The sequence below is a fragment of the Labrus bergylta genome, chromosome 9 (genome assembly GCF_963930695.1).
Source record: "Labrus bergylta chromosome 9, fLabBer1.1, whole genome shotgun sequence".
Lineage (NCBI taxonomy): Eukaryota > Metazoa > Chordata > Actinopteri > Labriformes > Labridae > Labrus > Labrus bergylta.
In genome coordinates, this window is record NC_089203.1 from 19661631 (window position 1) to 19805809 (window position 144179).

General features: G+C 40.7%; 1 protein-coding gene across 8 annotated transcripts; it reads left to right on the forward strand.

The window, feature by feature from the left end:
• The first annotated feature begins 58058 nt into the window (after window positions 1–58058).
• pcdh19 (protocadherin 19) lies at window positions 58059–113762 on the forward strand. 8 transcript variants are annotated; one of them, XM_065958558.1, is made up of 5 exons: window positions 58059–61323; window positions 63966–64080; window positions 88045–88103; window positions 89853–90025; window positions 111103–113762. In XM_065958558.1, exons 1-5 carry the CDS (start codon window positions 59177–59179, stop codon window positions 111660–111662), a joined length of 3054 nt encoding a protein of 1017 aa, XP_065814630.1. In that variant the 5' UTR covers window positions 58059–59176; the 3' UTR covers window positions 111663–113762. The 8 variants fall into 8 exon arrangements, with proteins under 8 accessions (XP_065814630.1, XP_065814628.1, XP_065814627.1 ...); XM_065958556.1 differs by having other exon boundaries at window positions 58060–61323; window positions 63948–64080; XM_065958555.1 differs by having other exon boundaries at window positions 58060–61323; window positions 63948–64080; window positions 88045–88102; window positions 89840–90025.
• The last annotated feature ends 30417 nt before the right edge of the window (window positions 113763–144179 follow it).

Sequence of the window (144179 nt, forward strand, 5' to 3'; positions counted from 1 at the left end):
GCTTGAAGTGGTGTCTGCAGAGCAGTAGGTGGTACTTTATGGATTTACAGCTGCTCTCCTATTGAAAGCAATGAATGTCAGGCTTTCTGTGTACCACATGCAGAAGCAACATGAATGCTACACAGCCCATTTCCATGACATTTTAGGGTATATGTAGAATAATTACATTTTATGTTTGGGGACTTTATTAATGACCACACCAGTAAAATCACAAAGTTTCCGAACCATCCAGATAATCTGACTGTAGAGCACATGTTGGTTTTAATATGATTGTATTAAATTGGCTATGTTATGCAACATCCTAATCCAGTGGCATCTAACCTTGTGCTTGGGACCCTTAAAAGTGGTAACACTAGAAATCTGAACAGTTGCTAGATGACGAATAGAGGAGGAAAAACTGGTACACAAAGCTTTAATCATTAGTTTCCAATGTCCCTTCTTTTTTCTTCATTTGGTGAAACAGCGAAAAGTTTTTCCTTTTCAAGGATCTCACGATCATTAAATGAATAAAATCTCTGAGAGGCAAACACTGCGAGTCTCTGATATATTGTGTAATAACATCACTAATGTACCACCTTTTAACTGCTGTAATACTTCCTCAGAATTGCGAGATTATGTCACCCATTAGTTAACTTCAAACTACAGTACCTGTTTTACCTTATCTACACTGTGAAAACTCTGCCACCATGTTGTACAATTCAATGACTTGCATTTTTAGCAGACTGCTACAAGTTTGTAGAAAGATAATTCGGAAGAAGACTTCTGATATGATTCCATTCAAATAGAAAAGTAGTATCTACTAGTGCAGGTGTCCATTGTTGGAAGGGTTATGACTAATCATTGCCAATTGAAGAACAGCCTTCAAATTGGTTTGCGAATTAGACCCGTCAAGAGTTACATGCCAAAAAGGTTGAGAAACACTGGCTTGATTTATAATATCTTGAATTAAAATGTTTTAGAGAAACTCAGAAGCTATGTGATGGGGAAAATGTATTAGAATGTAAACATCATAGACAGCTGTTCATCCTAAGTTTGGATATATTTAAGTGAAAGACAAGATGGAGACTATAAAACCTGGTTGCAACGTCTAAACCTCAATTTCTTTCTTTGAAATGGCATACACTTTATACAAATTATGACATCATTCTTGAAGTCTTCAATGATTTCTTTAAACAATCTTTTATGTTTGCTTGTATGCTTGAAATTTGAATCTCTTAAATACATCTATTGATTGTTAACAAGGAAGGAAGAAATTGATGCAAAGTTTGGAAAAATAAGGGAAAAAAACATCTCAATTTTAAATCCCAGCTCCAAGAATGCCCTGTGAATGGCTCAATACTGTTATGATGGAATAACTCTGCAGACAGAAGCACTGTCTGAAACTGACCTACAGTAAGTGGCAGCATTTATTGTGAAAAAAAAAAAACTCTCCAGGTGATCAATATGGGCCATCAATTCAAACTCTAATGGAGCCTGCTCATCAGCATGTCGTTACATAACTCCATACACACATCCTTGCACAGGACTGGTTTCAAACAAGAAACAATGAAGTGAAACCTGTGATGTGGGTGGATTCCCTCTGTTTCTCTCTTTAGCAAGGCTCCACTAAAGACAAATGTGTTAACAGCTCTATTGTAAAAATCTGTGGATAACATTAACGTGACAAAAATAATGAGCTTCAAATTGTGTGAATGACCCTCACTCTGAATCACAGCGCTGGCATTGAAAATCCACCAGAAAGTGCAGAGAGTGAGCGCCTGGCCAACATGCAGCATCGTCAGAGGCAGAGAGGAAGTGTTTAGAAGGAGAGTGCCGCTGTGTTGTGACTGCGGCTCAGAGTCTAAGGTCAACACTGAACTCCCCCACTCACCCCTCCCATTTTCTATGAGAGCTCCACACGCGAGTCGGCGGGCCAACGATGTCCCAACTGACCGCTGTGATCTTCGGCCAAGCGTCATCTCCCTCTGCCCGATCAGACCCAGCACCTCTTGTTCGACGGCCAACTGGCCTCCTTCCCCATGAGCTGGGGCCAGGGCTCCTCCTGGTTCCGTATGTTCGGAGCTTTTTTTAGGGCCTGTGATGGATGCCAGCCGTCCCTGGGCGCCCTCCGAAGCCGCACCAGAGCTGGAGATTAAACAGATTTCTCTTTTTTTTTTTCAGAAAAGGGGATGGATGAGTGTAATCACCTATAATCTCAAATTCTAGGCCTCTTGATAATGAACTAAGGTCTGTGTCGGCCATTTGGATCAGCTCCCTTCAGTCACCTACTTAAACCATGAAAAGGACCCGTCACAACAGACCGGAACTTGTAGAGAAGGGAAAAAAAAAGGAGTTGAGGTAGACGGGCACAGCTCGTCTAAGCTCATGTGGGCGACACTGTCTCTCTGAAGACTGAACACGGTGGACCAAAGTCGCTCTGGCCAAGGAGAACTTGGCTATTGATCCTGGCTAAAATGGAAACCCTTGGGATGTTAAGCTCTCATCCTACATGTAATGGGGAGGATAAAACGGCAGACGAGGACATGCAGTCTCTCTAATCTTATGAAAACTAAGAAGTGGAGCAGCATTTTAATTTACTGGGCTAAGAAAGGAATGAGGAGGCGTACATCCCATGCTCCTTTAAACACAGGAAACAGCTTCAAAATTATGCCCTTAAACCTTGACAACGCAATAACAATAATAAACTGTAATTGTATGGCGCCTTTCATACAGAAATTGCAGCTCAAAGTGTGCCATAAATGCACACAAATGGCAAGTTAAATAGTACCCTTTCAATAAGATAGAAAGTGTAAAGAAGCATAGATAATATTCGAAAAAAATAAAGATGAAGATTTAAAGCAAAACATTGGATGACCCATTTCTTACAAAAATATTAAAATAACTATCAAAATAAAATGCATGCAAAAACAATTTCCATCCATCCATCCATGTGCTTTTCTTTATGTCTCCTAGTTGTTTTTTTTTGCAGTTTAATCATATATTTTGTCATTTCATTTAATGTGCAAATATGAAAAATCTCACTAAATGAAAGGTGAAGACAGACATTGTTTTTATAGGACATCTGATTAAAATGTGCTAATTCAGAATAAGAATTTTAGAAATAAATTGGGTGTTGAATGGGTAAAATGCTGTTATGGTAAAATGTACCAAACTCCTATTGGTTTATTAACCTATAGGAGTGAAAAGGCTCCCTCAGTTCTAGCCCTGTGGTGTTCTGGTGATGACGACTTACCTTTGTCATAAAACATTGCCAGTGGAAGAAAGACAAAGATAGCAGGAGTGTTCATTTGAGCTAAACACTCCCATACTGTCAGAGATATCGATACAGCCAGACAGCCAATGCACTGGGGTTGTGCTCGAAAATACATTTCCTGTAAGAAAGACTAGCAGATAGAAGAGGTGTGAAAATTAAATGTCATTTCTTGACAGGGATGTCTGTGAATTAAGCTGGCAGTGAAGTGTGACAAAGTTGTTTGGTGACAAGGCAGGAGAAGACAATTGTCAACACTTCTTCCCTTCCAACAAGTGCTGGCACCCAAGAAGTGGGTGAAAAGCTAAGAGATGTAGCAGAGCGGGAGAAAGAAGAAGGAGGGAGGGAGGGAGGGAGAAAGGAATCAATGTCCTTGTGTGCGTAGGCATGATTACAGATGTGAGGGCTGGTGTTTGTCAGTATATTGTATGAAGGATGTATGACATTTTCCAAGTGTTGAGTGTGAATTCTTCAGTGTTTGCATTTGTTTCCTATAAATTAAAGACATCGGATTCAGGTAGAAATGAGAAATGAAGAACTACACTGTACTTTATGTATTCTCTTTATGTATAAAAAAAGGTTTTACGATTAACATTCCACTACGTATGAGTTGAACACATGCATGCTTTAAGTGAATCTATAAAAAATAAATCTTTGGCCTCTGAGGTCAGTAAGTATCAGAGGTTAAAATTAATTTTTTCTCACTATTCATTCACAATGATGTGATGTTGATAGCACTGTTTCATAAAAATCAACAAGTACTCGTGCCGAGAAAATACTTGGGCAGACAGACACTTGACACTTGAGATGGGGATGACAGCCTTCTATAACACAAATCATGTTTTGTTGGGTTAGTCATTTCTCTTAACCAAGCTGATTATCTTCACCTAGCTTTGAGTAAAGAGCTTAGTTTTGTACATGTATTGCCCTTGTTAGTAATTTCAAGTGTGATTTTAAAACTCAGCTCTTGTAGCTTTTTGTATAGTGTCATTTGCAGAGTCTGAAAAAAGTGCACACTTTACATATACTGTAAATAAGCTGAAGAATCAGTCTGATGCATTTAACTCTTACCATCTCATGCAAACCAACCACTGCTGACTGGTGAAAAGCACATCAATTCCAAAGCGATTTTTTTCAGAGACTTTCGCCACCAACACCCGGTTTGTTAAACCGCAAATGTTGCTTTCCTCACTGGGCCATTTCTCCACAACCATCGTGTTACCTAATTCCTTGAAAAAAAAAAAAAAAGACTGATGTATTTGAATTAAAAAGTATTTTTTTGACTTTAACAATAGCAGAAGTAGTTCAAAGAGTTCTGATTTTAAGCTCTAATGTATCTTTCAAAAGATGGCAGTGACAAAGAGAATCACCAACACATTATGAAAATAAGCCTGTCTCTTATTTTTTCTTTCTAAAAAAACTTCCTCCTTTTTTGCTTTTGGAAAGCTTTTGGCAAGTTGAAGAGTCTGCTTTTGGAAAGTCCTCACCAGTTTTATGACCTTGGCTCCTGAGAGTAAATGTGTACCAGCGTTCTCCCTCTCTTTCAAAGACATGCTAATGTGGTCCTCGGTCCAAAAGCTTGATGTCAGTCTGTGCCATCTCTGCACATCTGATGCATCTCATGATCACATCCAGAGTCGCTCTTTGATCAACGGCCCCCAGTAAGCTGCTAGTTTCTCCATAATGGCCTCATTCGATTACAACGTGTAAAGTACTCCATTAGTTCCTCTGTTCATGAATCATTAAGTGCTGCTTATGATCAGCCGGCTTCATGATGAACTGCAGGTTGAGGAAATGGAAACTGCAGGAGCTGCCCGAGGTCATAGGTGGAAACAATCTTCTTAAAGGCTAAATGAACAATGGCGTATTAAGGTACCCTTTGAGGGCAGGTGGTGTGAGCATATTATGCAGAGTTAAGAACTCTGTGACTGTACAAGACATTTCCTTTAAAAACAAAGCAAGGAAAATAGTTTCATATTAGAGGCAGGACATTCCTTAAAAAAAGTATGGAAAAACAAACTGACTTTGTAAAACCTCTCTCCTCTATTGTCACACCTTCACTAATTGTCCTAATGTAACACACAGTGGGTTGAGCCTCATTCAGACAACATACATTACTTCAGCAAAACATGAAAGACAGCAAATGAAATTTGTCACAATGAATGAATGAACTGTTCACAAAGATGCTTCAGGAGAAAGGCCTGACATGATTTGTGAGCTGCTCTAAGAGGAGGTAAACCTTGGTGCCACGTTGGCTGGAGATGTATCCATTTGCCTGTACCACGAGGGAGGGGTAAAAAGAATCAAGAGATGGAGAGGGTCAAAGAAACGAAGTGGGTCAGGTGATAAAGTCTGACTTAAAAAAGAAGTGGGAGTCTAGAGAGTAAAAAGGAGACAGTGGAGGGGTAAGGATGTTACAAAGAGACTAAAAGACGGTTACAAGTAGAGTAAGTGACCGGAGAACAGACAGCAGCTACTTTCCATAGGCCGTGCACACACAGAACCGAGGAGAGTGAAGTTGACGACTTCATCTCCGTCTCATTATTGTCATGATGGATCAGATTGCTGACTTCCCTCAAAGGCGGCTTAATGACTCGTCGACACAAATCTGAGCGACCGGCTTCACCGGTGGTGTCCATTAGCGTGCCACACAAAGCTCTCAGCTGTGCTTAAACAAAACTGATAATTACCAAGAGCTTTAATCATTGTAATAAATAGCGCCAATAAAGGGACAACACATACGACATTTAATGCATTCAATGCTGCCACTGAGGATGTCCTGTCTGCAGTCCTGCCAGACTGTCCCAGAGGTCCAGAGGTTATTTTTAGCCCCCTATTCATCATTCTTTCTTTTTGATGCTGCAATAAATGAGAATTGTAATTTTTCTGTATTTCTTTTATTTTGTAACTTTTTTATTTGTCAGGTACAGAGCACATTGATGCACACAATAACTAAAATAGACGATGTGTGCATGCCAAAGCTGGCCAGAATGTCAATGCAAGCAGTCCCTTGGCAGGTATTATAACAATAACATACTTCTCCCATCAGTCTTAATCCCAAATGACAAATACTGCAGATCTGAAGAAACAAAAAATATTCCAATGTCTTGTAAAGCCTTCACGAAAAAGACCTATCACTGGCATTATGTCTTTGATTATGCTGCACTCAAACATGCTTTACATGCAATACATGCAATAATAACAAGGTGGCAATATTACCATAATTAAAGCTCCTTTGTACTGCTCGTCCCTCCTCTTCATCAACCCCCCCCTCCCCGTGTTGTTTCTTGCCGTTGTTAATGCTCAGCCTCTAATGGCCATGGCGTCTTCTCTGTCAGGGCTTAAAAACGTTTGTCTGCCTCCTCCATCCCCGTACTTATTTAATAATGAGACCACACAAGGCAGTGTCTCTATTCATAATGGGGCAGCAGCGGAGCCATCATGGTTGGCATACAAATCACGACGGGGCCGAGGCAATACAGCGAGAGATCTAATTGAGAGATAAATTAGACCTTATACTGACTGACTGACTCAGGAATCAGTTAAACTTAGTTGCTGTCAATTTAAGTCCCTGCCTACTCACATCGCATGTATATAAAAAAAAAAAAAATGGAGATTATGTGTGTGTCTGTGTTTGTGCAAGAGCCTGGTGGTTGTCTGTGGTTGTGACAGGCACGCTTCGATGTTTATTTCTCTGTATTCAGGAGTTCAGGATCCCAAGCCACCCTGTCTCATAGTAAAGAAAACAACAAATCACTTCTACCGGTTTGAAAGAACAGAGCGGCAGGAGGGTTGGTTAGAGTTGGAAATATTTACATAAAGCATCATTTCAGCATTGATGACTGACATAAAATCATTCCTACAAGTCCATGGAATTTTAAGCAAACACAGTAAACCAATGAACATACTATGATCACATCATTATGTCATAGTGTAATTGCTTATTCTGACTTTTTTCATATCAGAAAATATCCCATGAGAGTCCTGTTGTAGTGTAAATCCACAAAGCTGTGATTCATAGATTAATATTAGCCATGCTGATATTCACTATAACAGCACAATCCCAGATGGGACAACGTTAGTATTCAACAGTTGCACAGGCAGAATTTAGTAGTAAAGTTAAATAGCAAATATTGATGTTTTTTATGTTTATTTAATGTATTTTGGTTTACATCAACAAATTAGTTCTTGTAATTGATTGGCGATAGCTAAGCATTCAAAACATTTTCCTGCACACTTTGTGTATGTTACAACAGACCAAATAACATTTGTCTGTATTCTCGTCCAATCAGATGACTCGGTCAGTAACTGTTGTATAATCGACAATTACCTAAATGACTGTTCTGGGACAGGAATAAAACCATTTTTTCCTTTGGCTTTGTCTACAGAAACAAGATTATGCTCTACATCACATGCAGTGAAACAGAGGCCTTTCATATTTCCCCAGTACAATCCCTGGAGGATCATGATGCGTGTTGGCGATTCAAGCCGAGGCAATGATAAACTAGAAAAACAGGGACAACATTTAGTACGCAGGTGCTTGTATGAGCTTAACAAAAAGCCAAGGAAGGCCAGCAGCTGTCTGTGGGGATTTAACCATGTTACAGCTTTGATGCATTTTAAATTGACCTCGAGCATACTTTGGAGACAAGGAGAGAGGGCAGAAACACACAAAGCAGACGATCAATTACTATTCTATAATTGGACAGGGCTTTAATGAGGCTGGCGGATGCAGCCTTGTGCACCTTTGTCAGATGGAGTCACTGACGTGGGTGGCCCAATCAAACCATGTCCTCATTAGCATATCTCGGCACATGCAACACTAGCCCTCCCAGTGACCAGCACTTCAAACACAAGATTTTCTTCCAGGGTCTAATATCCCTGTGATGCCTGACCCCGACTCATTTTTTGCATTGCATAACAACCCAAAGCTGACCCAGTACAATATTTTATTCCCAGTGCCACTTAACCAAGGGACATTCTGATTAAAGCAGAAAGTGAGACAAAAGCAAACAACAAAAACGGACTATATTAGATAAAACAAAATCACTGAATCAAAGCTTTCACAGGGAATATCAAACAGATATTTAATGACATGCTGCAACGAAACTCTATTTATTCGATGCAGTGGGAGGTTGAAAGTAGCAGCAAGTGTTTTGGTTTCCTACATCTGCTCCGATGACCCACTCATCATCTACGTCAGGTATTAGAGCTGAGTCAGAGGTGCAGAATACTGCAACACAACATCAAAAACAACAACATTTAAGCAATCCTTTGTTCCCGTTAACATGTTCAACAGCTGGCACTAAATCTGCTCCATGTGTGATGTTTGTATTCAGTATTACTGTCACACATTAATTTATTCATATGATTATGGGTTTAGTTTACACTACTGCTTAATGTGTGTGTGTGTGTGTGTGTGTGTGTGTGTGTGTTTGTTTTTCGTGTAGGTGGGAGGTATACATGCACAGCTGTTTTTCTTTCCTGTGTAAACGTTTTCATTATTACAAATTCTTTCAACCTCAGAATTTTTGAGTATGCTCAAATTTGGGGATCAAACCTTATGTTTAGTGTTGTGGAAAGACTGTCACTTAACATACAGTACAAAATATTTCCTTTTAAAGCAACAATATGTGACTTTTCACCTTTAAATTTATAGTTTCAAAGGTCCATTTTAAAGCACAATCACTTTTAATAGGAGAATGGTGTCTTGTCTCTTCCATGTCTATTGCACAGCCCGATCACAGGTTTACTGCAGTATGCCTGTTTGGAAGTGGGCCTATAGGTCATCTTGTGAGAAGTGCGTATAGCTTCATGGCGCTAGCTCACACACAAGAATTTAGCTGAGAAGAAGCCAGTTAGCTCATTTATTTGCGGTTTGATACAATGGCTGAGTCCATTACTAACCAGGTTAGTTGACATAGTTTGCCAACGCTTCACCCTCTGCTTGTAAACCAATGCGCTTTGTCTAAGAGGGGTAGGTGTGACAGCACTGTGTCTTATAACAGTGCAGTTGCACTCAGAGACCTTCATTGGGTGCCAAAGCGCACAAAACCAAACCCGTACATAGTGCTGCTTTAAACTGATGCAAACTTTTGACAGTCTAATAAATGATGTTGTCATCCTAATTCATACTTAAGTTTAAATTAAGAAATAACTGCTCTACTAAACCATTTTTTTTACCACATGGAAAAAGTCTGTTGAAATGACAACATATCTTCACATCCTCTCTTTTTATTTATAGTAAAACGTTCAGACATTGCACTCCATGCAAATGTTTTGTTTTCCTACTCCTTCCACCAACAGATTGTCTTTTTTTTTTGCTCTTTTGTTTCTTAATTAGTAGTCCCTAATTACATTGTTTGTTTTTTAATGTGAAAAGAAAAGAAAAATCAACAAGCTGGTTTGACAGCCTGGCCTCATTAACAAAATGTGTCCTGAAAAATGCTCCACTTTAACGAAACCTTAACATGTACTTGTATACTATCTGCAATTAACAGACAAATGTCTCACAAGAAGACACTTGACGAGTTGGAAATACCACAACTGTGGGTATTTGTACAGACCCAGAGACTCTGCATTTACTGTGTGATTCATCAGCCAGCGCCTGCCGAGCGCTCAGCATCAATATAAAGCAGCTCCCAATGACTGCTCCCTGTTTTTACAATCAAAGTCAACATCCTGTGTTTTGTCTGTACAGCTGACGCCTCATTATGGTTAGATCACTTAAACCATAATGTTGTCTCCAGGAAGCAGCCGAGTATTCATGTTTATGTAGCCTGAAACATAAAAATTGACATTTCAAACTTTCCTGTCTCAAAAGTTACAAGACAGGATATGGCAGCAGCATATGGCGGTATATGAGACAGAATGTGTTTGATAAGATATAGGAGGAGTGTTTGAGCCTCTTCACTGCAGCTCTTTTAAAGCCAGATCAACTGCAGTGTATTTCTTAAAGAAATCTGTTTGCTTTCTTATATTGATTAACATACAAACTTATTGTTTGTAGTCAGTGAAAACAAAAGACAGAACTCTTCCGCAGTAGAGAGAGAGAACTATAAGATCTGGCGCCATTTACTTAGACTTACAGTCTGAGTCGCACTTCCCATTCCTTTTTGTTTGGTCGTTAAAAGTGACTGTTGTCTTTTATGTCGTTTGTTTGCATACTACTTATTGAATCCTATAATACCTCATATTAAGAGAAAGGTCACGCATTTGAAGAATGTTTAACTAATATGATGAGGAAAAATTGTGTGCCTGCAAGCTTCAAAAAGTTAACCTAAGGCGGATTAAATCAAGTCAGTGTGTTTATGGGCAAGGGTCCAAGAGGCTTTTTTGTAGGTCTTGTCATGCTGGATATGCATAGTAAAATTCAGAATTGTAGGTTAAACGTCCTGCGGGGGCTGAATGTTTTGAATATTGTAGGAGGCACCACTGACTCATTAAGCCACGCCCACTCACTAAAACGATATCAGATGTTTTACTTTAATTCCGAGATTATGTGTTTGAAGTTGCGTGACTGTACAACTATCATAAGCCCATCAAAAAGGTACTTCTTGTTTTATGGAGAACAACGCAAGAGTGTGGCGACGGCGTTTGATGCAGGTGTTTGAACTTGAAATGGTCGTATGGCCAAGGTCTTGGGATGGTCCACACCAATTTTGAGGGGGAAATAAACAACCGTGTAGCAATGGCTATTGCTAATTCAGAAGCGGTAACTTCCTGTTGTCGACAGGTGGCACTGTGACTAATCAAAAAAAATTAAATCACGGATGTGTTCAGACAACAAGGGCTTAGGTGTTTTCAGTAGATTAAAATGTGTGGCTACTTGATTGATAATTATCAACTAACAGGAATGATTAAAACAAATACAGACGTAACAAGTAGAAAGATTTTAACTCGTAAAAATATATGCCATCCTTAAAACAGCATCACACAAAACAGCGATAAACGCTTATTTGGCAATTCATTGGCTTTAACTGATTTGTCTGTCAGAAATCTTCAAACATTTTAAGGGGTACAGTTAAAAAAAACACATGGAGCAGCATAAAGGGAAAGATGATGGAAAATATGGCGGTACCTTTTCATTGATGCTTTTATTTGTTGAACACTACAGTCCAGTTCTGCTCAACATTCACAGTGGAGAATAATAAAGTCTCACTGCTGTAATTTAGCCACATTTTCAGAAAGAAACCACAGCTAGGGCAGTTGGTCAACACAACAAAAAGACAACTTATAAATGTATTATTTCAGGTTCAGCATGTTTGCTATCAGAAAAACTTTGACTTTTTTTTTATTGGAGCTTTACTTGCTTATTACATGTGCTTTCAACCAGTCGTTTCATGCAAAGCGACTCAGTAAGTCTGTTTATTTTGTTCAGATTTGATCTTGGCGGTTTGTTGTGGGACTGAGGCAGGAAGTGAGTGACAGCTGTTGAACAAGAACTTCTACAAGAATTGAAGTGCAATTCTCATTGAGCCCGGTGGACGTGTTCATTGTAATGTGTGTCTTCATCTCCCCTAGACCATCCTTATAAGTTTGAATAACATTTTAATTAAAGCACAAAAAAACGCATACATTTCCAACCAGAAAAAAAAAAAAAAAAAAAATCAGCAAATCGTAAACAAGCAGAAATCTTATTTCTTTTCTTATTTCAACACAAATTGATAAAAAAATATATATATATATTTCTTGGAATGATTTGTATTGTATTTTACAATATAATTTAACCAGTTTGAACTCTAAGGCAGATACGGAACCAGAACTTGACAGATTGAAGAACAGCAGGAAATACAGCGTAAAATGATATCTAGAAAGCCCAAGGATTTTGTATCCGCCAGTGTCAATTACAACGGACTAAATGGGCTGTGCGCACATAAAATTCTCCACCCTTGTTTCTGTCAGCCATAAATGGCCTTGGCCAAGGATAAGCTTGACAGGAGAGTTGAAGTATACAGGAAACAATGTGAACACATGCAAATCTCCCCGTTGGTTAGTCCAACTAGTCTAAGCAAAGCCCTTACAAATCTTAACTCAATCTTCCGTTGAACAAAAGTGGTAATCCTTTATTTATTAATAAAATAAAATTGAGCAAATGAGACTTCGGCTTGGTGTCTTGTCTATTACGCTGAAACTGGAAACCGTGGAATTCCACGTCTCCGTGCTTGTTGGGCATTTTATGGTAGGTTTAGTATGGAAATCTCAAAGGCTCATTAGATGTCTTCTGCCTCTGCTCGGCAGCTAAAGGGTATCTGCAATTCTTATGTGAAGTGGCAGGCTCCACTCAAATAAGATGAGCTATTATGAAAGTAGGCCTCGAAAACTTTAGGACACATGCTATCCAGGGAAGAGGAATGTTTAATGTGCTTGCCATATTGGGGAGGGTGGGGGGGGGATGCACCCTGCAGCGATGTAGCCTCTTCTCCAGTTAAAGTGATAGGCCACATCATTACCAGGCTTCCACACCACTGTGAAGAGAAGGGCAGGCAGGTACCAAGAGGAAGAAACAGGAGAGACATCCCTGGGATCAGCTCAGTGTGGAATGCCGGGGCTCAGCTGCCCACATATGCAATTCAAATAGGGATTCTGGTGTGCTGCGACAGGGGCTGTGCCGGACCAGGTACATCTGTATCTCCTCCAGCTCAGTGTGGAGGAGGTGATGAGTGACAGCAGGTGGGGATGCAGTCCAATTAGAGCAAGGCTGTTGGAGCATGATGAATGGGGCTGGCTTACAGAGCCTAGAAGAAACATAGGCCGAGGCAGGCTGGAGATGCCCGCAGCTGTCTCACTGAATGAACATAAACACGCTGAGGGGCTCTTCCGTACAGAATAATGCAGCTCGAGACCCTAGGCTTATGTGTGCTCTCCTGTCTCTTTCACAGGCTCTGACAGATATGAGCTTGACTGGCATGGCCTTGATCTAAATTTAGAGAATCATGCAGCCTGACACTGAAGCCCCCCTGTAGATTCATATAGCAGAGAAAATTTACAGGATGCAGCTTTGTGTATGTGAGTGTAATGGTTATGATTGTGTGGGGAGAAGGCCATTGTATGAATAAGAGCAGAGTCACCTGTTGCTCAGGGATGTAATCATGCTGCAACTGTTCTGTTCAGCTACCATGATGTTCTTAAAGAAATGTTAGCTTGGATTCACTAAGAAAGCTTTAAACGTACAAGGTTAACTATAATTTCAAATCATGTAAAAAACACTCTGACTATAATTTAATGAACACCTGAATGGTAAGATAGTATTTAATCTTTTAAGCCTCTAAATAATAGAAAATGTCACATGAACTAAAGGTGGTACACAAGATGTTATCATGGTCAAAATGTTTTTGTTTACTGCAAGGTAGCAACTGCTATTCAGTGGGTCCACACATGACACACACAGGACATTTACAAAATTATCTTAAAAGATATATAAAGGTAAAAGGGAAACAAAAGCAGCAACAATAACTACATACATGTCAATAAGAACAATAACATCACAATTAAAACAACTTCATTTCCAACAATAAGAACAATAAAAAACATCGTCAACAATACTTAAAACATTATGACAAATAAAACATTATAAAAGGCCAATAAATTGATTTTAATGAACATTAACTCAAGGGATGACATAGTTGTAACTCCAATTACCCACAGTACTTTTGCTTCCCACAATCATGAAAACAAGATAATCAAGATTAAATGATTACTGTGCTTCATGCTATGTTGCGCTCGTTTTATCCAAAGGTTTAGCCGTGTGGTTAATGTTTCAAAGTATTGGTTATATTTTGGCCACAAGAGATCATCAGCACTACATCAATAACATAGTTCATTTATTTGTATTAATGTATTATTATCATATTGTTATTTTTCTCTTCTTTATTTTCATATATTGCTTCTTTTCAAAGTGTTCGGAATGTTAAAATGTTAAAAGTGTTAAGTTCGATTAATGCAGGTGATCCAGATTGTAAAGTCAGTAAGTAATCGTGTTTAATAATCGTGATCTCAATATCAATCAGTATAATCGTGATAATGATTCTTGACATAATGGAGCAGTCCTAAGACGGAGGCATTAGTGTTCATTTCAGCAGGAGCTTAAACAGCATTTAAAGTGACTGGACAACGAAATAAATAAGAAGGATGAAGGTTACTAGTGAGAGAAGAACAAGTCACATATTGTGCAGCAGAAATGATTCCTATTTAAGAGGTGAGCGTAGCTGTGCAAACAGGTCATTCTTTAAACTCTTTTTAAAGGAAGAATGTGCAACTTTTTTAAACCAGTAGATGTCGCCGATGAGCACCAGCACAAAAACAAAACCAACTGCTGTTTGGCGAAATCTCCACTAATCTGAAGCCTCCGCTCTCCTCCAGCGGCACACCTCCAACCCCTCTTCAACTCGCTTTCGCAAGAAGAAGTTATGAATTAGAACGCACCATATTTAAGAACCATTAAGCGCAAGCGGCGGACAAAATTCTCCTCGTCTTGAGCTGCAACGGCCTGTGTTCCTGCATTGTTGTGTTAGCAAGCTAATGTTAGCACACTTTGGTAAACTCATAGCTTCATATTGCACATAAATTGACACTGAATGATCGTGATCTAAAGACACTTACGTGACATCTAAATAATCAGTGAGTAGGCTATGGTATTCTTCTTTTGTGTTATACGCGAGGCGGTCCCCTCCTTGTAAACATGATGTAAACACGGCTCCAACAATGTGACATTAAGGAACATTAAGGACATTAAGGAAATAAAACAAAGGTTGTATTTCTGATGTGTAGTTATGATCATTAAATTTTTATAGGTAATTGTTAGGTACAATCACATCTCATGGCGGGACTCGGGCTTCTAGACAGGGACTCGGGCTTCTAGACAGCTGGCGGGACTCGGGCTTCTGGCGGGACTCGGGCTTCTAGACAGTCATGACTCAGAGAGACGTTTACAGAGGATATACTTGATTTCTGCCGTATTTATGTGTAAATTATCCCACAAGACAGTTTTACTTATTACATTAGTAACGTGTTACTGTAAAAAGTCCTCTTTCCTCTTTGCACAACAATACATTGCCATAGGCAGGGAGTAAGAAATAATCCCTTGATACATGCAAAAATCACAATTCCCCCCTGTATTCACTACAGGCAGCTCTGCTCAAGCTCCAGGAGTACGTCTCAGACAGGGAATGTAAATCAGACTTTTAACTCCTGCTGATTGGTGGGCTCCGGCACACCTGCAGTCGAGGAAATATCTTCCAGACCTTTGTGAAAGAGATTAGCAGAGATTTATAATTAAATTTCATTACTGCATGAAATAAGAGAGGACGTCTTGTAGTCCACCTGTCTCCTCCTGTCTTTCTGTGTCATTACCTTAATCCCCTGGAGTTGGGAGGGGGGGTGGGGATTATCTCCTCCTCTATAATGTACAGTTGGTTAAACAATTTATTACCCCCACCTCTACCTCCTCCCCACCGGATCGTTGGTTGACGGCCTGCCAGACCAGATTTTTACCTGCTTTTTGTGAAGTGTCTTGAGATAACACTTGTTATGAGTTGACGCTATACAAAATAAATTGAATTGAATTGAATTGAATTGAATTAGAAAGTAAATTAAATAAACATCTTGTTTGCGCTCTGCGAGGAAGGTATTGTTCAGGTTTGTGATGGGAGTAGCTATAATGCTTCCCAGCACCGCTCCAGATAAAGAGCATACATTTCACCCGGTAATTCCCTCATGAGTTACCTCGCCTTGCATCAGTTAGCGGGTTAAGGTTGAACAAGTGGCGCGATCGAAGAACAGATACAGTAGATTAAGAAAAATAAACCGCATTAGATGAGAGGAGGGGGAGAGGGAATGAAATGAAGAAAAGAAGTGCACATAAACATAAGAAAAGCGAGAGAGTTGTTACGATAATGTGCTGTATTGGTAAATAATTTGTCTTATTGCACCATCTGCCACACGCACTGACGCTCATCACAATCGATGGTAATCCATATCTTGTATGAAACAAAGGGAGTCATTAACAGACTGTTTGTGGATAGACTCTGCTGTAAAACAATCTCTGTAGAGTAGAGCTTAGTAAAAAAAGGGAGGGTATGAAATATACACTGCCAACATTCGCCTAATGGTAACAATGACACCATGCAGAGGAGTGTAAACCCAATAATAGTTCCATATCAACAAGTTTTGTAGAAGCATGCCGAACTGAACAATTTCACATGGAATGTACTGAGAGTGAGTAAGGATCCACATCACCTCTTTAGAAAATGAACCCAAGAAGCACAGGAGTAGAAGGGATAGAGCGATAACAGTCCTATAAGTCAGTAAATACGTAATAACACTACATTCAGTTAGTGATCATATCTTTCGGCATTCTCACATCAGCTCACTCGGACTTGCTTAGGAAAAAATACAAGGGGGCTGGCAGGAGAAACTCCGGGTGAAGAACGAGTGAAAAACTCAGCTGTTTGTGTTCACACATGCAGCTCCAGCTCAAAATATCAAGAATTTTTCTGGAGTATTTTGAAAGTGTGAAAGCCCTTTTCGATATGACTTTTTCCAATATCAATTCATTTGTTCATTATTTTTGGTTAATTGATTAGTATTCTCAAACCATAAGAAACTGTAAAACAACACACACACGATAAAAGTGTCTAGACCCCAAGGTGGCATCTTCCGAGGTTGTTTTTCTTGTACGGGGAGTACTTTTTCAAATCCATAGTTTTTACTATACAAAGACAAAACAAATACGAGTTCTCCCTGAAACGAGGTGAAAGTGACTGTCAATATTTCTTATTTGAGTATCTAAATTGTAGCGGATTACTTTGCCGTCAAAAGCCTGATCAGTGATGTGAAAAACCTTTCAACTAAAAATAATATTTGACAGAATGTAAACTGGCATATTGTGTTTTGCTTCAGTTGAATGGATGAGTTCTCACTGTTGAAATTGTACTTGTTTGAAAAGATGTTAATGTTACTTAACGTTTAACTTCTGAGCTTGCCTTGAATTGTGATCAGGTGATTACATAAACATACATTTGTAAAAGCTCCACTTTTCATTTATTGATCTAAAAACTGGAACAGAGTTTCAACCCCACCTGTCTGCTATCATCAGGATGTTAACCTTGGGGGTGGGGGTGAAGGTTGGGGTCTCTGGGCTGACAGGGATAATCCCCCTCTCCAAAACGTTTGTGTTCAAACACTAATCGCCGCCCCCAGCATAATTGACTGATGCAAGTTTGGCTCGTGCTAATTTATGTGTGCAACATCAGGAAAGCTTAAAGACAATCCTGGGGTGTCATCTATGTGATAGATCGCTCCCCTCGTGCCCTTGTCGCTGTGTGAAGTCTCATATGTTTACATATCTAGATCTGACAGGCGGGGTGTTACAACGCAGCCTTCTAGGCATTTCCATCAAATGGTCCTGCCCACTTCTAAAAGCGATGAACGTGCATGTCTTTGGGTCAGATTCCGTCATTAATGGCCTACGTCTGTGATTCTTTAATTACTGTAGTAAAATTTTAATCAAAAACGTGCATCAGACTAAAAAAATCTGCAAAGCCCCTGCATGTTTTTTAAGGCATGTTTACATTTGGGGGTGTTTGTAAATGAGGGCTGTAGCAGTAAATAAATTAGTGCAATATTCCGGTTCTGCTGTAACCCTGATGTTTGGCTTTTAAGTCACTGCTAAACTAATCCTGCAACATGAGAATATACAGTACATGGGAACATACATTTAAGATGAAAGAATGCACGTTTTAAATCTATATCAGGGCGGTTTGTGCTGCAGATGCTTCATTCATTCAGATGAAGAATGTTAGTTTAATTATAGAGATAAACAAAGGTCAGAGATGATGAATTCAATTTTAGGTGCTGATAATGAGAGGTAGTGTAATATTCTCTAATAGGAATTCAATCATTGTTCCCTCTTTAAACCTTGTTAAAAGGGATTATGAATAGACTTCATTCCTAACTATGGGCCATAATGCAGTATAATGATAATTACATGTCTATTATAATGTACCTTTTCCATTTAACATTTTTCCTACTGGGCCTGACACCTTATTTCCAAACACAGCGAGCTTAGAAAGGAACAGCTTGTAGAGAGTCAATGCAGTACAGTCCGAGTTTTTTCGCTAAGATTTGATCTTTCTGTTGGTGCCTGACAGAACACAACTGCGTTGAGAGGGTTAGGCTCTTTTTTTATTCAATAAATCCCATGAATAGACATAAAGCAAGCATGCATCAGTTCATCTCGCAATACTTTACTACTTCTTTATGCCAGCTGCTTTCAGGACTAAGCCAGTTTGAATCTACCAAATAAATAAATCTTTTATTCCATATAAAGCATTAATCATTTCATGAAATAGGTGTCTTTGGCAAATACTGCTCAAACAGGAGGACCAGGAGTACAAAGTGTTTTTGTTGGAAACAATCGTTGCAGCTAAGACTTTAGCTACATATAAGAAATGTTTGGTGGGATGTTATGTTGATAGGTCTTTTAAATGTTTATGACCATTAAGGAAAGTCTACAGTATGAACTGAGTACCAAATATGACAAACTAGTTTCTGAATGCACAGGTGAAGCTACAGGTATGTTAAAAGAATCAAAGCCTGAAGGTGAGCTGGGGTTTGGGTAAAGCTTTAGAGACATTTTCTAAATTTGAAAGGTTAGTAAACTTGGGTAGGTGCAGGGAAGTGTAAAACCAGCAGACTGAGAATGAATATATGCCCACACATGTGCTCAAATCAGATGGTTTTGACCAGAGGTCTTCTTGAGGTGATATTTCTTTTCATTTAGGGGGCTGTCATAAGGACTGGCATGGCTCTGTAACTCACTGCTGGACAATAACCACTTTTGTTCCTCTTTTATGTTTGGAGGACACTTGAGGAAAAAAAAAAACATTTACTCCATTCACGGCCATATCTCTGTGAAATGACGTTCATATACAACTCATTTATGTCAACAAATACATTGTGAGTGAAATGCAGTCCTTGATGTTTCTACCAACATAATAAGCAACATTTTTCTTTATTAAAGGGGCTATATGTAACTTTTTACATGTATAAATCTTCTGGTTTTTTTTAAACATTAAAATCAAACTCCCCCACACATTATGACCCTTTCTAGTTTCTTGCTGAGATATGTCACATAAGAGGATATTGACACTCTTAAATTACCATTTAATCTAACCTTTAAGGTTAGAATGAAGGTTATAGTCTTGCAAAAGTAAATAAAAACTTGGACTAATTGTCTTCGTATTACTCACATTTAGCTGTAGCAACAACGTAACCACAGGTGGGATTTATGATGCAAACCCTCATCTAAAATGGCAAAATCCCAAAATGTTGCACAATGGCCCCAAACTATGTTTATCTCAAAAGATACTTTGCTAAACAGATGAATAGTACTTGAAAGAAATGTTAGAATGCATCCATGACAATGCTGCAGGCTGTTCAGGAAGGTCAAACCTACTAATGATTTCTTTTTTTCTTTTTTTACAGAAATAACCATGGTTTTAGTAAATGCCCACACCACTTTTGGGAAATGCAAATATGTAAACAGACAAATACCTATTACATATTCATATTAATAAAAAAAAAGATCTTAAGCGGGCATTTGTACTTGTTATTATGTTTCTGATCTACCTGTGCCAAGATCCTAACTGGGTCACTACCTGCTGGTGTGCAGGCAGCTGTTGTTTATGGATGTAAAAGTTGCCTGTTGACTGTTTGTGTAGAAATAAAAAAAAAACTGCAAGATGGCTCCAAAGGGCTCCTTAGATACAGGGAGCAGTGTGTCAATTAGGCTGCTTGAACTACCAGTTCTAACTCGTACCCACGGGCTCAGATCTTTAGTGGAGGAGTACAAAACACAATTACATCAGCTACCACTTTGAAAAATTCAAACCCCGCGCACAGCACTGACCTGCCACAAAATTGTTGTGTGGAGAATTAAATGAATTATGAAAGTGCAGAAAAACAATTTAGTCTTGCATATCCAGCTGCCATTCTAATAAATCACTGCCACCCAAAAAGAACTAATTTGTGTTGTTGTACTGTGAGCATGATTGATGAGCATGCTCGGGGTTGCGGTAAAGGAGACTCACAGCTCACCAATGCTGCTCATCTTCTGAAAAAAAAAGTAGTGTTTTTAATCTCTTCAACTAGCATCCATTATTGATATTGATGTACCCTTACTTTCACCTATAAAAAACAAAAACTCCTCCCAGGTAGAAGCCAAAAGAATTATCGTCCTTATTGTTTTTCTTCTTTTTGTTCAGTGCTGCAGAAACAACAATTTGTCAAACGCCTCACCTTGAAATTATGTGCAACAGCTGTCACTTGTGACTGTACAGTCTGGATTTATTCCAGCCACACTGTCACCACCCTGCTGATTCTTCATTGTGCTAGACTACAATGAAAGCTAAACTTCTTTATTCTCCATTCACGTTTCTCCACGAGTGAGGGGCAGCTGCCTTTTTTTTAAAAGAACAACTGACAAAAAGTTCCCCTTCATCTGAGATCATGCACTAATGATGCAGTTTATAATGCACATTAGATGTTCCTGTTATTGTTTTCTATGCTGTGATACTGTATTTGGGTGCTTTGAAGTCATTTGGAAGATGTCCTCCAGTTCGTTGTTCTTTATTTTCTAACAGAAATAAAAATGTAAGCACATAGAACAATGCACAAGTGGGTTGAAATAAAAGACTAAGATCTGGAAAAGGAAGTCACCAAACATGGGAATTAAAAACATCTGAATGTCTTTAACCTCCTCTTCTTTCCAAGAAATCTGAAAGTGTATAGGAAAATTGCATTCTACCACCATACAATTAAAGAAAGTGTACATAAAGCCTGCACACTCACAAAGGCTGTCTTTAAAAGAGGGTGAGAAAGAAACAATGGAGGCTCGGAGTCGCACAGGCATATTGTTGAGAAGGGCCAGATCTGACACCACAGACATCAAATTGATATTAATATCAATGAGAAGCCTTTACCTTTTGAGTTATCGCTCCAGCGGTCAAATGCCTTCCAGGGGCGAGGCATAGCCGAGAACATGAATGTTTAACAAGACTGCTGCATAGTTCACCTCATTGAGAGCCTCCAGCTCACGGCTGAATTATTAACCACTGCAAGCCTGGTCCAAAATTCCTACAGAGATTACATTCAGAGGTCCCTGCTCAGCAATATGTTGAGAAACAACACCAGCTGAAATTCGAGAAATCCCTGATGTAATTACACCTTCCACAAGAGACACTGGTGACAGTTTCATTTGTGACAAAAACACCAATGGAGGAAAAAACCTAGAAAGAAGAATGAGTGATCCACCAACACCTTCTGTACATGGTGTCAGTGATTAATTATGTTTGATTACTGCAATACAAAACAGACAAATACTTCATATTTCATTCTTACTTTGTGTCAGCACCCAAACAATAAGAGACAGGGATGCCTGTTAAATTTAAACAAGTTCTGGAAGGCGAAGATCAACAGAAAATGCAGTTAAAGACATAGCAGGAACTTGAAGACGTTAACTTGATATACATGCAAATGAGCAGAGATGCAATCCGATAATGAAAAACTGAAGGGCATATTTTTTTTTAACCAGTTGTTCTAACACTCTAAACTTCTATTGACTTTGGTTCCTTTGAAGCCAAACCTATCAATATCAGAATACAAGATCGCTCATTGCAGTCCTGCTCTCCCTGAAGAATACAGCGCGGCCCTGCTTATTTACAGGGACACCACTAAAATGAATAAATCATTATGGAGGTATCAGGAGTCATAAAGATCCCTGGTGGACTCTCTTAGAAGACTTTCTGCCGAATATATTAGCAAAAGATGTTGAATTATGTCCCCTTAAGTTAAATAAATACCTGAATTAATTTGTATTTATAATTATCAAAAGTTCTTTATGGTCCTGTACTGAAAATCTCCACTGTAGAGACAGAAATTCTATCAACTTTCTCCAATATAAATGCTCATTACAGTGATAATGATAGAACAAAATCAATGAATATCTTAATGACTCTTTAACGTTTGAATCTTCATTTCAGACAAAAAGTTTGTACTTCCGCACTTGATAGCTACATACTGTGCATCACATCACACTAAACTGTTACCAGTCTCATGTAAGACATGGTAATAAAGAAGCATCGCCTGTTTTTTCATTCTTAAGTCTTACCACGGTGATCAGGATTAATGTAACATGAGATCGCGTTCTTACATAACTCTGCTGGTGTGATCACTTGATTAGTTCGTATTGACTTTCAAGTAGAGCAGGACAAGAAAATATGACCACATATCCAAGTCGCATTTCCAAATAGCATCCCTGATCAGCTGCAGGATAGAGCTGAAATACTGCACTGTAGAAGGGCTAGTTTAGATTTGATAAGTTAGTGATGAACTCTCTGACCTTTGTTGTAACTCTATATTGCCCACTGCAGTAAGTTTAAGACATAATTACATGCTAATGATGATGCAAGTCCCGATAGAGCAGATAAACACAATTTGGGTTTGAGAAAGGGTTAAAGGTCAGGTTTAAACTCTTTAATTGCTTCCTGTTGCGCTCACTGCCCTATGCTACCACCCAGTGCAGTCCAATAAAGTGCTGTAGCTTTTGGCTGTGCTTATGCAATGTGCAGCGCTCTACATGACATGCTTTTCTAGGATCTTTTGCATTAAAATTAAAAAATAAATATCGATTGATACATATTGTTAATTTGAATCCAATGTGCACCACTTGGGATTTTTTTTAAAGTGATACTAGGATTGGCCAGAGCAATGATTACATGTAGTTCAACATTTATTTGACACATGTCAAGTGAATTTCTCTGCTTCACAGAATGCCAAAAAATTATTTTATACAGATACTGATTGTTTAACAAAAATGGGATTTCTTTCTATATTTCGTGTCCCCAGAACCATACACGCACACACACACACACCTGCCAACACATGCACAGTCAAGAACATGGTCTCAACCTTTTTGCATTCAGTATGTACCTGCAGCTCCTCTAGAATCACATAATCAGTCGGATGGAGGGAACCCCTGCCCAGCATAATGAGCCGAACTTGCACCATATGTAGGCGGTTATGAAGTCCAGATTAGAATGGGCGAACCGTGAGTCGGCCTGATTGGCAGCAGCATTGATAAACAGCTCTCTAATAGGCTGTGGATAGGAACATCTCATCCATGACTGACTCTTGACAGCTATCCTGCTCTGCTTCAAAGCTACACATCCACTCTCCTCTCTGCAGCACCAGGACTCATTTTCATCCATCTTCTTGGAAAAAAACCACATGGATGGCAGCCATCTCAACCCTAAACCAACCAGGACACCCACCCACTTTCTCTGGCACAATACATATAGATTTGTGCTTTAATACTACAATTTACCTTCACATGGTAATTGCCCGATCTGTCTGAGAAGCGCTTGTAATGAATGCAGCTTGTAACCTCTTCTTGCTTGGAAAAGCTTGGGCAGAGTGGCTTCTTTTGTGGATGTGAGAGAGGGCAGTGAGGTGATGTGTAGTGAGAGGCCGACGCGGAACAGTATATAATCAAATACACACTAGGCATGTTGTTCATAAAACCACACATGCTCTGCTTAGTGCACTGCTGGAAGCGCCTTGTAGTGAAGCCTGAAATACAGTCAGCTTTCCCCAGGCGCTGGTACAAGTGAGATATGTTAGTGGCTGGCCTTCTCCATCAAACTGCAGCATATAAAGCACAGCACAGTACACCAATGTGCTATATTTTGCCAAAAGGGAGAGCACTGCTACAGAAATATTAACTGTAAAGGAAGATACATGCATTGCCAAATGTATTGTTGTCTTTATGGTTGTGGTGATGTATAAGGTCTGGGTCTCAGCACTCCAGGAAAGAATGATAAAAGTATATAGCTTGTGTCATCTCTATAATTAACTCTATATTTATTATACAAAAGGAAGCTATAAATTATTTTCACATGATCACGTGGTAAACCTTGGACTGCCTCTGAGGACCTACTGCAAGAATGTGTTCCACAAGAGCTTAATGATGGCCATGTTTTATTAAAAGGAAGAATTTTCTACCTTGTTCTTTTTCTCTAATGATTATAGAAGATTTGCTTAAATCATCACCATGAGTTTGGGCCATAATGCAGCGGGAGAATTGCTAAATGACCATGTTACATTGTCACAAATATATTGATGTGAAAAAATAATAATTTGAAGGGTTTGAACATTTGCAATATTGTGAAAGTGCTATCTGTGTGTGAATTGTATGCAAATGAAAGGAGTTAAAATTCACAGTCTATCACTCACATTGTGCTTGTGAAAACGACAAAAAGCTGGGAAAATGTCGACAGTGGGTTTGTCTGAACAAAAAAAAAAATACTGACAGGGATAATCTTTTGGTTCTCTACGACCCAGACTAACACAAAGTAAATGTCAGACGTCCTCACCTGAACCAGTGTTCACATCAGGGTTGAATATTCTTTCCTGCAGATATTGGTGTTGTTTCCTCACCTCAGGCCTCAGTTTGCTTGGTTAGGCCATTGCTCACTGGCTGGCACATGGATCATATGACTGGTATCAGTGTTAAGGAGAGAAAATAATCTGGCTTTTTTTAAATCTTTTTTTGCAGATTCTGCATTTAGATTTTCCAGTATACAAGTAACATCCACTTTGGCTGTATGCAGGAAAACAGTCCGTGAGGAAGAAGGATTATCTGTAATGAAATCTGAAATGCTTTTAACTATTATTAAAGTATTTAAACAGATATATGCATGCTAAAAAAGAGGTGGAAACAGCATGGATGCTACATTGTTTCCCCACACATAGTCCATACTCGAGCAGGCCACCTAGAAATACTTATGGCTGCCCAGGATTATATAAATCCTCATATAATGGTTTTAATGTGAACTTTCTGAATTTATAACTAACAAATGATTATTCTGACACCTACTCACAACAGTTTACCAACAGACCAGAAATTATAATGTGAAAGGGTCGGCTGCGGTTCAGTGGAAGAGTTAGTCATCTCTCAACTGGAAGGTTGTGGGTTAGATCCCCAGGTCCTGCGGCGGCATGTTGATGTGTCCTTTGAAAAAGAAACTTAAAACTGAAAGACACACCCGCATCTGAATCTGCGTCATATGAATGGATTAATAAATACTGATGGACACATTACCATGGACACTTTCAGCCTCTGCCATCAGTGTGTGAATGAATTTGAATGGGTGACCTGCGGTGTAAAAAGCGCTTGTTCAGCCTGTTCACCATTTACCATGGCGTGCAAACCATCTATCTTGGTAACTGAAAGGAAAGCAATGTTAGTGATGCCAGATAAAATTGAAACCACTTGCTCTGTGCAAAAATGATTCCATGGAAAAACAAAAGCATTCTTTTTTAATGCTATTTTAAGGTCCAAAAAGTCACTTTAAATGATAGTCCTGTCATTGTCCTCTTATTGTCCCTTCATAAGAATGCAGAAGAGTCATATAAGCCCTGTCTAAGGTTAAGTATGTATTTTTCTTTTTGCTTTGTATCCATCTCTATCACATTGGAATCCTGTTAGAAAGAAATCTCTGAACCGCTCATATTGACATCAGAAACAATGAATGCATTAAAGAAACATGTAGACTGCGTTCAGGGCATGAACTGTTTTAAGTAGACCTGAAAATTGAGGTTTTATTCTACAAAATCTTATTTGATATTTGTTGCAACAAGTGCATATCTTAATCCAAAAAATATTTATTGGATCAAGAAAAGAGGTCAAGTGCTTGGAGTTTTAACTCATATTCATACATTTTTATTACATTTGGCTATTGAATCACGCAGTTTCTTCTCAGATTTTCTTCTCACATGCAGTTTTTTGTTTTATTTGTTGGCTATTTTTTCAATAAATAGAGAGGGCAAGTCGGGAGGGTAGAGTAAAATGAGTACACACTTTGCCGAACAGGTCTCTGCCCGACCGGGAGCCCTTAAATCAGAGCAACCTTTGAAAAACTGTTGTTTGCTGAACCAAGAAAGCTGTGGTCACTGTATAAAATAGAACGCAAGGACTTTTTTTTTGTAAACTCTCTCAGATAACACAACCAAGAACCTGCTGCTAATGTTTCCTGTCAGGCTGGCAAGGTCATTTGACAAAGGCTTACAGAGAAATCATACCTCTCTGCTTTTGCAGTTTTGAGTTGATTTCAGCTGCTGCTTTGTTTGTCAGTTTGCTGCAGAGGAAGCATTCCTCCTCTGACTTTAGTGCCTCGTGGCCTCTGTTAAATCAAAATGTAGACTAAATAATGGTTAAAGGGAAGAGGCAATTTCCATAAACCTCACTAGTTAAAGACAAACCTTTGACTATTATAAGAGTTCTCATGCTGTGATTTTAATTGGGTTTCAATTAAATTTAAAGCCACAAGCATTTTGCAAATAAAGTGAGGAGAAGCCTAAATCAGTCCTTGGCTTAGAAAGGAGCAAGGACACAAACACAAGCACATTTCCATGTTTTCATGAACTCTTTATTTCTATGGTTTGAAATGTTTTTGCACTATGGATCAAAATACCAAACAGGACTAACGTATAATAATCCACTCAGTTCAAAGACTATAACACAACTTTTAAGAAGGATTCCAATGGGATTATATTCTTTCCTTCAAACCAGTTCCCAAAAATCATTTTAAAAAAGTGCGCTAACGTTTGTCATTTTTTATGGAGACCTTTTTATTGACAACAATCTGTTTAGGGTTATTGCAATGCGGTTATTTAATGCTGCATTTTAGTTCATTATATTTTAGCACTAGGTTCAGATGTGGAATTATAAACTTTTACATCCTACTCATCCTTTGATTGGCCAAAAACAATTACAAATGAATGCAAGTTTTGCTTTAATAGTCCCGGTTTTGAATTCCAAGACAATTTAATAACACTTTTTCAAAAATATATGCATAGTTTATACACTGACGACTGTAGCAAAAATACAATCTATTCAAATACTTAAAACACAAAAAAAAAAGTTGTTGTTTTAGGATTGCACCCTGCTGACCAATCTGCAGCAATGATTGGGTTTTTCTATTTCATTTATTTTGTTACACAGAATATTTCGTCACACCAAAAGATTGTCCGCCCTGTTCTAATGTGGCACACAAAGGGGAATGCATCAAATGTTGCCAAACACAGCTCATTTGCATTTAAAGCTACAGACACAGAAACAGCATGTTCTGAGCAGGGCTGAAATAGAGGGCTTCATAGGCTTGATCAAATACAGGATCAGAGTGGATTTTTGGCAAGAAACCTCAGACATGTATTGGGCTCTTAGACTTATTTCAACATCTTGAAAATAGAGGATAATATGTGACCTTTAAATCTTGGCCCTCATTGGCAACATTTGATTTTGAACAGAACATTTTTCTTCCTGGTTATTTTAACGTTTTAGTTTTACACCTTGTACTGTTTGCGTCGTAATAAGAGAATAAAGGTAATGATTAAATTCTCGAGTTCATTTTCCTCCCCTTCCATCATTACCCAGTTATTAAAAAAACCTTGAATTAATTTTACAGACCTGACACTTTCTGCGATCATTGTTAATGCTACTATAATGAATATTTTCACATTTTCTGTTTGGAAACTGTTAATAAAACAGTAACAAATTGGTAAAAATGTGTTTTGATTTGCACACTGTGTGGTCACAGATTGAATCACTTTTTCTTATGCACATTGTCTTAACGAATCAACAGTGGTAAAACACGACGGCTCTTGAGAAGATTGTAAAAGACACCATGTTCTTGAAAAATATAAAAGGAGTCGTATAAATCCATTTATGAAATACTTTATATTCAAAATGCTAGTGTTCTCAGTCTCTGACTACAGAGGCATTCATAATGCAGCACTGTTTTACAAGCATCGCTGGATTCAGGAGGAAAATGGCAGTGTCATATGTTCCAACTGGGTCCCAGTGAAGCTAATTGCAGGGAGATGGATAGAAATGGCTGATGAACATGTCTGTCTGCAGTTCAGACTGAGGTAAAAGAGTGGGAAAAGTGACCTACTTTGTAAACAAGATAACCCTGGATTACCTTTGTGTCATAACCTATTTTACACCTGTGAAGTCTAGTTTCCACATTCATTTAGTTTTTAACCCAAACTTTCCTTCTACAAAGAAGCATGATTAAGTGCCTGCGTATGCCCTGTAGCAAACGTCATCTTGCATGTGGAGAGGATCATTTTTTTCTGTCACGTTGTCAAAGAATAAGCAGTGGATCAAAGGGATTGTCATTTGTCAGCGTATTCCTCTTTGAAAACTCTCATCACAGGTGTGCTCACAGATTGAATCTTATTTAGCTCATCTACGCTTAGATTTAGTTCATCAGCTATTCCCCAACGTCTAACATTCATATCTGTATCCATTTGACAGGTTTGAAAGAGAAGGGGGAAAAAAACTTTTTTTTGATGATAACCAGAGGAGAGTATAAGAAAGCAAATTTCGGACTTTGGACATCCTTAAATTATTCCACTTGTGCATATTCAAGGCTAAATAGCTAAAGTAGGGCTGACATGAAAAGCAGAGATAGAGGAAAGCACGAGTTGCGATGCTGATACCTTCGTGCTGCAGGCCCTGAGGCCGCTGCTCCCTCTGCCTTCCAGTGGGAGGCAGATAAAGTCATCATTAGAAAAGGCTTGAGAGAGAGAGAGAGAGAGAGAGAGACGAAATCAGAGGGGGGGATAGAGAGAGAGAGAGAGAGAGAAATAACAGATTTCTACTCAACTCCCTACTCTCACTGATTCTCTTTGAACTCACAGCCAATTTTGCATGCTCACTCAGACCTACGCCTCTAAGCCAGAAGAGCCCTGCACTTCCGACATCTAACCCCCGCGCTCAACCTATGGTGCCGCCTCCCGCTAGACGCCTCGGCTGCCTAGGCTGCCTAGGCTGCCTAGGCTTCAGAACAAAGGCCAAAGTTGAAGGAGAGCAGATGACACACCCCTTAGCTCCAGAAATCACCTGTGGCTTATGCTTCTTCTTCTTCTTCTTCGTCTTCTTCTTCTCTGCAGCCTGTGTGAAACAGTTTTAGCCTGAAGATAAGTGGTTGTACAACAGTAAGCTCAGCAAAGCAAATTTTGGCGAAATGGGTTGAATGGCAAGTGGGAATGTACAATGTTTTTTTTTTTTTTTAAGAGTTACCAAGCCAACCATCAGTTCACATTTTGTTTCCGGCATGGATATTATAAGCTCAGTAATTCAGGTCATTGTTTTGCCAAGAGACTCTTTTTTTTTTGTATGTAGAAACTAGGGTTCAGAAGAATGTATGAAAAATCTGAGAACATTCTTTATGAAAAACACACCTCTACGATTTAATCCCCTCTTTAATCATCTATATTAGCAATGCTCGCCTGTATTTCCACCACCTGTCTCAGTCGATTTTGATAAGAATACAAAGACATTAGTGTTATTTTGAAGTGCTGTTTTCCACTTCACTGTCAATGCTGTGACTGTAGGCAGTAGTGTAAACTGAGAGTGTACAGTATGGTACAGTATAGCTCCAGTCTTTGTCTGTATTTATTTTTTAATTGTTATTGTTTTGTCCATTTTAGATTATGGATAATAAACCTGTCTCTAAGTCTCTCTTTTTGTTACTAGGGTTAGGTTTTGGTTTCTAACCCTTACGCTAACCCTTATATTGATATTTGGGGTTAAGGTTAGAATCCTAACTCTAACCCCCAATATTATTATGAATGGCGTGTGTGAGGAAAATCTAATTGATTTCGTTGTTTATTGTTAAACAACCAGAATTTAATTAAAGCCTTTTTTTTTTTTTTTTTAAAGTTCAATGCCAACATATTTATAAAGAAATTTCTCTTTGCTGATATGTACAAGGCAAATGTGTCAAGGTTAGGAGAAAATGGTGGTTTTGTAAAATAAAAGATGAATATTTATACATGGAAGGTCTGTGATAATCTCCTGCATGAAACTCATCATTGCTTTAAGCTGAACTACCAAACTAAACTCCATATTTGTCCAACTGTCCGATTAAGCTATACAACATATTACCTCGACCCCTTGACACCCTAATGCCTCTTCAACCCACGTTATTGCTGACATGCATCCCTAGTTTCCTGGAGAATTTTTATTGCTCCAATATAAATTCTCTATTCACAATTGTCTCACATATTAAACTGCAGATTGATTCCCCAACCACAAAACAAAGCTCCTGACTCTTTCCATCTCTGTATTCTTGCTTTCATAGATGGAATCCCCAAGAGAGGAATGAGAAGACGCTACTTGAGGTGACTGTGAAGGGAGGTGAGGGTGAACCAGAGAGTTGAAGGCATCCTTTGGTCAGTCCTTATTAAGCCTAAGGTTTCTCCAAAGCTGAACAAAACGCCAACTGTTTAAGGGGAAGTGTTTTTCCAATGGTTAGGACGACTCTTTAGATTCTTAACATTTGAGGTCTTTGCTCACACTTAATTTATTTTGATTCAGTTCTCTTTCATACTCTGATCTCGTTTTATTTGATGTTGTTGGACTGATCACAAAAAATTCTTCCCATGATTAATTTAACCACATTGAATTGAAGGTCACAAATGAGAATAACATCGAAGACAGAACAATGGGTTATATCATGGAAATGTGAACGCATTTATTAAATCAAAGAAACATTAAAGAAACTGAAGTATGGTGCCATGCTGCTTCACTTTTGCACTTGTTTGACTTATTTATTAGTCATTCAATTGTTGTTGTATTTGGTTGAGTTTTCCGTGCCTTAAACATTTTTATGTCTTCCAGGCATTCAAGGCTACAACTTTCAATATATTTGATGTGCAGTTGCTATGGTTACAGATGTTCCTGCCAGTCTATAAAACAGAGGTGTCCAGTGAAAACACTGTTTAAATTACCTTGAATATGAAAATATTCCTTCTGTAAACGTCTAGAGGAAGATTTTAATGGCTGACGACTGATATGACACTCTGCATTTATTCTAGTTCTCAAACTTCCTGACGGAGAAGAGGCAGCAGTTTGACGTTCAGCACTGGACACCCCAAAGATGTGCTTCCTCCCCTCCGCCATTTTCTGATCACAACAATGACTGAGAGACTCTACTGATTAACTCCTAAAAATGTGCAGACCATACAACTTTCACAATAGTCTAGATGTGTTATAGAATAGTACAGATGTGATGTTGAACAGGTAGCCCTCTGGTGCTCGAGTTTATTAAGCACAACTTAAAAATGATAGTGGGCCTTAGGAGCAGCCCACCAGCATGTCAACCATGACTTTACACAAAAGCACTATGTGGATCCAAGAAACTTGAAGGTTTGCCCTGCAACCTATCTACCAGTACGTCTTCTTTTTTTTTTTTTTATTGAGATTTTCAGCAAGCATAATAGTATAAATAATTGCACTTGTGAATTTTTATGCAGAGGAACATCTACCAGTACATCTTTGTGCCATCTCAGAGACCTCCTTCCCCAAGATCTACTGACCCGGTTCTACTCTAAAATGATCCAGTCAGTTGTCTGCACATCAATCAATTTGTGCTTGGGGTTGACCATCAAACAGCCAACTTGCCCTCACTTTCAGACCGTCAGGAAGAGTCAGGAAACAGGCATAAAACATCAGTGCACATCAGTGTTCTTACTTTTCTCCTTGGGTATTTACTAGAAAATACTGTATCTTTTAACAGCCAGAGATAAGAAAAGTTTCTTTCCATCGCTCTGAAGCAGAATTAAATCAGTTCTTCAGTGTTATAAATCTTTAACGCCAGAACAACAAACCTCTTTCATTGTTTCGCAGTTTTAAAATATTGTGAGGGCTAGAATTTTTGCCAGTTTTGGACTATGGGGCAATCAAGACACCCTCTATACACAGCTGCCTCTGCTTTGAAGGCACTGGATGCTGTCTATCACAGCGCTCTTCGCTTTGACATCTGTGACAGATTGCAAACTCACTATTGTGACCTGTATTGCTATGTAGGCTGGCCCTCGTTGGGTCAACCAAGAGCCATAGACACTACTCTGTTTATTTACAGAGCACTCTCGGTAAACTCCCTCCTTACCTGACTACTCTCTTAATTACTAACATCTCAAGTCGTACAAGCAAATCTCAAAACTGGATCACCCTAAATCTACCAAGGTTTAGGACTGAATCAGGAAAGACTGCTTTTAGAATTGATGAACCGACTATATGGAATGATTTTCAAATGATGGCGCCGCTCATGTTAAGCCATCGGAGCAAGTAACGGAGGCGTAATGCTGGGAAGACTGACTATATGAAAAGAAAACAAGCAACCAGCGGAGGTTGGAAGCGCAACTCTAGACATAACACAGCTTCACAGAATATGCTAATTGTGGACTTGGCTGAACGCAATCAAAATCATCACACAGAAAGACACTATAACATTTCTTTTCCCTCCCCCAAAATCAGACTGTGTCTTAGAAACCAGTGTAATTTATATTCCAGATTTGACTTACTCCTCACTTGATTTAATACCTCAATAAACATTTTTCTATTGAGATTATGGTCTCAAATGCTGTGTCAGATCTTCTTTAATTCAGCATGTTTATTGCTTTGTAATTTATAATCCAGTTTAGAGTTAATAAAGTAACTTACCAATGTTGTGTTGTTTTGCATTGGTATGTGCCTTTCTGTTTATGTATGGATGTGTTTTTCTAATGTTTTTATTTATTGAGCTTTTGCTAACAACAAAACAAAACGAGCATTTCAGTAACCATGAATTATGAATGCACCTTTCTCACCAAACTACCGCTGGCATTAGCCAACAGCTTAGCATTTCTAAAAACCTCATTCCTCTCCAGCTTCACACTGTTTTTAAAATAACTAAAAATGTCAGGCTCCAAGAAACTGGGATGGCAAACGCAAAAATTAAGACTTAAAAAGTACTCCACAAAACAAGTGGGAGATTCCATGTTTGCTTCTTATATTACCTTAAACGACACTTACATCAAGGTTATCATTGGATAATTATTGGTGTTACATCATAAACAGAATGAAAATGCCCAAATCAAAATGAACAATACCAAACTTAATATTTTGAAAAGTCTCACAGAGCTTGTTTAAACATTTTCATGAACCTACACGTTTAAATTTGTTGCGCTGGATTGACTGCCGGCTATGTTGTGCGCCCGAAGTACAGAAGGCTTAGTCGTCAATGCAGCAGCCATTGGTTTAAATCTTACCATGGCCTTTTACTACATGTCACCCCTTACCTTTCTTCCTAGTGCTCAATGTTTGTCTTCAGCTGTCCTATCAAATAAAGACAAACAAGACCCAAAAATATGACTTGGAAAAAAGAAGATAAAAGTCAAAGTTAACTATTACCTGATCAGAAAAAACGGCTGCTTTCTTCAAACCCTCCATCCTGATGTATTGTTTATGCGTGGGGCTGAAGGTTGTTGGAAACATATGTTGCTGTGATCTTTTGCTCGACTCAAAGCAACACAACAACAGCAACCTACGGCAGCAGCCAAGAGAGACAGCCATCTAAAGGAAGCTGGTCAAATATGAGCCAAAGTGATGTTGCTGAATGGGTTGGTGCTGAATAGAAAGGTAGTCCATGAGGAGGAGAGTGCATGACATATGTATTACTTTTCTGCACGTCCAATAGCCTTTTCAGTTCATCACCTCCTAGTTGCATGTAGCTGCAGGTTATGATTTATTTTCTTGTCACTTTTGACATAGTTGAAACATATAATTCATTTGACTTGTATAGGGATTCCTTTTATTCATGTGATAGGTCATTGATGCTCATGTTGTACATATTTATATCAAGTATTTTATCATTTTATACTTATTTTTTCTTGGTCATGCTTGGTCAGCTTCGCCATCCTTACTCTTGAAGCAGAGAAAAAAAACAGCCATATTCCTTGTATATTTGAATATTAAGATTCAAATAACTTTACTGTCTATCACATACAGTAGTGACATAAAAAATCACCTTTTGTTGAGGCTCAGTACCATGAAAACATTCCCACTAAGACTCACATTAAGTCATAAAATAGCAAAAAGTACCCTAAATAGGTAAAAACACATATGCACAGCATTTAAAAAAATATTGCTTATCTAGCCTTGTTTAAAATGCGGATTGCAGTGGGAATAAAAGAGCAGCAATACTCGGGAGCTGGTTTCCTTGGATGTTTAAAAGGACTTCTTAATGATCTGGAGGCAAGCATATCTGGCTGTAGATGCGTTAACTGACTCATAATGCCCTTTTTGATCCCTTGTTGATCATTTATGACAAATTTTGACAAATGTTTCTTCTATTTTGTGATTCCTGTATTTATTTTTTCAATTATTGTTCAGTGTTTTATGTCTGAAACACAGTTAATTGTGCTGCTGCATGTCAGGACATGTAATAACCAGGATATTTGCAAAGATTTGGTTAACTCTTGTAACTAGTACAGTATTAATGTCACTTAATGTCAAAATGCTACTTCTCCCTTCGATGCCCCCATCAGCTTTTAAAAATGTATGTGTATGGTGTAAACCAATTTAACCGGTTGTAACAGAGGATCTAGAATCAGTAGAGCCAGATTGAATGTGATTGAGTTTCACTTTGCTTTTCTTCACGGATGTTATTATAAGATGAGAAGAAGAAAAAATAGCCCTGAACAGGCACGCCTGCAGGTTTTGAATCACATGGCGAGAAAGAGGTTTCACTCTTTTCATCCTTACCTGCAACTCAGGAAAGTGGTCTGTGCTTATAATTACACTATAATTGCTGGAACCTGCTGTTTTTTCTGTAAAATGTGCACCTACTTTGTAATACTAAAAGTGCAATGAAAAATGAAAAATGGATGTAAATATCTAAAAGATGTCAATTGAACATGTCAAATCCCTGAGTGCCAGATGACTCACTAAACCTTCAGTGAGATCAAAGGAAGACTGGAGATAAAAATGTGACTTATTTCAGCTCAAATGTACACGGAGCATAATTCTTTGGAACATTTTGGCGCTGGCTCTATTTATGCTATAGGTGCACCATTTTTCACTTCAGATGCTCTTTAAGAGAACAGCCTTGGCAAATATTTTAGTAGCGGTGGCTGAGTTACTGCTGACTGTTGGCAAATCTTCCCTCATGAATCAGGTTAAGCTTGAAACCATGTACTTTCAAATTAAGTTACATGCCTCCACTTTGAAGAAGTCTTTGCTTAAATAACTGTATATGTCTGTGGTGCAGCTGCAAGCAAACGGCCTCTGTTTTGGTGTAAGTAAGAAACAGTTTATTTCAATGGAAGTAACAGATTGGACATCACTACATATAATACTAGCACAGAACTAGAGTTTAACTCATGATCATTAGTTTATCTGCTGCTTCTGTAAATATCTAGATCTCAATTCATTTTTCTAATTTATTTGAATATAAATGTTTTTCCCCACCATATGAATACCTTTTTTGAGTTTATTGCATGATCTATTTTGACATAATACATCAATTTTTCATAGATTTTATATTTGTTATTGAAATTAGATGCAAAGAAATGTGCAATTGTAATGGTATGTAGAATCCTTAGTGGTAAAGATTAAATACTATGGAATGATCTCAGAAAAAACAAAAACAAATAACATTAGTATCTCGTTTTGTAACCTTAAATGTGTATCTCCATGTTTGTACTTACAAAGAGAGACTTGAATAAGTAGAGTGACGATTGGCACTGACTGATGTCCTTGTAGCCTGCAGGTGCAGTTAAATACATGAAAGAGCAGAGTGTGGGCCAGACGAGTAAGGCTGATTACATTCTTAAGAGACAAAAAAAAATGCTACTGTGTGCCATGCATTTTACTTTTTTTTTTTTCCTATCAAAGAAGGCAAACATCTGGGGGGGGGGGGGCGCAGAACATCCACTCTGTGCTCTCTCTGCTAACCCACCCACCCACATGGAGAGCGCCTCCTTACTTTGCCAATGATGTGTGCGGTGAAAAGAAGCCTCTATTACAAATGGTTCTATTAAGTGCCCTCAATGGAGGATTTTTAAGTAGCCTTGTGGTAATGACGGCTCCCACCTTCTCTCTCTCTCTCTCTGCTTTCCGCACTTTTCTTTCCTCTCTGTCTTTTTCATCGCTCCAACCGACCCCGAGAGCACTAAAACACACTCGTCTCCTCATCTCTTTTCAGACTTCTCTCTCTTATTTCAACCTTTATGCATATCTTAGGCATGAGGCATATTTTCAAAAAGGTGGCCTTCACGACTTAGCGTTTTGCATTCAGCCAGGCCAGCCTATAGCGGCGATGAATGCAGATCAGTGCTTATACTTTAGATGTGTTAGATACATCCGAAAATCCCCTCGTAGTAATGATTATGGATTCTGGGGAGGAATCTTGGGCTCTGTTTGAATAGGCCGAGCTGTAGGCCGATTCCACCGCTAAGAAAGAACAGAGGAGATCAGCCTTCATTGTCAGGCCTGACAAGATTAAGCCAACTCAAAAAGCTGATCAAACTGAGCAAGATTCAGCGTGGCGAGACGAGAAGTGGTGGCAGAGGTGGCTGCTCTGAGGTGTAAACACAGTTCTGACATTGACAGGGACACTTCATATCACCCTGCAGGGGCCCAAACGGAGGCCACACCACCCCTCCTTTTCCTTACACCACCCAACCACCTTGTGAGGAGGAGACGTGATGACCATGAAATCCTTATCTCCCTCACTTCAGCACCGGCAGATATTGCTGCACAGTTGGCGGGGCTGCGACAGCAGAGTAAGTGACAGCCTGGTTTTATCTGTCTGCATAGGGATGAATCAACTGGTTCTGTTTTCTTTTTCTGCAAAACTGATCGTTATCTTTCCCCTCATTATGCCACTGTGTGTGTTTCCTGTGAAATTCCCCTCACCTCACCTCGCAGAGTTTTTTATTTATTTTTGCTATGTTAATAACTGTCGCCTGGTAATGAATGTGGTTATTAAAGGAACAGCTGTACAGAATGGTAGGAGCATAAATCGGAATTTCTGCAGGAGCAGACAAACCCATTTAATAGCATAACAGATACATACATTTCATTTGAAATGTCACTTAATGCACCCCTCACCCTTCTTCGCTCATTCTCTCTTTTTTTATGTGTGGTCTCTTATGAGCAGCCATGCTGGTTGATTATAACATTAGAAGAGTTGCCTGCTCAGCAGTCAGAAGTATTACAGCCTCCACCACTGTAACAGCCATGTGTCTTCCTCTCGACATTTTCATCTCCTATGCAAATACAGACCCAATGGAGCCAGTAATCATTCATCAGGAAACTGTCTCCAAATGGTAACTGCTTCTGTCCTGCTCATTCATTATTCATCAGCACGGACGGGTCAGGCGGCGAGAGGCGCCACAAACAACGCATACACACAGCGTCGGCCCCAGTCCTCTGTTTATCTCCCTTCCTCGCGAGTATTAAAATAAGGGAAAAGTCCAATGTTCACTCACTTAGTTATCTTCCGAGTGTCAAAAGTGAGGCTGTGTGTAGCTTTGGTTCACTTCTCCACCCCCTGGTATTGATAAAACACCTCCACCCGCCGCTGATACTCCTGTTCATTACTGTGTTTAATGAGAAACTTCTGCATACACTGCACAGATCGCACAGCGAGCGCACATTTCACAAATGAGTGGGAAAATGTGTTTAGGAGGAGCTGCAGGCAGAGTTTCATCACAAATATGTGACAGGCAACATGACATGCGAGAAACACTCTAATAAACAGGCCAGTATACAAACGCTGCAGTCATATCTGTCCTCTGGTTTTTTCTTGATAGTGTTTAATTAAAATTACACGGAAGCAGAGGAAACATCAAACCAACATGTTAACCCAGCAAAGGAAGAAAAATGAGCTTCCTTAGATGCAGCAGAAGAATGCCACTGTGTCTTTCTGGTGTCTCGTCTTGATCCCTGCAGGAATTTTCCGTCTGTGTATTAATAACCACTTCAAAGCGTACCGCTCCCCTGAATGTGTTGTGCATGCATTTAGAGGTCTATCTTCCTCTGTTATGATCCCCCGCAGCAGCAGCAGCAGCAGCAGCAGCAGCAGCCTACATGTAAACATACCAGAGGCGAACGCACAGCGACCTGCTGGATCTATCTGTCACCCTGCTAGTCAACTGTCCGCGTTTTAGTTTGATTTGTTTCCAAGCATGAGGCCGTACGTGATGGATGATTTCAACGCCCAATGTTCATCAAGGCTGTCGAGCAGGTCGCTTGTCACCCTACAAATGAATGGGAAACACTATTTGTTTAATGCTATGAAACTATACCCTGGTGAAATTTGAATTTACTTTGCTAATTGCACACATCCAGAGTTATTGTATGCTTTCTGTCTTCAAGTTGGCTTATAAGCTAGATTTATGGCAGTTGACTTTTGCCCTAAAGCGACAGCTCCAACAGGGGGAATGCCAGGAGTTTTACTTTTCAGCTGTGAGGGTTTTTGTGAAGTTTATAGAACAGGCCAGGGTACATCCCCTCTAGTCTGTCATCATACTTAAGTGAAGCATTGTCTAGGCCCTGCAGCTCCCCCCAGATAAAACTGCCAGTGGTGCAATTTCCTCAAGACCCCTCAGGGCCCATAATTCTCTTTGTAGGTTGTCTGACAATTTGCTAAGCAGTTGAGTCGGGGACACGGGGAAAAAAAACTGAGACGTGCCGTGTCTTCACAGAACAAGAGGCAGCTGTGGACCATTCTGCAAGGTTGTGTGAACCGTTTAACCTGCACAGTTTAAATGTAGAAGTGTGAAACAGAATTGTGGAACTCTGAGAGCAACCACAAACGCAAACACTCAGGAATGAGTCCAAGGAGTAAATATTCTTTCAAGGAGTAAATATTTGTTTAGTGGCGATAATCAAAAGAAAAGAGAAATCCAACCAAGTACAGTACAAGCCTGAGGAGCCAGAAGGCAGAAGATGGAAGGGATTTTGAGTCCCGCTCTTATCTAGTGCTGGTGCTTTCTGGGCTACCCAGATTAAGTGAATCACATGCGTCAATCGCCCTGCCAAGAGTAAAAATTGCACCAAAGGAGGGCGTTGGCTCTGAGCTAGAATGACATACATTCAGCATGCATGAGGAGCTCCTAGTGATGTGCTACTGTACACAAAGGGAGCGGTGTCCTGTATAAATGCTTTATGCTCCCATCTACTTGTCATGTTGCAGACGTGGTTATGAGGGAAGTTTTTTTCTTCTTTTTTTTTTTTCTCTGGGTGTTTTTATCGAGCCATCTGTAACGCTGCAAAACTATCACTATGCTGTTCACAAGGACACTAGTTACACCGAAACGCCAAATTTATGCAAAAATCTGTCGTGCTGCCTGTAAAGGACTTTATGTTTGTGGTGATTTGTGTTTGTGTGTGTCTTTGTACACCGCTGAGGGGAAGAGAAGGACAGTCATAGAAACCCTTTTTACTTTCATATTGGAACAATTACCCATGGAAGTAAAATCATACTTCCAATCTTTTTTCACATTTCTCCCATAACAGTAAACCCTTCACTATCAACAAGTAATTGATTCTAAGAATGAAATTGCCCGTTACGATGCGGGACAGATTTGTCGGAGGGATAGCATGAGGGAACTAAATAACAAATGTGAGGACAGGGTGACAGACACTGCTTTAATTCACCACAACTGATTTGATAATAAAACTTGAGACCATTTCACAGTATAGCCAATTATGCCCTCAGTGAGTTCTGCCATCATGCCTGTCAGACTTTTATTCCTCGCAATTAAATGTGTGGCAAATCTGAAACCACTGCATTGCACGTCAGTGGTGAATCTATCTTGAAAATACAGTGACATATACCATTATGCAGATATTTCACATTTTTAAACAAACTATAATTATTCAATACCATACATATAACTTGTCAAAACATTTTAAAACCATTTTCACTTTGAAAACTTTTTTTAATTTATTTTTTTATACTGGAGCTCTCTTGGCTAATTTTGAAACACGAGAGAGCTCCAAGGTGACATGAAGTATGAGTCAATTCTTCATGTGAAGGAAGTCATTAATTAGGATGTCAAATGTGCAGAGCATCCTAGCCTTCATTTTTCTTCTTAATTGGCGAATAATTTCGAATTTGGAGAGAGGCTGCAGATCACAGGTAATGAAGATTGACACCTGTTATTTCTCCCTGTCTACTAAGCTCCTCAGACTGCGATTTATTAATGGCCATGCCCTTTTTTGTAAGGTTATACACACTGTTCTTCTTGAGCTCTCTGCACAGCCACAAGGGTCGTGTCTCAATAGACCGCAACGATTGGTGGGCTGCTGGGCCCCACCCTTCAGGGTCGACCTGTAAGACAGAAAAAAAGACTGCTTCCTGTGCTTGACTGCTCATATCCCATGTAACAGCTGTCTCTCTCTGAGTGATGGCTTCATTTTGACTCTCTAATAGAGGGAAGGAAGGCTCCTCCATGGTATTGCCCCCCTGAAACTAATATCAACGTTAACATATGTCAAAAGGCCAAATGTGCATGTTTTCACCTTTCACAAAACCCACATCAACTGTGATCAGCCTGACCTGAAATTAAAACCACTGCCTGGATGTGGAGGGGAGATTAATTGCCCTCTACAGTCTGCGTGTATTTAATCTCACGTCCTCAAAGTGTTGCTATGTGAGATTAGGTTGCACTAAGCCACTAAGCGCCTGGTGTACACACAGACAGGGACAGCTCTTAAGTGCGTGCACACATATGTAAAACATTAAAACACACACCGCTACGAGGGTGGCTGCACAGTTTGAAGCTGAACAAATGTAAAGGAATGCGACACAGGCACACACACAGCTGCTAAACCAACCAAATGTCAATCTTCAATCCAGAGTAATTCAGCGGAGACACAGAGCTCGTGCTGTGTTGTCACAGGACAGAGAATCTTAATCAAACCTGAGCTCTGTCACTCCGCTGCTCACCTTTGTTCCCCTCTCACACAAAATCAAATTAAACGAGGGTAGGGGTGTGTGTGTGTGTGTGTGTGTGTGTGTGTGTGTGTGTGTGTGTGTGTTTGAGTGTGAGAAGAGAGTTGCTGGTCTGAAACAAGAGCAGCGTCTGCAATGAAAGCACGTCTAAATAATCATTGTTTGTGTGTAGCAGATTGGGCAGCTTGAAAGGGTTAAGCATGAGTGGATTAAAAACGCCGGCACACATCCGTTTCCATACTCTAATCCTCTTAGAGCCCACTCCTAATACGTTTTTATATCTTTTCTATCTCTCACCGAGGTGAAATATCAGATTAGTTGCCAGGCTTTGACTATATCTTATTACAACCTTATCTAACACTGAGGGGTTGTGAGCTTCCATGAAGGTGGGGGTGAGGGGGGGGGGCTTTTGTTTAGAATTAAGGTTTTTAGTGTTGCTGTGGTCATTGAGATTAGTCTCTAAAACAGATGATTGCTGCATTATCCCTGGATTTGCCAACGTGTTACAATTTCAGGTTCTGTTGCTCCGTCAGGATAAGGATTTGATGTTGCATGTTCAGGATGTGGAAGTGAAGTCCAATGTGAGAAAAACAAAGTCCTCAGAGGACCCATCATGTGCAGACATGTTACAATTTGATTCTGACACGCACTATAAATACATTAGTGAACATGAACACCTAATAATCCACACTAGCTCCGACCTGAGACAAACATTCAATTTATACCCTGCCCGCAGCTGAACTAGATCTCATACTGCTAAAATCGATCATATCCTTGCAAAAGTTAATGAAACACATGAGAACACAGGAGTGAAATCAATGAGGTGTTAAAACAGATGTCCATATATCTCAACTATCTCTTGTAGACAGGAAGAGGGAAGCTTTAGCAGCACAATTAAATAATGTGATCGGCTGAGAACTTGCACTGAAAGTTGCCAATTAGTTTAAAGCCCAGAGAGACAGCTTGTGAAGTGAAGTCATGCAACTTGTTATTCATATCAGAGGTTATGAGTCGCACTCAGCAAGGTCCAGATGGAACAGTGCCTAATCAGGTCACCTTTACAAAGGACTTAATTCAAAGCTGCAAATGAAGGAAAATGCTGAGTCACTTCGCTGTTTGTTCTGTGGTGCTTTGTGTTTTTGCTTCCAACTGCTTCATCCAGACCTGAAATGTCCCCGACACTACGGAAATCCAAGAAGGCTGGCCAAGCGACAGAGTTCAACCCTATAATGGCAGTGGTTTGCCTATATGTCTGTGCAACCTGCAATTTGGACAAATTCAGAGAGTAAACGAACATGTGATGCAGAAAAGAGTATAAAGCATCTTCAGTACATACAAGACAACCGCACCAGTCGTGCTATGGCGGTGTGATATGTCATCACCAGTCCCTCGTGGTGATTTTTTTTCCTGCTGTGTTTACACACTGGCTAATCCAGCTTCTTTTATGTTGATGTGTGCAAACACCAATGGCAGCAGAGTCAATCAATCAATCATTATATGTACAGCGCCAATTCTTAACAAGTTCCATCTCGCATATGAGCCCACATGCTCTTTACAAAAGAGCAGTCTTTACTGAAGAGCATAATGGGATAATATGCAGGAAGGATTTCTCCTTTGTGTTCCTTGCATTTCTGTTGTCCACACTTTCTTGCCGCTGAGGTGGAGGTCGGAACAGGCCATTCACAAATGAGGACGCCGGTGGTTGTGGGGACGACACAGTCCGATGGTAGTGGCTGGGCGTCAGGGTGAAGATCACTTCAGTGAAGGTTGGGGGAGCTCAGTCTACTCGAGAGCCTGGCTTCGCCTGACGCAAGGCCTCACAGGCTAAATCTCTTTGTTACTACTTTGAAGTCAAGTAAATAGGAAGCACAAATTATCATTCTGCTGTCACAAAGCAGTGTTTACAGAGTTATAGCCACAAGATCACACCATATCAATTGAATGTTAAGCAATTGTAATCAAATCACATATTCCTAGTAGTTAATTAATTACTACTAGTTGACTTAAAAGAATTGCAAACATCTTTGCTTTGCAGAGGTTTTACCCTACTGGTTTGTTGAAGCATCAGCAGGACTTTCTAGCAAGTGAGAGATATCACAGCTGTCCAAAATTTCCCACATAGCAACATCTGGAAGGCCGCTTGGAACCTATAACCCTCCCATATCCTTTTCTTTTTCTCACTTTTGTGCCATTTAACAACAAGCTATTGAATGCACACCTCTGCCACTAAACCAGTGAACAACAAAAACACTGAGTTACTTATTCACTCTGATACAACAGCCAAACAAAGCACCTTTGCCTTCCACTCTCTGCCTGCAGTCCTCATATAGTCTGCCTGCAATGCAGTGCACTTTCATATCAGCATAGAGAAGGCACCAGTTAATCCACAGGGTTATGATAGTGAAAGTCCTTTTTTATCCACCTTAAGATGATCCTGCTTCTGCAGTCCTGTTCGGAGCAGATATCAGTCAGAGCCGAGGAGAGAAAGAGTACACAAGTTTGTGAAGAATGTACATCCTGAGGTCTGAAAAAGGGCCATGATGACTCGCCCACAATCGGCGGGGGGTTGTTCCACCTTTGTGATCACTGGGGGATGAAGTAGAGGAGGAGCCAGGGTGGAGCACTGACAGCAGAATAAACACATATTGATGGGAGAGTTTACCAGTGTAGCTGCAGCAGAGGCTGCAGGAACCTGTTTCTGGTCACTCTGCTGTGTGAGTCACCTAAATAAGGTGAGCAGTTGTATGAAAAATGCTTCATGTGTTGAGTATGTTAGAGAGTTGTAGAGTATGTTATTTGAAGGTATCATGTTGAGAGTGGCATAGATCAATAGTGGCACCATTTTATCCCCCATTATATCATACACATCACACATCCAGCAGATGAGGGACACTCACTATGCTATTTTGCTGATTTTTTTCCTAGGTTAATATGCAGAGCAACGTAGCATTGCATGAAAGGCAAGGTAATAGTAAGGTGCAGCACACAAGAAGGTCGACAATGCAAAATGTGAAATATTTATGAAAAACATGTTTTATAAGGACATATAAGGTCTGTTGTTTGTTTACATGTTCGTAAGGAATCAAGGATTCATACAATTAGACTGTAGTATAGTTCAAAGCCTCTTGTCTGGAATGTCTATAATTTTTTTTGTTCAATTGTAATCATTTTAATTGTTCGTTTAAGGCACGTCTTCATTAATAAGAACTAAAATCATAAGAGACTATTTGGATGAGTCTTCATAAGCCAAACAGTCTGTTTGATTCATGCAAGCTTTAATTGTTTGTCCGAGCAGATTTGTTAAAGGTTTCTTGTCTTAACTCTCATAACATCAGACTACATTTCTCAACAGACACAAAACATCGCTGAATGTAAAAGTCTTCATTAAAAGCAGTGCAACAGGTCAGACAGCCGTGGCAGCTTCTGAGCAAGAGATATTCTAAGGAGACAGAGAATTTTCTTTTAGCTAATCAGCTAGGCTATAGTGTGTGAGACTATGCATATGCATGCAGATCTGTGAAAAAGACTTTCCATCAAATCAATTGGATGTATTTGTCCGATTGACACATTACTGCTATTTAGTTTTTAAGTTGTACCCAAAGGTTTTTAAAGCTCAAGTGTCTCTTTGTTTCGTTTTGTCTTGCTGTCATTTTGGAAAGTAGATGATCATATAAGATTTTTTTTATTGTTGTCTTGTGTGATAAAACAAACAAAAATTAAAAACCAGAGTCATAGAGTCAAAATAAACAGAAAGTATTTGTGAGGAAGAAGCAACGCTGCTCTGTACCACATCAGACATAACATTTCTGAAATTCCACTTTACACAGTGCTCAGGTCTGCAGGAGTTTTACCTGCAGTGCTGCCATTCAGAGTTCACTTCCACGGCGCATTGATCCTGAACCACATATTGGAAAATAGCCAGTGCCCAGGGACTAAGAAGAAAACTGTTGAGAGGCGATTCCTGAGTAGTGCCCCTCCGCCCCCCCCTCATCCCCCTTTCCCCTAAAGAACTGCTGACATAATCTGCATCCCTTGACTTATATGGATCTCATAAATTCAGATACACGGTTGGTTAAAACACACGAATGAGAAAGAAGAACTCAGCTGGAATACAAACAGCGAGGCGAGTCATGAAGCGGTTTCCAGGGAAGCAGAGCACTTGAGTGTGGACATCTCTCTTGCTATCTCTCCCTCCCCTCTCTGCCTCTATCTCTGGCTGCAGTGTGAGGCTAGCTATGGGGAAATTACCCATGAATGAAACAACTGTTGACACAAAGAGAATTATTTTTTTGCCCTTGCTCCACTGTACGGGCAGTGGATTATGAAATTCTGTGATCCCTCCCCGGTCCTCAGGCCTGGGTAAACATTAGCTGACACATGGGGGAAAGGAATCCCCATAGCCTCAGGGCCAGATTGCCTCCTGCCAAAATAAGCAGCACCCAGACCCTCTACATAGTAAGAGAGATAATGTAGCCAGGAGGCTCCTGAGTGAGAGAGAAATTATCATAAACATTCAGGTATTAAGAACCTTAGCATGCCTTGAGGTTGTATATATAAGAGGAACACAGGAAACATCAAGACCTATGGAACATAACTTTTATATGAAAACAGTTTTTGGACCTTAATTGTGAAGAGGTTATGTTTTACAACAGGGTTTCTTTATAAGCTGACTGCAATGGTATTCACCTAAAAAGACCCTTTTGTTGCCACTGGAATTATGACTGCCGTACCCAAAGGGTAACCAATCTGATGGAGTGCATAAATACCTCTTCTGTAGGATGTTACCATGGATGGTTGGGTATACAAAAAGCGTTGACTTTGTTATGGTGTGGATTTCAAAACCCAGTTAATCAGATTGTAAGCCAGCAGATTTTGGAGAAAAACTAAAACCACCACATGCTGGGAACTTGGCATCGACCTACATCCAAAATGGTCCCATTACCAAATAAATGGACAGATCACAAACATACAGTATGAAAGAGAGTCACGAGCCGACGGACAAAGAAGTGTGTTATAACTTTAAATACATCCTGATGAAAACCTCATTGTTACTGGCAAGGGTACTGTTACACAAACTATTCAAGCTATCAAAATATTAGGAACGTCAATCTTCCTATAGTCTTAACAATGTACAGTTACTCTACAAATTATTCACAAGGCTAGAGTCAACCCAAGTTTAAAAACAAAACACAAAGATAAATCATTGCATCCTCCCCTATCTCAAAGTCCAACTTTTGATATTCCAGTTTTGCAACACATGGTGGAGTATGGGGTAATCAACAGAGCACTTTAATGAGAGGAACATTCCCTCCCAGGGATTTGACCTCTGTGAGAACATTTAGAAATCTCAGAAACAGTAAACAGAAAAATAATGACATTAACACATAACTGAATCACCTTATAAGTCTTATGAAGTATTTTTTAAAATAAGCCAATAAACACACATCAATCAACCTCAAACAAATATTCAGCAAATTGATTTGAAAAAAGGAGTTTTTCCCTTACTGAATCCCGGCTCATGTCCAGTGACTGTATAGAAAGCAAGAAAAGGCTATCATCATGGCCTGTGTCACACAAAAAAAAAATGCAAAAGCTACCATCATGCACTTTTTTGGGGAATATGTGAAGTTGGTGGACGGTGTTTCCCAGAAATATTTTTGCAACATTGCCTTTTTTTCAATCGTGCATGCAGGAGAGTATGACTTGAAGCAACACACTGCATGCAAGACTTAAAAAACGCCATGGCTTTTGAAGATGCATTCCTCCTGAAACCAAAAGAGAATATCCAAACAGATAAGGTAACCTTAACCCTAAGGTAACAGCAGCTGAAATAATGAACGTTTACCACACTGTGCAGCACTTGCAATCATACAGGTCAGCTAAGCAGACTGTGTAAGCTTGCTCCATTTTTAAATCAGATATTGCAAAAGAATTATGGATGCTTGCACCTGCTATGGAGATATGCACAACCTTCTTATTGTGCTACTGAACCAACCTGTGGTAGAGCATTGTTGACATGTATAATAATATACTGAGCTGTAGCGGCGGTGGAAAACCTGGAAAATAGTTGACCAGTATTCCAGGCATGGAAAACACATGGAAAAGCCAAATGTCCTGGAAAATCTTATTTAAACATTCTCCTAGTTTCATATAAGAGTTTCCCAAAAGGGCTACATTATGTTATGGATCATATCAGATAGTGATGGTAGTTTAAAGACTGTAGTAATAAGAATAGGAAGGAAGACCTATTTAAATTTTACATTTGTTTTATTCAATCGTGACTGCTCTGCTTTATATATTTATAAGAGACCATTTGTCATTATTACTATTATAGTTTTTGACTAAGGCAGGTGTGAGATACTTAGGTTAGCTCTTTGTACATATAGCCCAGTTTTTACCTTTTATTTTTTAGAGAAAAGAGGAACAATTTGGGCAATCCATAATTGTAACATACTTATATTAATATAATGAAGTGCTATACATCTGTAGGTGTATTTGTATTATTCTATGATTGATTTTTCATCATTTATAAGCATGTGAAAGTTCATGGTTATTGCCATAGACTGCACATCTTTTGAATCAGACTTCCATAGAAAGGAACATATTAGTATATGGGCATGATGCTTTTCTGTCATATCAGCTAAACTCACTGAAAATGGCTTGGAAAAGTCCTGGAATATGATCACCAGAAAAGTGAGTGGGAACCCTGATCAATGTGTATATCATTGTATAACAATACAATCAGTGTATGTAAAGCATTAGATAGAAAAGTATAGAAGACATATTCACTATAGCGTTGATACAGCAGCAGATCCACCAAGATATTATTAATCCTCAGGTCTCCCACTGTTAACTCATTACCACACTATATGTCATTGTTGCGATAACACTCAAAATGAGCCTTGACCTCAACACATTACTGTAAACAGTAAGCGTGTGCACAGCTCAACAACACTCGGCACTGAATAAGAACCAATAGTTATGATTCAATTGGATTGAAATTGTTTAGTTCATGGGAAGTTATGAGTATTTGAAGAAATACTTTGGGATTCAAATGTTTAGTCTTCTTCTGACCTGCAGGGGGTGCATGTTGGTGTAACTTCAGAAAAAAGTCAAGTGGTCCGTTACCATATCTGAATATGAGAAAATTTGCAGTTCTTCATTATTAAATGTTGGTTAAATATTTTATTAATGTGATCACTGTTACTATATTTACTTATGCCTTTCTTTTGTACTTTAAAACACTGACCTATGTGACATAAAGTGACTTAAGTAAACCTATATATTGTTGGCTTGTTTGCAAAGAATATATAGCTGTACTGAAATTATAATATGTGTAAGATTTAAAAAGACCGACAGTACTTTTAAGCACTCCATATTTACAGCAGAGGAGGTTAGCCATGTGTCAGTTTGTCACTATTTCTAAAGCCCAGCGGAAATATAAAAAGCATCAGAAGGCAAACCAGACTTGTCTCTCAGGCCTGGGCTCGGTTCCATCGGGCTCGGGTGAAGATTACAAACTCTGATGTGTTTATTTTAAAATGTTAAGGACCTGCAACTCTCCATGGATCAAAAATCAGCATGTGATGTTAAATACAATCTGCTTAGCCCAGACCACTTCATACCACATGCACAATTAGTTTATGTGAAACAGCATGATATGCCTTTCATGTGCCATTTCCTTAATCCCACATTGCAAAGAGGGATATGAGTCTCCTGAGGAAATCAATCCTGCTGTATCCCTGCGTTTTCTCGTACGCCGATATCTGCAAAGGAAACTGCCACCTTCCTGCAGCACCTTACACCACCTTTAACGCCAAAGGCTTTAAAGACAGCTAATTTCCATACTAATTTCTTTCTTTTCTCCCTCCCCTTGACGTAATTCCAGACCAGGCACGAGGCGGGGAGACATGTGTCGCTTGATCTAATGGCAGAGGACTAATTGCATTCTGGGACACATGCCTGGAATTCAGAATGTCTAACAAAAAAGCATGTTGTGCAAGCAGACCACATACAACATGGGGACAATTAATATCCCTCCTTCAGGGGGAGAATATTTGGACTGTCCAGCCTCCCAGAAGACTGCACTGCTGCCTTTATTGATATCTGTGGCCAGATAGAGACAGACCTTGCCATCCCCAGGCAGCGTGATTCCACTGGGGCTCCGCTGTGACTGGACTGTTATGAGGCCAACTTAGCCAGCCCGCTCCAATCATAGGAGCACAAACAAGCCCCTAACCACACTGAATGCTAAGCCAGATCAGTCTCGGGGGTGGTTTGTCAGGTTTTCGCAGGGATAACATAGCATGAGATTATTTTTTCTCTCTCTGGCTGTGTCTCTCCCTCCATTCCTCTCCATGTGTGTCTGTTATTTTGAATCTCTCTGAGGAGGAGAATGCCTTTTCGACACATGCTGACACGCACATGCCCGCGTCCATACATAGTGGCAGATACACAAATACGCCTGTGTGCTTTACGCCCACTCTCTTCCTCACCTCCCATCTACCCTCCGCACAAGCAGCCAAAGCATTCGAAGTCTCCATTTATGCGGTTCAGATGTGGTTCAGCTGCAAAATGAAGATGAGGTGTTGACAAGCTAATGTTGGAATAACAAGAGCTACTAATTTGTGGCCAGCCTTATGGAGCCTGTGCCATCAAATGTTGCCGCAGCCCAGTATTAAGGTGATGAAGTGTAACATTTTAAACTGGCACAATCATAGGGCAAAGTCGTCATTACCGTGAAGGCACTGGTGGCACATTATGAAAAGCAATAAACGTGACCCCCTCCCTCATGCTGCATTGATCACGCAGACAACATATGGGTGCCCGCAGGAGTGGCTGTGCCTCCCTGCCTGGGGTTTGCTAACAACACTGTCGTGGTCAGTGTGAAAGGAAATGTCATTCTCTTAACTTAACCTGATTTTTTACCAGCGGGAGTTTGATAGAGTGAGACTGTAACCTTCTCAGCAGTAGCACCAAGGTTTCTGTTGTGTAACTGAAAATGTGTGCAACTGCTAAACTAGGTGAATTTGAGCTGCAGAAAAAGCCAATTCATTATATCACCATAGCAGACATATTTTTCTGTCGTCATGCTCAGGGTGAGATGCTCACTCAGCTCAGTAATGTTGTCTTACTATATTATAGCTTGCATTTTGTAAAAATAAAAAAAAATTAAAAAAAAAGTTGGATCTCTGAGAGTAATCATTTCACCACTTCTTTAAAGGAAATTGATGGATGAAATCTGGATGCTACAAAAAGATACCAGCTAATTTTAGCTTTCAGCCACTTTTTAGCTACTATTATATCAGCTAAGACCAACATTTTTAGAAAACATTAAGATAGTGATAGGAATTTACAAATATGTAAAGCTTTTCTATTTTTATAAGTAGGCAACCAGAAATATTAGCTTTTAGCCAAGTCCTTGCTAACTGTTATATAAGCTGGCAAGTGGCTTAATGCTATCGCTAGCTGCTGTCTGACAGCATGTAATTGTTTAACAAATGTGTTGTTTAAACTTCAATTATATTGCCATATTTAACTCCAGATTTTCATTGTCTTTTTCAATTTCAGATAAAGGATGGAACTGTGAAATGATCTTGGATTTATCAGATATCATGTATTCTCATTAGAGCCTGGTAAACAGCCACATGTGACATTGTAACACCATTTCCACCCTGAGCTTGACATCATGTTAAATGGCCTCTGTATGGTCTATGGCAGGCAGAGAAGATGGGTGATATGTGAGTTTGGAGGTTATCCTCTCTTAATAACTTCCAAGTTCCCTCGTTTTACAGCACCCAGCCTGGTAAGGCTAGTAAGGATTGTTAAGGTTCTGGGTTCTGAATACTAAGATGACCAAACAAATTTACTGAAAACTGACATATGTCACCAACTTTAAATACCCAATAAGCATGGCTCGATATTCACAAGTCTCCAGTGTGGGGTAGTGACCATGATGTTTCCGTTCACTGATTCACTCTGAGAGGGTGAAGGAGGTGCAGTGCAGCACTAATTTGTCTTGACGAGAAAACAGCTGTAATCACCCCTGGGGGGGGGGGGTGGGCAAGAGATAAGCACCGTGTTGAGGAGATGGTATCACATGGCAACAATGTCCCACCCAGGCACCATGCTACATTTTCAGGTGTTCTAGACACAACATGGTGTTCTATCCACCATGTTGTGCCTATTAATCAGAGCTGACATTGAATAAACACAGTAACACAAAGCTAATTGACCATACGCCAGGTGAACAAAAACTTCTGTGTTCACAGATCCTGACTATTGAATGCCATGTCTGTTGAATGCCTTTGATTTGTGTGGGTTTTTTATTTCGAAACAAAGACCAATGATTTTTGCACATCAAGGTAAGTAGTTCAAAATGAAATCTCCCATATGGTATTGTGCTCATGATTACACGTATTGTCCTTCATGCTATGGCAATGGGGAAGGGCAGTTCATTATAGTGGTTGAAACATTAAAGCTTTCAAAAGCATACAGCTCCAAAATCTGATATAGACATAGGCCTAGCAGACGGTCAAAACCAGCCTCAAGGAATATTTCTTACAAGTTAAGTTGCCCTAAGCGTTCATTGGAGTAAAATGTTAAATTTTCCTTTTCAGGAGTATTCAAAGGATGCTATTTTAGAGGTCATTCCTTTTCGGAAGAAAATAAATACTACTGTTAGTGTTAACAAAATCTTATATGCTGGCTGAAATGGGAACTTATGGAGGTAGCCAAAATGTTATTGTACTGTCCTGTACTTCATTTTCTGAATGAAATGTTTGCTGATTATGGATATTGGAATATTACATTATGTTATCCTGCTCAGCTGGTTGCACGTCTAGAAAAAAGATGACTAGCTGCCTTTATTTCTCTGTCATTATGAATTTTAAACCTCTTTCATGTATAGTAATTATAAAATAAGAAAACATGAATAGCATTTTAAACAGCGTACAATAAAGTGAATTGCTAATGTTCTAAAATTGTAATTCTTGTTTGAAGGCAGTACTTTAACAAAATATCCATTTAGAGTTTAAATGCCGTTTATCATAGAAACATTCGAAGAAAAAGACTGAGAACACATTTGGCTGAAAACATGAGAGGACTGTACACAAAGTCTGTTAATTGCCACCCAACAGCATAAATAGCCCACCAATTATGCACAAATAAAACAAGCTTCTCTTTAACATGTTTCATTTCAGAAACAAATGGGTCATTGGGTTACTAATTATTAATTGTTTAAACATCAACAAACTGCATATTAAATCAATGCAAGCTCTTGATGATCAGGAGCCGCCACCAAACATGCAACTTCAAACAGCGTCGTTCAACAATTCTCTCATTCATTTGCATTTGTATGCATCAAGGGCCACATCCATTCTAATACGGGACCATCTGCATCCATTTCCTGCTCGTGTCAGGCAAAGCATGGCGAGAGCCGTTCTTCCATTAAACCTGAGGGAGACTATTCAGGAAAGCAACAAGATTTCACGAGAACACATCAAATGAAATATGTAAAAATCAACAGCAGTTTGTGCTGGTGAAAGACGACACATTTGATCCAGACAAATCTGTCAACCTCAGCCATGAGTAAAGTTCTCTTCTTCTGCGGTACCACACCAGTAGATTATAGAGGAAAAGACGGCACCCAGAATAGACACAAACACAAATACTTCCACTTTATTTCCACTCACTGACTCACAGAGAAGGGATGGGGAGGAGAAGAAATGGTATTAAGTGGTATTAACACTGATTGAATGACACACAGCCAAGCTGGAGCCACTGTACTCTTCCTCCTGCAACTCAACCATGATGGGGGTCCCAGGCCAGTGCTTTGGGGAAATTAGGATTTAAAACAGGATTAAATTAAAAGTAGCACAACAACAACCAGCAGCCAAACAAGAAAAAAAGAAGTTGAGGAGTTGAGAAAAGGCCCACTTTACTTACGGCCATTTTGGAGAGCTCAGGGGACTCTGTGAACCCCCAAACGGACGGCAAGAATTGATACTAATTGATGTATCATGGACAGGCACAGTGTGGAATGGAGTGGAGGGCGTATCGTCATTGACGAGACGGCCATAGATTAAGCCTGTCAGTTCCCCTTCCTTTTTATGCCTCTGGCAAGGGACGCTCAGGAGGAATCAATTCTTTGAGAATCTGTGTGGATGAGCACTATAATAATAATAACGTCATCCTCAGCTCCAGCCAAAATAAGCGTGGCCATCTTGCTTATTCGGAATCAATGCCGCTGTCTGCCTGTCTGTCTTTGCAGTCTTGTTGTAGCTCCTGTAAGTCTGTTTTCCCTGCTCGGGCGGACTTCCAGTGGCGGGCAGGACATAGGGGTGATAATGCCAGCATCTGTCAGAGCAGCTTAGATATTCCTTTCCAAGCTAGCAGCAGGGACAGACTACAGACGTGTGCCATTCCTTGGCAGTAGAGAAAAAAAAAAGATATGAAATAAAATCAGTCATTCTCTGTGTACTTTCAACTGCACTGGTTCAAGCTTTACACCACAAACGCCTTGAATATGCTCAAAACCGGTGCAAGGTTGTGAAATTCCCATGGACTTAAGTATCCTAGCTTTGCCTTTTGACTAGAAGTTTAAAGATAACCTTCTGCACAGCCCTAAACCTACATATTTCGAAATCTCTTTTTCTGTTTGGAAACAATGGTAGTGCTCTTAAGACGTGCATTTTTTTTTTTTTTTTTTGCCATGATTCTTTTCAGCCCCAGTATGCTTTGTGTGTGGTGGCTGTATTTGTTCTGTAGGTTTTTGTGCTGTTTTATGACCCTTTCTTTGCCTTTGATGGAACCTATTTTTCTCTTTTTGCTGCCCTTCATGACCAGAACTCCTTTGCAGACAAATATTGAACATCAATGGGACTTTCTTATTCAAATAAATGGATAAAAAAAGAAGCACAAGCAGTTGTGCTTCGTATATGTCTCTGAATACATTTTAATCCATATATCCAAACCATCCAAGAGTTAAAATATTACATTAGGTTGATAAACAATGTGGATGAACATCATGTAAGGATGTTCTGCCTTATATTCACTGACACACTCAATCATGTATATACTGAAATATTATCCTCTCACCAACCTATGCACACATGTAAAAACACTGTAAAAACTCGACCTCATATATATGAACCATCTGTTACATAACTATATATTTATTACCATGTTCATCTCAGCATTTTTTGCACTACTCACCACTGCACTATTGTCTTGCCTTGTTAGTGTTTTTTTTGTTTTGTTTGTTTTTTTTGCTTATATTATGTTTAATGTTGAACTTTGTTCATTGAGAGCACAGGTACTGAAGACAAATTCCGTGTGTGTGTGTGTGTGTGTGTGTGTGTGTGTGTGTGTGTGTGTGTGTGTGTGTAAGCATACATGGCCAATAAAGCTGATTCTATTCTATTCTATCCCAAGCATCCTCTAATCATCTATTGTGAGTATTTAAAACAGTACAACCAACCCTGTTATTAACTGCAATTTTTCCTTTCAAATTCTTGATTCATAAAGTGTCTTATTTTAGAAGCAAACACTTCATACAGTCTTTTGCCATTATCATCTCTGATGGTAGCCATAGCAGTCTGTACCATGGTGAAAAACAGAAGTCAAGCCAGAACATAAAGCACGGTCGGTCAGACACTCCCTGACCTTGACTGACTGACAGTTCAATGAATCAGCAGACAAGTAAACACATTCACACACTCCCAATCAGCTCCCCCCTTTACTCCACCTACCAAAATAACCGCAGCCGAAAAAGCAAACACTGATGCTGCACAGTCAATGCACCACCACCACCACTCTCAATGGAAATATTTAAGATTTAACATAGGAGTGAAATCAATAAAGGACACAAAGAAACATCAAACAGCAGGAAATATATTGAGGTAGATAGTTGCTCATAAATGAAATATGTCACCACTCACAGAGAGAAAGAAATACATCGTGGCTAAATTACTGCGCTGTAGTTTATGTTCGAGCTCGAGGCACTGCTGTTTCCTTTTTTCTAATGCTGTACTTAACTGCAGGAATAAGAACACCTGCAATGTTTTCATCCTTTATCAGGCAATGTAAAAGTCCAAATTGGACCAAAACTTGCCGGCTCACGGATGTTGGACCCTAAAATTTGTATGGTTGAGTCTCAATTTAAACCGTCTGACATGAGCAAAGTTTATGTCAACACATTAAAAAATGATATTAGACAATAATAGTCTCATAACATGATGCATGAAAGTAACAAGTTACCACAGCAAAAGCCCCTATTTGCAGTATATTATGCTCATAGAAAAGTCCCTTCCTGAACATTCACAGACATCAAGAAGCAAAAAAAGAGCAAATTATACTGCTCCGTACTTTAATTGACACTATTACCATGGAGAACTTGCACCTGTTCAGCAGGCAATGCAAGCGTCTGTAACATCATCTGACACTGATAGAAATACAACATGTACTATCCACCGTGTTGTACATACAGCCATCAGAAAGCCCTGAGGAAGAAGGCAGTCCCCTGCCACCGCCTACGGTTGTTTAACTCTCTGACATTAAGAATTTATGAGCTTAAAGATTCTTCCGGCGCTTTCCCTTATGCGACGGCAACATGTCTTGAAAAGTGTTCTGGAGGAGCAAACAAGTTGCTTTGTTGATACTTTGTTGTTTGTCAAGATGCCAGTGCATTATAAAAGAGAAGAGGAAATGATTTTTTACTGGGAAAATGTCCCATCTGAGGGATTGAATAGGGATTCCTTTAGAAGATAGTTTGGCCTTCATTTATTTATTTCTCAACAGTAACAGTTGTTCAAGTATGGTGACTCTACACTTTTAAGGACAATTGTCTTTTCTTTTCTTTTTTCTAACTTGTAATACAATAGTGATCCTGAGCATATATTCTGCATGATTTAGATACACAGTTTATATTCATCATGTAGCTTAAATTAATCTAACTGAAGTTGCTAATATTGATTCTCAAAGCTTTTAATAGACTGACACACATTAGCACGTTTATTTATGGTTTAATTTGTTACAAAAACTTAATTTACATGGCCATATGTCACAACAATGACCTTATTCTCCCCTCCACACGCAGTTCAATCACTCCTTATTGATTAGCAATGATTGGATATTACTCACCTCTTGGAGCAACACTTTAATTGTGGTCAAACTGTGGACTTCTAGTCCAATAAGTTTATAAAAGGGAAATAAATATGCCAGTGAGTTTCATTGTTTATCTTGCGGCAATGTTCTTTTTTCATCGGGGTGAAGCAGTCCGGAGGTAAAAAAAAAAAAAGAGAGAAACTGAAACCAGAGAAAAGAGCGGACGCTAGGTGTCACCCTTGTGACTTTAAAATCGGCCTGCCCTCCAAAGGAAGTGATGGCAGCTGAGCGCGTGCTGTAGAGACAGACTTGCTGCATGGGTGTGTGTGTGTGTGTGTGTGTGTGTGTGTGTGTGTGTGTGTGTGTGTGTGTGTGTGTGTGTGTGTGTGTGTGTGTGTGTGTGTGTGTGAGAGAGAGAGAGAGACCGGCTGTGACCGATTGACACTTCCCACTGAATGAGAAGAGCGACTTTTCAGGGAGGAGGGTGATGAGTCAATATGTGGAAAATTAATATTCACCCCTTTGCCCCCACTGTTTTCGTACTTCATTTTGACTGACACGTGACCTGCGTGAATCGGTATGATGTCAGCATGAGTTACACCGGGATAAAGAAGAGACTGACTGAATTGAAGCTTTTAACAGACGTGTTGTTCCTTTTTCTTATGATGATAAGCGACAGACTGCAGGCCAAAGTGCAGCCTCTTCAGCATTAACCTGCAGAAATAAGGACTCCAAATATTCTAATAAAGTGAGGAGTTAGTTATTTTTCTCAGAATGACACTACTTGCTTTAAAAAAAAATGTAATTATTAAAGTCATTCCCCTTCAGACTGACGACCACTGATGACGTATCCTTAAGTATTTAATGTAAATTAGTTTTTCTTAGCCACTAACAATGACCAGGCATTAAAACGATATTGTTGTGACCTTAATCATAGCCTGCCGAAAACACTCATTGGCCAGTGTATGTACAGGGGTGTAACACCAGCAGATATTTCTGACAGAAAACCTGAGTGTTTTTTTTTTTATTTTCCCCGACATCCTTGGAGAGAGAATTAAAGTTGGGTTATTTATGTATTGGTATGGCCTATGGCGTGATTTCCTCCTAGCACGCTGCTACATGAAAACCTATGATCTATAACGTGTGTTGGCTATTGGGGAATTGCCTCACCATGGCGCCTGCATACATGGATGCTGCTACTACTGCTGCTGCTGAGATGCAGTTCAGATGTAGTGCACACACACACACACACACATGTTGGGGTATAAATGATGTAACATAACACGCACAGTTGTAACTTATAGATCACCAGGCCCTCCTGCATTTGACGCTGGAAAACGCATCTGAGGATACTTGAAAATGCTGTTAGGCAGTTCAGGGAGCTTCTTTTTATTTTGCGCAAAGGTTAGTAAACTTTAAAGGATTTAGGAGATCCACATGAACTCCATGATCGCCTTTTGAGAAGACCTGGGTGAAAGCTGCAGAAAAGAAAACAACAAGGGGGGAATGTGGTGATAGATGTCCTTAGAATCTCCTCTGCCTCTGCAGAAGGAAATTAGTTATTTGCTCAGTATTTTGTCTGCAGTACCCATTGAACCCTCTCAAAGACCCCCATGAGTCCCCGGACAACCACCCTTTGTAAACAATCATCTTATACACATCCCCGGTTACGATATGTACTCTGTCACTGCCCGTTGAGTAGTCCATCTGTAGCAGAACAGGTAGTTGGCCGTGTATTCTCGCCTGTACTTTGCCCCTCCCACCAGCAGCTCCAGCCCTCCTGTGTAACCCCTGATTGGCTGAGGGGATTGCGGGTCCTGAGACTGAGCGCTCGGCTCGGAGCTGCGCGTTTGCCAGTGTGCACCCGTGAAGCGAGAGGAGCGCTTGTTGGAGTCAACTATAGACAGCCTACTGGCAACGAGTGGTGATTCCTTTTTTTTTTTCTGCCTCCACCAGGCTGGATATAGGCGGCTGTGCTCCTACTTTGCTGCAGCCCAAAAGGCGTTTTAAAGGCGACAAACACCAGGCTCTCCCATCTTTTTCTGCCACTGGCTTTTGGCTACAATTTCATCGGATTGTGTGTGTTACATGGACTAATTATCGGGATACGTGCTGCCTTATCCAAGTGAGATACGAGGAAATTAATTAGTAAGTAAGAGCTTGAAGACTTTCGGAAGGAATGAAAGACAAAATCGGCTGGAAATAATGAAAAAGGTAATCGGGACTTCAGTGATGTGATGAGACATTCCTGCAATTGCACCCTTGTTCTTTAAGCAAAGATATCAGGACTTAAGCTGTTGAATCATTTTATGACTGCAGATTCTTGTACCCCTATTTTTTTTTTTATCAGATGTGCAATTTGAAAGCACCATATCTGCCGGACGAAGAGGATTCTTTTTGAAATCACTGTTTTTACTTAATCACAGTGTGATGTTAATGAAGAATGCGACTTAAATTGTTGCAGCTGGGGGAAGAATCATACTCCGACTTTTGAGCCTGATCACTTCATCTGCACGGAAGATTTTTTTTTTTTTTGTGGACTTTTCTGGCTCACAGGAATTCTCATTTTTTGTCTATGCAGTCCGAACGTTTGTCCTCCGTTTTGCGCACTTTAATATGAACAGTTCATCATGTTTTTCCGCTTGATAAGAGCTGCGCTGATTTACACGGCTAAATCACTGTTGTGAGAAGATTCAGCATGTTTTCACAGATCTGTTTCGTCCGCTGCAGCAGACCGGAGGATGTGCAGCGCCTGAGAAGAGTCAAATAGGCTAGGCACTTGTAACAATTATAGCTTCCACACCATGATTTAATTTGCATAAACGAGAGAAATTCTTCACCCAAAACACTTATTCTTCGGACACTTTAATGACATGATTCATTTGGAACCTTTTTCTTGTTTTCTCTGACGTGCATTCTTGTGCGTAAAAATAAGGTCCTAATTACAAAAAACTCAACAGGTACAATGCAAAACAAGGAGATGGAATTAATACAACTAATTGCTGTGTTCATCTTGTTTTGGGTCGGGGCTGAGGCTGTCATCAACCTGAAATACGGAATAAACGAGGAGATGAAGCCCGGCTCCGTGATTGGAAATGTGACAAAGGACGCGCTAAAGCAAGGATTTCAGATTGCACCGCAGCCCCCGTACTTGAGGGTTATTTCCAATTCAGAGCCGCGATGGGTGGAACTGAGTCCAGCCGGAATCCTTACAACCCAAATGAAAATAGATCGGGATGTAGTTTGCAGACAGAACCCCAAGTGCATTATTTCCCTAGAAGTGATGTCAAACTCTATGGAGATCTGTGTCATCAAAGTTGAAATTGAGGATTTGAACGATAACGCACCCAGATTTCCAACGAGCCACATTGATATTGAGATTTCTGAGAACGCCTCCCCTGGTACCCGGTTTCCCCTAGAGGGGGCAAGCGATCCGGACTCGGGGATCTTTGGAGTGCAGTCATATTCCATCACCCCAAATGAGCTTTTCGGACTGGAGATAAAGACCAGAGGGGATGGGTCCAAAATAGCTGAGCTTGTTGTGCAAAAATCGTTAGACAGAGAGACCCAGTCCCACTATTCATATGAAATCAGCGCAGAAGATGGAGGAGACCCTCCTAAGATAGGCGCGGTCCAGTTAAATATCAAGGTGATAGATTCTAATGACAACAACCCTGTTTTTGACGAGACGGTTTATACAGTAAACGTTATGGAGAATTCCCCCATCAATACATTAGTCATAGATCTGAATGCAACGGATCCTGACGAAGGGACTAATGGAGAGGTGGTGTACTCTTTCCACAGTTACGTCACTGAGAAAACGAGGGACGCGTTTAAAATTGACCCCAGAACAGGGATCATCACCGTAAACGGAGTTTTGGATTATGAAACTGCACAAATATACGAGATTGACGTACAGGCCAAAGATTTAGGTCCTAACTCGATCCCAGCCCACTGCAAAGTCACAGTGAACGTGATGGACACGAATGATAACCCACCTGTCATCAGTTTGCTCTCCCTGAACACGGAGATGGTGGAAGTTAGCGAGAACGCGCAGCGCGGGTATGTCATCGCGCTGGTGAGGGTGTCAGATAAGGATTCTGGGGCAAACGGCAAAGTGCAGTGTAGGCTGCAGGGCAATGTGCCGTTCAGACTGCAAGAATATGAGAGCTTCTCCACTATACTTGTTGATGGTAGGCTGGACAGGGAGCAAAAGGACACGTACAACCTGACCATCCAAGCGGAGGACAGTGGCATCCCTCCTTTACGCGCCACCAAATCTCTGGTAGTAAAAGTCACAGATGAAAATGACAACCCTCCCCACTTCCTCAAACCGCACTATCAAGAGATGGTGATGGAGAACAACCTCCCTGGCTCGTGTCTGCTGGCTGTGTCAGCAGAAGACCCAGATTTGGGCATGAATGGCACAGTTTCCTACTCCATAGTCCCCGGAGAGATTAAGCACATGGACGTAAACACATATGTCAGCATAAACCCATCAGGCCGAATTTACTCAATGAGATCATTCGACCATGAATACACCAGGACTTTTGATTTTAAAGTTTTGGCCAGAGACAATGGTAATCCGTCTTTATCCAGCAACGCTACTGTGCGCATTGTTGTCCTGGATGTGAATGACAACACACCTGTGATGACAAACCCGCCCCTGGTTAATGGCACAGCGGAGGTCTCCATCCCCAGAAATGCAGGGGTGGGTTACATGGTGACCCAGGTAAAAGCAGACGACTATGACGAGGGGGAGAACGGCAGGCTAACATACACAATCTCAGAGGGGGACAGGGCTTTCTTCGAGATCGACCAGGTGAATGGAGAGGTGCGCTCCACCCGGATGTTTGGAGAAAACGTCAAATCCACCTATGAGATCACGGTGGTGGCGCGGGATCACGGCAAGCCCTCGCTTTCCGCCTCGGCCTACATCGTGGTATACCTCTCCCCGGACCTGAACGCGCAGGAGCCTATCGGACCTGTCAACCTGTCCCTCATCTTCATCATCGCGCTGGGCTCTATCGCTGCCATCCTGTTCGTCACCATGATCTTTGTGGCGGTCAAATGCAAGAGGGATAACAAGGAGATCCGGACGTACAACTGCAGGTACTGACTAAATCTGTGTGTGTGTGTGTGTGTGTGTGTGCGTGTGTGTGTGTGTGCATGTGCGTGCGCGTGTGTGCGTGCGCGCGTGTGCGTGCGCGCGTGTGTGGGTGTGGGTGTCTGTGCGTGTGTGGGTGTGTGCGCGCGTGTGTGTGTGTGTGTGTGTGTGTGTGTGTGTGCCCGCCAACGTGCCTGATCTGCAAATTGTCAGTGCATCGCTTTTGTGCAGCATGTAGAGGCCCGAATTTGAGGAACGCAGATTTTTTTTTTCTCATTTCAAGCACACGCACATACACATACACACACGCAGCTACACACACACACACACACACACACACACACACACACACAAACCACCACCCACGCACGCACACCGCTGAAAGTGAAGCAGTCTGTTTTAAATCAGACACATTCTGCTGAGGAGGCCCCCGCTGTTCCGCGTTAAGGACAACGTGATTGATTGATTTAATCCACCCATTGTAACCAATTGACTCATAAATATGACCGTTCAACTGTCATGTTCAATTTGCGGCTGTGTTGCTGGACAATTAACGTCCTACTGGTTCAATAGCAGTCCCAGACATTTATTATTTAACGTTCACCGTGGCTGATTGGCTGTTATCAGCCCTAATCTGTTGTGATTATGGACAGTACTCTCTGTCAGTCACATATACTTTTGCTTTAATATGCACCAAGAAGTATACAAAACAATTGAATACAGATTAAACAAAACCCTAACAACGTTTTTAAGATGATACAAAAGTAAACCATTCCAAAACAAAGTCATCACATACTTTATTTATTCCTGGAAAGAAGTAGGTGATTATTTTCTGGACCTTGCTTATTGAACACTTGGTTTTGTTCATCAATCAGATCATCAGCTCAGGCTTTGATTTCCCTGTGCCACATTACCACTATGAATTTACATATAGATTGGATTTGAGAATTTAACCTGCAGCTATAATCATATTTTCCTCCAAACATAATTTTGTTAATTTGAGGGAAACTCAGTCCGTCTTTCAAGCATGTAGCCCTGGATAAATATTCTAAACATCCCCAAATATTGCTCTGATTGTTTGATTTTTTTTTTTACCTCAATAACGTTAATTGCCGTATTTTTTCTTGTTAGATAATTCCCTCTATTATTGTGGAAAATGTCCTTCATCAGTGCTTTTTGGCATTCTTTCACCGTTAACAGGAAGAACCTACACCATATGAACACTGATCAACTAGTCCAAAAGATTATCAGCATGTAGACATTTTGATCACATCAAGTTCCTCATGCCAAATCCTATTTTGACTATGTCTTACACGATTGTTCAGAGTAGAAACGAAGATCGATAACAGCAAAATCCCAAATTCAAAACTGCTCTCTCTGCTTGTGTGAGCCTCTCTCTCTGTTGGGTGCTTTAATCAGCTCTGATGTGCTCTGCTCCTCAGTCGCCACCTCGAATTTGAGGAGCAGTTATCTCCAATTTATTGCTTGTCCTCTGTCAGTCGGTCTGACTCTGAAGATTTCCCCTCCAAGCTTTCAATTTGGGCACTGAGTGGAGACACTACATGTTAAAATGATAAATGAAAAAGAGATGAAGTATTTTCTTGCAGCTTCCCATTTTCTTTCCTCTAAATCAGGAGGTGTGGGGAGGAAGCTGTTTCCAAGATGCAATCTTAAAGAAAAATGAAAAAGACAAAGTACACTGGGGCTTCTTAACAGTCTGATTTGAAAAGCGACTGAGGATTAGAGCTGCCTTTTAGCGAGGAACAGAGGCCAGTGGGGGCTGGTGCAGCAGAGACGTTCAAGACAATACAAGAAGCAGAAACAGACACATTCCAGATATTGCAATTTCAGGGATAATGATGGCTCTGTTTCAGGCTTTAGTGGGAAATAAATGATTTACTCCATGCCTGAAGGTTAAAACCGAGCCTCTTCCAGAATTTGAAGCAATGCAGATGGTAAAAAAAACCATCCAAAATTATATGGAATATGTCTAGTGGAGTTTGTAGTCATCACTATAGAGTACAGAGCATCTGTTCTACGGTGGAAATCTGCAAGGCTGTGCGAAGAATGAATATTTCCCCCAGTTGGAGTTTCCTTTGATAAAACATGGCTGTGCTGCTCATTTGCTCTTATTAAAGTCAAAATACTCAGCTCAAGTTTGCAGCAGCCACTGAGAGCAGCTAAATGAATCTGAATCTGCAGTTCTGCTGCACTCCCGTCGCACTACTGGGGAGCATGATAATGAAAGAAAAACTGGAATTAGTGTGGGCTGTGTGCTTTGAATATGATTGCATATACCGGTAGTGCTGTTCAGTACCTGTGTGTCCTTTTTGCTTTTTTTTTTTTTTTGCTTCTGTGGTTTTGGCATGTTTGCATTTTGTCTGCCTGTTTGTGACAAGTCGATTGTTGAGCATGCAAATGCAAAACAAACAAGGGATGAGGGCTCCATTGCTGACCAGGAGTGGTGGAGTCACTTAAGTGTGCTGTTCCATCCCCGGACACGTGCAATGAGCCTTCGCCTGGCACCCATGGTTGAACAGTGGGCCTAGCTGGCATGGCGGGTGAGCGTTTTTGACTGTGTGGACAGGGGAGGGGGATGGCAGAACACTGCTTTATTGAGTCTGTTCAGTTTCTTCTACTTGCGCAGGGTGGCGGAGTACTCATACGGCAACCAGAAGAAGTCCAGCAAGAAGAAGAAGCTGAGCAAGAATGACATCCGCCTGGTGCCACGAGACGTCGAGGAGACGGACAAGATGAATGTGGTGAGTTGCTCGTCTCTCACCTCCTCGCTCAACTACTTCGACTACCACCAGCAGAGCCTGCCGCTGGGCTGCAGGCGCTCCGAGAGCACCTTCCTCAACGTGGAGAACCAGAACTCGCGCAATGCCGCTCCCAACCATGGCTATCAGCACCCGTTCACTGGGCAGGGCCACCAGCAGCCAGACCTCATCATCAACGGCATGCCACTGCCAGAGGTGAGATACAATTCGCTGTGCTCTGTCCTTAATCCTTGACTGGGCTGCTCTTGTTGTTGACTCAGCTAGGGGGAAACTTGGTTTGGAAATCTATTCCCCTCACTAAATGTGAGGATACAATGCAAAAAGGAACCTTTGTTAAAGCCCCTTTTTCACTCATTTTAAAGGAGTGTCGTAAGTGCCTTATTTATCAGCTAATACACAAGTCAATGCAACCATAATTTAGTAGCCCCCCTTAAATCAATTCCTCTGACTTAATTATGATGTAAAAAAAAACAAAAACTGTGCTGTGCAATTATGCATTGCTAGCATAATGTCAGCAATCATTGTTTTCCCAACAACAGTATGTACTTCTTAATTTTCCCTTGTCTATGAGGGATAACCGGTATCACTGATACAGAGTCTTGGTATCAGAATGGGTATCAACAAAGAAAAAAACGCTGAATTGTTAAGCCTTATTGCATGAGATTCAAATATTCAATGCCCCACTTTTCAACACATCTCAAGGTCTAGAGACATCTTTCATTCCATTGTGCCGCTGAGTAGAGTCACACTGAATCTGTCTGTTATTGATAGAAAGCTAGGGTATGTGAAATGGCACATTTGACGCTGTGCCGGCCCATCTGAGTTGTATCTTTCGAGGCATTTCAAAGGGCCGAGACACTGATGCTGACCTGTGCCTCAGACGGAGCGCTTAGCCAAGCAGAATTTGGAGGCCTGACAAAGTGGATTATTTGGCCTCTCTCACACCAGTTGTTTTCTTTTCCCCCTTTTATTTGTGTGTGCGCTGACCTATTCCAAAAAAAAAACAAACAAAAAAAAAGGAGTCTGAGCACCTGCCAGATGTGTATTGACCCGGCTAATCAGCTCCATCACACAGCAGTCATTTCAGGTGCTAGCAGAGAGAATAATCATTGCTCAAATGCTTTATCCGTTGTGTTGTCCATTTGGCTGCAGTGTTAGCGCATGGCCTCTCCGCATAGCCAGCCATCGAATTTTTTTCCTGACATACCGTGCATGGCTCCAGCAGAGCAGTGAACATCTGACTTGAAAGCAGTCTGACAGAGTGTATGCAGACCGGCTGATCTTTAGGTTATAGATTTCTGTATGTATGAACTGCTTTATCGGATTGTTTGGCCAACCTCTCTCCCTCCATCCACTTCTCCTTTATCCCATGGGAGACGAGGGGCGTTTCGGTTTGTGTGTGTGCAAGAAAATGTGCATCTGTGTTTGTTTGTGTTTGTGCAAGAATGTGCCTGCTCCTATAGACAGTAGCAAATAAGCTCCAGCTCCTTGCACACACACACACACACACACACACACACACACACACACACACACACACACACACACGCAGGCTTGTAATTGATGACTCCAATCTCTGTTTGACATTCAGTGAGAAGAAGGGTGGGGTTGGGAGTGGGGGTCTTAAAACAAGAAACACAAGATGGATATTGATGTATTGACTGCGTGATCCAGAGAGATCCAGGCACCGATGGATCCTGAGGGGTCAATGAGACCTACTTACAGGCATGCTGATTTACTAGGCCTGTCTGAGCCGGTTCTGACTTGAGTGTGTGTGTGTCTGTGTGTGTGTGTGTGTGTGTGTGTGTGTGAATAACACAGGTGGAGAGAATGAGAAAACACTGTACAAGGGAGGGAGGGTGGGTTGTCCTGTGATGTTATCCAGTCAGTGGAGAGGCAGAGGTGGGGGGATTCAGCAGGCACATGCAGTGACCCGTATGCTGTGATTGTATTTGCTGGTAGGTAGCGCTGCGCAGGTCAACACCACCCTTTTCCCTGCCAAAGAGAGAGAGAGAGAGAGCGAGAGAAAGTGGGATCTTGCTGCACAAAGAAATCAACGGCGGCTGTGAAAAGCTCCAGCAGCATCCTGTCTCTGTGGCTTAAACATCCAATAAAAGCCCATTTGCCGCAGGATTAGGAGAGCCTTTATTTGTTTCAGCTAATGAAAAAGTGGAGAGAGAGACAAATGGGGTCGAAGATTGATTTTGATGATTCCAGATGCAAAGCTGGGAGCTGTGTGAGGGCAGATAGAGAGATAAGTAGGGGATGAAGTGAGCGAGCGAGGGTGAATGAGTCTCAGTGCCAGGTGTCTGAGCCACCGACCACATTCTCTCATCTTCTTAGAGCCAGTTGATTGGCTTTGATAGAGGCCGGGCCTTTTTAGCATGCAGCCTCCACTGCTCTCCGCCTTGCACATGATGTTGACAAACATCTCTTTGACCCTGGTTTTTGCATATCTTCCCCCTGCACTGAGAATAGAGAACGTGTGTGTGATCCAGAAAGTAAGCGAGGAGTAATTGTAGCAAGAGTGTACAACAGTTGTCATTGTGACAGTTTTCTTTCCCAGGGACAGAAAGTCTGCAATACTATATACAAATGTTGCTCTTAAATAAGCAATGTTTTCAGTTTTATTACAATGCCATTAATAGCGCAAACAAACAGCAGTGCAATGACTGATAATTGCTTCGTTACGATGAGCAAGCGCGGGCTTGAAACCACTTGACTCCACAAGTCCTCGACCCATATCCCATTGACTGGCGAGGACACACAAGTGTCTGCACTGTTGTGATTACTCAGGCTGCTTTGTCCCCCCCCCCCCCCCCCCCAAAAAAAAAATGGTTCTCATCCTGAGGGCAACCTCATAATTATCCATGATTCATTTATTTGGCGGAAAAGCATTTTTGTTTTGCATGCAGTGGCACAATTATGCCCTTGTGTTTGTGTATTTTGCTAACATGTAGATTAAAGCGATCACAGGAATCAGAGTGTGGATTGGAGGTCAGATTAGCCCATTGCTAATGGAGCTAAAGAGGATATGTGTCTGTTTGATCGATGCAAAGTTCTCCTGCCTGGTTAGCTTATGTAGGCCAGTGAAACATCCCGCTTATGTCAGCTGAAGTCGAGCTTTTCCTGCTACAGACAAAGCAGACACACACACACACACACACACACACACACACACACACACACACACACACACACACATACATACGCTTAAACACAGCAGACTCGGCCAAGATAACAGTGACAGCTCTCCCCAAAGGCCTCATACCTGCTAGTGTATTGTGTATATTGTAGTCTCCCCTGTGAGAACGTGTAGCAGCATATACCTCTGTGAACATGGCTGTCCATTGTTTTGAGAAGCATCAGCTGTGAGATGTTTGTTAGACCTGCCTGTGGTAGCGCTAATATGAACACTCACAGGAGAATAGAGCTGTCTTCCATGGCTTAATTATAGCGAATCACTTGGTAGGGGGGAGACAATTATACAGTAAAGGAATGGCCTTTGGCTAGAGTGTGTTTTTGAATTTGTAATGGGTTCTAAGGCTTTGCACACCTGTGATTCCAGATAATGAGCAGAGCAGAAAAATAAGGGATCATACTTTATTGATTAGCCTCATTCAGGTAGGAGATTGTCGATTTCTCTTTTAAGATATAAAGATAGTCAGATAATAAATAAATGAGAAAAGAGCGATGACTGAATAGAGGAAAAGGGGGGTTTACAGTTTGCGCATCATTGTCTTAAATATTCACAAGTAAAGTAAATTGATAATTGATTCAATCCTCCTCCAGATGCTCACTGCATCGGTTCTTTAAAAGGTACTCTAGTCTCGAGGAAGTCTTTTGTATGCTACAGTGTCAGGTTCAGGCGCCGACAAAAGAGAACAACTGTACATTTTGTTTGTTCACTTCTCAGAGTCAATCAAAGAAGCCCAAATGAGAATATGAAAATTGCAACGGAACATCTGACAAGGTATCTCTGTGCAGCAGTCTTTGCCTGTTAGCAGAGGAGATGTTTTGATATCGATGCTGCAGAGACAACAGGGAGTGGTTCCAGCGATGCTGCACATCCCTCGCTATCGCTTCCCATCAGGACAATATGCATGGGAGCATTCAGACGTGTCATATTGAACATGCAAAGTAGATGTCATGCTGTCAGTGCATACTACACATCTGTTGAAAGTGCCAATCTCCTCCCACGCATATACTCATGAATACACACGCACACAAAGATGCCTTCTGGAGTGCCACATTTGTTTGAAATACGGGCACTGGCATTATCATTTACATCATTATGACCGACTCAGGAATCTCAGAGCAGTATAATCCCAACATTTTCGATAATCAAACATTGTAGTGTTTCTGCTTTTAAAGTAGTCTTTCACTGATGTTCTGATATTAGCATCCCTCCCTGTGGTTTAAGATATGCTTGGCTGTGGAAGTTGCTAATCAGATTTCCTTAATAGTTGTCTCTTTAGTGTTAGTTTTTCTAGGACTGCTCTAGCGTTAATAAAAATGTTGCATATTTACTGCTCTTCCAAACTGTTTTTTATTAGTGTCGTTAGTTATACAGACTGTGAAATAGTTGATATGTTCCCCTAACTTTGGAATATATGTTCACATATATTTTGAGGCAATAGATAGTGCAGACTTTGAGTGTGAGTTCAAGCTTTATTTTTCATTTCACCTGTGGCAGAATCATTCAGCCTCGTTTTGTGTTCAACTGCAGGTGACCGAAAGTAGAGAACATATTTTCCAAGGGTACTTAGAGGAGAACAACATGGACAAAGAGAATGTAAAACTGTTGTCTCCTTTGAGCTCCTCAACGCTGCTGAATCCACCCATTATTGGACAGGAGACTGGCTGGTAGATGAAGTTAAAATGGAAGAGCTCTCTGCTTGATTTTAGTTTTGCAGGGTCTGACTCTCAGCTTTGTGTTCAGTTTTTTCAATGCCATTTGGAAGTGAATAGAAGTATTTCAGTGATAATACTTTAGAAGGACTGATTCAACAAATATCTCCAGCTATGATCTTTGATTTAAAACTGGATAAACTCTGGAATATGCAATAAAAAACAGCATTATTTTTTTTCTCCTTTAGAAACTGCTAATCATCCACTAGGTCTATGTAAATATCCTTTGAGTGTTGCGATATTTCATTTATTAATACTGTTTTAATTGTTAAAAACACTGAACTGATTTTCAATAACAAGTTTACATGCAATGGTGCAAGATTTTTTTCTTTTGTTAAAATAGGCAATTGCTAATTCCTTTGCTCAGATTGCACATAAAGTAGTGCCGTGATTACGGATGTGACAGGGACAGCAAAAATTATAAATGTAGTCATGTATGGTATTTAAAAGACGGCGGAAGAAGATAGGCCTGCATGCTTGCTCAAATGCTGCAAAGAAGACCTCCTGAAGAAGACCTCAGGGTTGAAACGTTGTGATTAATAATAAACGTTTTTTTTTGCGACATTTGAGCAAGTACTCGGGCCTATCTTCTTCCTCAGATTTCTGTTTTTGCACTGCCCTGCACCCGCGTGATGTGCGTATAACTACCTCCTTTTTCTTATTTAAAGACAGAGAACATTTTTTTTGTTCACGTTACATGCATATGGCTTTGCAATCTTTTTAACAAAACAGTTGTCCTACAGTTGAATTTAAGAGTTGCAATGTACTCCATTTTCAAACCCCATCTGATTGATATTGTATTGCAAGGTTCTTTCCACACAGCCCTAGTGCCTTGAAAAAAAGCTGAAAAGCATGTAGCCAATGACTTGTTAAAACTTCTCGGGAAAGAAAAATCCAGATTCTCTGATAACACAGTATTATATTGTGAAAAAAGTAACGGCAGATATTGTGCAGAAGGAGAAGGGATATATTGCTGCACGGTCTGAAAAGCCGTCGTTTTTTTATATTTATTTTTGATGTGTTGGCAGAGTGGGAGGTGTATATAGCATTCAAGTCTCCTCCTTTCAAAAGTGGGTTTTCAAAAAGAATCGTTTCATCTCCAAAAGCTTCAGCTGCGTGCTGATTGACTGGCAGATGAACCTGTTAATTATTTAGAGAGGTTATTTGTAAGGCACGGGCTTCAGAAACGCTCTGCTTTTCAAGTGTCAGTGTTTATAAGGTGAAATAAAGCTGAGTCTGTCAGAAATAAATTAACAGAGTGACAGTGATGTACTCGGCACCCTCTTATTTCTTTCCTCTGCTGGCTCCTCCCTTCATGTTTAACGCAGAGCTGAAGCTGGAGGCTCATTTTGTGACATTACTCAACAAGATGCTTTTCACTTCATGCACAAGCAGTGCTAGTTTTACACTTGGTTGGGTTTTTATAGCCTTGACCCCAACCCGCAACACCCCATCACTGCATGTCATTCCCGATGTCGCGGAGGTACAATGAAATGACATAAGTACCGCAGGCAGCCAGTCAGAGTCAGCCAGGCCCGCCGGGTTGCCACCCTCTCGTAAGGATCAGAGCATCCAGCCAAAGAGCTTAAGAGTCAAAACACACGAGTGACGGCGTCTGATGTACACATGTCACTGTATGTGTCGCTGACAGCATGTGACTGCAGATGCATACAGAGGGAGTAATATCGTAGAGAAACGGCAAGACCGAGGAAAACGAGGAGAGACGGAGAGGAGCAAGGGAGGGCAGAGAGAGCTATTTATAGAATGCCAATGATTTTGCTCAACCTGTATTGCTTCTGCCTGAAACATGTTATTTCTCTCTGTAAAATGCAGTGTTAGGATGAGGAGAGGTTTTTATGGCACAAACTACATCAGCCTCTACAGAAAGCAATAATGCTGCTCTTCTATTGTTAGTACAAGATACTTTTTTTTTTACCCCCTGAAAAGGAACAAACAATGTGATTATTTCAATGTTCCTCCGAACGTAGAAGGATAACAAAGGACAGCGGTTTGAGTATACCTTTTGCAGCATCTAATCTAGTTTAAGTTCCACAGTTATGGATAAAACCATCAAATGCTTTAAAATTTGGATAAAATCATAAAACTATAAAGGCTATAGAATTTTTTTTATGCGGTCTGACACATTAGTAGACACACACAAGCTCAAGATTACATAAAAAACAGCGAGTGAAACCATATGGTTCTATTACTCATACATCTCATGAGGAAATACGACTTGTTTAAAGACTACAGCACAGAAGAGGGTTAGATTTTTTAAATGTTGAAAGAATTTATTCTCTCGTAAATCTTGGAAACAACAAAGGAAGTGGGTTTTTAGTGGAGCCAAAGACGGACACATAATTAGTTTTCCTAAGAATTTATGATGAAATATTTTTTACGGAAAACGTACCTGCCTGCAAAGAGGGCTTTAATGGCATTAGGTGTATAGGTTGATGGGTCTACATGTAAATGAGAGACGGCTAAATAGGGAGAAGGAAATGGACACAGTGATGATGTTTATCGCTGTGGAAGGGGACATCATTATGCACCTTGTTAAGCCCTGCAAGCAATGCTGCGTGGACGTAATTACCCATTGAAATGAGTTTCCCGCGCCGTTGTTTTTTTTTTTTGTTTTTTTTTTGATTTCACAAATTAAACTCTCTTACACAAATATGCAGCATTCTGATTTCATTTCTCGGACACTCAAGTACCAGCGGCAGTTAAAGTGTTGAAATTTACCACCAAGGAAATGGATTCATGAAGACATTTGGCTGGGATCATACACAGCCTTTCACGCTTTTTCTTGAAACATTTGCATCAAACTGATACTTAAAAAAAAGTCAAAACTTAGGTGGAGTTTGAGAAAAATAATAAGAAGCAAACAAGTCTCAGGAAAACTTATGACAAGGCTCCAGGAGAATGAAGAAATAACCCCATCTCTCATTAATGCAGATTTGGCTCCCTCTGTTTGCCTGTAGTTATTTTAATATAGAATAGAAAAGGTCAGCTTACATATTTAAAAACACAAACCTAAGACTTGTTATGGCCAGGAGTGAAATCTATTTGCTGTGGAAGCTCACAATGCTATTTACTTGTTTTGAGAGGAATGTGCCCACCTCTGTCCCTCTGGCATAAAAATAGGAAAACAGCAGCACGTTGTACGTTGTGTATTAGCATGCACTGTAGGAAAGCACTGACACTCCTTCAATATATTTGTCCCCTCTTGCAGATAAGAATAACAAGGGAGCCATAATCAGTCTTTGGGGAAATTATTATTTTCTTTTCAGATCTGCTGCGCAACAACAAAACATGAATGTTTTTCTCCAAATAAAGAAGTGAGAGAAAAGTAATTAGAATTCTCTATTAATGATGACATAATTGAAATGTGCCAGAAACTAATTTCATCCCAATGTTGGGACAGAAAAGGTAGTAATTAATATTCATGGACATCCCCCCCCACCCCCCCACACACATAATGTTCTGTCTAGGTTGAACTGCAGGTTACCAGACTTGTTGCTGCATTGTTAAGAGAACTCTCAGGGTTCCTTTCCTCAGTGCAGATGCTCTGCTCTTTGAATGACAGGGAAATGGGGGAAGGGATTCTGTGAGGAAAAAAAAAAACAATGGTCACTGTGAACTGAAACTTTTCCAAGCAGCAAGCTCTGACACCAGGGAAGAATGACCTTTCTAAGTGTCCTGCTTTCTGCCTAAAACAAAGAGGGAGCAGGAGGATGTTAGTTAGCATTTCCCCCATCAGATTAAATGTCAACTTCTGCATGCATAATTGTTGGAAAGGAGGAGGACTTGAAGGGAACCAATTTGCTGGTGGATAGATGAATCCTTGGCTTAGTTATTCACTGCATTGCAGATAGTGTCACAGCGCTCTTTGCTTGCACTTTATGGTCTTTTTTTGTCACATGAAATGCACCTGGCTTTACAGTAATTGCAGCACAGAGTGAAACTTTTCAGCTTGAAAAGAGAATTCCCCTTTGTCACATGTCGTCCCTTTTAACAAGCAGACAAAAGGGGAGCAAACATCATTGTATGACACACAAATGCTGCCTTATACCTTTGTGTTGTCTGCTCTAGTAGTAGAGTAGCCCTTCCTGTTTCTCCCCTCCTTTCATTTCTGCAAACTCATACAGCGCTTTTGTTTCTAGACATAAACCTGGATGCGCATTAGGGAGCACATATATGGGATGTTTGATGAGCACAGAGGCTGTTGGCAGGCAAGCCACTATAGTAGCAATATCGGCCGCCTTAGAGGCATGCAGCAGTATGGCTGGAGAAGCAGCAGGGTAGCGTAATTGTGCATTGTTCATCCACAGAGCAGAGGCAGAGCATGTAATGAGCTGTAGCATTTTCACCAAGCCAGCTTAATGGGCTATGACCGAGTAGGCCTCTCAGAGCCCTCATGTTCCCCCTGCCCTGTGTGGCCAGTGTCTCAGGCCTCTTTCTTTTCTTTCCTCCCATTCTCCCCTTTTTTCTCCACCCTCAACCATTCCTTCACCCTGTTATCCCGCTCCTTTATCTCTGCTCCCCTTTCCCATTGTCCCCCTGTCTGAGAAGATGGTGGGACCCCTAATGTGTTCTATGTGTGGCTCCTTTTCTCATTCATGATGTCTGCAAAGCTCTAAGCAGTCAGTCTGATTCAGGCTGACATAAATCAGAGCGGCTCATTGATGGGGCGCCGTGTGCAGTGTGATTACATTAAAAATCCAAACACAGCACACAAATAAAAGTTCAGGAGGAGAATGTGCTGATGTTAGGTGTAGGGGATTTGTTGTTAGAAGTCGGCTCATTTTTCTATCAAAAGCTGTTTTGCATTTTGATTATCTAGTTCTCCTGAAAGCAATTCAGATGGGCCTGTTTCACTCAGGTTTGTTTTCCTGGGATTAGGGCTTTTTCAGAAAGAGCCCAGTCCTATTATTTACGCCCATATCTAGTTTCTAGGGAGGCGGGAAATCATTTCTTTGCTCAAGTGATACCAGGTCAAGTTGGAAAGACAAGCATGTTCTCCAGAGAATAGATTAGATATGTTCTCTGTGCTGCGCTCAGAGGATGAAGACACTGCTAATGATAATAGTTATGATTGCCTTGCAAGGGAATTGATAACGACTTCACCCGCCTCTTCGTGCTCTCTTATGGCATCAGAAAACAATATTCAGGGTTGAGTCAGTGTCTGGCTGTGGAGCACAATGGGACACCAGCTTTGACTTTCCCCTCACGTCCACCCTTTGACATACCACAGCATAGGCAGCCAAGTCAATGAATGAAAAGCACTTGGCCTCTGTCAGACTATTCAGAGTGCCGTTCTTTCCTCAGTAACCTCAGTATTTTGAGATGCTTTACTGTACCTGTTTTTTAATTGAGAGCTGTTTCCAGTTCAGTCATGTAGGCTTGTAAAAATGAATGGCAGCCTACCTATAATTCTTAAAAGGAAGATTGCATAATAGTGCTGGTTTTAATGACAGAGGATGAATGCACAGCGTCTGAGTACACTAATTAAGTTCAACGGTTGTTACACCAAAGCAGGCTGTGAGGCTGTTGATGTAAATGCATCAACAGATATCATAGGTACTTAAGTGCAAATGGTCACACTGTTTGAAATACTTACAGAACATGTTCTTTGAGCAATAAATGGAATATTAATCATAGTTATAAAAACAACAAATAAGGATTTAGGAAATTTATCATGACATATTTGCGTCCTTATATTTAAATGAGAAAGTTACTCTTGGATGTGTTTAGCCTAGCTTAGCGAAAAACTGCAATCAGGGGAAAAAAGCTTCGCAAAATGGCCAGTTAGGAATGGAAAGTGTCATTTTCTCAGTATTTTGGGAAATATTTGGTTTATTGTCAAGAGGTTTTGAAACACTCAAATCAGTCCATTCAATCTAAAATAATGTTGTACAGACAAAGTGACTTGTGTATGAATCGACTAGTGGCTTTTGTTTTGGGCAAATTTACCAGACTGCATAATTTTGATCCGTTGGATGAATCCAGGATGGCCTCTCCCTTTAAGTTTTTATGCTAAGCTAAGCTAACCACCTTCTGGATTCAGCTTACTATTTAGTGCCTTTTATCAAATTGGAATCAATTAGCCTTTTAACTTCCCGTTAAAAAAAAAGTGAATAAGAGAATTTCCAAAAATGTCCATTTATTAAAAATGTTACATATTTCCTTTAACAAATTTCATGTTCCTGAAAATATCAGCCTTTACTTTTTTTCAGTTCCTAAATGCTGTCCATTCTAAATGTTTACGTGTTTATTTCCCCCCTTTTTTTTGTTTTTGTGCAATAGGACGGCAGAAAAACTACCAGGGGTTGTGGGGGAGGACGGTCATGAGAGTGGTGTTCTGACTTTTCATTTGTTCACAACCCAGTAATAATTATTTTAGCCTCTAAGCCCCAGATTTGGCCTTGTTTTGCTGTGGGAAGCAGCATCAGAGGGGACAGAGCAGCCTTGCCCTGGCTGAGGAGCTTGTCTGTAGCTAAGCTGGTTGGCAGCAAGAGTCAGGTACACAGCATGGAAGACATTTTGAGTGGAGTCACAGGGATGTCTGCTTGGGAAGTGAAATTGAGGAGAGAGAGGCAGAATATTCAGTAAAGGTGAGGACGGGTCGTGTTTGCACCAGCATTAACCCCCGTTTGTTGGACCACTGGCTGAATGAGAGCATTTTCTAATTATAGACCTCCATCATTTTCCTTGTTAGTAAAGCTGGTAACAAGCCAGTCGCCAGCTTGCGACTGGCTTCTGCAGTTGCATGAGCAACTGCAGAAAGCTGACTTTTGGTTTAATTTGGAGGACTAGCGATAATCCAGACTAAGTCCCTTAAAGCTGAAGCCCTCTCCGTCCCCCCACCGCTGTTGGATTACGGGAGTGTCTTTAAAAGGATAAGGACCTGCTTATCACTGCTCCCCTCAACACTTGTTTGGGACATCAAATGTGGGGGAGGATGCTTCATCATCACCCAATGTGGCCTGAGTGGATATGAGTCAAAGAGATTAGGCATCTGATGGATGAGATCAATGATAATCACAATTTACAGTTTTTAAAGCCTCACAGTCACAAAGGCATATGGATCATAGCTTATGCCTCCACTCCCACCACAGCCATTTTCATCAGTTAGTCTGCTCTAACTAAATAAAGCAGCTAAATCAGATGTCCAGCAGTGCTTCATAAGTGCTGTGTGTGTTGCCTTTAATCATATTCAAACAGACATTTTTTATCCGTTTGACACAGTAGCTTTTTAGCAGTGAAAATAAGGATTTACAACTGAAGTATTAGAAATCCACCGTCAGAGTACCAATGGAAGAAACTTTAAATTTCTCCATGTTTGGCATTCTTTGCCTCTATTAATTTTTCACAATTAAAATAAGACTCTCAGTTTCTAGTGCCAATAATGCTCATACTTACTCTGCTTATATCCATCGTAATACCATACAATAAAAGCATGGTACTTCTGTTTTATACAATTAATTAAAGGACATTTTTTTTTTTCTTAAGATGATAATTGCGACTCCGGAGTATCGCTGCTTCCAGCCAAGAAATAGTCATACTCAACTGTTAAAAGCAAAATACGTCTTGTTTTTAAAGATACTGGTTGGGTGGATACTATTTGATCAAAGGCGATCTATTCGCTTGGTTTCGCTTGTCTTTACATAAAGCTAAGTCTACCTGATCTATAAGCAGCTGTAGCATGGTTCAGTTGATGCTTTGAAACATATAGGGAGAGACACAAAAGAAAAGGTTTGTCTTTCTACTTTGGGTCTGTTTGTGCCACTCACTGCTAATGAAGTGGACATGGGAGGGGCTGTGAGCACCTTTGATTGCGCAACAGGGAATAGCGACTGATCTAGCACGCATCGGCATATGTGTTGTTTTGTCTTGACTTGTTGATGCTATATTTGAAAGTGAGGCTGCTATTCATCTCTTCGGGGTGAGATCATGGCAGTGAGGTGAGGGAGTGGAGCCAATTCCTAGAGGAGGGAGGCTGTGAACCCTGAGCTCCCAGCCCAAGAGCACTGTGGGAGTTATGCAAAGAGCTGAGCCACACAGGGGAGGGTTAGGGTGCAGAAATAGAAGTAGCTTATTGTGAGCATTTGTTTACCGCGGTGTCAACGTTTTTGACTCTGCTCATTAACCTGTCCACCTGGTTGAAGCAACACATCGCTCGTTCTGTGTCTCTCTCTCTCTCTCTCTCTCTCTCTTTCTTTCTCACAATTAATAATGATAAATAAGGGCTAGCATAAACACATTACACTCAGGTTAATGAACAGATGCAACAGCGGAGCAGCGAGGCAGCTATCACACCTCAAAAGCGGCAAATCGATTTCAGCTGATACCAGTTCACAGTTACACCCTGTAGCACTCTCCTCAAATCTAATCACGGATCCATTTAAACTACGTTAGCTGGGAGTCTACTTGCCATCAAAATGGGTTTTCAATTTCTATTATTTTGAGAGCATTGGTTAAAAATGAACTGAGTGCAGAGGTAAGGTAACCACCATATGTCTTCTATACCTGAGAAAATGGAAAAGCAGAAGAGTCTCCACAGTCATCCGAGCGCTCCTTACTCCCCCTCTCTCTCCCCGATTACCCATGCAGCCCACATCCTCTCTAAATTGTTTTGCATGACCTTTGCTACAGTAGCTCTAATTATTACCATCACACAGGCCCTGTAAGGCACATAGCTAATTATGCTGGATTTATCTGAAGGGACATTGGTGCCATTTTTCATAGGCATGTCTTGGCTACCATCAGTGGGGGTGATCTAAACCCTGAATAAGGTTAATTTGGGTAATACAGTAATAGTAATTAGAGTCACAGTAATTACAAGCATAGTTGTAATAACAATAAGGTTATTAGTAATATGGATCTAAATGAACTGGCCTGTATGCAATACCTTGCATAATTGAGAAGAACGTCATTGCCAAAAAAAGAGTTTGTTGGGGGAGGAATGCTGTGCAAGATGCATAATGACATTATTACCAAGACAGATTGTTGCTGTTTCCTTTCTATTGCTCTCAACTGGTGCTAGTTGAAAGATATATTTTTCAAAGACATTGCAGGATTACCCGTTAGTGTGTAGGTACCGGGACCTCTAGTCATTGTATTTTATAAAGAATTGTTACTAGAGGAGCCCATATTTTTCAAAGCTCCGACATGAATAAAGAGGGGCAGTTGGAGTCGTCTTTTGGCTGGCGGGCAACTCTTGTAATGAGCCTAAGAGGGTTCCAATTATTCCACTTGCGATCAAAAAGGAGAAAGAGATTACTTCTCTTGCCTCTTTTTTCTTTGACATTTTGCACAGTAACATCTTTTGATAGGGGCTGGGGGATAGAGGAGGGGTGGGAAAAGATTGCTGGTGAGTGCCTGATAGTCGTGTACAGGCTGCAGTAGAACAGCCTTTGTGTGTGTGTGTGTGTGTGTGTGTGTGTGTGTGTGTGTGTGCGTGTAGCAGAGACAAAGCAATGCCTCTGCAGCTCACCCACATTATTTCTTTATTTTCTGGATTTTTTTGTAATAAAAACTACTTTTCTTCCAGAGCACGGTACATTACATCTCTTGCAGACTATGTCACCTGCGGAAGGTGACAGAAAGGAAGCTTTCATATGACCGCAGGCTTTGGCTACAGCACACTTCATGGATGATCGCTGCCATATTTCTTTTTTTTTTTTCCTCATGTCGCTACTGTAAATTGTGAAGAGGCATGTTGGGCACTCACTCACTTACTCACTCACTGCAGTTGTTTTCCTTCTCTGCTTAACAGCCTAAGTCATGTTCCAAGGAATACAATGGGGAGTTGAATTATTCGATTGTGTACAGATTTTTTTCCCTCTCCTTTCCATTTATTAAATTCCCAGATTACAAGTAAAAGCACATTAGATGCCTGGTGGTAACTAAAAGGATTTCTCCACTATAGGATATCAAACCATATCGGCCTAGGAGAAATAAACTCTGGAAAAAAGACAAATAATATTATGTACCACTGCACTGAGACAAAGAGAACTCCAATCTGCATCAGCACAGATAAACATCCACCCCTAAGATATGTTCTCGGCTGATAACAGCTTAGTGTGGTGTGTGTGTGTGTGTGTGTTAACAACATGCACACACACACAAACACTGAAACACCGAGCGAGGCTTTGATAAGCACAGAAAATTACTACATGTTGTTTATGGTGGCAGAACAAAAGGATCCAAGGTATTCATTTCAAGAAATCAAGCTGTGGAAAGGTGGATTCGGGGTCTAAGATGCTTTTCAATGGGAAGAGATTTGACTTCGTACTATAGACATAATTAGAGGGAGAGAAGATGCTGGAGCATGTGTGTTTGCGTGTTTATGTGTGTGCGTCAGAGTTTTTTTTTCCCCCTGTAGTTCCAGGCAGAGATCCACCGTCTGTTGCTATTTTCCTGTGACCCCGTATCTTTCCCCCCGCAGTGAAAACGATGTTTGCCCCCAAAGACGGCCCTAATACAAATTAAATTAAATGAAGTCAGTGCAGCTAATCCGTATGTGTTTCAGCTGCTGAATCCCCCCCCCCCCGCCCCCCTTACTCACAAACGAGTGGGTCAAGCCCGCTGCATCTGGCCCCCTCTAAACTAGCCCTGCTCTCAAGCTGCCAGGCTCCCAGTCCCTGATGGAGATGACAGACGGCCCCGTGTGTGTTTGTGTGCTAACACGTGTGCTCTACTGTAAATTTGTATTGTTACTCTCTTTCTGACTCACTCTGTGTTGATCCCGTTTTAGCTTGTTTTGCCTTTACGCCTGTGTGTCTGCATGTGTGCATTTCTTGAGGAAAGCTTTACTTCTGTTTGTGACTGGCTTACACATTTCACACATTCTCCTTGTTTCAGCCGAGGTCTTTCTTGTTTTTGGTATATTTACTGCTCAATGTAAAATATAGAGGATTCACATGTTCACATCTCATAGACAATGGAGTACGCAGCGTCGTACAGTGGCGTCGGACCACATACATTTTTTGGATGTTGTTTTGCTCTGCCTTTCCCCTGATGAGCTTTAGTCCTGTTAACAAGCTGGATTTACAGATGTGCTGATGATGTGTGAGCAGCTAATACTCTGCTGTCAATCTCAAGCTGACAGCTGCCTTGAAAGCCCGCCCCTAATATTAGTACCAGATGTGCCTCACAGTCAAGCAAACAGGATCAAAAAGCTAACTAGGCTACATATACTGTAGCTGGATAGCAGTAGCCTTGTTGTGATGCGAGCTGAAAGATCTCCAGAGCCCATCTGTTTAATAAAAAGCCCCTTTCTATGATACGCACTCTGGCACCGTGCCCGAGCGTCCACCCCTGATTTGAGCAGCAGCAGCCCTGATTTGCGAGACAAAGTGCATCGACTGAGTTTTAGCAGCTGGCGCACACAGATATTATGTTTAGGGGGATTGTGGGTTAGGAGAGCGGGTGAGGTTTAGAGTACAGTCTGGAGTACACGTTTGTGTTTATGTTTGTGTGCAGGGACAGTGTGTGCATTTGTGTGTGTGTGTGTGTGTGTGTGTGTGTTGCGGATCTAGGCACCTGCACACATGCCCTTTGAAAAGCTCCATCACCCCTCCATCCAGCAGTGTAAACATGGTTTGTTTGAGCGAGTGGCCTGGGGTAGTTGGATTAATGAGCGCTGATGAAGTTCCACTCGTATCCCGGGTGCTGCCTCCCTATTTGCCGGAGTCGCTGTGTTGTGGTGGTAGTGTGTCTGGAGGCGGTGACTCATTCCCTTTACCCAGTGTCAGATTAAGGCATGTCAATAAACAGACCCACTCAATCCATCTCCGAGTGACTGCATCCGCTCACAGAGCCTCCCAGTCTGTAATGAGCTGCTGCAAATCTCCATCCAACTAAAATGTCTGGAAAGATGCCTTGTCACAGGGAGCGGGAGAAAAAGAGAGAGGGAGGGAGGGAGACATGGGAGACAGACAGGGAGACTACAGCTGCACCGATGTGACTTGCAGCCAAAGTGAGATCGCCAAGAGAAAATGTAAAGTACAAGATGATCAGCACTTCTTGCAAATGTACAGATTTCTCATTTCTTTTGCACTCGTGTGTATTGATTCAATTCAAAAATGAGTCACTCATTTTAAGAGTGACTTAAAGTCACCCAATTAAATCAGCCTCTGCTCTCAAGTAAGCATTTAAAGCGACGTGTTTACATAATCTGCTCTGTTTCTGAATGTTTATTTTTAAGACCTAACCCAGGGGTGTCGGGAGAACCCTTTGGGATTCCCCCCCCCCTCTACACACACACACACACACACACACACACACACACACACACTGGCTAATATAGGGCACAACTGAGATGATAAATGCTATCTTGTGATTCTCTCACAGAAATTAAATGGCTGCTAAAAACATATGTTTGTAGTAGCGCTCGTTCCCAGAGGGCCCAGGAAACTTCCTAGTCTACCTGGATTAGACATTACCCTCAACATTTCCGGAGTGTGTTAGAAAAAAAAAATCCCCACCTACTTACCTACCCCTCTCATGTGGCTGCATACACATATTAACGGATTTTGGGATGAGAGGAGTGTGAAAACTTTTCCATCTGACATCCAAATTAAAGAAAATCCCTCAAGACTTGCCTAAAGGGGAAGTTCCTGCTATTTGAGTTTGATTAGGCTCTGCAGGCTTTAAGAGAAGTAAGCCGATTTCTCTTAGGAAACAGCGCAGATAGTAGAGTCTTTCTTCCTCCCTCCCATCCTTTTTACTATGTAAAACCATGAATCGTAATCTTGTAGAGATACTCAGGTTTTCTCTCTGACTTTGAGATAGAATAAGCTTAGAAAACACAGAGACAGACCTGAGCGCTGAACAGGTGTTCAGTGAAACTCAATCCTGCCTTGTGTGCCTGGTGATGCTGCAGACCTCTATTCATGCTTAGTGGACACTATAACTCCATCTGAAAGGCTTTAAAAGCACCAGTCTTGTCTCTTAAGACAAAGACAAAACAAAAACATCAACCCCAGGAACCCGCACAGCCACCAACAGTTAGAAACATGTCGGTGCAGAGCTGTGATTCTCTGGTAAGACAACAGCTCTGACTTAAGCCTCTTTAGCGTCAGCCGACTCCGCTGGAATGCAGACGTCTGCAGAGGGGGCCTATTATTTAAAATCTTTTCATCATGCTGAAAGAGAGGGAAATAGCTTTGACGTTGAGATGCTCATGAATAATGAATGTTGTTTCTATCAATGTATGTATAATTAATCACATCTCTGCTAACTGGACTTGTGTGGAGCCTGTAGGCCTGAGTGACATGGAGACTGGTCTGGAGTATCGTCTCCGCTTTCAGAATAAAAGACAGCCGTGTGGTCTGCAGTTTCCTCTGTAAGTGATGGTGGGGGGATGCAACAGTGTAAGGAGCTATTGCCTTTGGCCCTTTTTCCTCTCTTTATGAGAGCAGGGAGCTGATTGTTTTGGTCACAATGCAAAGCAAATAATTGTTCTATTTTGCACGGAAAGGATGCAAAATAGGATGCAAAAAGGAAAAATGAAGGGGAAATGCCAGCAGGAAGTGCTGTTGTGTTTACGTGTCTGTTTCATTGTGCTTCCAGAGAGCCTGTTATTTGGTCAGCTCAAACAATACACTTAACACATGTGGTCAAGGGCATAAGTGACCTCATAATAGCATTTAATTCAGCCAGATTGTTTGTTTTTCCATGCACTTACTCTCAAGACTGCAGAAATGTGCGAGCTAAGGAAGCTTTAAAGCCCCTTTTCTCTGCCGAATCGCTCACTTTCACAACATGATTGATTCCCAAATGGGCTGCTAGGTTTGGGGTGAATTGATGGGTGATGAAGTGAAATGATGCAGAGAATGTGGCAGGTTATTTGTCACACGTGTACCCTTCTGTCACAATTGATTGTGTATAATTTGAGTATGCAGGCGAGCCGCTTGATATTAAATGGTAACAACTCTCTGTATTCATCATGGCAGGCCCCCTTTAGCGGGCAGAAATAGAAAATGTAATCTCATCCTCAACCATGGCTGCGCCTCAGGCACTCTTTCACCCTTTTTACTGCTGATCCTCCCTGTGGGGCCCTGCCCTCTCTAAAGGAAGAGTGAAATCTATAATCTAGCAGATGGCAGAGCAGCTATGGGAAATTCTATAATGCGGAAGATGGTGGTGATGATGGTCGTTAGGGGAAGAGGGTTGGAGGTGGAGGGTTATGGCAGCAAAAGCGAGCAAAGAGCGTTTTTTTTCTTTCCCACATGGTAAATAAATTCTAAACCAACATGGAGAACGTGCCTCGGTGGTCCGAGTCTTTGTCATGGGGTGTCACACTGACTCCATTGTGAGCTGCATTTAGGTGCTGCTGGGGTACCGACCCCCGAAGCATGATGGGAGCACGCCAGCTCAGCGACTCAGGGATTGTTGGAGGAGTGCTTTTGTTGGAGAAGCAGGAAGAGAGAGAGAGTGTGTGTGCAAGAATGTGCAAGAAGCTCAGAGTGAAGCATTTCTTTTCATAGTCACAGTGGATAGGATGACAAAGACGCACACACATACACACTTACCTACGCCTCACTGCAAAGTTACATGAGGGGAATACATGCTGTTACTGCTATTTTTTTCTACCCATCACTCCTTTTTTAAATTCACCAAAACCCAACCTTGCCCCATAATGAAGTCTTTTTATTTCCTAATTGAAACTGGCTTGCCCTGTAAACCCCCTGCATCTTTTTCTCCCCATGGCTTCCTTTAGCAGTGGGGTATCAATAACAAGGCACATTGTGTGTAACATTTCCTTCCGGGACTGAGGGGAGTCCATGAGTGAGCTGCGGCAACAACAAACAAAAAGGCTGAGGCACAACCTCAGGCTGCACAAACACAGAAACCAGGCGGCAAAAATTGGTTCCGACAGCTTTAATTGATTTTGTCTCGTCTGTTGTCCTGTATGTTCAAACTGTGCATTGAAATGTGGCAGTGAGAGCATTTTGAGCATGACTGGATGTTTTTTAATCTTTTAAACTGATGACATTAAGGGGTTCATCAATTACAGACACGAAGCACATATTTGGAATCTTAAGCAGAAAGATACAAGATCTATGCTGCATAAATGTCTTCTGATTTTAGACAAATTAAGTCATGCTTAAAAGACAGTTTAGCTCAAATGTGAAGTTTGCCTTAAAACTGTTCGTTTGCATATGTTTTTCAGCAAGGTTAAATCTTGCTGTTTTTGTCTTAATTCCAGACAAATATCAGTATTCTGGAGTATTTTCTCAACTGTCTTTGAATAAACCCGTAGAATAACAAAGTCTATGAAATGGAAACAGAATGCTGATAATGTTATTGTTCGCATCCATTTCTAAAATCAAATGAAATTTTGTGCATGCTGCTGCATCAGTGAATATTTTTGCAGCTTGCTTCCTTGTAAAAATGTTATATTGTTGCATTATCAGCCTCCATAATGCATACAGAAGGGCAGCTGTGTGACATTTTTTTCTCTCTTTTTCTCTCCTATCTGTGTGACATCTGCTGAACTTGTCGGGTGTTTACTGGTGTAACAACTGGCGTCTTCACTCCCGCCTCACCACCACCACCCCACCCCACTCCTCCTCTTCTCTCTGCTGCTCCCTGTGCCCCCTCACAATGAATACACTTGCATCCAGACTACAGAACCAATTGTCACGCTGGGAGAAAGGCAAATCAAATCTTACGGCAGCAACTAGGCGAGGAGATTGCTTTTCCTCTCAGTGGCAGAGAGGCGAGGCCCGTCATCCCTGAGCTTCGGGTTTTTGTACTGGAGAGAAAGAGGCAGAAGGGTGAAAAGGGGAAAAGCTTCTGGGCTGCAGCAGCCGGACCGCAAGTCTCCCCGAGGTCAATTCTCACCCTTTACCCCTCCCATCTTCACCCTCCACTCTTTTCCCACTTCCCTTCGCACTCATCCTGACACTACCTATCCGTCACCGGGCGACACCAGGGACTACTTTCCCTCCCTGCAGTCCTCAGGATGAAACGGAACAATAATTACAGGGATAGAGTGGCCCAGGCCGTCAAACTGGGGCCGCTCAGATCACAACAACACATTGTCCAACCTGATTAAAGAGCCATTTGTGGCGTCTTCACTGTAGTTGAGCAGTCCTCATCCTCTTGCCTGAAACTTGACCTTGCAGGAAGCTATATTGACATGTCCTCCAATTTGAGATCGGTCAGAAAATGTGGGAGCAGATGTTAAATTTCTTTACAGGAAGACTGAGCTAATGCTTCCAATTCTCCCTCGGAATAGGCGCTCATGAGTGACTCATCAGTGCCCAAGGTTATGCCCTCACATGTTGGGTGTTTGTTTATTTCCACTGACAATTTGATAAATAGAGGAAATGATGTTATCTCCACTGAATCCTGTGATTAATGACTAGCAGTAGAGGAAGAAACAGAGGGAAGCAAAAGCAAGGAATGGCCGAGTACCATAGAGGATACTGCACATTTAAGAGGGCTCCATGTAAAAACCCCGAATGAGAATTGCATTATGGAAAGTACAGTTCCATTTCTGGACTGGAACAGCTTGAGAGCAGGGGCATACTGCCTTCCTCTCTAGGCCGTGCTCACACACAACCTGCCATCCAAACCAATTACAGGCTGCCGCCAGAGTGACATTCACAAGAAATTTTCTATCTTGTCTTTTAAATGAAGTTTTCCCCTTGTTACTCATGCCTTGCATTTTCATTAGTCCCTCTCTCCGGATGTGCAACCACTGTAGAAGATGAGGCAGGTTTATTTGTGGACCAAAGTGGAGCTAAGGTGAACACAGTGCATACAGAAGCATTATAGATGTGTAAATCTTTCAAAGGAAAGACATTTTTTTGGATTAAAAGCTTCTCATATACCTTTTTCAATTGTGGCATCATTTATTAATTAAATCCTTGTCATGTGTTAATCTGTAATTAATGATTCATTTGTGTTGCAGTAAGTTGCCACAGTCGTTACCTTTGATATTTAATGGAGTCAAACTGAATGAAGCACAAAGATGTCGGGGGGTAATAACAAGAGAACAAACATGGTGCGCTCCAAATGAAAGGCTAATAATAAAATGTTAATTCAATTCCTTTTATAAATTATCTTCTGTATAGTAATGTGTTAAAGTTTAATTAGGGCTAAATGGTAAAAAGGAGACGCAATGATGCTAACCTTCAGTGCAAACACATTGCATCATAATTTAGCGATTCCCAGTCAGAGGCCTGCCCTTGTGTTGTTGCTAATCATTGTACAATTTTCTCGCAGAAATAATTAGAAGTAAAGGTGGTGAGATTGTAAACAGCAGCTCATCTGCTGATGATTGAAGTAAGACCTTTGCACTTTTAGAATATAAAGCGATAAGTTCAACTCTGACGTTAATAAGTTCCTGAAAGTTTGCAAAAATTTAAAAAAATAGAGACTAGCAAATCAGGCAGACAGTAATGCTGCATGATGTGTTCACTTTGAAGACAAGTGAAAATGGCATAAATACCCCAAAAATACCCCAAAAATAAACAAACACGATCATGTCATGTTTTTTTTTTTTTTTTTTGGGTAACATTAACAAGCTCTTACATTTTTCATAAACGACAAACAGGTCATAGGAGCTATTAGCCAGAGGTGAACACCACGCGATGGCTTCTGTGATCTGGCAGCATTTTATTTATTCATGCGTTTATTTCTTTATTTCAAAAGGGATCCAAAGATGACTGGGACTATGATGTTTGACATTTCCTCTGCTGCCCCCGTCCTCCTTGCTCACACTCTGCTGCATCGGGTTTCCCTTCCGTGCAGACGCTGAAAAGTTCAAAATGGTCAACTCCATTAACATCCAATACAGATGATTTCTGCTCGCTGCTTTTTAAAAAAAAAAACGAATCAGTTCGGTCACCATGAATGACATCTGCTGCTCATCACCAGGCGTGTGTCAAACGTGTAGCTTACTTTCTAATCAGCAGTGGTGCTCCTGCATTAACCTTTCTTATCATAGGGGTGACTCTTTTTTTTTTCAACAGGGCTTTGATACCCATACTGTAGACTTCCCCTTCGGAAGTCAGCCATTGACTTGCAGCTTCTATCAGGATACAGTATCTGTGTTGTAGAATTTCAAGTGAAGCCTCTGCTTTCATTTTGTAGAAAACACCTGCATCTTATCAAACTGTGCCGAAAGGGTCGTATCCTGGCCTCTCAAAGGACTGGGGAAGTCCTTTGAGAGGCTTTGATACCCTTTGACATCTTACCCAGTGTGAGGAGATGCTTTTCAGACGCAGGAGGGGGCTACCTGCTCAGCATACACTAAATCATCTGTCCATGTGCTCTTACTCCTTAGACATTCTCTCTGCTAAATAAATGTTGGGGGGGGGGGGGGGGAGAGAAATGAATGTAGGATGCCTTTGAACTGTGTTCTCTAATGTGGGTCAGAGATCTATCGTATGCATATTCTGAGAGCCTTTTCATCTGCAATTGCGGAGTTAAGAATCCCTCGCTACACTCTTAATTTCATCTACTTTTTCTTGCAGTTATTTATTTAATATGCTCCACATTAATGTCTCCTCAAACATGGTGAAAAAAAAAAGTGAAGAGTTCAGGGAAGAATAAAGGGAAACTTTTCTTTTCCCTCTGTCTGCATGATCGTCTGTCCGCCCTAATGACTCCATTTTAAAGACGTTGGGCTGACCGGCAGCAGAGCGAGCGAGCGAGCGAGGGAGAGGGTGAAGAGGAGAAGAGAGGCTGCACGCGCTCACTGCTGCACTCCTCTTCTTCCTCCTCGGCTCTTGACTCCCAGTCAGCCTCTGAGTGCGTGTGTGTGTGTGTGTGTGTGTGTGTGTGCTTTGAAAGAGAATAGGATTCAGCCCTTTGAAAGCCCGGGCTGCTCACCTGGGCCTTTGTGTAAAATAACATTTCTACTGAAAGCCAATTACAAGCTAACATTATTTTGGTTGCTTCCATTATTAAAAGTATCTCTCTCTCTCTCTCTGTTTGCCCCCCCCATCATCCCTCAACCACAACCCCCACCCCACCCCACCCGCTCACCTCCCCAACCCCTACCCTCTCTTACAGACGGAGAATTACTCCATTGACTCCAGTTACGTGAACAGCAGAGCCCACCTCATTAAAAGGTATGTGTTGATTAGGAACTCTTACCAGCACCTCGTTACCATTGTTATCTGTAATTGTTTTATCTAATGAGCGCGCAGCTACCGGTGCAGCATTTGTTCCTGCATGTTTTTCCATTCAGTGTAATTGCAATGGGAGGATAAGATTTTTGGGGATGATTTGAATTCCTCCATAATGTGTTTAGTAGGCACTTGTTGAAATGAGGCACAAACTCATATTCTCAGATTATTAGACTGCGCAGAGAAGCAGAATGTATGAGCAAGTAATGATTTGCTCATTTTGCAGATAACCTCGTTAATTTTCTATAACCTGGTTCATTAGTGGATTTGTGGCGTGATCAGGTTAAAACAACTACTCAATGATTAAACAATGTTCAAGGGATCTAGAGAGAACGATTTTCCAACAGAGCAGTTTCAAGCACCCCAATGACGATTAAAAAATGAAGATTCCATTGTTCTTTGTATATCAGTCCACCTGCACAGGGATATCAGATAGTGCTGTGGGAATGCAAGGTTGCATGGGGGTCAATATAGGGGGTCATATAATAATTGCCTCCAGCCATTGAGGTTTTCTTCACGAGGCCCATTTGGAAAAAAACTACAATCGCTCCCTTTTCACCTGCAGCCATGGATCATTCCAGCCTTCTTCTTTTGTTTGAGGCTATCCCAGCCCTTTTGAAAACCCATTATGGCAATTTCCCCCCAAAAGATTCCCCTGCATTAATGTAAACAAAGAGCATTCAAGTGTGGGGCCTTCTGCAGCACACTACAAAGAAATCCCCTCAGGAGCCAGGGAGCCTATGGTCTGGGACAGGTGCAATTACAGTGATAACATCAGAGAGCCAGCATTACCTGCAGTCCTCTCTCCCAGGCTGCAGAATGTGAGGCTTTGGCTGGAGAATGCAGCTACCTTGTACTGTCCTTCACTTCCTCCACCTTTCCTTTTTTTTGTTTGCACAGATTTGTTTACTCACATTTCCTCCTTTTCTCTCCCTCTAACCTCCTTTCTCCCCATACGACCTCATTCATACTTTATCCCCTTCCTGCAGGAACACATGTTCATATATCCACCCCTATTTAGTGTTGTTTGTAAAGCAGAATTTGTTCCAGTGGGATGGGAATCAAATGAAGGGAAATCACGCTGTTAGTGTGCAGCTGTTGATTGTAACCCCCCCAACCCTCCCCATCCCCATCCTCTTTATTGACTGTGAGCCCCAAACAAGACAGATGCTCAGTTTGTATGCTTCCAGCGTTACCTACATCCATCTTCCTTCCAGGAATTCCTGATTACTGCAGTATTTGTTTGATTGTAGTGAGTGAGTGCCTCGTGTTTGTTCAATGCGATGTCCTTGAAGTCAGTGCATCCATCCACAAATGTCCCCCGTCTGAGACAGCCCATAGCGGCCAAGCTATCTGTGAAGTTAAAAATGTGTACTTACAAAAAAAACGCTCTCTTAAACGTCCTCCTTATTTCATCATTACTGCAGGTGTAGAAGCTTGAGCAAGGCTTTGTTCTTTGTAGAAGTGTAGCATTTTATTGAGACTTGAAACATCAAGAAAACAAACTTTTCGCCTCTGTCGAATTCATTGATAAGGAACATGCAACAGGGCAAAGAATTCATAGGAGTGACAGAAGAGAGAAATGGACGGACAGCCAAAACAAAATGAAAGGAGTGCATGTGAGAAAAGGTGAAAAAGGTGACGTGACAGTTAATCAACATTTCCCGCTCCCCCCTTCTGGCCCCCATGTAGCACATCGACATTCAAGGACCTGGAGGGGAACAGTCTGAAGGACAGCGGACACGAGGAGAGCGACCAGACCGACAGCGAACACGACGTCCAGAGAGGACACTATGTTGACACGGCTGTCAATGACGTGCTGAACATGACCGTGCCCCCTAATGTTTGCCAGCTGCCTGACCAAGGTAAGAAAATCTGTGTGTGTTCACTGTTTGTGCTCAGTGAAGTCCTCCTTCATTTTGAGTGTGTTTTGCCATTTTCAAGATAAGACCAACATGAGTTTGTGAGAGTCTGTGTTTATGCCACCGGAGCATCTTTTAAGGTGCATTACTGCTTTCAGATGTGCAAGTATGAATAACAGCACAGTGTTTTTTTGTCTTTGAAGTCCCGCCAGAGCCGCTAATGTGCAGGATCTCTGACAGCTAAGACTCCCCTTTGATACTGGCTTAGGCAACATTATTGACTGATAGTAGCCATGTCTACTCTTGAAGTGCGCCCGACTTCAGATGTGCCTGAATGGCAGCAATTAGGCTCAGAAAGGTAGAAGGTGGAAATCTACATATCTCCACGTGCCCTCATCCATTATTCAGCGGGATCATTTAGTGGGGAATTAATGTTGATGTTTCATTTCTGACTCACCGTTTAAAAAGACATCCACTTGGTTGGCAGAAGTCGGCGTAAGGGGTCGTGTTCGTTCTTAACTGCTGCCAGTCAGAGCGAAGGGAGAGAGTGGGTCAGTATGAGAGAGAGAGAGAGAGAGAGAGAGAGAGAGAGAGAGAGGGGAGGAAGTAGGATAAAGCTGTCTGATAAAGCAAGCCGGGATGTTACTATATGCACCTGAGGTTATTTACCCAGCTCAAAGGAAGCGCCACATGCACAGGTGCGAGAGCTTCAGCAGAGCAGAGGCAGACTGTGTGGAAATTGCAGACATTCCAAGGATGACTCACATTAGCAATTTTATTTGGAGTGTGGAGAAAAAACACTGGACATTTTATTTCAACAAGCAGACTCTGGAGGACAGCACTTATAGATATCACTCATACTTTCTCAGGTTAACGTTTTGGGTGCTCTCTTTTGGAACTAAATTTAGTTCTTCTTCTTTCAAAACTTGGGCTCTTTTTTTTTTTCCCTAACACTGCCCCAGTAATTCTGTCGACTTTCTCCCTACTCGTCTATTTTCCTACTTGGCTTTTACAGGAGAGAAATTTTAATGAGCAAAAGATAAAGAAAAGGAATCTCACATTATAAAAAAAAAAAAAAAACGCGGAAAGAAAAGGAATGGAGATTATGGGATTCTTTCTTTTTTCTTCTTCAAATAATTCTATCTATTTTTATCAGCAGACTGTGAAGTGTGTGGGCGTGGCTGAAGAAACAGGGACAGACATGTGTAGGCTCTGGGTTGGCAGATTTAACTAACCAGATGCTTCACGTGGAGCAATCTGGCCGCTGATGTTGTTTGACTGGGAGATAATAACATTAGGCAACCTGCACTTTATGTTAATCCAGGATGGAGTCACACGATATGGCTTCATGGCCGCTCGCCCGCGTACTCTAATGAATTAGCTGAGACGTTTATGGGGGGTCAGGAAGTATGGCGACCGTTAGAATCAACTGTGTGTTCTCTCGCCGGCAACAGACGGTAATGAACAATGAAAAGTGAATTTGCTGACTGTTGGTTGCCAGCTGAAATTACCTCACATGCGGTGGAAAAATCATGCGCCTTTTGAAATAAATAAAAAAATCCACACTGACAGGTCTTCCAGTCATCTCGGCGTCTCATCGTTGGAGACAATTAGAGATGATGTACACGAAGAATATTACAAGTGGGGAGAGAGTGCTCTGGGGCCGAGCTTTTTTCATTAACACCGCCAATGATTGTATCTGTTTCAGCAAAATGGACGATCGCCTTCTGAATGTGTAATGCAGCAACTCGGCGCCGGTAAACAGAAACAAGAGGCTATTTCACAGTGTTGTCCACTCTTTTGACCAGAACGAATAGATGATAACAAAAGGGTCTGTTTGGAATGACAATTAGGTGGTTTGTTATTGGCTTTCCTTTGTATTGGACTCATTTTTGGCCTGAGGTTTTTCCTCTGTATAAACCTGACAAAATGGCTGCTTTGGAATATTTCCTCCTTTTGTTTGGAGGAAGTCAGTCAGCAGCAGTGGTCACCACCAGAATGTAATGAGAAGCTGTTCATAATTATTAAATGAATTGTCCAAAGTGACTGAGACATGCAGAAATGTAACGACATAGCAAATGAAATCGTCCCTCTATTACCATCTCGGCGGGCTAATTACATGGTTAAAGGGCTGACAGAGATGGGCAGATTCAGCATGACGCACACTTGAATCTGTCTCTACTCTCGTATATGAGGACTGTACATCATCTTTTTTTTTTTTTTAACTCTAGCTCCTCTTTTCCCCGCCTGGTTTCCCTCTGAGCCTTGAGTACAAAGGCAGAAATAGAACAGTGGAGGTTTGGATTATCCGAGGAGGGTGGTTGTTACAGTCGTGTGACAGCGTCGGTTTCACTTTGAGCTCATCTGTCTTAATTGACAAGAAGTGGACACTGTCTTCTGGCTCTATTCGGCGGATAGAGGGAATTGTCAGAAAACAAATAGGCATGTTCGCTAAACACCCCGCTGCTAAGATGTCTTCTGGGAGTCACTGTGTAGTACAGTGCGCCTCTCCTGCCAGCAAAAGCAGAAAACAAGTGGAGAGACTGCAATTGCCAAAGGACAACAAACACACACACACACCCACACACACACACACACACACACAAGGCAAGGGTAGAAGAGCCTTGTTTTTTTATGTGTGTGTGTTTTTATTGTTCTGTTTTCTTGAGCTGATAAGTGCTTAGAACAAAGGAAGGCTGGAAGAGAGGGGGAAAGGAGGAAGGTTTAAGCTCTCGGGCTTTTACAGTGCAAATGTTTACCATTCCCAGTGTTGTGTAAAGGTGTCGTTTACCCAGGAGACAAGCCGTTACCTTTACAAAAAGATCCTGTGTCCTTGTCATTTGGTGGTCTTTTAACTGGGAACCTCTTTGTGTGAAACCACACAGAGGGTATTTTCTCCTTTCCGTTTGAATCAAGGTTCTGGTTATTAAGCTCAGTCCACTATAATATATTCTTCTTCAGTGGTTTCAATAATGTGATTCATAATTCAGACTACAGTGCACCTTCAAGGTAACTTTCACAGAAGTGCTCGTGAAGATATTTTTTCCGACTTAAAACTGTCTCGTCTTGGTTGAAATACCTGCCAAGATTCTAAAGAGGCGTGTGTGTACTCTTTTTTTTTTTTTTTGTAAAAAGAAAACTATCCTGAAATCTCCTCCACCCAGTGGATTAGATTTAGAGAAGTATCTGAAGAGCAAATTACATTAAATCTCTTCACATCTATAAAGACAGGGCTATCTTAAACATGTAATAGCTCCCTCATATCTGCCAATAGAATAAAAATGGATGATATGGCTGTAAGAAAAAACTGAGAGGAAGAAGAGCTATATAAAATGAATTCTTCTTTATCTTTATAGGCATGTCTGTGAAGTTAAAGGGGGGGGGGTTTGGTTAAAATGTGCGCGACATGCTGGCTTTGGCTTTGCAGAACCATTAGTGTCAAGGGAGAAGCCAGAGAACAGACTCCGAGGAGGCTGGTGACAAAGAGAGCTAAATCTATTTATTATTTATTTATTTTTTACTTCCTTTGATTGTCATAACTCACACTTTAATTCCATCCCGGATATGGATGAGCCACGGTTTATAAGGATTAAGATTCATGTATTGTTAAATCGCTCGAGTCATCTCCTCAGAAAGGGAGAGAGCGTGATGTCGTATAACAGCGTCTGATTTGTGGGTTTGGAGGTTTGTGCTCTTGGTTTTTAAGGATTATTACCAGGTCAATATGTAAGTGTTAAAAACTAAAAGCCTTTTCCTTTTGGTTTATTAGACTCACAGGGACCCAAAGACCGCTCAATTAGCCAGAGCAGGGAACAGGCCTCTTTTATTTCTGACACATTCCTTGGCCTCCACCTCTGGAGAATATCTCTCATCTATCTGCTCACTCCCTGTGGGTGTGTGCCTGAAGCTGCAGCCCAGGAATGGAAGCCCCCCTATGCGGGCTGCAGACTTCACCAAATTCCCTTCTTCCATCAGCAGATCCGTAGGGTCTCACTGTTCCTAATTGATTTCCTCCTTCCCCTCCCCTCCCCTACCTTTTCTCTCTCTTTCTCTTCCCTCTTCTTCCATACGTCACCTTCCTCTGCTCCCATGCACCAAAACATTCCCTAACTTTACGCCAGTTGAGCACTTCCCCCACCCCTCCCACTATTGAATTAAATAAAGAGTAAGAGCAACCTCACATTTTTTCTGCTGCAAACTTGCCCTAAATTCACGGGGAACATTTCTAGTTTGCAGTCCTCTGATCTACTAACGAAAATGCTGACAGGTGTCAGAATGAGGAAGGCAACAGGAACAGGGCCGCGCTGCTGACAACACGAGGCTGCGTGTGAGGGAGGGAGGCAGAGATGGAGAGATGAGCTGAGAGTCTAGTAAGCAGTCTTAGTGAGGGGAAATAAAAAAACAGAGGAAACAATTTCTGTGACAGGTACAATTTTTTTTTTTCCCCCCCTCCCCATTTTCTCTTTCTGTGTGAGCGTGCCACAGGATTTGACTGATTCTCAGACAACATTTGATTGAATTAAACACCAAAAACTCTTTCTTGTGATCCCACGCTGGCAACAACATGTGTTGGGTTATGATGTCTTATGATTAGATTAACACAAAACTCCATACTGGGACCATCCATTTTGATTTGGATTTGTCTAATCTAATGTGTAACCTCGGGTAGAGGTAAAATGGCTGACAGTGACAAAGAGCTTGGTGCAATGCGAGCAACAAGGAAGATAGAGTGCACACACACAGACACTGCCAGCTCAAACACACAAGAGGAAGCTTGCAAGCAGGTGTGGTGGAGTCTGTAATGAACAACCAAGATGCAGATTTTGCCTCTGAGATGTAGAAGACTTGAGGATGTAAAAAAAAAAAAAGGGCATAAAAACGTTGTTTCAAGCTGTGTCCATCTGTGCTCGGCTCTTTTATCGTTGCTGAATGAAACTGAGCGACGCAGTGAGATCTCTGGCTCTGTCTTATTGAAATGACACTTAATGTAATAAAACAAAGCTGCCAGATATTGATTTCCCACCTGGAATAATGGCTGGAATATTGCTTAAAAAGAAAATGTTTTCTAGCACTCTTTTCTTTTTACATATATTACTGTAGGAAGAAAGCCTGCACAAACTCCACTGCTTTAATATCTGTTCTAAATTTAAAGAATCTGGCTGTGGCCTCTCGGTGCTGTTTGTTTGCAGTTCTCAAGCAAGTAAACCAACAGATTCTTTAAAAAAATCATCCCACGCCCATCCCTTTAGTTCTTTAGTTAATCCCAGGAGGGAATAAGTTAGGAGATGTGAAGAAAGACTTAAACAAACTTGACATGTTTTGATTCTCCGTTAAGTTTTTACAAGCATCGCCTCTAGCTGCTCTTCCTCAGCCGGCACAGACACAAACAAAACTGCATCCAAAGTGTTTCTTTCTTCTCCAGCCCAGACTGAGAACATATAGTAATGTTATGATACTATAATGGCATCCCCTGAATCCTCATTCTGCCAAAGCTCTCCTGAATATACCCAGTGTATTTAATCAGCTCAAGAGGGGACTGCTTATCTCTCTGCACTTGTCATGGATAGCGTATTGAACATATCACAGAGAGAAATGGGAATAGTTCATTATTTTCTCGGGCTCACAATGAGCCTGATGTATCTCATGCAGGCCCTCCACTGACAGCTCATTTTCTAGACAATCCTGGCATTCAGTTCACAACGCGACAGGGCAAGAGAGAGAGACAGGAAGACAGTGAGACGAAACGTAGAGACAGAGAGAAAATAAGGCTCTGGATCTCCATTGCTTATTCATGGCGCTGTGGCATGCTAGGTGTGTTAATAATCTCCACAGAAACCAAGTGAATCACAGTTGTTTGTTGAACACCTAGCCAAGCTGGGCCTCAATCGACAGCAGATGGGAAAACAGGGGGATCAGGATGATCCCAGACAGAGGGAAGGAGATTAAGAACAGGTAATGTGCTGGAGTTGATGGGGCCGAGTGTGTATTAAAGCAAGAGGAGCGTACCTGAATTTTAAATCTGCCTGAGAGTGTGTACACAGTATGTGGAGTGTGTGTGGCTGTGGGTTAATCAGAAAAGCATGGGGGAAGGAAAGAGAAGGAAAACGATAAAGAGGTTGCACAAGAGAGAGAGGAACTGTTGGTCGGAGGGAAATAGTGTGAAATTCAAGCATCAGAGCTGCAGCATTGTCTCCGGTCTACTCGCCTTTTGTGACTCCGATTGATTCTAGTCCGAGGAGAAGAGGCACTGGCTGTTGTTTCCTAACCGCACCATTGTGTTTTTAATTCTTTGAGGTCAAAGTGTCGGCACAACCCTGTCTCCCCTGAAATACAAAGCAAACAGTATTAAGACTGCAGTTTAAAACACAGGCTGCAGCCTTATTTCTACCTTTAAAGAACACCTAATGGATACAGGTTACTTTGGATCATAACTTTCTAATTGTAATATTAGCCAGTTTGACTCATGATATTTTTTTAATTGCCACTCTATAGAAGTCCCTGTCTCTACATCCCTGCTCATAAACATATCTCGTGCTATGAGACGGTTTATACATCCTCATAATTATTATTATTACTGTATCTTTTAAGAGGCCAGGCTGTTCATGTATAATAGAGAGAATCGTATCTTTGCGCAATGAGAGGTTAACAAAGCCTGCTCTGCCATGTTTTTCTTTACTGTCCTTTCCACACACACATAGTGTAAGGAAAGAGGCTGTACAACGCACATATATCCTGACAATGAAATTTACAATGAACAACGCTTTTATAAAGGTTTTCATTCAATTCACTCAATGTGTTGTTGCGTCAAAGCTGCGGTAGAAATAAAGGACTCTTAATGCTAAAGCGCTGTTGGTTTATCTGTTTCCTTCCAACACTCAATATTGATTTCTTTTGCCAATCACGATTGTTCCTTTACTTCAACCAAAGTTCATATTGTATCCCTGACTCTTAGAGACCATGTTTCCGTCCCTGTAAATGGTAAGGTGTTTTTGATGGCACTGGCTATTGATGTTTTCTGGCAATATGGTTTGATCAAATAATGGCATGAACAATCCAGGTAGTTTTTGCATTCCATTTGACTTTCTGAAGTTACACTGTAGTGCATAACAGGACTGTCCTGTACTGAAAATGACAATTTGATGATGCCAACATTTTATCTTTGTGCACTTCACTCCCAACGATGGTCTGGACAGCCGAATCCTTGGGGTTCTGGAGTGCCGCAAGGGTGCTTGACTACTGAAGCTACTCTAGTGGCTGCTGGTCAGATAAGAGAAACGTAAATATGATCCTTCTGTGGGAATGTGTCCCAGGCTGGTTAGCCATTGTTGTTTGTAAGGAATGCAATTTGTGTCCCTAAATCCGCAAACTGAATCTCTCTGCCCGAGACCTAATCCTGATCCTCCAGAGACAACAAAGTTCCTCTCAAGACTTCTTACTCCACCTTTAAGAATAGCTCGTCTTACCTCAACCATGCTGCTGAAATGCTACGACTATGGACTGCTAGCATGTGGAGTAAACACCCCGATGAAGACATACTATACACATAGACTAACTCAAAGGAGCCTCAGTGTGTGGCTTGGAAGTGGGCACCGAGTGACTGCCAAAGCTAGGCTTGTATTACAGGGATCCCAGGATATCAGACACCAGGCGGCCTGTGCTCCCTCCAGGCAGGGCCGAGTCTGGCAGCTGGCCTGGAGCCCAGATAGCTATAATCAGCTCCATTACCTGTAGCACTGACTCCCATTTATGAGCCCCCATAGTGGAGCCATGGCTGTACTGCGGGGCTTACGGATGCTGAGTTTTAAAGCACATATAGCATGCAGTCGCACACGCTAATGCTACACCTGCATACATTGCACACTCAGGGGTGCCTTTCTGACATGCAACATAAACGTGTAGTGAATGGGGAGAGATTTTCCAGGCATTATGTGTCTTGGCATGAGGCATTTGTTTTATCTTCTCCCTCGGTGAAAGCAAAAGATTAAGAATATACTCCGCTCTGTTTAAGGGGAAAATCAGCTGTCTTCTGACAAGTACATTGTAGCCTGCAGTTTTCTGTCCGGAATACAAAGAGACATTTATCACTGCAGCTGGGGTGAGGGAGGAAGCTAGAGAGAAAATGAGAAGGAGAGAGGGAGAGAGAGGGGGTCTCCTGTGCTGCAGCAACGTGCATTTCTTTTATTTCTTTTTTTTAACCCCTATTACTTCCCTTTCTGTGTGCAAAAACACCCCATCCTTTTGAATGCATCTGAGAATCCATTTTTCTTTCATTTCCATGCCTTTGTCATCGCTGCCTGTGATTTTTATCTTGGCTTTCATCACCTTGTTTCTCCTGACAACATTATCACTAGGATGGAATATGTAGCAGGAATATGTAAAGTTATATTGCCCTCCTCAGTTGCACCAACATAAGGTTACTACCTCAGGCATTGTGAGATAATATTTCCATATTCTGCTCCCTTCATGTTTATTCAGTGAGAATAATTTATTTTATAGCATTTTTACAGTTGTGAAATACTGAATTTCTCGCACACACAGTCTGAGTAAATTCTGTAAAACATAGCATGACAGGATGCACTCTATGGATTCGTACTCTGCAGAGGTTAAAGGGAAGTCATCCAAATCACCCAAATCATTACTATCTTTCATTCACAAATTAGTGTCAGTGTTCCCCCGCTGCCCTCTGTATGACCTTGCGAGGATGAGCTCACTGTGTTGTAATTTAACAATTTTGAGAAGGTCTAAAAAGTGGGAGGCAAGTTATGGCTGCTAGTGACCCAGATTATAAACTATTGATCAATTAGTGAAGACACAGTCGAAAGACAGGATGGATGTGTGTGTGTTCATCAATGTGCGTTGGTGTGTGCTGAGGCCGCGGAGCCTCCCCCAACCTTCTCCGGACTTGTCGGTCTCTGAAAGATCCTGTTTGGATTTTGTCTTTCAACGCGTCTTAATATTCAAGAGTCTTTGAAACCTCTGTGCTCTGTCTATTGTGGTAGAACTGGGCCTGCAGAAAATCAGCAGAAAGAGGAAACCCTCCGACCCTTGGGACGAGAGCAAATAAAAGAGACTTTCAGAAACTGTTGAGTTGCTAAGTCACCCAGTTTATTACATGCAGCATGGAGAGAAGTTCAGCTATGCGTACAGGATACACAAAGTAAGTTCTCTGCCCGCTCTTGGGGCATACAATCTTTATATACTTGAGCATATAGTGTGATCGAAACTTACAGAGGAGGATCAAAGAAACAGGTGCAGCTTTATCTGTGTCAGCACCTTGTGGTCAGTGTATAAATATGTGAATGTAGCAATAACTTGTCCTTGAGAGTTTAAAAAATAGTCCTTATAAGGAGCTGTTGTTGAGTCTGTGTACGTGAGATAAAACACCTGTGGTGAGGTGAGTATCGTGCAAGGTTCGTGTGTTGCAGTGGTCATATAAGGACACAGTGCATGTATACGTGATATGTGTAATGCTATGTGTAATGCATTGGATCAGTTAATGAGCAAACATAAAAGTATAAAGAATATAAGATTCCACACTATCTATCCCTTTCAATGCACACTCTTACCACAAATTAAACACAACATGTGTAGTTTTGGGAGTCATACACATTCATAGGAATTTTAAAAAGTAATGGAGAATATTCACATCCAAATTTGAAATATTGTCTCTGTAAACTTTTCTGCCTTGTTGTTCAAATGTGGCGCAGTCAAGCTTTTGATCTTTGACACATTTTGCAATTAATTCCAGAATGTATCATCGGTAAAGTCACTCAGCAGCCATTCAGCACTTCACGGCTTTAGCACCTTTCTGCAGGTGATTTTTACAAGCCAGACAGATTTTAAATGTTAACCACAGTGGTCTACTTTTTGGCTGTCAGAGTTGGTGCCATGGATGTTATGTTTGTGGTTGTACAGCAGTTTAGCTTGGTGAATTAGGCAACTCCACAAAGCTAACATTTAGCATTGCATTCACAGCTTGATAACAAATAAGGGTTATTAGCAAGCACTGCATATAAATGCTAACTGCGAACTAAGATGTGGATAGCATACTCTCTGATTAGTGACCAAAGGGCTGCACACCTCTGATCGTCACATTATTGTCTGCAGAGCAGGACCAGAAGTCAGTTTAACCCTGCTCTTCCAATAAATCTAAGGTCTAAACTGCAACATGAGCAGGTTATGAAGTGGGTCATTTACTTTTTTTTTTGGCTAATTCTAAATCATTTCTCAACTTTGATACCATAAATACATTTTACTATTACAAGCTTCATTTCTAGAGGCTTTAAGGAAATGTGTATACTATGGAGCTTAACAGAGTGTTCTTAGATTAATAAAGATCCAAAGTGATATGTGCATAGCCTGAACACGACATTGAGTTTACGAGTGCATGCATGTGTTCTGCACACAGTGTAAATGTGAATATCTGCCTCTGTCGTCTCATATGCATGTGTGAGAAAGGTCAGCAGCTGAACAGGAAGCAGAGTGGTGTTTCTGCAGTGTGGCGTAGCTGGCGGTGGTGGATAATCAAATTAGAGTAACTTCATCAACATTAAACCCATAATTCACCAGAGCCTTTCTTTTCTTGTGTTGTGCTGCTAACAACTCTCCCTTTAGGCTTCAACACATATTTGTGGGCATTAGAGTAATTATCATATCGCATTAGTATATTATCTTAAATCAGGTCAGTGTGAAGCATTAAAGTACTACAGTAAGTGTTACATTGATCTGATTTGGTATGCGGAAACAAAACTTTTTGTGACTTTTAAGGAGGCTTTACTGTTGTTCCCTTTATGCTCGATTGACTAGAGGACAGGATTCACTCAATGGACGCATGTTGGCAGCAGAATGTGACTTTTCAAAACCCTGCTGGCCCCCACCTCTTTAAAGGGGAGGATAAAAGGTAATGGGAGAGGTTGGCTGTTAAGTTTAATGGCAGACAGGAAAGTCTCAGAATGGCTCTTTTTAATGATGTGCCTGTTCTCATGCAGTCCTCGTTAAAGACGAAGCCAAGATGCATGCAGAGGACAGAGGGAGTGGAGGGGGGGGGGGGGGGGTGCTGTGGCCAGTCTTTGCAATACCCCACAACATCTCTAAGAACCCACAGCGGGGGTCTTCTTCAGCTCCTTTGTGTGCTCTCCGGCACATCGTGCCGATCCTGTACTCCTTCTGCATTCAGCTCACATTAGCATCAGAAAATAAATAAAGCAAGCAATCAGGCCGTGACCTCTTATATCCACACTCCTGCCAGCCTGCCCCCCCACCCCACCCTCCCTCCCTCCTTCTTCTTCTTCCTCAACCTCCTCCACCGCTGCACTCTACATAGGTTTAACTAGCTTGGATTTGCAACTGAATGTCAAGCTCGGTGTTTGGCTTAACCACAGGGTAGGTTGTTCCTCTGGAGAAAAGGGAACTCGAGGATGGAGAGGAGCGAGGGAATTGGATCTTTGACACCTGTCACTTCCACTCTGCTGCACCTTGCTCCCTCGCCACACATAAGGACTTTTCATGTTACAGCTCAGCATGTTATCTTGAGTGGGCACAGGGCCTGAGAAATCCAATTACTACCTCTATGTCAGAGCCCTGCCATCATCTTTATGTATGCAATACTCATGTTCCTCAAATCAGAGAAGATGTGCCTGTTAGCGCCTTCTCTTTTCCTCAGACACAGTCTCCCACCTCCATTTCAATCTGTGTGTCTTAGATACCGCAGCTTTCTCACCACTGACAATCCTCTATATAGTACAGCGCTCGCTAGTGGGTGGCTAATGCTACGGACATTGCCTCTGACTGCCTGATATTAAGTGGTATCACGGTGCAGACCTCACTGAGGTGAATAATGGAGAAGCTCGGAGAGAAGCAGCATGACTCCCAGATGCCAAACAGAATGGCCCCTGTGACAAGGAAATGAAACGTGTAAGAAAGGCCTCCCTCTGGCTTTTTCCTCTGCCCAGTAGGTGTTAATCTAATGCATCTTCACACAGCCAGGGCCTCGCTGTGTTTTTCTTTTTTGTGTGTGTGTGTGTGTGTGTGTGTGTGTTTCTTTTTGCTGAGTGACAATGTCAATCCGGTTCAGAGGGAAACAGAGGCACTGTCTTTTAAATCCACAATCGGCGTCCCCAATCTGGTTCACCTCCTCTTACTGTATATGCTTCTGCACACTGGGCAAAACCTGCCTATCACTCTGCATACTCCCCATGTTACTGTGTCCTACTTCCAGAGGTTGTTAAAATTGTCGGGAAAGGAGGCAAGTCGATTTTTTTTGTTAAGAGGAAAAGAAAAAAACAGAAAAGGGGGACGGAAATGAGAGAGAGCAGGGACCATGCGGGTGCTTCTGCAACGAGATAAAATGGAATATAAAACACACAGTCCTGGCTGACACAATGTGAACATGACTGGATGAGAAGCCACATTATATTAATTATGTAAGGACACTTCTTTTGAGGTAAAGCTGAAGCTCACAGAGAGTTAAAGTCCTTAGATATTGGTATGCGGCCTAGTGTGCCGTCTCCACTTATTCAGAGCCGGACACGCTGACAGGTGCTGAAGTATTGTGTTTATTTCAGACGACTAATAGAAATAGCACTTTCAAAAGAAAAAAAAACGAAGAGAAATGTCTCTTTATAGCAAATGTGTGGATGTAATGGTTTCTTGAGCTAAGATATTTATGGGTTATAGATCTCTCAAAACCATTAAATTCTAAAATCTAATTTTTCACAGTTTATTAGTTGTGTGTTTTTTTTGGCTGTAGGGAAGAAAAATAGGATTCAGAAACAGAAATCTTGGCGTCTGTGAAGCATCTTTAATCCGTCATGGACCTGTTGTTTATTAAGGAAAAGCCCCATGCCACACAAAACCTTGTTATCCATCATTCAGTGTTATATGTCCCTGACATTTAAAGATGATTTTCTCTTTCCAGACCATTTAAACTGATCGAAACTCACACGTGTATAATAAGGGACATATGCCATGTAAAAGCACACCACATGATCTTATTGGAAATTTTAAATTTTTAACCCCTGATTTAGGAAAAAGAAAAATCAAATTACTCACCTGACATGAGTACTATTCTTTCCATTGGGCTGTCATCACTAAGCCAAATCCTCTTCTCCTTTCCATCCCTGCTCCCCACTTTACTATCCCGCTCTCCCTCCTACCCCAGCCACAGATGTAATTTAATAGTCTTTTTCTGTCCCCCTCGTTTCTCCCAGGCTCAGGGGTTTCAGAGCAAATTAGCGTGCTAGATCGGTCAAGCTTAAACACAGAATTGCTGTATTTGTTCCAGTGTATTTAAAGATGTCCTCTGTCGATGTATTGTAGAGGAAACGAGCCAAGCAGACAGATAGACAGGCAGGCTGTCTGACTGGCTGGCTGGCTGGCTGGCATGGCAGAATGTGCAGGTCTGCAACTTGGACGCCAGCGACCTGCTGCGCTGAGTTTTGTGCCAGAGCACAGGTTAATTTGAATTATGTCGGTAGAAGGGCGATTTGGATGTTTAGAGTTGACAATGGTGATATTTGTTTTGTCATTATTGTCAAGTAAATCACACCACAGTTCATCACAATACTCAAATCTATAACTTGTTACCATTAAAAACATACTAAGCTTGAAAGTGCCAGATTAGACCTACATATACTGACTCATGTGACCAGATTGTATAATTCTTAGTACTCTTAATATTGTCTTTAGCAGGAAACCAACATATCAGTGAACGTATGGTAACTGCAGATCACTTAAAATACGTGTTGGTAGTGTGGTGTCTGGTAAAGCCAATAAAACAGCACCATAGAAAGTCTTTGAAGAAAGTAATCCTCATCAATCATGTAAAATTACCACTCACACCCATTTTCCAATCAAAATGATTCCTCCCCGCATGATGTTTCCCCACGATATTCTATTTTAACTGGAAATACATCAAATTAAATGAGAAAGATGAGCTCAAACTGCAGTTTCTTCTGACTTTAATTGCATACTTTTTCATCCTGTCTTTCATATTTTAAAATAATTATCCCCTTTAAAACACTTACAACCCAAAGGCAAATTTTCTCTGATCACTGAATTACATCCCTGATTAGTTTTCTCCCCGTAATGTTATATATGGCCACAAAAGTATCTAATTTACTGCCACAAAGTTATTAAACTGATTTCTTGTTCCAGTGACAGCGATATGGTTGGCGTCATTATTCTTTTAGAAGAGGAGAAGCACTGACTTATTAAAAGTTCTTTTACAATTTGCAGTTGTTCGATGTAAGTTTATAAAACCAGAACATTTAATGAAAGTAAAATTCAAATAAATTCAGTGTAAGTTTTTATTATAGACTCAATGCAGGGATGAAATAAAGTACAATACACAGAATAATCCGACACAGCAGAACAATTTTATGCTTCAAAAATACAAAATTTAATGATCCTTTTTGACATGATAATAAATGAAGAGATAAGAACTTCTATGGTTTTCACTTTAGGTCTGATTTTACCCAACTTGATATTTTTGTGGTATAAAATGTAACAAATGACCCCCCCCAAAAATAAGACCCCCACGTAATGGTTTTATTTGAAACTGAGCTACTTTTGAATATAGTTGTACAATAATGGGTAAAAATAAAAACACCCAACTGCATGGAGCTATCCAAAATATTCTAAAGAAAATGTTTTATCTTCAAATGATTCAGTTTATTGATATTTGTTTGATGTATACGTTTGTTGTATTGTTACTGTCTTCTATCCAAAGACCTCTTTTTTCCTGTGTAGACCATTTATCCAAACTGCAGTCTGGCTTCTTGCCTTTCTGCCTGGGTTAAATCTAGTCCAGAGTGCCTGCTGAGAGTGTTAAACAGTCACTGACTTATTTACTGTATGAAAACGAGGGCATAACTTTTGTTCTAAAACAAAACCCCTTAAGATCAAACTAAATCTGACCACTGTAAATTTCATAACTATAACATAATAGTATAATAAACTGTTTCTGAGACATTACAACCTCTTGGATGCATTGCTGGTCGAGGCAGTGGCACAATAAAGTGAGAGAATCCTATCAGGAAAAATACTATTTGTTGCCGGGGCTCTTAAACCGGCCCATTCATGTATGTCCTCATGACAACAAGCATCGTATTGTTTCCACTACATCAAGCAGTCCATTGGCTAGTAGTCCTGCTCCTGAACCGCTCAGTGCATTGCGATGACATAGTGATTTATAAAACAGCGTAGCGATTGCTTTCTTTCCCCCTGCTGCTGTTACACAGCTGTTAAGCAGATGCTGTTTGTACCAATTTAGAAGCTAGTGCTTTGTTTGTCAACACCAGTTTAGAAATTCATTCTTTATACCCGGACTGGCTGCAGAATGTGAAGGCTGGGTGGACAGACCAGCAAGAAGGGAGGAGAGTGAGAATAAACATTTGCAGGATTTGGCTTGAACTTTTACCTCCTTTTTAAAATAATTATTGACATGTGCTTATAAAGATTGTACGACTGGGGTCCAATTTTAGCTAACATGCCGTTTTGCATCAGTTTTAGGGAGGACACAGGCAGAACTGGTGGAAGTGACAAGCTGTCAGACTGTCTATGCAGTCCTGGATGGATTAGACAGTGTATTCAGTCTTGATGAATTGGCTGGTACTAATGTTCAGAAATAGAATCCAGGGCCATGTGAACTCCTGGCTCCACCAGCAGTGCGACAGCTCTAACAAGGCTGCCCAGTACTTCTAATTTCCTCCACAATTAATATTTGACTGAGTGAGTTGAAGGAATTCTCGTCAGATCGGCAGAAATGAGAGGGAGAGATTTTTGGGTGAGGGATTTATTTAATTACACCGATGTACGTGAGAAGGCAGCACTGATGAGATGAAAGAGGAGGACAGAAGGAGGAGACGTATAAAGGATGGGGCTTGTATAGGGAAGATGAGTCTGGGGGTGTTTGAGTGTGGATGGGGGGGGGGGTAGCTTGATGTGACTGAACCAGATGCTGCAGGGAGAAGGAGAGGACTCGGTGCTGTGTGGAGAGTGATGGCTGTGCGTGGCGCAGTAAGGGTGCCCCTCTACTGTTTGTAAAAACAAGACCATCACACTCCATCTTGCCGCTCCCGCAGGAGCCGGGCCTCCAGGCTGATTTATGGCCCACAGACTGAATTGGCTGGCTGGGATGACAGCAGTGCTTGGACTTTCCCTGGTGAGTGCTGTACGAGGCTGCTCGGCCAAGCCTCGGCCTCAGCTGGCCGCCGAGCTGCCCTCTGCTGAAGTTAGGGCATAGTGGAGTTTAAGCTCCGTCCCCAGTGTTAGGATCAGGCGGGGCCAAGCCTGTTAGCTCTCAAGCACAGTTTGGACTTTAAGCCACAACCCCAGACAGTCATCCTCCATTCTGCTGGTGCCATATTTTCAGATTTTTCTCCCTCCCTTGTGATACCCCTCTCAGCGTCTGCATCACAGGCTCCATCAAGACTCTGTAGTAACAATTTAGATTTAATCAATCTTTGCCATGTGACTGCCAGGATGGAAAATTAATATGGAGAGCAATTAGAAAACAGCCATCTCGCTGTCAAAGATACGGCGAGATGAGAGCAGAGGAGTGGACGGCATCTTAGCAGAAAACAAAATCCTTTAGTACACTGCTCAGACATTGCAGGGAGTGTTTTCTCCGAGGCTGTCCTCAAAAACAAGGTCATTAGGACTGCGGTCACTTTTATTAACTTTCCGTAGATTGAATTCTTCTGGATTTTGTACCAGTCCTCGCAGACGGCAATGAAAACAGACACAAAGCGTTACGTTTCTTTTTGCTCCTTCAACACCACATAAATAACTGTCTTTCAGACTACAGACAGGCTACACATGTAAGTGTTGTTGCAGCATTTTCATATGGTTTCGTATCACATCAATAAATAAATCGAAGGAAATCAGTGAAGTCTATGCAGGCTGTGAGTTAAGTGTATCTAAATTGCTCTAAATTATTTGCTTTTGAGAACAGCTACATCTACATTAAAGTGTCTGGCTGTCGGTTAAGAAGTGCATTTCTTTGTCTGACAAACAGAATCAGGACATTTATTGTTTCAGCTACAACAAGAATGTCAGCATAAAAGAAGAAATTTAAGCCCAAAGTGGCAGACGTTCTTTGCAAAATGATTTATCATGCCACACTGCTGTTCCGTGTTTTTTCTCTCTTCCGGGGTTCTTCTTGCTGTAAAAACCAAACTGACTGAATTGTGTCAAACTGAAATTCCCCAATCGCCCTGTGGCTCCAGTAAAAGTAAGAAGTCCACGATGTAGATTTTGTCACCTGAACGTGGGTTCAGAACACCTCGTCTCATCTCCGGCCCTCCAGTCTGCTCTCCTGTTTCATGTTAGTGCTTACACTCATTTTGCAGGATTACATCATTGTATTCCACCTCGAGGCTGTGTGCGCTACTTTTGGAGGGAAAAGCGCCTTTGTTTTCCGAGCCAGGCTCCATGTGTTAGCCAAACAGGGCACAAAATAGCTGGCGAAGGCTCAGGGAGCTTTTCGGGGAGTTGCCTCTCTCTCAGTGAACGCATCCCTTCCCTTTTGTGTCAGGGGATTTTAGTCTTTCGCTGATTCCTCTGTTTTTGCTACATTAGCAACAAACAAATAGCACCTCCAGCTGTATGACATGAAGGGATCATTATACGCTGTGCACAAGGGGAATTTGAGAAATGAGCTTGTCGGTTTGTGGGATCCCCGTGCTGCAGCTGAAGATCTGTCTGCTTTAAGTTGTAGTTAAGACATTCTTATCTGATTGAGGGAAATAGACAGGATTGAATCAACAACTTGCGGCTTGCATCAAAAAATTAAATGTCTGGGAAAATGGATTTTATTCCCATGCCGATGCAAAGAGATGCTATTCCAGATATGGAACAAATTGAGAAATTGACACCATTATCAGGAGAATTTAGCTTTAAATAGCAGTATTCATTATTTTCCATGCACATCTGACATATTTTAAGTACTAACGTGTACCTTTATCCAGAAGTAGAGTAAAATACATCTGATTTTATAGGCCTAGTAGTGCTGTGCTTCTTGATACATGGCTTCTCTGCCCTTGCCTCCAACTGAATGTTTGTACTTTAAACGTGGATCACTCAAAACACAGACAGCTTCCACCTCCCAGTGGAACGCCCTCAGTGATTAATTTGTATCTAATCGTGAAAAGGAAATATCTTCTCAATGACATCCTGCTCTGTGCTGAACGCTTAGCCTGGTCCTGGATCTGATTGGCAAGCTTTATTTTCTTGATGACTTTGAATGCACATTCACAGCAGGAGATGCCTTCACTGTCTTTGTGTTTCATAGTTGTTGATTTCCAAATCCAAGCACAGCTGTAAAAGCCATTAATTCATCTTTCACTGTAACAGTTTTATGAATAAGGAGGAGATTGTGTTCAGTGAGAGGTCGATGGCCTGTCACTTTTTAAATGTAAAATCTGCCTCTCCCATTTTTTTGTGTGCCTTTTTAAAGCAGCATCTGCGTTTTATGAAGCTCTGTGCAAAAGGCAGGATGTGTGAGCATTAATGGCACTTGGCTTTCATAACAATGTCATTTACAACCCAGTTGCTCTCCCATAGACCCCTCACGAAAAGAGAGAAAGTGGTATTCACTGCATATGCATGCGATGCTAAGTAGAGAGCACACAACTTGTGTATATTTCTTTGTGCCTCGAGGCTTTTCATGCTTTAGAAAGTGCTTGGGGCTATAGAAAAAAAGCCAAAGTGTTTAGAGGAAATTGCATTCATTAGCGAGTTGCTTGTAAATCTTTAATCAGTGGAAAAAATATCTACTTTGTCGAACATGTCACACTAGATTTACAGAGACATTTTGATTATTTAATATCGAGCTGAAGGCTAACACATTGGTACAAGTTTAACATTTGTGATCAAACTTCTAAATACTTATTACATAGCTTTATCCAACGCTCATAGTACTGAAATGTAATAATCTTTAAACTGCTACTTTCACTGAAACATTGACTGCCTACAGCGTTTTTAGTTTTAGCAAGTTATCAAAGAGAAGGCATGAAAAAAGGGGTTCCAAATACGGTTAACGGCAAAGCTTTTACATGGGATTAAGAAAAGAACATGGGATTTAAAAAAGGGGCTTGAAAATAAATGTTGCACTGGACAATGTAATCTAATGTGTGGCCATGTTTTTTTCTATATTATTCATCACCCTCCATTATGTTCCTGGTACCTGGCTGCAGACTTCCTGTTGTGATTACATTATTACATTCTGATTGGATCCTTTCTCTTTAAACAAAACCTCCGGCTTTGTACCTTTTGTCTCCTTGATTGCCGCCAGTGCAGAGTCTACGACCAATCAGCATTTATGCAAATTTACATACATACAGGAGTGGGAGATATATTCAATCTGCTCATTTTCGGCCTCATAAAACCCTTTTGACTGCACTGAAATTGTGCAAAACTGCCAATTTATGCTGCAGAATGGATAAAGTGAATAATAGTATGTAATAATGTTTCATAACGTTAATATTTTTACAGTAAAAGAAACCATTTACATATGAGATTCTTATTAAAATGCCATCTCCTGTAAGAAAGAGGGTGTCTCAATCTGCATTTATTGGAGATAATGGCTTGTCTGTATATGTCTGTGTGTGTGTGTCTGTGTGTCTGTGTGTGTGTGTGTGTCTGTGTGTATGTCTGTGTGTGTGTGTCTGTGTGCGTGTGTTTGTGTGTGCGCGCGCGTGTGTGTGTGCACTTAGACACAAGCAGGATCAAAGGGAGTTAATTCTAGGACTCCTCTGACTCACTGCGATGTACTCATTGGTCAGTCATGTGTCTGCATTCTTGTAGCTGGTGTTCATGTTTTCCGCCTTGGAGCGCGATGATTCCTCCACAACTCCACTCTCCACATTGAGCTCCAAACAGCCCATGATAGCGTTTACTCATTCATCCAGTCATTTAGTCACCATGTTATCTGTCACTCTCATCAGATTATACTTTATGAGGGACAGCTCCGGCACATCTGCCCCTGAAAAGACCGTCTTGGATCTTTAAATATCGATCCCTAGGGCCTTAGCGGAGGTGCCTCTCACAAGCGCAGGAAAGAAGGGAGAAAAACAGATCATTAGTGATTTTAATTAGGTGATCTGTCAAGCTGCGATTGCCAGATGTAAGCGTATGCATTTGGGTCGATGGCAATCCCTCTCACAATCCCCTGCTTGTCACCTTGGGCCTCTGGAACGCAGGATGGCTCTTGCTTGGAGTGAAACCGAGCAGAAGGGGAGCGCAGAAATGTGTCATATGTGGCAGGTTCTTTTTGGAGATAGGAGCAGGTGGAAAACACAACAACACAGTGGCATAGAAGCAAGAGAGTTTAGAAATGTCTCTGTTTCTTGGGCTGATGACTATTGACAGTGTTTTGTGTTTAAAAGATGTCTAGCACTACGCTCTTCCAGCAATTAGAATGTACGTTTACATGGAATAAAACAAACAGGAAAAGCAAAATTGGAAGACTTCAGTTTGATTAAGAGAGCATGACACTTGTTTTGTTGTTACACACTACAGTGTCTTTTTTAGTCCCCCCCCCCCAAAACAACAAAGTACAAAAGAGTGCAGTTATACAGACTCAGGCAAATCTTTCTTTCACTCCAGCGTTAAACATCATTACATATTTATAACTCGGCGCCAGATGACAGAGACAGAGAGGGAGTGAGCGATGAACCAGGCAACAACACTGCAACTCGTCTGCTGTCTCTCTCTCTGTGAGATATCTGATTGCACTGTTTAAACCTGCCTTTCATCTGCTGTTGCTGCAGAATACCCAATTATGCCAAAGCTGCAAATGGACTTTTGATTTTAACGATACGTAATTGAATTGGCATATCAAGAGTGGCCCAAAGTGTCCAACTAACTGGACTTCTGTCTTTGGAACCATTCCAATGCAAGTGAAGCAAATCATTCAGAAATGTTAAACTTGAACTTTAGATGATTTGACATATTCTATGCAATTCTTGGGAATTAAAAGAGAAAGTATGTCCAAATGTTAAAAAGTAAAAAAATAAATAAAACACAAGATCAGTGTGGTTTACAGAATCTAACCATCATTTTACTCTTCATCTCCACAGATCCCGGTGAAGGCTTCCACTGCCAGGACGAGTGTCGCATCCTTGGCCACTCTGACCGCTGTTGGATGCCCCGCGTCTCGATTCCGGCACGCGCCAAGTCACCGGAACATGCCCGTAACGTCATCGCTTTGTCCATTGAGGCCACCACAGTGGACGTGCCGCACTACGAGGATGGCACCACCAAGAGGACTTTTGCCACCTTCGGCAAGGATGGGCCCGAGGACGTGGAGCGGGGAGAGATAAAGGGAAAGCGGACTCAGGAGTCTCAGGTGTGTAGCCCCAAGGCCAATGGAGGGGCTGTCCGCGAAGCTGGCAACGGGCGTGAGGCAGCCAGCCCCATCACCTCCCCTGTGCACTTGAAGAGCCCCATGTCTAAGCCGCAGTCTGCCTACAACACGCTGAAATGCCGCGACGCAGAGCGAATCGCCAACCACAGCCTGCTGCGGCAGCCAGAGGGGAAGGACAGTGAGCCGGCCGTCAGGGAGTTCAACACACTTCTCCATGATGGCCGAGACAAGGAGTCCCCCAGCAGCAAGCGTCTGAAGGACATAGTGCTTTAGCGAGCTTCTCTCTGACACACACCAACATGCATACACATAAACAGTGTAAACTCACATATATGTACCCCGCAATAGCTGTGTGTACACAGAGGAGAGTCAGGCTGGCACACCCATTTGCAGTATACAATATTAAAGAAGCAGACTGGGCTGAGAATGATGAACTGTAGTATGCTGCAGCTAGTTGTGTGCTCAAGCCGAGGTAGTGGATGTGGCTTTGTTGTAGTCGCAGTACTTTTTCCTTGTTTGCTTTTTGTTCAGTTTTCATTCTCTCAGTCTGCAATGAGTGTGGAGGCAGGTTACTGTTGTCTGCACGGACATCGCCGGCAGAGCTCTCCAGCCCTCTCCAGCGCCAAAGCAGGACACTACGTGTTTGGACACCTGAGGTGCCGATTCTTGAGTACAGTTATGCCTTTTGAACTACTTTTGTATCGCAAACTGAAATTTGCCTTCTTTGGTTTTTGCAGTTTGTTCCAGCTGCCAAAATCGCTCTTTGTTCCTTTGTATAGTGAGCTTCATCAATGTAACAAACTTCAGCAGACACACACAGGACTCATCTAAAAGTACCCTCCATTTTACTCCAACAGTTTTCAGTGCATTCAGGAGAAGCAATGGGAGGCCTTTCACTCTCATTGTGCCCTTTTTTTCCTTGGCTAATAAGAGAAACTTTCTCTGCGTATCCCTGAGGACGTCCTAGTGTCATCAGACTGTGAGGTCTTTACAGTATTTATATTTTATCATGGAGGGAGCTAAATGAACTCTCACTATCTGCCCTGCCGCTGTGAACACTGGAAGTGGGACAGACACATCCTTGTGTTCAAATTGAGTTGTATGAAAAAAAAAAGAGACTTCCTGCTTTTGAAATATCCTGTGCCCAATCTTGATTGTAGCCAGTGGAGCACAAATTAGGACTTTGTGCTCTGGTCTTGTACTTTTTTTGACTTTTGACTATGGGGCTAGGATAGAAGGGATCGTCACTCATGTCTTGCTATGTGAAACTCTCCATAGGGTTTACTATTATCATTTTTAATAACCTGTTGTTATGTGACAATCCCTTTAATGTTTTGTTCCAAGAGAAAAAATGAATAAACATTGGTGTTCAACTGAAGCTACAGTAGCGTTTGTTACACAAACACAAAAATAAAAAAAAACATATATGCCAAAATATATTTTATAAATAATTTAAAAATGTATAATGAGAATATTTAATGCTGTGTAGTTATTTTATGAGTAAGTTATACTTGAAATTAACTTGCTTTTGTTCATTTGTCTTTTTGCTTTTATATTGAACCTTGTTTTTGTTTTTTTCAAAACAAACTTGGATTATTATTTTTTTTTTAACGTGTGACCCCTCTGGCTACTGTTGCAGTCTACCTTGTTGTAAAGAGTTTCTTATTGGTCAGTTCTTGTGCCATCAAGTTTCTGTGTGGGCTACTAAAAAATGTATGAAAAGACAAAAAAAAGTATATCAACAACAAAAAAAGCGATATCAGCACCAACATTAGTGTGTCAGTTCAACAAGCTTAGAGTGAGATAGCAAAAGATACCAAAAAAGATGCAAACAAAACCTTAAAGATTGCGAGATGATGCTTAATCTTTCTATCTAAGGAGGAGAACAAATGGTTCCAAAGCTGGTAAACGGGGTTCCACCTTTTTATGTCTAAGCTGACTTCATATTGGGCCCAATCACAAGACTTTTCTGCTTTAACTGAGGGCATTTGGACGTGGGGATGTGCTTTGCTCAGCACTGCTGTCACCCTGTGCCGTCTGTGTTTAGTTGATCTCAAAGTCGAGAGCAGAGTGGTACAAACAGGGCTCTCCCCTCCTATACCGACACCACACAGCACAGTGGCTGGAATCATATTCGAGTGAACTTAGGTCTTGGAAGAACCATGTTGCACATCAGCAATGTGGTTTAATGTTGCTTTGCAGTAAACTATGTACAATGTGGAAAAATATGAATGACAATGGACAAATTGCATACAACAAACTAGATCTTGTAGCTGAATGTTTTGCTGGTCTCACCCATGGCTTCTGGCAACATGAAAATTGGAATAATCACTGAATGTATACAGCAGCTTATAATTAAACTATTAAATGTCATCTCTTCTGTTTCCTTGTCTTTTCTCAACACAAATCTGTTTGTAAGTTGAAACACAGTTTCAATTCTTACTTTCAGTTCATTTATGCATTTATTTGTGTACATGTCAGGTTTTTGTTTTGTTTTCTTGTGAGAGCTAGCATTGCTTTGATTGGTTTATTTATGTCATGATTTACTTATTCCCTTTGGTTTTGTTGGCCTACAGCTGCAAACGACTGTCAGAAATGTTTGTTTTTTACTTAACAAGATGACAGTGTTGCTAATTCACTGTCTGCTATTTAAACCATCATTTTTAATATTTAGCATTTGGGAGAAACCACTGTCTTATGAAGTTGTTTAAGCCATTGTAAAATGGATGCTTCAAAACCAGCTACCAATTGGAATTAGAAGGTAGTTAGCTTATTTTGCTAACATTTGAACTGATTCCCACTACACTTGAATTAATATTGATGTTTTTTTCACTTAAATCCAAGTCACCAAAAGTTAGCACATAATGTTATTCTTAACACTCTACAAATGCCATAGGTGTCTTTCCTAAATGGGTCATGTTGTATTTTCTAACTGGTGCTCAAGTGTAGTTCATGTTCTTGTGTGCATGTTTGTGCTTCAACCCTCACCATAGTTATTGTCGGCCTTTGCTTTAAGTGATGTTTTTTGTCCGAAGTCTATTTTTTACGCAACATATTAATGCTTGGACTAATACAGTCTTGATAACCACAACCCACTTAAGTTACACTTTCATAATAGTAATATAGGCCTAAGTCTTGATTTAAAATTGTCTTTATATTATATATGACGTAGGGGCCATCCTCTGTTGATTATGAAATGTTTACACTTTAACTTGTTTTTGAATGTTGTACTTTTACCTGTGATATGGAAGTTCATTGTGCTAGCTCCACTTTTACTCTTGTAAGAGGAACTTAAAAGAACAATAACTTAGAACTGCCTAACCTTGAATGATGGCCATATTCCAGGTCTGGAATAAAATCATACAGCTCATTTTTTCATATGCATTTGATCAAAATAAGAATTTTAATTTTAACATTTTAAGAATGTTGTATTTACAGGGAACATCACCATTCATAGGATTTTTCTTTATAACATCTCCTGAGCTCTTCAGAAAAGTCTTCTTTTCAGCCTAAAATATTACCTGTGAGCATACTCGCTGACAGAATGAGCATTAAAAGCTTGACCTACTTATAATAGTCACTGATACTCATTCAACAAAAACAGCAACAAAAACAAAAAAGTGAAAACAAGTTTAATACTGTGATTTCTATTTTAATTGTGAGAAAAAAAAATATATGGACATCTTGGTGCGTCAGTGATATTTCTGAGGATATCCAGCTTCAAACCAGGACCATCCCAGACGGAAAAGCAAATTTAATCACTGTTTCCTGATGTTATGATAGAAAACGACTACACAATCAAAAATCACATTAACTGTAGGCCTGTAACCTCAGCTCCTCTTGTGATGAACTAGATGTATCACAAGCCCAAGTAACTTATGTATGGATTAATTGAGTAACATTGTTCTTAATTAACAGATGAGACAAAGCAATGGGGAACAATGTCCGCCCCCAGCTGGTCAACTGCCTGTGTGGCCCGAGGAGGTGATTTAAGGAACTTTTGTGTTAGCCCACACACACAGATATTGGGCCAATCAGTCTATTGTCATTAGTAATAGTGATGTACTGGTGACTGGAAGAGGAAAGTTACACTTTCATTTTATTTTTGGTAGGAAGTTTAGAATTTATTAGCTTATAAGTATATAAGCCAAAACAAAAAACAAAAACATAAAGTGTACAGTTATTTATTAGCAAAAAGAAAGATTTGATTCTTAAGATGGATACGAAAGTGTGTGCCTTATCACAGACTGTATCAAGTTTTCCATTTTGAACTAAATTTAGGTATGCAATAATATGTTTGCAATCTACAATAGGATGTTAAAGGCCGAGAGCTGTTTCTGAAAACAGCATGATAACACATGGAGTGATGTCTCTTCTATTTGTCATGACAAAATGGAAATTAACAGTCTATAGGCTGTCTCCAGCTTCACATTAATATTCCATGCATTCACTGTTGCTCCTTCCCATTATTTCCAAAGCAGACCTTTGGGAATTGCCCAACAAGTGAGGTGAGTGTGCGCTTGTGTCTGTTTCTCATACTGGTACTCTTTCATTTCCTTGAGTGGCTCACACATGGCATTTTTGAGTCATTACAACATCTCCAAATGTCTCTCAAAACACCGCAATACAGTCACTGATCAGAGCCATAGAGCCTGTCATTGAGGCTGTGTTTTCACAGCCAACAGTATGATGTCACTGCAAGACTAGGTCCCACTTGAAATATTGATTTATTAGTGGACTTTGAGTGGGAGGGTCAAAAGATATGAGAGAAATTGAAAGGCCAGACAGAGCCTGATTCTTTCTACACAAGTCTGCTACAATTTCTATGACATTCTCACTCAATAAAGGCTCCACTTTTCACCTCCCTACACAGAGGATCTTTCTCTTGAGTTAGTTTGTATGGATTGATGAGGAGAAGCTGAGAAAAGATGTAAAACAGGACACATTCCACCACAGGAGACAGAGAAAGAGGGGAAACGAGCGAGGAGGGAGTGACGCAGCTGCCCTCCATGATAAGAAAAAAAAAGGAGGGTTGGCTTCATTTCTATAATTAATTTGCCATTCCCTCTATACCCTCTGGTGGAGCCAACATGAAAGCTGGTCTGAAAGCGCACTTGCTAACACATCCATTAGTCTATAAGGAGGATCTTGTTTCTTCCAGCTAAGTTCTCTTCTCATGGGCAATACCAATATTCCAGCCCTCCCCCTCCTCGTTCGAGTTACTCGTGCCCTTTCCGTTGTGTTTGGACCCCTGGGTCTCCATAACAAACCCGCCTGAGCTAAAGGTACAGTCCTTCCTCCGAATGAAGGGCAAAGCATGCATTTTAAAATCCACTTTAAAGAAACCAGACTCATTATCATTAACAGGGAAAAGTGACTCAGAAGCACAAAATTGCAGTAATTCTTGTGGAAAGAAAGTTAAAGTTTTTCTTCCAACAGTATCCCCTTGGGTCAAACCTTATTTGCAATGCAGGAGCCGTATTTGTAAATCCCCCAAATGGTGCTTGTCCACGCATATTTAATGACTCCTGATTCATGGTGGTCATGGAGAATATTCTCCATTAGGACGAGATTTATATCAAAGGTTACCAGGACACACATCCTATTAACATCCTATTAATGTTTCAATTATCATTTCGCAAAATGGTGAGAGGGGGAATCAGAGAACAATTAAAGTGATTTATTTCTGACACAGACATGCAGTGAAAAAGTGCAGGAAGGAGGAGGCGCCTGCAGTGTGCATTCCTTCAATACAGAATCGTTTGTCGCCCGTTCTTTTGAGTCTTCCTCCTGACCAACCCCCAATCAGCGCACTGATCTCTGTCGCTCCAGTGACCCCATTCTATCAAAAGGGCTTGCAGCTGCTCCTGCCTCATTATGACCAACTACTGCTTTTCAACAACCTCTGGTGGAGGTTCACTATGGGATTAAGTGTCAATCAACAAATGTTTGACACGAAGTGACTGTTTAGTTTGTGCAAGCTTGATAAAATGTTAATTAAGTAACGCAGTCAATTTTAGCCACATTTGTGTGTCAAGTTCTATTTCTTTCCTGTAGCTATGAAGAAATGGGCTGATTCAGGTCTTTTATTTTTATGTAGCTGCAAATTCTAATGGCACTGTATAATATATTTATTTTAATGGCCGCACTCCCAAATACACAATCCACAAATAATGATTTTCTCTCCAGGGTTCAGTGCAGTTTGCCAAATTCATTTTACTTCGGACATGCAAATGAGACACTGACTTAGGGCCCTCTAGGCACACAACTCTTCTCTCATTTTCTTACACTGAAAGGCAGGTGAAGTGGTCAAGACTCCAGAGTTACAAAGTTGACTGAGAACATTTTTTTTCGTGACTTGTTACTTTGCTAAAACTTAAAAAACTTTTAAAGTCAAAAGTGAAGTTCTGCAACTTTGGAGTCTTTGTGCTGTTTTCTTAAAAGTATAAGAATTCTCTTTGGATGATTTTTCCAAACAGCTAATGGTTTGTTCCACAGGTTCACACCTTTAAACAGGACGATTATCATCCCTGCTGGAGAGAAATTAAACTGTCCCAGAGCTGGGTTCACCTCGCCCTGCATGCTTTCTCACACCACATCTGCACAGTCCTCAGCCCGGGCCTTGACTGAGATTTGAGCTCCTCTGTGGACGCTTGCTCGCTCTGCACTGTGGAGAAACTGTGCGGAGACTTTGCTGCAGTCCCAATCATTTGACTGTGACAAGCTCTGTGAATAGGATATTAGCTCAGAGACTTTAGAGTGGAGACGGAGAAAGTTTGTAGAAATTATGGAGACTCCCTGAGAAGTATTTTTCTTGGCCTAAAGGCAAGGCTGTCCAGACAAGAAGAATAACCTTTTGTTGCAGCATCACATTGTGTTGAAGAGGTTAGTCTTTGTGAGGAGTGGGCTGGTCATTGCTATCAGTGAGAAGACTGATTACCCTCTCCATCTCCACACCACAACTACATATCTAATAGGCCTGGCCAGTAGCCACTTCCCTTTGTGGTGGCCACAAAGGAACTTTGATCGGCACTGAAATGAGCGGCTCAAACAATAGTCCACATTCACTGACCACTGCTCGGTCCTCGGAGAGATTGGAACACAGCGGCCACCACATTCCCCCAGCAAGCTTTAATTGGAAGCGATGCCAGACAGGTCATATCATAACCATCAGTGATGCCCTGATAAAACTGACCTGGGAGCTGCTTTGTGAAGCCTCTTTGTCTGAGAGAAGGGTCCGATGAGCCCCAGGACCCATTGCCCTGCCATCTCTAGCAGCAATCACAGCCTGACCTCGGTCACCTCTCTCAGCCCTTAATGCCTAGGATGCAGGCTTCAGGGCTGGGCAAAGGGGGCAGTTGACCCCCCCCTCCCCATCTCCAGAGGATGAAAACGCTGATAGCAGCGATGAGAAATTAAAGACTGTGGCCTTTGAAAGCCTCCATTATTGTCAGCGGGAGCACTGCAATGAATCTCGCCGGTCCCCTTCATGGACGTGCATTATCCGAGGGTTGATTATTTGACCTAAAGTCTCTGTTTGCCAATGATTTATTTTACCCTGGTACAGGTGCAAAGCTGATCTCTGCACCCTTTTGGATAGCAAGCATATTGACAGAAAACACCAAGTCGTAAAACTTGTAGACATTTTTTAAGTTTTAACTTCTTCTAACCAATTCTCATGTCCATCTAAAACACGTTCTTCTTTCTCTGTGAAGTAAAGCCCATTAAAGGAATATACAGGGGACTTAAAAAGTTGGGATCACTTATAGTTCAACTTGCACAGAAATCCAGAAAGATGGATTACAGTCCAGAGTGGGACCAAAAATGTGCTGTGAAAAGCTAAAACCAAAGGAGCATGTCACTTCAAATGTCAGTTCTCATGGTTACTGAGGCAGGCAAGGGAGCAGTTTTCTGAAATATGCAATATCTTCAGATACTCTACAGGAGTGAGAGGTCTTTGTTTTCTTAAGTGTCTCTGTCTGTTCTTCTGCTTCGTGTGATCTTTTGAGAGTAAACTTGTGTAGAGTGACGATTATCAGACGTAACATCAAGTGTTTTCCTAGTGTTTACTTGTTTTCTCTTCACCTGGTACTCTAACTATAACTCAATTTAACCCTTTATTGATCACCCACTTTATGCATTTGATGAAATATTGGTTTGAACCTTTTTTTCTTTCTCTGCTACTATATGGCATTATGTTTTTTAAGAAAGCGGTACAGTATAAACGGTTCAGTGCTTGTTTTCTCGGCCCTCCTTTTTCTGGTGGAGTGCCAGCGGATATAATGCTTCCATTGTGTGCAGGTAGAGAAGAATGAGAATAAGCTGCTTGGTAGGCAGGCTTGTGAAGCTCAATGCTCTGTGAGCTAATGGTGAATAAGGATGAGCACTTTAGAGCCATCGCACACCTGTTTCTGCAGCCTGTCCGGCACTGTCGGCTCCTCTCTGCCCTCATCAGCAGTCATTTGGCCGATTCAACAGGCTGAATTGAACTGTCAGTGGAGGCAGTAAATGAGAGAGCGAGAGAGAGCTGTCTGACTATACATGGCCTCGTAAACCCGCGATTCCACTCACTCTGCACCATTTTGCTGTGTTTTCCTCTCCCCCTCTGCAAGTGAAAGATCACAGTCTAACAATACTGTTTGTCACTATTTAACTGACAAGTTAATTGACAAAACAGATAAAGCGTGTTGGACAAGCAGTGGTAGGCACATTGATTTAGTTTGTCTTACTATGAGTTTAAAGATATAACAGAGGGAAGAGCGATATTTAAAAAATTGATTCTAAGCTGATCGTTGGCTATTCTCTGACATTTTTTTTTGCAGTGATAACTTTAAAAAAAATCTGAGCTGACAATGAAGTGATGGAAAGCCTCCCTCTGTCTATGTGATTTAAATGTCTTAAAAAAACATATAGCCTATTAGCATAAAACACATTATCTTTTCAGCTTCCACACTACTGCCTGAAACGGTGGATTTGCTATAACAATTATTGTGTTCAGTTTCCCACTGCACTGAAGGTTTGCATTTATACCTATCGTAATCTGTAATGTAGCTCCAAGAGGGAAGAAAAAAGACATTTGTACAAAAGGCATATGGTGCTCTAAGAAAGATATACTGTGTTTTTCCATCTGGCAGAGACAACAAAGTGATTTAAACTGTAGAAAGATAAAAGGAAGGCAGCTGGAATATAAAAACCACTTGTTTTGTCCTGCATGTCACCTAATTAATTTCCCTGTGATGTCCCATTGTGACAGAACAAGGCTGCTTTTTTTTTCTGAGCTGCAGAGGAGGAAAAAAATGACTAACATCTGATCCAAAATATACAGTTTTTTTTACTATGATAAATTATTCATCATTGTTTTTATTGTTGATATGAAATGTTGCTTTCAAACAGTGATATCAGCCTTTGGTGATTCAGCTGTAATCCTTTGACTAACAGAAGCGATGAAGATTCAAGCTTTACTGGAGCTTCCAAGTAACACTATAGATCTGAAAATGATTTGTATAAAAAAGGAACTTTGAAGTATGCATGTAGGACAACAATGATTCTTGGACAATACCGTAAGATGAAATCTATGCTGTACACAGTAAACTGTGTTGCTGTCTTCAGCATAAGTCCTTGGGCATTCAACACTTCTACCCTGGTCCCTATAAACTCTCTAATAAATAATATTCATTTGTTTTGGCAAGTAGATTTTTTGGCAAAAAATAATTGTTGCATAGATCAATTTTTTATTTTTCTAATGAAGGAAGTGTTACATTTTGTACCACAAATTCTGAGTCTTGAGTGTGAGTAAACCTTTACAAAAAACACATTTGAATGGGGCCAATCTGTTGACACACCAGGGGTGCCAAAGCAAAGGGATTGGGTAAATATGTTGAACCAGGCATACATTTGGCTTTAATGCTGTGTGTAAGGGGTTAATCTGTCCAATCAATTACAGGCAAGTGAACGTTCCTTTGTCATATGAATTTCGTTTTTCAATTTTGTGTTTGTTTACATAATAATCGGTGTGATGAATGACACAAATACAAATTGCAGTTGCCATTGACAGTGCTTCCCAAAATTGTATCTCATGTATTGTACACCAGTGTATTTATTGCAGCAAAAATATAAATGTTCTGTATCACAATGTATTGTGTCTCCTCCACTATGGGGGAAACAAAAAAAACCTTTTATATATATATATATATAAAAAGTATATATTATCCTAGCTCAATCTCAGACCCCTTTGGACATCTTCTGCAACATTTGTTTCAGTATCCTTATGCTGTCGGTATGCATCATAGACACATAGACATAAAGTGTGCAAACATACAAATTTACTTCTCGAATGGTCTAATTAATTAGGACAGCTATATACAAACAAAATGTTTCCATACATAATATTTACCCAAGATTGCTGCAAATAAATGCCATTGTACTCCTTTTAAGAGGCAGTGACACAAAAAAGGCTGAGTGGATTTCACTATTCTGCAAAGAAGAATGAGAGATTACTCTGAGAACTGAAATTGGAACGGTGTGTCGAGTGCACGCTGCTTATTGTTCGCTATGTTATTTAAATCTCTGAACAAAAGGAAATGGATCGCCTAGAGCTTTGACTACAGGTGTGTGTAGCTCCTGCTGAAGCTAGTGAGAAAGAAATTGGACATGGTTTTTTTTTTGTGGAGCCTAAGTTGTAGAAATTGTTGGAGACAGATTTTCTCCACACAACACAAGAACATGAAATAGTGCCTGGAATAAAGCGTTAGAACAGAAAGAGTGCACTCTGGCCATGGTGGCGGGGAGCTGTATCATCACAAATACATCTTCACAGATTTCCTGTGGGTGGTTTATGTAATTTGTTACTCGACACCGGGATAGTCAGCACAGCAGTGTATATATCTCCATGCTGGGACTATTGTAGCTGTAAACTCCTCTTCAGTTCAGTATACAATAGTGTAAGATTTGCCAACACTTGTGGCCATGTTTGTCTGCAAGACATCTTGCCTTATGTACTGATCATAGTTTTTTGGTTTTAAACAACATACATAGTGTTCCAAATGGCTTTGTTTTAATGTGCTTGCTTCTGTGCTTTTAGATTGCTTTTAAACTGATGATTAAATTTCCCCTATGCTCTTTGCAAAGTTGTATTGTGGCTCACCTGGCCAATGCAGCCGAGTCTTGCAAAGTAATGCTTCAACAAGTCAAAGAAAACCCAGGGGAGTGAACTGTCTTTGCTTAATAGGACCTCATGAAGAATAAGTAGCTCAGTGTGAGGTACTCCCCCAACATATTCAGACAATGGAGGCCTAGGTGATACAACCAAGACTGCAGGAGCAGGAGAGAGGGTAAAAACCTGCCATAAATCCACAAGGAGATACCGTGTTTGTTAGAAGCTTCCCTCCCCCGTCTCTTACGGCCGCTCTCTCTTGGGAGTTTTTCTCTTTTTTCAAAAAAATTCAACAGGATACTCCTAACGAACCTGCACCTCAATTTACAAAGCAAACTAGCATTTTTATGGAACAGTGTGTGCCACCTATACAGAGAGGTCCTCAGGGGATGTAGAGGAGTGTGCATTACAGCTTCAGTGGTGCAGTTCATCAGGTGCAGGTAATTGCAATGGAAGAGAGAATGTTAGTGTAGTAGCAATGATAATAGACCTACATTTTATTTTACTATCAATGATCTCTCTTTAGCTGTGTATCCACAAAGCTTGGGATTATCAGACTAATTTCAAAATGTGAAAAAGCCAGTACCTTCCTTGACCAGCCTTATTGTTATAAAGGGAGACCAAAAGTTGCTGAATACCAATTATGGTCTCAAAACATGTCAGTAAGCAGTGTGCTGCTAGGCAAGGATGCTACTTCTAATATCCAATCCTTATGGCTTTCAGTTTAAAGGAAGAATATGCAACTTTTTTTTTCAGTAAATGTCACGCTAAAGCACCAGCATGAAGACAAAACTACTCGCGCTGCATTGTTGTGTTAGCATGCTAATGCTAGCGATCTTTAGTTTGCTCGTATCTTCACACTGCATGTAATTTTACACAAAATGACAGTGACCTAAAAACGCATATGTGACATTCAAATAATCAGTGAGTACAGTATGTTATTCTTCTTTTCTCTAGTCCCTCAATTTAAAAAAAATGTATATGCAAGGTGATGAGCCGGCCGGCCGTCCTGGCGATGTAAACAAAGTGTAGCTATGGCTCGGGAAACTCGGAAAGCATCACAGACTGTGGGACTCGGGTGTTACACCCATTGTAGACAGTCATGACTCACAGAGTTATTTTCGGAGGATATATTTTATTTCTGGTACATTTAAGTGTGAAAAATCACATATTCTTCCTTCTTTAACGTATTACTATAAATGTAGGTCTTGACATGAATAGGTTTTATGATGACAGACCTGGAAAGTTCCACTTTCGCTGCAGCAATATTGGTTGTTTACAAAAATGCCTCAAAGTGTCCAGCTGTCAGGCATTTCATCTTTGATCAACAGTTCTGATTGGCCAGTAGCTTATCAGGTGAAATTGAAATATGTTAGAACATCACGGGGTAGGACATAATAACACATCCACCTTACCAAATGAAACGTGAGCTGTGGTTCCCCAGGTGAATGGTGCGTTCCATTTGATCTTGGAAGTCGGAAATTCTGAATTGCTGGTCTGATACATCATCAGAAACGCCTCCCTGAAGTCGGAATTACGACTCAGAGAACCTTCAGTAGCCCGATTTAAATCCAACATGGCTTCTACATGCATCAACAGGAACGTTAAGCTGCAACTCCCACTGATGGTTTCATTCATCTATCTGTTGAATTATTGTCATGTTATTTTAACGCATAAACTATCACGTAGTGTGTTGGTATACAGTAGCCAGGTATTACCTAACAAAACAAAGGTACTCCTGGAGCTGTCCATGTTGCTTGTCCGACTGGAACTTGGTAAACTCTGATGTGATGTCATTCCCAGCTCAGACATCCAATTTCCAGAATGCACCATAAGACCACTTGCACTACCCTAAGAATCAATTAGCTGCCTTTAAAAATAAATATTGAGACAACTATCTTAAAGACAGATTAGTAACTTGTACTAACACAAGGCCCTACATCTTTTATCTGACAAGGATTTGCTGCCTTTTTATTTACTGGGATTTGCTGCTAAATGATTTTTTGATGCATTTGGATTCAATAAATGAGGAGACAAGACAAGACGAGAATTGTTCTTGCCCCCTCATATCAACAAAATGTTATGCTCCATTCAGACGAAAGCTTTTTCACAGTAACAATCTGCCAGTCAACATGACATTACAGATTACAGTGTTAGGCTTCAAGAATAAGCAGCAAAATACATAATAAAACCTGCTGTAAGGAGAAGGAAGAAACACTCCAAAAAATGTACGCGTGCATGATTTTACTCAGGTATTTATGCATAGTTGTGTTTCTCCCAAAATATTCTGCCCAAACAAAAGCTTAGGAAGAGTGTATTTCTTTCATACACGTTATCAGTGGCTATTGCTTAGCAGAGAAAATTACATTTGCTAATACGTAATGTTGCCATAGAAATATGATTATTCTTGTGAATGTAAATCAACCAGAGACCAGTGTCCTTGTGATGCAGTCATGTGGGATTTTAAAAAAAGGAAAAAGAAGAGAAAATAATATCTGATCATCCTGAGGACTTTATTTTCCTTATTTTAAAAAGATCATGTGAAATGAGCAAAGACGTTTCACAACGTAAAATTTACAATAAAATAAGCACGATGTATGTTATTTAAATTACAATATGCTGTAAATATGTGTCTCTCCCTTACAATTAGGAAAGACAAGGCTGACTCAAAGATTAATTCAATTCATTATAAATTACTAGCAGTGCTAATTTGCCAGATTTGTTTTTCATGCACTCACAATGAGCTTTTCAGATTTTAATCACTTTTCACAAACATAACATGGACCTTGCTGGCCAGTGTCATGTGAATACCCATCATTTCACAATGGTTGCAGAGAGGTCAGCAGAGCAAGGACTGTGACCATGAAAACACCATAGAGTAAGAAACAAAATCATCACTACAGACATAAAAATCACACCGTGGTTGTGCTGCAGTATACTGAGCGATTTGCCCAGAAACAAAGGGCATCACTGGGCTGATGCAGGCATTCATTAAAATTGGTATTTGGCATGATTAATGATACTTGCAATTGAAGGGAAAAGCACCGACTCTGTTGAGGCTTGGGGAGGAACATTTTTACTGCATTGGGTAAACGGGTGGGTGGTCCTCGCACCTCTCTGTGGAAAGCCACTATAGCGCTGTCAGATTGCTGTAATGCCTCTCAGGGACTAACTCTGTATAAAACAATGACTTGATTTCCTTCGACACATAGTCTCTTAATTTTTTCTGCCTTTTTTTTTTCTGGCATGATCATTATTTCCTCATTTTGCATTCATTTCATCAGAGATAATTTATCTCTGCCTGCTTTAATGAAGTGATAATTCCATGATAATTAACGTAATCCTGCACCAAAGCAAATTTGCCTAATGACTGTTGTTTTGATAGTCAGAGTTGGTGCATGGGAGAATGTCCACACTGGGAGGAATCGAGGCTCCGTGCCAAGCCGAGGAAACAGGAGAAAGCAGAGTCAGGAGCCAGAGGACAGAGGGAAAGTAACAGAGGATTTTACTATGTGACCCTAACTTTCAGTGGAGGGTTAAAGGGACCCTGGCACTTTTCATCAGCAGTTCAAATAAAAAGGTGCTAATAGGTCAGGTTAGGGGGGAAGTATTTGGTCTGCCCTCTCATGTTGGACGACAAATATGACTACTTGAGAGATGATATTCTAGGTGAGGGAGTGCTTTGGCCCAGGTATTGTCCTTGACATTTGATTTGTTCAGGGGTACCAACTTTGACATTTAATGTGTTTGATATTTGTTCCTCTCACACAGCAGCAAAGTGTAACCTTTCCAAATCCTGGATTAAACATCCAGAAATGCTTGCTTTTCCAGTAAACATTAATAGATTAACACATTAATGGATTAGGTATCTACAATGGATTCCGGCCTAAATATGACCTCATATTTACATCCTATGTAGGCCAGACCTTTCAGAGGTTTATAAAGGCAGTTAGTACTGATTACAGTGATAAAACTTAAACAGAAGAACTGATCACTTAGCTGAAGTATCTGAGCATTTTCACGTGAATATGGACATGACATTGAGAAACTGGAACAGCATAGGGTTTTTTTTTCCTGTCAAAAATGACAACAGTGTTACTTAACTTCACAGTTCTGTTGTAATCTTAGTATATAAATTATATTCTGTGTAATCATGTATAGTAGGTGGTTGTGTACAGAGATATATAAAGGCAAAGAGAGATCCAACCATAAGACCGTACTCCAAATCTAAATATGTTTCAAATATACCTGGCACTTGAACCTGGCTCTTCACCCTACTTTACATAAATGGACAACAATAGAGCTGGAGTGCATTACTCATGCATATTCACACTTGGCATGAACCTAGAATATAAAACCATATTTATGTGGGCTCATTCAACAACTTGACTTCTTTTGTTTAACCTGATTTGGTTTGATCCAAAAAGACAAGAAAGGAATAAATATACATGCATTCATGAATCTGCAGTCCTGAAAGATTACAGCTTAAATAAATAACTTTTTCCCTCTTTTCTTTTGTTATTGTAACAGAGGTATCCACTACACGAACAAAGGATTTATAATGAAAGTATAAACACCTAATTAAGATGTTAACAGACTGAATCTAGCATACAGTAAGATATATTTATTCCATTTAGGAGCTCCTGCAATATTGTACAGATATAGGTTTTTATGTATATATCCCGTAGAACTAAGCAAAAGCACAAAGAGATGCCTTGAACAATAGTGGAAGTGGACCTGCAATATCTAGCTGGCTTGATCCATCCACTGGCTCACCCTGGATGTGGGGAAAAGTGGCAGCCAACAAATCACCTCCATGTTTGTTTGTTGTACATGATTAAGCATATGGAGGGAGCATTAAATCACCCTTACCTTGCTTGACAAACTGACAGCTGCAATACCCTCATCACCACTCTGTGCAAGCGTTAGCAGGAAGTGTTTCCAATCAAAAAATGAAGATTGATTGTCTTAAACAAAAACATGACCATTACCCATGATAACAATGAATTAACAGCATCTCTTAGTGAAGTCTCAGTCCTCTTAGCGCTGAGATGATCTGCTGTATTTTCTCTTTGCAATAAGGTTTGACTGGTAGTTAACATCATCACATCATCTATACAGCTTTTAGCATTACACAAACCGTGAATCAATATAAAATGCTTCATTGTTCCCTTCTCATGATCATAAATTGATTCAGCTTCACACAGTACAGCAACTGCTCATTCCAGCTAATAGACAGATATGCTACAGGCTAAACTCTTTGCATTGTAGCTGTCTGAAGAAGCTAGTAGTGTGAATTGCATCAAATTGCACTTAATCTAATGACACATTTTCGGGATATGTCTTTGGCGACAATATACATTTATTAAAACCTTTATATATTTATTAAAAAGTCAGCAGCAGATGGGTGCTGTAGAGTTAGCATAGAAATGCTAAAGCAGTTAGCCTTTGATGGAGTGAACTAGAGAGATGCAGGAGTGTGCATAAAAAAGAAGGCAAAAGTCTCTGTAATGAAGCAGTTGATGCGATTTAAATCAACATTGATAAAAGTAGGATTTATAATTCTAAAGCCAGAAGACAATGCACATTTTATTTCTGTTACAGGTCTGTGTCTAGATGTTTTTGCAGTAGCTTGACCCAATTTAGGGGGCTTAATTATGCACAGTATGTGTGTGAACATATTAATGACTCAAGATTCACCATTTCTTCTTCACTATATTTATATCTAGTTCAATTTCTAAATTTAAAAATAACATGTCATCTTTTCTACATTATTCTTCAAGATTATCTAAAAGAAAATTGAGCTCCAAGAGCTTCACAATAAAGTAACAACCAAAAAAAACATGTGCTTCTCTGATATGCCTCACACAGTTCCAATACAGCCCAAAAAGTTGATTTGAACATAAATAACATCTCTGACCTAGGATGAAAGCCAATCATAATCAAGGATTATTTGGTGGCCCTATTAGGGTGATTTATTCATTTCAGGTCGGACCCATGTAATCCCTAGATATGCCCCTGGTTTGTTAAACTGAGATGTTTATTCTTACTAAAAAGGAGATAATGAAACATGGTCAAGCTTTTATAAAGTATGACTGCACACACATACAGGCTGCATGGATTGAGTGAAATCAGTACTGACAAATATAAATGTTCTTGTTATTGACAACAGTGAGATTGGAACACATACTTTTGGAGAAATTTGTTTGTGTACAAGTATTGTATTCACCAAAAGACATCTATTCAACAGGAGATGATCAATAACTGCTATATGAAAGACCATTTTAAAACTCACCTGAGTCCTGTTGCTTAAACCAGACAAAAGATAAAAGTCATGACAGCCAATCACAACATCTCAAACAACAATGTGTTCACTGTAATTTTGGCTGATGTATGATATTTTCTGGGCAATTGTCCCCTTAAAGACATAAAGATTATTTTCAAGAAAGTGTAGCGATTATGCTGTTATGTTATTACCTACGCACCATGGAGCTCACAAATGGCATTCTGCTCATTGTTGCTCTCTGGCCACTTGTCCTTCAAGTCCTTCAAATGTTCTGAAGATAGTCTCAGAGGAGAAAAGATTGGAGTGGAATTACAGCATGATGTCTGAGGAAAACAAAATTGATATGTCATTGATGAGATGATTATTTTGCTCAGCACATTTGGACTTCTGCAGGGGAGCAGACGTAGACCACAGGACTACTTTTTCCCAAACTTCCACTGCTTCTCATGGAGAAAATAGGACATAAAATCCATTGAAAAAGGTCCACAAAAGTAAATCGACTGTATCAGAAATTTCTGCACATTCTAATACATTTGGGATAATTAACAAAACATTAATACAGATTCCTTGAATAGATTTTTTAACTGATGCAACTGATTTGTTTAAGGAAGTAAACTTTTTTACTGTGCGTAGAAAAAAAAATCCATTACTGCAGTTCATTTAATTTACTGGGGAAACATAATAGAAGGTCTTTAAGACCCTAAAGTCCAGCTGTTGGTAGCTGTTCAGCAGACAATGTTGGAGAGACAGGGTGGTCGCTCATTAAAAGCTTCCAATTTGCTGGGAGAAGAATGGCAATGAGCCCGAAAAGGCCCTTGCAATTCAGTTGGATCTGCACACCCTTTCACAGCGGTGTGTGTGTGTTGTGTGTGAGTGTATCAATTAGGGAGGTTTGTATGGTTTCTCTCTTCAAAGTACCTAAATAATTCAACCATCAGGGGTCAGATCCTATTAACCAGTGTGACATCGGGTCTACATCGTGGCAGCATTTATAGAGCCACAAATGATGGGGGAAGAAAGACGGTGAAGAAAGTGTGGCACAACATGATGCAGCCGTGCACACTGCCTGACAGTGAAAGGTGTTCACTGCTATGACTACATGTATCTGATACTTGCTCTCACTTCTATGGCGGGAGCGGCATAAATTGGCTCTGCTGATTCCTTAACTGCTTCCATCAAACTAGATTAGGAAGGTGAGCCGGAAGACGGACCCCTGATGGTTAATTGAAGTTTTATTAATGCTGCTGAAACTCAACTGGAAAAAGAGCAGACATGACTGCAGGGCTTGTGGGGAGCTTTCCACATTGCTGTGTTTTAAACCAATTATGGGTATTTTTTAGTGTCTTTATCCGTGCATTGTTGGCAGCGAAACCCATTTTATTTGACCTTGGATGTCCCTTTGCGGTTGTCTGCTCTAAGGATACAGAGTAGCTCCCTGGTGAGAGTTCTATGTATTCCATAATTAATAATTCAGCAGCTCGTCGCTGGCAGACAGCAGTCTGGTGGAGGGACTGACACATTAGTAGTGAGGGGCAGTCGCTTCACTCATCCTTAATGATGTGTTTATACTTGATTATGTAACAGAACTATTATCAACATTGACTTCCTAGTTTTTCTTTCCACCACTGTCAAAATTATCAGCTGGACCTGTGCTCAGAAACAATTTTTACATTTGAGCAAATCACTTGACTTTTAGATTCAAATACTGTCCTTCAATAGAATTTCAGTTTGTCAGAATAATGAAACAAAAAGACGAAACTATGAATTTTTTGTCAGACTGATAAGGAGTATCACGAAGGACTGGTAGATGATAAGTAGATTTTAATTCCAGATTTTAGTCGTCTAGTGAGCTAAAGTTAGGGACAATACAGCTGGCAGCTCCTGACACAAAACTAAGGAGTTTGTGAGAAGGGTATTTAACTTGACACAGCTTATTTCGCTTATTTTTTACCTGTTGTTATCACTTTGTCTGTCTGTGTTGGAGTGGTTGAGACCTTTAATAAACACAAGTTTGTAGCAACAAAAAAGCAATCTGACAACCTCTTGCAACCTTTGTCTGCATTATAAGAGCAGCAGAGAAACACTGATTTTGAAGTTTATTCAGATTTTACAGGTTTTAAGCAGATCTATTTTTTCATTTAGAGTGTATGACCTCAGAGCATAATTCAGCTCTCAGTGAAAATCTGGTGAACGCTTAACACTAAAGGGTCATTTTGTAAGACTCAAAGCACTGCCATGCTGTTGCTACTGTTTGTTCTGTCGGAAATGATGCAGCTTAAAGTAGAAAAAAAATCAAGAGGGCAGCAATTCAACTGACAAAATAGAAACAGAGTCTTGATCTTTGAATGAGTATTAGATGCAATCATAGACTGTAGGGTGTGTTAGAAATGAAGGCCAATATGCCTTTCATGTCTGGTAGGCAGCCTTGCTTTGCAAAGCCTGAAGAAAGAAAACTTAGAGCTTCCCAAAATGAATAAAACAAATCACCAACAAGCACATTGATATTCACCAGTTTAAAGGTGAAATCTCAACGTTACAAACATTAGTTGCTATTCTTTTACGTTTTGAAGGATCTATCTATCTATCTTTCTATCTTTCTATCTTTCTATCTTTCTATCTTTCTATCTAGGTCCCACTGTTTCTTCAAGTGTTGAATGTCTGTTTATTTTTCTTCCCTGTCTGTGTGTCTTCCACAAATATTTGCAGATAAATCAGAAAGGCTCAAAAATGTTTTGAGATATTTCCAGATTTCTGATCCACTCTGTTTTCTGTCCTGCCTGTTCATCAGCTGGAGAGGGAGTGTATGACGCTGCTGTCTGTCGCTGTTTCCCTAATATCTATGGATGAATTGACACATCCACTTTCTAGTGTTACTTGTGTCAAGTAAATTGAAAACAGGCAGTGGTAGCTGTCATAAATGTGACTGTAGTGGTTACAGACACTATTTACTGCTTCCTCCAGATCAAGGCTCCAGGAGTGGAGCTACTCCAATTGCCCATGCACTCACAGTTTTGTCAATTTATCTCACTCTGCACCAGTGGGTTCCATAAATATATATTTACACTCTCAAACTTCCTGCAGTGTGTATGTAGCCTGTAAGAATTAAAGCAGGGGACTATACTTAACATATTTATGTAATGAATTTCCTGCCACTTTTTCCATATGTATCCTGTGTATTTGATTAGAGACACTGTGTGCTATGATCCCCTGTAGACAGGGAAATAAGATACCAAAAGCACTTTGCATGTTGATAGAGCACCCCTTCCTGCAGGATCAGACTCTCCAGAATAGACCCTATTAAGTAAACCCAGAAATCGCAGCAACAGCCTTTCGACTGACGACCCCCTTCCGCTACCGTGCCTTCCAGTCTGGATGACATTAATATTCATTTTCTTGGTTTTTAACGAAGCAGGCAACAGGCATGGGGTGCCCCAGGAGCACTGCGTTTAGCATCAATGGAGATACAGTCAAACAACCAAACACAGAGGGGGGAGATGGCTGTCTCCTTCCCCTGGGCTCCATATTAATGAGATAACGCCACACTGCAGCCAATTACAGCCACTTCCAGACAGATGCCTTTGGTCCAAGACAACCTCCCACTGTAGATTCAACCCCCACCTCCTTGCAGTCACCGTTCCTTTACATGAGCATACATACATCATTTCATCTTGACACAAATCCATACAGGACATACATTATGCATGTTTTTCTGCAGAGAAAACAGCCACAAACAACGGTTAATGTAAGTGAAAAAACTCAAGTGCTAAAACCATAAACTAAATGTCCATGTATTGTATATATCTTCATCTTTAAAGCATCAATTATTTGATTCATTTGTCAATTGTGCATCCACCCACATTCGCTCCTTTCAGGGTCATGGTCAGGGTGGAGTCAATTCCAGCACACACTTGGAACGAGGCATTGTACAACCTGGAGAGGTTACCCATATATGGCAGTGCTAACATTTACATTCTGACGGACACTCATTCAAAATATTCTCCATTGCTGTATTGTTCCGTGTCCTTACTCTGCTACTCTTTATTGTTGGAGAGCCACAGAGACACAAATAATGCGTGCAAACTCAAAGCACAAACGGATTTCGCTGGTTGTGCTCAGTTTAAAGGCACGGAAATTCTTGCTGCCTGCCCTCAATTGTCAATTATGATTAATCAAAACGCTACCCAACAGAGCGTCCTCAGGGTTCGGATCATGGCTTCCAATAGGGCTGCCATTAAAGAGCAGATACCCTAGCCAGTCTAGCATTACAAAAGACTGTGAGTAAGAGTGCTGTTAAAAGTACCTCAGTATTTAAAAGGCCTTGTGTAATCTTTGTGAGATGGCTCATTAGTTGTGCATTACAAAGCTGAGGCGGTGGAAATAAGGCTACCTGCCTGGCACCACAGCGACCCTTATGTCAGATGGCGCAACTTCATGGTCCTCATGAATAGGCTGGCTTGGTACAGTTTGGCTGAACTCAGCACAATGGGAGTAAGCAGATGCTGTTTGCCTACTGGAGTCTGAATTGAGGCTGAGAACATAACCATTTCCCAAGCTTCTTAGAAAAGGAAAGTACAATTACCAAGAAAGGGCAGCTGCGATAAAATTGCTTCCAGTTTCAGAGGAATAGTCCTCTTGTGACCCCATTTCAAGAAGTTTCTTTAGGTTTTCATAAGTTTACCTTTCTTCTCTTAAACTGATACTGGCAAATATGTCAAGCAGAGCAATTATAGTGCACTGAACAGGAAAGATATCATTATTGTTATAACGTCAGCTAAACATGCTTTAGCATTTGAAAAAAAGGTTTATAATGCTTATTATTTGTTTTGCTGTAAGCCACAAACAACAAGCTCTATTTTTGAAGATGAAGAAAGGAATATTTTTTCCTTCGAATTGTTGTCATTGTTATCTATATTTTGGTCAAATGGGTGACATGGTAAAATTACAGGAATAAATAAAATACAAAATATATGTAAGGAGCCTAACATTTGTAAGAAAGGGATACCTTTGCCTGTCTAAAACAGGGCAGACATTTCCACTAGCTAAAATCATGTGTAGACAAAGACTGGCACATTCTGAGAGAGGAGGCAGACAGATACCAATGGGGGCCTGGGGATCTGAAAATCGTTGGGTTTGGATGAGGTTCAGGGTGAACAAGGGCCAGTAGCATGATGTATGCATGAGCCCAATACAATTCAAGGTAGAGGAGTGAGTAGCATGACTGGAATTAATTCCCTGTGATTGAAGCAATTGCCAAGGTTACTGCAGATAATCAAACAGTGGAATGTCATAGGAAGTGTTGTTTTCAGAGGCACAGTATCCTTGGTCACAGCTCACACCAAGGAGATGCTAATGACAGCTTTATCTTGTATCTCTTTTAAAAACTATGAAAAGCTTTTCCCATGAGCCAAACCTTTTTCTAAGGTAAGAACAATCAGAGTCTTTTTTTCAAAGGAGATTTATCCAGCTCAGACCTCTCCAGTAGGTAATATCTGGTCTTCTAGGGACAGAGGAAAGACATAAGTAATCCAATTGAGACATGTGCATCTACAAAACATTTCAGACACAAAAAATATGCAAACAGCATCCCTCGTTTACAATAAATATGCGATGCACCTAACCAAACTGAGCAACAGTTGTGTTTTGCTTAATTAAAATATAAAAATCCTGGTCTCCGTAAAGCATCAGTATTGTAGTGTAACCATGGATAATTAGAGTTTTCTCTAGGTTTTTGGAGCTCGAGGATTGAGTGCAATAACCATAAACAGAGCCCAGGCAACACAAGTCTTTTCAGCCGAGGCAAATCAGTTTGTAAACCTTGTTTAAGCCCACTGTAAACCTTCAGTCAACGTTTAGCAGGTCCCTGGAGTCTCATCGAGCGGGACACTGTCAGAGCCTTATTAGAGTAGTATGATCTGATTACAATCAAAATTGTGGTATAAGCTTTACTGAAATTATGACTCCATATGTATTTTACCTACCTACTAACCTACCTACCTACATACCTACCTAGCTATACCTACCTACCTACCTACCTACCTACCTACCTACCTATCCCTATACCTATACCTATACCTATACCTACCTACCTATCTACCTACCTACCTATTGGGGAATGATTTTAACATGATAACCAAACAATCCAAAACATCACCTATGTTTGAAACATACAATTTAGTTTTAATTTGTTTCAAGAAAGCCATCAGTATCTTAAAACTATAAACTTCAAAAAGGTGCACATTGTCAGAGCTGGTGTACTGAATTGGAATAGATTGTTCATTTCCACTGATTATTAGTTGATGTTCCGCTTCCGACCACCAGGGGGAGCACCGGTCGACGGGGCGCTCGCCAGTCAATGAACGATGAAGAAGTGCTCGTTTTGGTACTACATAATCACCTGACATTAATGTAGACATTCTGAAAGTGTTTCTAAGGTGTTCACCTGTCTTTCGGTAGGTCCATATTTTAACCTTTATCAAGCCTTATCAAGCCTTATCTTAACACCTAGAAACATTTTCCAGAAATGTTTTCTTAGTGTCGGTGAAACACCTCATGACCGAACACTACCACTGAATCAGGACCATGAGCAACAGGTACTTTCATCAGTTAGCCTCGCTGCCAACACATTGGCCACAATCTTTCATCAGCAGCAGGTCTAGTGGTAATGTTGGAGCAGACACATTAGTCCTGCCGCCAGCATCATGGCTGTCATCAGCAACGGAAGTACTGTTTGCTTGGCAAGGCTCGTGAACGACAGCTCCTTTGGGAGAGATAAAGCAGAAATGAGAGGGGGCAAGCCCGAGGAAGAGTAAGGCCAGCAGAAGCCCTATGCAAGAGAGGAGATGTGGAGTAAGTATAGCTACATTGGGTTTAAAGTTGGGCAACCATATCTGCTTTTTTTTCCAGGATATCAGAATACATAGTAACAGTTGTAACTAGAAATAATTATTCAGATTTTAAGAGGTTTGTCTTAAACACCTTTTCTTGCCTGTGTGCCTTTCAAACAAACTGTACCAAGAGAATTGTTTATTTAATCACCATCAGCAGATATTGGCTGTGTGCTGTCTGCGCTGGCTATAGAGTCCAACCTGGTGTGACCGATGAACTTTGAGGATTGGATCAGTTTGCACTTACAAGGACAAGAAAGAAACTCTTCTGAAGGTAAGACTTAATATCATTTAACTGTGCAGTGTGATTCAGTTGGGTGGTTAGATGTTTGTTTATCAAGCAATGTTAAGAGCTTTGTTATAAGTTGTGTTTATGATGTCTGGTTTCTGCTTGGCTTTGTTGTGCTGTTCCTGATGCTTAATGAACATCAGCTCTGTTATGGAGTTATCTCTGTGTGACATTGTTTTGATGCAGTTTACACAGACATATCAGCCGGTTGTTGTGCTCGTGGTCAGTTCTTTTGCTCTTTGACAGTCTGTTACTGTTGTTGCTATAAGTGGAGTAACTCTGCTTATTGCGTAAGTGGTGCTGGGTTGAAGCTGTTATTCAGAAGGTTTCATATCAAAATGTAATCATGCAACTTAACACTAGTTAGATGCTCTTTCCTCTTTTAACATTTTGGCAGAATAGCATTTGATGGTTTGTGTTTGGTATGATTTTAAAAATAAGGATATCATTGTATGGCATCTGCATTGAAATGAATATTGTGTATATTAGGGCTGGGTATTGGTAAGGACCTCAGGATATGATACATATCACAATAAATGGGTCACAATTACGGATGCAACGATAAGACACTTTAGTGGTACAATTATGGTCTGAGATGATCAAAGATCTTAGATCAACCACTCGAGAGACTCTATGAATCAGCCTTCTATAAAGACATGTGAAGGCTGGATCACAGCATTCTCTGACCCTAACCACGCTCTGTGAACAGTGAATTTGAAATATTACTGTCACACCGGAGATACAGGGTCCCACATTTGAATAAGGTCAGAGTGAAAAAAAACTAAAATTGAATATAGAGCTGAATCTTAGCTCACAGTGTGTTAAAGGCCTCTGAACATGATGTGTTTGGCACATTAGCCTGAACTTTTTTTCTGGCGGGTTTTGCAAAGAAAACACATCACTGTCTTTCTCCTGTGTTCTCGGTCGGTCTACAACAGACACAAATGTAGCTTGTGCATCTTAAAATACCTAAAATGGACTTTACGACCATTGGTAATTGACCTCTGAATTCAAACAGTCTGTCTGTGTCATGGTTGTGCAAGAACTTCAGGTCTGATGGAGAGCAGAGCACAGACTCAAATCACGCAGAGGAAAAGCAGCTGCATGTAAAATCTATCTCGTTCCTTCAATTTTGTGAGGAGTTAAAGGCATTTTTTATCCAATTCTCACCACAGATGTGGATAAAATGTCAAGTCACTGACGGCCCTGGAATGATTCATGCCCTGATTATAGTCACAATAGTAACGACAAAGTAATATTTACAGACTTTAACAGATCATTTATTTTTTTAGTCATACAGAGGCAGAATTGTTTTACTGATCACTGGAAAAATGTGACATCTCTTACACATTCTGAGCCACAGTTATTCAATTTTGCACAACATTTTTGAATATTCCCTTATTTCCTTACATTCAAATGAAACAGGTGACCCAGTACACAATCTGCTTGGCAGTGCAGTTTGTGCCCATTTCACCCTTGTCATGTGCTTTGTGGATTCCATACCTTTTTATTTCATTTGTGCTTGTGTATTTTTTCTTTTTTTAATGATGTGTGCCACAATTTTATGTCTTGGCCTGATCTTTTTGGAGTAGAGTCAGATGTTTAGAGTTTTAATGGTATTTTTATACTCTCATTCTTACCAGACGCCACAAGGTTTAGGTTAATCAAGCAGTTTTAATAGTTTGACTACAAAAGCAGCTCAATCCTTAAGTGTATCTGGCACTATCACAGAACTGTAGAATAAGAAATGTTACAATTAGTACGTATCATTAGGGCTCGACCGATATGGGATCTTTTGGGGGCGATATCGACATTCGAGAGAAAAAAAACTATACCGATATATCGGCTGATATATTTCTTAGATCTATGTTTGATCTGTAGAGATAGATATAGATAAACGCAATTATTGTGTTGATCCCTCAAATGCGGTTATCAAACACTTGTGTAAATATATAGAGTCTCATAACGAAGACAAGTTGGCACTCAACAGGAAGGTAACTGTGCAAAAATATGTGTCACTTAAGTCCTTTGTGTTATTTGTTAAAATGATGATTAGTAACCTTATTATGAACTATTTTAGCTTATGATGTGCATTTATTAAAAGGCCAAACACCTAACGCTAACTGCTAGTTCTCCTGACCAGTGGAGGGGGTGGTGCAAACCACTGTGCCACACAGTGGCAAGGTGGATGGAAGTTTGAGAGGCTTACATAAGAATTTAGATAAACTGGACATACTCTGCTGCGGACAGAGTGGACTAAGAGGGTTGAAATATGCTCTAAAACTATAAGAGGAAGACTCTTTAGGGACTATGAATGCAATGAAGTACCTAATAACTCTAATAGCTGTTAACATGTCACAGTTGTTATTTTAAGTAACTATGCACATCCAGTTTGAAATTTGCAGTGTTGATCCTCCTTTTGTTTTCTCACACACTTATAAGTTGATGTTGGACTGTTCTGCATTAAAGCAGAGACCATAAGAGATTCTGCAGCTTCTTATCTGAGCAATTAAGAAGCAGGACCACAAGACATGACCTTAAGTACAACATCAGTGTTTCCCCTACCATTATATTGGGGGGGCGGCCAAGTAAAAAAAAGATCTGAAGGTCAAGTTAAAAAAAATAAATCTTTGAAAAAAAATATATATATATATATATATATATATATATTTTCTTTTTTTTTTTCTTTTTTTTTTTCAAAGATTTATTTTTGGGCTTTTTGTGCCTTTATTGTAGAGATAGGATAGTGGATAGAGTCGGAAATCAGGGAAAGAAGTCATTTAAGGATACCTTTCCGATAGAAAAGGACAGCTGTCATTAAAAGTAACGCATGAACACCAAGATTCCTTTAAGTGTTTGTGTCGCCGTGTCGCCAAGTCGGCTTGTCCCCACCCCCCCAACGCTGTAAACCTAGGGGAAACACTGAACATGATGATTTTCTAAGTGAAAGATGAGTTAAGACAGATGTAGCGTGGTAAACACAATGAGAAAAGCTGCAAAAGATGATGGTGACATGGTTTGTTGGCCAATAAGTGGAGGCACTGACTGTCTTTAGTTAAATTTTGAATATTACATTAGCGCCTGTCCATTTATTTTATTTTAATAATGACAAGGGACTTGTGTAAAGCAATCTGATCATGCAATAAGAAAAAGTGCAGCATACTGAAATGAGGATGCATCTAGAAGCATTTTGTCATCAAATTGGAGTCTTATGGGAAGTACTCTTTAGCTAAAGGTTGAATGCTTCTTATGTTAACACAGCAGGTAAATAGAGCGTCTTACTCACATCTGCAGGGGTTGCACTAGTACAGTTGCAAGAGAAGTACATGTAAGGGCCCTCAATTACAAAATAAACAGCAAAGTGTAAATGACATTGTAATGGAGTGGTAGTGTGCTTTTAGAACACAGTTCATTTGGTCAAAGGGAAATGGAAGTCCAGCCACTTTAATTTTGTCGATGCTTGACTTTGTGAGAATTACACTGCAGTAGAATTGCGGTTAAGAGAAAGTGAGAATACGTTTTTTATTGTAGCAAGAGTGAGTGCAAATTACCCTGCATAAGAACTTAATTTGTTTTAGCAAACTGTACAGTGGAGAGATGAGATATTTGGCATAGAGTGATCAGGAGAGCACCGGGAGGTCTCAGATCTGCATGTTCCTCTAATTGTGTCACATGACTGCAAACACAGAAGTGTTATCCAAAAAACAGTGGAGCATACTCACCATATTAATCCATCGTGTTGTAATTTATACTTTGAAAATAATCTTTGATAGAAGTTGAGACAATGTTTGAAATGCATTTCCTGGACATAAGCTCCCCTGCAGAGCTCATTCACATCTGAGATCTAATCTAGCCGTTCCCTTTCACAGCCTGGCACACAAGCAACAGTTTATTTCAACCGAGCCACATATTAAAAAGTCACATTTATGGGAAGCAAATTAGTGCTTGAAAAATGCTGGCAGTATTACAACTCATGCATAGTGTCACTTGAATGATGAATGATGACAACCACTAACAACCAGTTTGGAAACAAATTTTAGAGTGCAAAAACAAAAAAATATCAAATGGCCTAATGTAACATCTCTGCCATTTTAAAAAGAGGAGCTTTAATATGGGACACAGAAACTGTGAAAATCCAGCCTTTGCTGTTACTATCTTTATTTTAAATTCACCAACATTTTATTAAGGGGAATAAAACTGCGACCTGAGCTAAATTTAATAGAAGAAGCATCAAATTCAAACTAGCACTAGACACTAAATTACACATAGGGATGACACAGAATTAAAAAAAACAAAAACTATTTTAAATGGACAGTATTTTCAATGACCTGTTACATCAACCACCATTAATCCATTTAACCTGAATACGCCTTTGTTTTTTAGAGCTGGTATACTTGGCATTACCTGAAGCACAAAAAGCAGCACCACATGAGAACCAGGGCTCTGCTTGAGGCCTTTTCTTCACACTTTTTATGTACTGGGGGAGAAAATAACCACATCAGCTGAGATTGTTTGTGCCCTGAGATCATAAACTAAACTACCATTGGAATCAAGTCAAAGCTCCCCTTTGGCAATGACTGTCCAACCTTGGTGAGTTGGCTTTTGCCTCTGTCCTGAAACATGTCTTTGCGGCTGAGGTGTGTTCCATTGTGACAATTTGCCATTAGGTTTAATGCAATGTGGTCAGACAGAGGCCCCCTTTGACCTCCCTGTTTTTTCCCACAAGGCAGAGAGAGGCTCCTGTCTTGTCAAGGTCGACTCCCCTTTCAAGCAGACAGCACTTCAAACTGCGGGGACTGCAGTCACCTCTGAGCCACCTAGGTACCTCACATAGAGCCTTGGCCTGCTCACCTCTCGCAATTACTGCAGAGAACACCACACCCCTGTTGTATCTGTAGAGCTGTAAAGACAGGAGAGAAGTGTAAACAAAGAGGGAGTTCAGATGAACCACTGACACTTTTGGCCAATTACTCAAGTCTGTGGTTTGCAATTGGCTGTCTGGAAGCCAGAAAATGGGTCTGAAGTGAAACATCATTGAGGTCCAACTACAGTAATTCAAATTTTGTTCATGTTTTGAAAAAGGAGACATTCGTTGTTCTCGCCTCCTGAGACATATTAATCAGCTTGCAATATCTTATCAGACAAAACATGTGCTGGTTCACAATGTCACCCAATATATAAAACAAAAAGCAGTGGTACACTAAAATAGCTGTTTTTTCTGCCAAGTTAATATATAGTGTGTTTTTACTCATCAAAATCTGCACTTTTTCAGTGCACTTATTTTTTTTTTTTTATTTGCAGTGGATGTTTTAAGTAAATGTAAGAGCAAGATAGTTGCAAATGGACTCTGTTATCTTCACTTTAGTTGTTAAGCCACACAATTTTGTTCAGAATCCAAAATTAAACCCGTTTCTATCCCAAGTTATTGTGCAGATTCAACTGTTCGATACTGGCGGCTTGCTTTAGCCACTTACACCCCAATTACATTATTAGCAAGAGTGTAGAACCTTAACCTTGTCTAAAACAATACAACTCTGTAAACATTATAGTGCACTCAGCTCTTTGTACACAGTAGCAGAGTGTACAGAAATACTAAATTATGATGAATAAAACATTTACAGAGATAAAAATGTACAGCACCATTTTGATTCATCGCAGTAAATGGACATGGTGTACATGCTGTTCATGCAGAGTAGCATCGGGAAAAAAAAGTGGGCATCCGTTAGTAGTGGGTGAGTCACAGAGGTCTGGATCTTTGTTCTCTGGGGAGAGGGTTTTAAAAGGTATGGGCTTTTTCTCTGTTGTATTTGTATTGGCAGTTCTATAGCATATTCCAGCGGGCTTGGGCAATGTTCTTGCAGTTGTGAAAGGGATCAGGGTAGAGACGTGTGTTTAAGTGCACCTCTTGATCTAGGTGTCACAAAAGGCCTGGGTGAAGTGCAAGTTGCAGACTGTGATTTCTTTTCTCACAGCAGATTGGATGACACACCACAGCCGGTTACTTATGTTGCACGACTGCTGCAAAAGAAGTCCATCAAAGGGAGAGTAATAGTAGTAAGACTAGTGGTCTAGTGCAGGTATAAGCAGGTATACGGAGTATGCCCACTTAGTTTTCAGTCTCCATAGAGTATACCCACTTATAAATATCCACTGATTCACACCATTGATTTATTAACAATATTTTATAGTATGATGCAATTTTTTTCCTAGGATGGTGAAGGGATGACCCTCCTTACTCTCTAACTAATTTGATAGTGTGCACTAACTAAATATGCTCAAGCAGTCTTAAAAGCCATTGTTTGTAACAGAAGCCATTTATCCTTTGGTGGACAGGCCGCTTAAAAGAAACATTTTGGGGAAAAATGAAGAGCATGCCCACTTCTTCAGGCACCACTACACCACTGAGAAAGGTGGGGAGGATGTTACTTTTTGGATGTTTGCTTGGTGTGGGCCCCAACTCCATTAAGTTGTTTATAGTGTGTGGTGTAACTGATGACCAGTCAAATCAGCTCTTTCCCCTCCTGCCAAAAGCAGTCAGTGGAACCTCCCAAAAACAACCCCACGCTGCACATTGTGACACTTCTGTGTCAAAAAATGTGTCTACCCTGAAAAAGGCCATGTTCTTTTGCCTGCTTAAGGGGTTTGAATCACAGATCAAACAGCCGACATATCCATAAATGCTTAGTGGGCTTTTAAAGGATCATGTGTGCCGTGCTTTGTGATGCCACACACAAAGCATAGATGTGGCTCCATCTTAGACATTACACAATTGACCTAGCCAGAGCATGTGGACAGCCCAAGTTGCAAATCTTCATCATCCTGGACATAATATCCTGATTCTAACCCTGCTGCTCTTTTTGTCTCACCACTCAGATTCTTGGCTTGTCACCAATATAACACGTCAGTAAGAGACATACATTTTTCAAAGGCCAGTTTTCACACAATAGATCACACAACCACCACCATGTTATAAATGTAAAGGTTACGTTCAACAGCCTGTCATTTTGTCTAGAAAATTGTGAATAATGCAAATGTCTTACTCCTTAGATGTCTTTACATTTTTGAATTGGTTAATCCTCCTGATACAAGCAACCTAGATTGTTCTCACATTAGTCCTCATACAGACAAGCTAGAAAAATTGAGTTTTCAAGTTTGAGCTCTGGTTAGTTTTGGATAAAGAGCATCCTAGTGTCTTTTTCATGATGATGCAGATGAAGGAATATGACAAAGTGTCGCCACCACTGTTTTATAAAACGAGAAATGTATTCTGAAAATGAAATTAAACGTACTTAAAAGTGAACGAAACAAGAGCAAAGTTGATAAAAGAAAAATAGAAAACCCATTACTGCCCTTGTTCACGGTTTCCTCCATACCTCCTGTGTTCTTCTGAATTAACTTTCAAGGGCACAGAGTTTGAGCAAATATTTCATTTCCCAAGATGGCCATCACTCAAGCTATCACTTGAACAACTCAAATCTGTCTTTTGTGAAGGAAAAAAGGAAAGGGATGGAGGGTATATAGAAAGTGGAAGATGACTGAGATTACTTTGTGCCTTTTCTTTTTTATCAAGTGTCAATATCTGGAGACAGAAGTTGGAAAAGGGAAGATTGGAAGCTTTCCGATTTCTCAGTTATCAGTGGACAATTCATTTTTAAACCTGCAGGATTGAAAATACAGTGAATTTAAAAGTCTTTTTTGAAGACACACCTTTGCACCTCACTTCAAAGGTGTCACATCAGCTAATTAGGATGACGAGGACCTATTTTGAGGAGGAGAAGAAAACCGCCTGTGCCACTGTTAAATGTTATTTTTTACTTCAAACGTATCTATTTTAAATTGATTGGGTCTTTCTTGGCTTGGTTGTCTGTTAATCATTTGATGGTGTGAGCAACATGGCAGTTACCCAGCAGCGACGTAAATTGGGCTTCAAAGGGAAGTTTTATTTTTAAAATCAGAGAGCTAGCTATTCAGGTTGATAATGTCTACATACAGTACAAAGGACTCAAGGAAAAGTATTAGAGAACAAGCGGCAGCATGTGGAATCAATGCATTCCATTTCCTTTACACATGTTGGATTCTTTGTGCTCAAAAGCAATGCAATGATGGGCCTCATCATGGCACTTTGAAGAGTAATGGTCTGTTTTTATAAAGCATATCAACTCACTGATAACACAGTGCC

What these genes read in the sequence shown, in the direction of transcription:
- pcdh19 (XM_065958551.1), top strand. Translation starts at nt 59,177, where the DNA reads ATGCAAAACAAGGAGATGGAATTAATACAACTAATTGCTGTGTTCATC. An exon ending in ATCCGGACGTACAACTGCAG is followed by an intron (nt 61,324 to 63,947) that starts GTACTGACTAAA and finishes GAGTCTGTTCAG; the next exon opens with TTTCTTCTACTTGCGCAGGG. An exon ending in TTGCCAGCTGCCTGACCAAG is followed by an intron (nt 90,026 to 111,102) that starts GTAAGAAAATCT and finishes TCATCTCCACAG; the next exon opens with ATCCCGGTGAAGGCTTCCAC.